Here is a 144,179-nt window from a genome sequence, read left to right as displayed (position 1 = left end):
GCCTCAGTTGCATCCTCATTAGTAAAAAATAAGTATAATCTCTACATCAAGGGTGGATGTAAGAAACTGGATAACGTATATGAAGCACCTAGCAGAAAGCCAGACTCATAATGGGGGCTCAGTGAATGCTAGTTTATTATCTCTTCACACATCCCTACCTTCATCCTCCCTAATCTCTCTGCCTCTGTTCCTAATCTGGATAACGTATATTACAAGAGAACTGTAAGGATTGATTTTAAGATGACACATAGAAAATGTATAGAGCATCTGACTGACTCATTGCAAAAATCCTTCCACAGGGCCTCCCTGGTGGCGCAGTGGTTGAGAGTCCGCCTGCCGATGCAGGGGATACGGGTTCGTGCCCCGGTCTGGGAGGATCCCATATGCCGCGGAGCGGCTGGGCCCGTGAGCCATGGCCGCTGAGCCTGCGCGTCCGGAGCCTGTGCTCCGCAACGGGAGAGGCCACAACAGTGAGAGGCCCGCGTACAGCAAAAAAAAAAAAAAAAAAAAAAAAAAATCCTTCCACAGACATAAGAATTGCTAAAAGAAAAATACAAAACAAAAAGATCTCCTTCCAAGACAATACACAAGGAGGAGGCACAGGTAATAGAATTAATTGGTGACTGCAAGATGAGAAGAACTAGTTGATGGGAGAGAGCCTTCTGGCTTCAGCAACTGAGTGAGCAAAGATGCCTTGAACGGAGGTGGGCAAGGACAAGTAGAGGCTATGAGGAAGGGTGACAATGGGTTTAACTTGGGATGGTAATGGATTGAGTTTTAGACATTGCTATAGTCTGAACGTTTGTGTGCCCCACCCCCAAATTCATATGCTAAAATCCCAGGTTGATGGCATTAGGAGATGGAGCCTTTGGGAGGTAATTAGGTCACGAGGGCAGAACCCTCCTGATTTAGATTAGTGCTCTTATAAAAGAGACCCCCACAGAGCTCCCTAGGACCTTCTGCCATGTGAGGACACAGCGAAAAGAAACTGAAGAGGAACCAGGAAGAGGGTTCTCACCAGAACCCAACAATGCTGGCACCCTAATCTTGGACTTCCAGCCTCCAGACTGCGAGCAATAAATTGCTGCTGTTTATAAGCCACCCAGTCTACAGTATTTTGTTACAGCCGCCCAAACAGACTAAAACAGACATGTTGGGTTTGGGCTTTATGATTCTCTAATCAGCCCCCCAAACAGACAGTGGTCTCTAAACAAATGTTTCAAGTATGTGCATGTCCTTAAACTAATTTGCAATAAAACACTTTTATAAAGCAAAGAATCATTTGATAAAGCAACTCCTTGACATATCTATTTTGTGAATTCCAATTACAGTATATCAGGTTTTCCAAGAAAAACACATCTGCACTAGGCTTATTATGGTCATTAAGAGTAGATTTTCTAGTTCATTGCTCCGTGAATGATGGCTGCCAATTCTGAAACCTGAGTTGTGCATCACAACTTCTATTTAATCCTGTTTATCATTTCAAAATTAAGTTGTTGTCTTTGTTCATAAGGAAACAATTTGGTATTTAAGAAGCACTTTTGAAGTCACATATGAGTTTCTCAGAAATTATCATATTTAACACCATGGCTTTTAACTTTGGCCATAGTTTTCAAGAAGTTTTCCCTCCATCCAAAACCTCATCCCCTCTCTTCACCCTATGCCACCCTCACTCCCACCCATCCTCCACAACCACCACCCCCCACGCACACACATCGAATTTTAAGACTCTTGAAAGATTTAGGAGTTCTTACTTCAGAGGTACTACCACCATAATTTATCAAACATATTAAAACAAGTCATGCAAATTACTTAAAACTCTACTGGTTGAGTTGCAGTAGACTACTTGATATAATGTTATGTTCTAAAGATAGTTAAATTAAGGAGTTAGTGTTTTTTGAGCACAAGCCACCCATTCTCCTTGCTTGGCCCTGAAATAAAACTTTCTCTGCTCAAAAAAAAAAAGATATTGAAATTAAGTATTAATTAATTTCAATTTTGTAGAATTGGGTTTTTTTTAATTTTGGAGAAAAGGAATTTAAAATTTCAAACGTTGTAGGCCCTTGAAAAGCTTGTAGTCCATTAAGTACTTTTTCAATAGCCAATGAATAAAATAGTCCCAACAACAAATCCCCACTCAAAGAAAAGATAAAACATTAGCACTTACAGAATATTTTTGCTGATCTTTTCCCCCTCACACATAAAGCATTTGTATTATTTTAATTGCTTCTTATCTTGGGCTCTTTTGTCCTCATGCAATAGTTGGCATGGAACACCACAATGATTGGGAATTGATTACCTCAACTGTCCTGGAGATGAGGGTGCCACCTCTTCCTGCCATGAGATTCTCTAATGCACTCAGATGTGGTGTAAAGTGAGAGCACACCCGGCTGGCCTTGGGCACCTCTGTCCTGTTATAAGACCTCTCAGCAAACCCCTGCAGGGCCTTCTAAATGATCCAACTGAGCTCTAAGGTAGAGCTTGGTCTTCCATGGGATTTCACTCCAATTACTATGAATTTTGAAAAATATTCACAGGAAAGGTGTTACCAAAAGCAAAACATGATTATTTAAAAGATTTATCTCTCCAAATTATCAAATATGCAAATATCCATAAGTATTTACCTTGGCAGAAATCAGTAGCAGAAACATGTTGAAAAATAAGTTTCTTTATGTTCATAACTGATTTCAGAAGCTACTTTGTTAGATTCCTCCCAAAGCTGAAAATCTAAGAATGAGAAGAACCATGAGTTGCTCCCTCTGTTTCTCTTTCCCTGCCAAGTGCAGTCAGTCTGCTAACCCAGGTCACACTTTTGAAAAAAGAGAACAGGAGTGAAGCAGGGAAGAGGGATAAATGGAAGTGGCTGAAAGCTGTGCAAAGACTGCATTTCTCTCCTACACCCCACCACTCAAACCTACATTCTTCTCTGTGAAGACAATATGAGTTAAGACAGAAGGAGACAATGGCCTATTTAGGCAATAATTTGACAATATTCTCTGGACACCCTTTTTCTCTAATTAGACAGCCACTTTCTTTTGACAACAAAAGAAAAGTAGTCCTTACCATATTAACTTCTCAAATAGCAAGGTTGTGTTGAATTTAATGTGCTCATTTAAACTGTGCATTTCACTCCACCAGAGACAGTGTTAGAGAATTGATTTTAAAAAAAAAAACAACTGCAGCACATGATAATTGCAATTTATTGATGGTATTAATTATTTCAGTTCCTGTTTTGTCATTTGGTATACAGTTTTAAAGACTTGAGAACTTAAATGTAAAAGGGGGAAATTGATTTTAAAATAAAGCTAGTTATTTATTTTGACAAAAGATGAAATCAAAGGGGTTTTTTTCCTTATCTATGAATAGAAATTCTGTGTAATGTTATAGCTAATAGAGTATTGATTTTCCCTCTTTCTACTTTTGCAATGTACTTTGGAGCTGTCTTTTATGTATTTTAAATATACAGGTTTTGTGTTACATTTGGGAAAACATGCATATACAGAAAATATATTTTCCTAAATGGATCTAGGTGTTTCAGTTGTCAGAAATCTACTTCACACACATTAGTCTAGCATTGGACCAACTGTGACACCTATAAGAAAAATAAGTTGAAATCGGATAATTCAGCAATAACTGCTCAATGAAGAAGATTGATTGCAAACCAGGAATAATTTCAACCTGATTTTTAATTAAAGGCAAAAAAAATGTGGATATGATTACAAATACTTATACTTCCTGTGATGCTTTTCCTTCTTCTCTTCACACTCCCCTGCCACAGTCATATTATTTGCACACTGAAAAATAATTAGCTTTGGTAGCAGGGCTGGCAGGCCTGAAACTGGCATCTTCAGTCCTCTTACCAATTCTATCTCTGAGGACAAAAATGTGAGATGAAAAAAAAAAAAAACCCCAAATTGAAGAAAAGGAGAAACTGTTACATATTTGAATGAGACTTTGTAACATACAAAAGCCAGGTGTGGCAACAAAAAGAATAAAATACCTAGGAATAAACCTACCTAAGGAGGCAAAAGACCTGTACTCAGAAAATTATGAGATAGCGATGAAAGAAATAAAAGATGACACAAATAGATGGAGAGATATACCATGTTCTTGGATTGGAAGAATCAATATTCCCAAAATGACTATACTACACAAAGCAATCTACAGATTCAATGCAATCTCTATCAAATTACCAATGGCATTTTTCACAAAATTAGAACAAAAATTTTTACAATTTGTATGGAACACAAAAGACCCTGACTAGCCAAAGCAATCTTGAGAAAGAAAAACAGAGCTAGAGGAATCAGGCTCCCTGACTTAAGACTATACTACAAAGCTACAGTCATCAAAACAGTATGGTACTGGCACAAAAACAGAAATATGGATCAATGGACCAAAGATAAACTCACACACCTATGGTCACCTAATCTGTGACAAAGGAGGCAAGAATATACAATGGAGAAAAGACAGTCTCTTCAATAAGTGGTGCTGGGAAAACAGGACAGCTACATGTAAAAGAATGAAATTAGAACATCCCCTAACACCATACACAAAAATAAATTCAAAATGGATTAAAGACCTAAATGTAAGACCAGACACTATAAAATTCTTAGAGGAAAACATAGGCAGAACACTCTTTCACATAAATCACAGCAAGATCTTTTTCAATCCACCTCCTAGACTAATGAAAATAAAAACAAAAATAAACAAATGGGATCTAATTAAAAGTAAAAGCTTTTGCACAGCAAAGGAAACCATAAACAAAACAAAAAGACAACCCTCAGAATGGGAGAAAATATTTGCAAATGATGCAAGCAACAAGGGTTTAATCTCCAGAATAAAAAAACAGTTCATGCAGCTCAATATCAAAAAAACAAACAACCCAATCAAAAAATGGCCAGAATATCTAAATAGACATTTCTCCAAAGAAGAAATACAGATGGCCAAGAAGCACATGAAAAGATGCTCAACATCACTAATAATTAGAGAAATGCAAATCAAAATTACAATGACATATCACCTCACACCGGTCAGAACGGCCATCACTAAAAAAAAATCTACAAACAATAAACACTGGAGAGGGTATGGAGAAAAGGGAACCCTCCTACACTGTTGGTGGGAATGTAAATTGGTACAGCCACTATGGAGAACAGTATGGAGTTTCCTTTAAAAGCTAAAAATAGAACTACCATATGACCCAGCAATCCCATTCCTAGGCATATACCTGGAGAAAACCATAATTCGAAAAGATACACGCACCCCAATGTTCACTGCAGCAGTATTTACAATAGCCAGGACATGGAAGCAACCTAAATGTCCATCAACAGAGGAGTGGATAAAGAAGATGTGGTACATATATACAATGGAATATTAGCCATAAAAAAGAACAAAATAATGCCATTTGCAGCAACATGGATGGACCTAGAGATTGTCATACTGAGTGACGTAGGTCAGACAGAGAAAGACAAATACCATATGATATCGCTTATATGTGGAATCTAAAATATGACACAAATGAACTTATATACAAAACAGAAACAGACTCACAGACATAGGAAACAAACTTATGGTTACCAGGGGATGGTGGGGGGGGATAAATTGGGAGATTGGGATTGACATACACACACTACTAACATAAAATAGATAACTAATAAGAACCTACTGTAAGGCATAGAGAACTCTACTCAATACTCTGTAATGATCTATACGGGAAAAGAATCTTAAAAAAAAGAGTGGGTATATATAAATGTATAACTGATTCACTTTGCTGTACACCTGAAACTAACACAACATTGTAAATCAACTATGCTCCAATAAAATTTTAAATTAAAAAAAAAAGAGCCACGTGTGATCTCTTTGTGTTAATTCAATCCAGAGCCCCCAACTTCTAACTTTATTCTGGGCGTGGCAAAATCCTCAAGGGAAGTTAGTGAGTTAAGTCTGGTTATGGATCTGGAGTATGAATTTGGATGCAGTGAAATCAGGAAATGCAGCTTCTTTAGAAGACAGAAGTGCCTCAGATTCGGAATCAGACATCTTTGGCTTGGCCTCTAATTAGCTGCGTTGCCTTGGGCATGGGGCTAAGCCTTTCTGAGTATTTTCCTCCCCAGTGATAGGGATGAACTGGACAGGATGATATCCACAATCTCTTCTAGTTAACTCTCAGCCAAAAAGCATTGATTGAGCAACTGCCTTGAGTCCAACTCAGTGCAGAATAAAGTAGAGGGCTGTGTAAATATGATATGCCTGTATGTGTTTGTGTGTGTGTGTGTGTGTCTACCTCCAGTCTTTAAATCATTTGTAGACAAATCTGTGCCCAGTTCTTCTTTCTTTCCCCTAGCACTTATCACAGTGCCTAGCAAAATAAAAGCACCCAACAACTTCTTTGGTGAGTGAATGAATATGTGAAAGCTTCCATAGGAGTTTTATAGTCTCCCTGGGAAAATATCATAAAAGCACTTTTTTTGGGGGGGTGGTAAGGATTATAACTAATATAACCAAGAAATATGATAAACAGAGGCCCTCAGGAATCTCGTTTATCCCACACAGAAACAACAAATTAAAGTAGGATATTATAATATTCTCCCAAATCTAAGACCACAAACCCAGTTCATAATTGGGAGAACCCCAAAAGGAACAGGCAGTGTTGCTCATCTCTCCAGCTACACCTAAAATGACTGAAGCCTTGAAAGGAAATTTCTTGCTAATAATCATGAACTCAGTTGGTGCCTCAAAAGCTTTCCACCAAGACTGTTATCTTGGTTAATGAAGTTTCTTTACAAGATGAGAGATTTTAATCCCCAGTGAAGTAGTCATAGAATTGCAAACATCAGAATTCATTTCATGAGGCTTGAAAATCATTTTCTTCTAAAATAACAAGTCTAATTTTTAAGGAGAAAGGACATTTAAATAGAAGGAAGGCAATATTTTCCAAATACAATTTTTCAGTTTTCACAGTGAAATAACTGAAACTAACGCTCCACTTGATTTAAAAGCAAGATTCTAAACCTAAGCCACAGCCACTGCAACACACAATCAGTTTATTCCCCTGAGAGCACTTTGGCGAGGAGATGGGGAGGTCTCTAATTTGTCAGTCAGGGTGAAACACAGAAAATTAAGGTGTCAGTTAAAGAAACAGATCCATGCTTCTCTAATGCCTTCTAAAAGTCCCCTGTCAGAAAAACTCCACACGTTGTAGCCTTGCTCATTTTATCTCCTTAGACATCACATATCAATCATCTCAGTCTCTTAAGACAAAGAGCTGGAAGACATTTATATTCCAAAATCTCTCAGACATCAAATCGGTCTCAAATGCAAAGTGCACTCTGGTTATCAATTATGATTGGATTCTCAAGGTGACAAGTTCCATTCCAGGCTCTTAGCTTTCTCCTCTCACCATCAGGCTCAGAGAACTGCATGTGAGAGGCACAAAATATAACTACATTTAGGAGGATGATTAACTTCTCCCCAAGGAATGAACAGCCTCATTCCCATGACGTGGAAAGGCAAGCAGCACCCACTGTGACCATCACTTCCTCCCAGGGGGATTCCCAACATTCCCCTGAATGTACCATTGGCTTTAAGACGGTGTCCTGTGAGCGAAGGGAAAGCCCACATGCTTCCTCCCCACCAGCCAAAGCTGTCTCCTCCAGTGGCCTGCCACACAGGAGTCAATCTTTGAGTGATAGCTTTGCCCATAACCAAACATCCAAGACGCAGTACTGCTAATAAGGACAGAGTTGGGTGAACGGGCCAGAGAGAGGGTTTGGACAGTTATCACAGAACAGTGGGTATCTGTGAGAAAGAGAGGAAAAAAGGAAGGCTCTGGAAAGAAAGGACATGGGGTTGACTGAAGACAATCTTAACCTACTTTACAACTTTACCTGAACTTACAGCTCCGACACCTGAAACAGGAGCCTTAGGGTGTTGAGAAAGTATGAGGAGTCTTTGGGCGTGCAGGAAGTAAGCACAGAACCCTCTGCTTTCCTGCGTCTACTTCATGGCTCTTGTAACCACCGCCCCAGAGCACGGGTTTCGAGCTGTTTGACACTACACACGTTTTAGCACTCAACTCACAAATTGAAACCTGTAATCTTCTTATTTTATGAAATTGCAGCTTTTTCATTTCTAAATACATTTTGTTCCAAATATTCAAGTGTGTTTCCATCTTCTTACCTTTGTTGATTTTGCTCCCTCTGCAAGAAAAGCCCTCCCACTATAACAGCTTAGCTGAATGATACCAACTCCTATCTCATCTCATCTCTGAAGACCCTTATTAAAGGGTGACCTTTCCCCCTTCAAAACCTCCATAGTATGTTTATATAAATCACAGTGTGTGTGTGTGTGTGTGCGCATGTGTGTGTGTGTGTGTGTGTGTGTCACAGCACATCAACAGTGCACAGAGTTCTTATGTTATCTAATTTCTGGATGCCCAGGTTGGCTGGACAGGCAGAGTATAGGGTACACCCATCCCAGTTCCAGGTATAACCCAAGATAGGGTACTCAGTGCATTTTAGTATAGGTCTCTAGCTCTAACCAGTTCTGCCAAGGAATGGTTTTCCAGCATCCTTACATTGTAGAGTTCTAAAGAAAATTTCTTTAACCTGGAACTAATGATAGCAAATAATTTTTGCCAACATTGAAATGAGGCTGCTTGCTCATAATTGGGAAATGAATCTTCTCACTGTTGCACTTCTCCCTGTTCTACTGTTTTCGCTTAGCTTTTATACCAGTTTTACTATTTCTCCTTCATTACTGCACTACCAAATCTTTCAAATGAAAGAGCTAAAGTAGATTGTTTTCTACATTTTTTCTTGATTCATTTCAGACTTAGAAAATATATGTAGTTATCAAATGAAAGTAATTAATATCATTTCCATGTTACACTATTTTTTGAACAGTAAGATAGCTATTTTTTTAATGTTTCTGATTTAGTTTAGTTCTAGGAAATTAGATTTCTCTTATCTATAATCTATTATATGACTAATGTGTGTAGTGTTCACCTTCAAAAGCACCCAAAATAAGGAACTAGCTCATTGTCTATATTCACATTAGCTGGCCATTTAAATTAGCTTTTTCTTTCTTTTTTAAAAATTTTTTTCAAGTCTTTGATTACTACCGTTATGCTTCTTAATGGTTACAGATGTTGATTAACACCATTATTCTGAAAGAGTAAAAAATGCTAAATCTTTACAAAATAAACAATCACAATTTTTAAAATGTAATCTATAATAAGAACAAGCAACTCATGATATTCAACACTTTCTGTAGGAAAGAACAGCCCGTTCATGGGTTTATATGTACCCACAGAAAAGTTTATTAAAGGTTTAAATACTACCTTCATAAGGTAAACTCGGGTTTTTAAAATTTGTGTTATCCTCACATAAATCCTCCTCAGCATTATGATGGGCCAAGTAAATGCTAGTATTTTAATGTAGCAGATGAATTTCTTACATTTTAGATACTGAAAGATATTAGTTCTGATTAGGAGGAAGAGGATTTATATCAATTAAGCACTGACTTGAGTCTGTCAGTCACTTTTAACATATTGTCTCACTGCATAACCACATACAGTGAGTATTTTACTTTCCTTCTTTTTTTTTTTTTTTTTTTTTTTACAGATTAAGAAACTGAGGCTCAGAGTGACATTCCTCAGTGGCTGAACTGGAGCTCATAATTTGCCCGACTCTAAGGGCCATGCTCTTTTCGCTATACCACGTGGCCTCCCTAAATTAAGCCTCTCTTGTCAACAAGTCTGTGAGGGCAGAGATAATGTGACACTCAGGAGAGAGCAAGAAGATAGGAGGAGACGATTGATGCCTTTTCCAACACTTAGCCCACAAGATCCTAGGAGATTTCAACCTAGTCATGAAGCCATAGATAAAAACTTACAAAATATCTAATTTAGCATAGAATTACAGAATCACAAAGTGATTTATAGTACTTGTTCTTCTAAGTATATGATGAACTCTAGGGCATTTTCCAGAACAATTATCTACTGAAAACAACCAGCAAAAGCAATGTAAAAAAAATAGAATAAAATAAGTCTCTGCTGAGGGTGATATAATGCCACCTCCTCTGTGAAGGTAAACCAGATACTAAAATTTAGAGACATAGTAGAGGCATCAGTTCTATACCTACATACCTGTTCTATACCTAAAACCAGCAGAAAGGGGAAATATAGAGAATGAAGGGCTGTGGTCCTAGAATAAAAGGCACAATCAGACACTTGTTACAATGTGGCTTTTCCTAATTCAATCCCTGTCTCCAATCCCTGGAGCACTTGGCAAGTAGGAAACCCTGTACTATGCACTGGAGATTTGGAGTTGACTCAGAAATAGTTCTGGCCTTCCAAGAGCTCAAGGTCTAACTAGGGAGATAAGGTGGGAGATAAGGCAAATACACTAATCATTGTACCTGTAGGTAACATCATACATGTCATAAAGAAAGATTTAGAAGTGCTCCAAGGCAACAACAATGACCCTGTGGGTGTCATTTGGGATAGGCTGGTGGGTGGGATATCAACAGGTGGAGGTGGGGCACCAGCAAAGGCATAACAGGGTGGATGTCTTCCAGAACAGGCACTTGATTTCCTGGGCTGTTGATGGATACCACACTGTGGAGGGCCTGGCACATCACAATGAGGATTCTGTGTCTAACAGTTGACCTTTGAAAGAGCTGTTTCCATTGAGTGGAAAGGTCTAAAATTAAACCACAAAGTGTGATTTGCATTCAGGAATGCAATGGCCTATCCTCCCACTCTTTCCTTTCCTCTTGACAGGCTGCTGCCAACATCTGAAACTCGATTCAACACCTGACAAGTCATTTTCTCACTTCCTATCCTCCTTGGAAGATTTAATTAGTGATACATTCAAAGTAAAATAAACAAAGGAAGGAAGAAAGAAATTGAAGTGGTGGCAGGAAGTGTTAGTAGCAGGAGACTGGCCAAGGGAAGGGATCAATGGATCTTGAAAATGGGAGGAAGTCTGCACACACAGCCATGGCCCTCCCCCACCACTCACACTACCCTGCAAAAGGTGAAGGTCAACTGGTGAGGATAAAGGAGGCTCCAGGTTTCTCAGGGATTCAATAGATCCACAGGCAGTGAGGATGGTAGTTAAACACATAAATTTGGAATCAGATAGATGCCAGTTTGGGTAGACACTTACTGGCTGTGGGAACCTGAGCAAGTTTCAACCTCTCTGGCCCTCAGTTTTCTTGTCTGTAAAATGGAAATGCTAGTAGTATCTGCCTTACAGGGTTCTTGGAGAGAAGAAATGAGATGATGCAAGAAAAAGAACTTAGCCCAGTGAGTCCTGGAGAGGACTTCTATTATCACCTATAACTTTACAATAACATGACATGGAAGTAGAGGTCAGCTACACTACTTTCTGCTGCATTCAGAGAATGGAAGACACAAATCCTCCCTACCCCAGTGTGTGTGTGTGTGTGTGTGTGTGAGAGAGAGAGAGAGAGAGAGAGAATCAGAAAAATTGGGGTTTTTTAATAAGAAAGAACCTTCCCCAGAGCCCTATGATGAGTACCTTAATGCCATTCTGGGGAAGAGTTGGAAATCAAGCCCCACTTATGTGGGAAGGGGAGAGTAGAAAGATATAAGGATTGATTTTTGTGGAGATTTGGCATCCAGAACTAGAAAAAGCCAAGTTAACTGAAGTGAGATTCCAAGGATGTGAAAAGCAGATGTATGTGTACCAGAAAAGATGGGCTTTGATCACAGACACACACACATTGATTAGAGCGGTATTGGGAAGCACAACTCACACCTATCCTATCTTATTATTGGAACATCTAAAAGACATCACGGGTTTGAGACCTCCAGGACGCATAAAGGCTGGACAGCACTGGTGGGACAGAATGTGCCCCTCTCCCTGGGAAAGGTGGGGACGTCAGCAGTCACAGTGGTCAGGTTGGTTTGGGGCAGAAGCTGCCCAGGAGGATCAGGAATAGACAATTTCCCTGGAGAAGTGGAGCAAAAACGCTGTTTAAAACAAATAAGGACTATGGGACTTGTGTCTGCCCCTGTGGGCGGGGCCACATTTAACCCATATGCTCCCTGACTCTTCTGACAGTGACTTGAATTCAGTACCTAGTGTTAGAATCCCACTGTACCTTGGCTTTTCTGAAACTACCCAGAGCTAAAGACTCTAGAAAATGAAAAGAATGACCACCAAGGAAATTTTTTTAATGCTGCTTTAGGCTACTCTACAGAAATGGTTGCACTGAGTCAAAGAACCAAAATGCAAATGGTCACTAACAAGGATGTCACCAGAGCACAGTGTTTGACTAAATGCCATCTTTTGCAAGAAATGTGATCTGTGTACAAATAGAGTCTCAGTCTTGTTTACATGAAGCGTCCAAACATTTTGACAAATTAACTGTCATCTGCCAAGCCAAAGTCCACGAACTTCCTCGGGGAAGAAGCTGAGTACAATTAGCAGTTTAACAAAACACAGCTGCAACACAGAAAGCCACCTTCCTTCTAAACCCCCTCACCTTCCATCAGAGGAAAACAGAATGCAGCTAAAAATGTCCCAAAGGCTCCTACTCCTGAGGACACAACATTAACGGACATTTCCAATAGGTCCTGAAAACACCCACAGTATCAGAGGAAGACCCTCAGCCCACACCCCCATTCGATACCCAGCACTCTGGTGCTCTGGAACCCCAGTCTGTGGCTGCAAACTTAGGATTTATTTAGTTAACATCCCTAACGTGCCCTTTCCTGGATGAGGTAAATATATCAGTGTAGTCCATCCATGGAAAAGAACTATTCATTTTTATTATGGAAAAGTAGACTGGGTGAACTGTACACTTGGATTTAATTACTTTTGTCAGCAGTCCAATGACTTCAAGGATAAACCTGGAGGAAGTACTTCCAGCAGATAAATGGAACATCTCCAACAGCTCCGACTTTCTACAGTAGGCTATGACCTCAGTTCAGCTGGAGTTGGATTTTACCTTGGGTAGTGTTTTTATGAGTCTGTTTGAGGAATGAAGACTCAATTATTAAAACAAAAGAGCTTAAACTTAGAATGAAAACTCACAAGTTAACACAGTAATTTTGGCTTTTATACACTGTAGTCTGTTAGAGCTAGAAAAGTCCTTTGAAAAATCACCTCATCCTGTTCTTTCATTTTACAGATGAGGAAAATGGGATCCAAAGAGCATTGGTGACTTGCCCAAGGTCACCTCTCTCTTTAAAAATACTCTTTCCACTAAACGACAGTGACTTCAGATTGAAATTTGCTAAGTGAAATGCCATTCCCAGTGCAGCCTCTCACTATGGGTACTAAAGGACTCCAGGTACTGGGAGATTGGCAAAGGATATTATGCTCAATACCCTGGTTTAACTGATAAGGACCTCTACATTTACAACCAAGCTGTATTCAAAATCTTTGTAAATCAGTGGTTTAGAATTTGAACTCTACTTTTCCCATAGAAACAACATTAGAAACGGTGGGTTGGTGTCAAGACAACTCACAGAAACATATTTAAATTAGGATAAAACTTCAATGCCATAAGTATTACAGAAGATATAATCGACAGCAAATACTTTTGCAATTCTTGCAACTAACCATTAAGAAAAAAATATAAAAGCAATCTATTACAAAGTAAATTATCCGTGCTTAGTTATGTTGAATGTTGATGCTTAAAGAAAAGCAGTTTTAATAAGTATTCATTTAACAAGAATATTCTGGGTACCACCAGATTAAGTGCCTGCCTCTAAGAAGCTACAGAAGCCTGGAAGGGACAAGAAAACAAAGAAAATGAGAAGGTTAGAGACATGTCATAAGGTGCAAAAGGAATGCAACCGCCTGGGGAGATTAAGAGGGCCCTTGCAGAGGAGGCAACTTCTGATCCAGTCCTCAAAGGATGAGCAGGAGTTTGACAGGAAGATGAAGAAAGCAATGTCACTCCAGAAAGTAGACAGAAACATGTTGAGGCTATTCTGATGAAAATTTGAGCACTCTTGGGGACTAATTATTTCTCATTTCACTTAAGAATGTGGAGGTTCCCTTTTTGCTTAATACAGATATCTCACTAACACTGCTCATTGCTCCTCAGTCATAAAAAAGATGGGATTTAGCTATGAATGAAAGGAAAAAGGAGCAAAAGAAGAAAAGGTTACTGAGCAAGAACTGAAAATGGGACAGGAAGACCCAGCTCAAATGCCCTGCATTTGCCATCCCTATAGGATGCCAGGTTCTTGACTCATTTGCTTTCGAAATTTTTAGAGCACAGTGTGTGGCCTGTATTAGGCACTTAGCAAATGTTTATTTGAGTTAAAAGTCACAAATTTCTACAATGAGATACCACTTTACAACCACAAGCATGGCTGTAACATAAAAGGTAATTAACAAGTATGGATGTAAGACGATATGAAGAAATTGTAACACTTATACACTGTTGGTGGGAATGTAAAATGGTTCAAGAACTTTAGAAAACAGTTTGGCAGTTCCTCAAAAAGTTAAGCATAGAGTTACCATATATGATCTTGCAATTCCACTTCAAAGTATGTACCCAAGAAAAATGAAAACATATCCACACAAAAAGAAGTGTACATCAATGTTCACGGCAGCATTATTCATAATCAACAAAAAGTAGAAACAACCCAAATGTCCATCTACTAATGAATGGATAAATAAAATGTGACCTATCCATACAACGTAATATTATTCTGCCATAAAAAGAAATGAAGTCCTGGGCTTCCCTGGTGGCGCAGTGGTTGAGAGGCCACCTGCCGATGCAGGGAACACGGGTTCGTGCCCCGGTCCGGGAGGATCCCACATGCCGCGGAGCGGCTAGGCCCATGAGCCACGGCCGCTGAGCCTGCGCGTCCGGAGCCTGTGCTCCGCAACGGGAGAGGCCACAACAGTGAGAGGCCCGATACTTGCTACCACATGGATAAATTTTGGTTTTTTAATTAAGTTATACTTGGCATACAATATTGTATTCGTTTTAGATCTACAACATAGTAATTCTATATTTTTATACATTATGAAATAATCATCACTGTAAATACAGTTACCATCCATCACCATACAGAGGTGTTACAATATTATTGACTATATTCCCTGGGTGTACATTACAACCCTGTGACTTATTTATTTTATAGCTGGAGGTTTGTACCTCTTAACCTCCTTCACCTATTTTGTCTGTCCCCCAGCCCCACTGCCCTCTGGCAACCACTAGTTTGTTCTCTGTATCTATGAGTCTACTTCTATTTTCTTTTGTTGGTTCGTTTTGTTTTTTAGTTCCACATATGAGTGAAATCATATCATCCATCCACGTGGTCACAATCGGCAAGATTTCACTTTATATATATATATATAGTATACTCAACCATATATATTATATAATCCCAGATATATATATATATATATATATTCCCAGAGGTGGAATTGCTAGATTTTACAGGAGTTCTATTTTTAGTTTTTTGAGAAACCTCCATACTTTTTTCCATAGTGGCTGCACCAATTTACATTCTCACCAACAGTGCACAAGGGTTCCCTTTCCTCCACATCCTCATCAACACTTGCGGTTTCTCGTCTTTTTGATAATAGCCATTCTGACAGATATGAGTTGATAACTTATTGTGATTTTGATTTGCCTTTCTCTGATGATTTATGATGCTGAGAACCTTTTCATGTGCCTCTTGGCCATCTGTATATCTTCTCTGAAAAAATGTTTTTTCAGATCCTTTGCCATGTTTTAATAAAAGTCTTTGTTCTTTTATGTTGACTTGTACAAGTTTTTTTTGCATATTTTGGATATTTACCCTTTACTGGATATACCATTTGCAAATATCTTCTCCCATTTGGTAGGTTGCCTTTTCATTTTGTTAGTGGTTTCCTGTAAGCTTTTAGTGTGACATAGTCCCACTTGTTTATTTTTGCTTTTGTTTAGTCACTGAGTTCCTCTATTCTTCCCCTGAGTTCTGTGAGCCTCTTTATGACTGTTTCTTTGAACTCTTTATCAGGTAAATTATCTCCATTTCATTAGGGTTTTTTCCTGGGTTTTATTTTGTCCTTTTATTTGGAACATATTCCTCTTTCTCCTCATTTTGTGTGACTTTCAGACTTTGGTTCTATGAATTAAGCAAAACAGCTGCCTCTCCTGGTCTTGAAGGAGCAGCCTTGGGTAGGAGCATCCCTTGTGTAAACTGCTTGTGCCTGGCGGCTTGGTCAGGCTGACAGAAGCTGGAGCAGCCCCGGTTGTCCCTGGATAGCGCTGCCCCTGAGGCTGCCTTGGTGGGGCAGCTGGGGCTGGGGATGGAGTGCGCATGGGCTGGGGAGACAACCCAGGGGAACTCAAACAACAGCATTCACCAGTGCCTCCAACCCCAGGGGGGGCTGTCATCTGGCAGAAGCTCTAAGGTTAGTAAATGGCTTTTCTTCCCATATAGTCTAGGTACGCTTTAAATTGCTGCTTTTCCGCTGTCCCAGGGTGGGTGAGTCTATGTTCAGACCCCTCAACTATCCCTCCCTACTGCGGGTTGCCATGGCAGGGTGGGGTTCCTGTGGATACCATGTCTCCAGCTTTCCTACCAGTTTCTATGTGGTCCTTCTATGTGCAGTAGCTGTTCAATCACCGCTTGGGTCTTCTTCAGGAGGAATTGCTCTATATGCAGGTGTAGATTCAGTGTGCCCACAAGAGGAGGTGCGCTCACGGTCTTCCTATGCTGTCATATTGACCAACCCCACCAACGTGGATGAACTTTGAAAACATTAAGTGAAAGAAGCAAGCTAAAAAAGACCAAATATGGTCTTTTCCATTTGTATGAAATATCTAGAATAGGTAAACCTATAGAGACAGAAAGTAGATTCGTGTTTGCCTAGGACTGAGGGATTAGGGAAAATGGAGAGGGACTCCTAATAGATACAGGGTTTCTTTTTGGGTTATTGAAAATGTTCTAAACTTCATCATGGTGATGGTTTCACAATTCTGTGAATATACTAAAAACCATTGAACTGTACACTTTAAATGGGTGAATTATATGATATGTGAATTGTATCTCAACATGCTTTTTAAAATAAAGTCACGAGGTAACCACAACTGTGAAATTCCTTTATCCATTCATTCAACAAGTATTTTTTAAGCCCCCCCTCTATGCCAGGCACTGCTAGAGGCCTGATACAGAAAAGTAAGCAAGACAAAGTCCCTACCCTCAAGGTATTTATATGGGGGAGGGGTAGACAATAAACACAAGATTAAGGGACTGGATAAACACAGTTAATTGAAAACAGGCCCTTATATACTCCTCTCTCTCCTAAATTCCAGTAAAATGACTGCCAAGGACTAGAAAGGTATTAAAAAGCAGAGACAAAAATAACAGAATAGGAAATAACCCCAGACAAGACACGACAAAAACTTGTCTAATAGAGAAAGAAGATGGACAAATGATATCTCAACATGTCCACTGGGAAGTCACTAATAGTTTTTAAGGAAGAACAGTGACTCGAATTAACACTGAGACCATTTATTCTGGCTGCTCTGTGTAGAATAGATAACAGAGCAAGAAAGTGGAAGGCAGGAGAACAGTTAGATGTTATTACCATAGGCCAAGTAAGTGGTGATGCCACTTGGACAGTGAAGACAGAAAAAGTGGGACTGAAGTTGAGATATATCTTGAAGGTAGAGCCAATAGGACTTGCTGATAGGTTGACCATGGGGCAGGAAGAGAAAGAGGAATCAAAAACTACCACTAGATATTTTGGTTGAGCAGCTAGGTGATGATGCATCATTTACTCAAATGAAGACTGAGGGGATGGAGAAGGAAAGATTTGGGGATGAGGGCAAGTAATTAAGAATCAAGCATTTTGGACGTTTTAAGTCTTATATGCCTATAAGATATCCAAGTGCCCAAGATGGGTGCCAAGTAGATATTGTATGTATAAATTGGGGTAGAGATATAGATTTGGGAGTCATCAGCACATATACGGTATTTAAATTCATGGAACTAAGAGGGGAAGAGGGCCCAGATCTGAGTCCTGAAGCATTTAGAGGTGGGTCACAGGCTCCCGCATTTTGCTGGATACTTCTTTTGTTCTTTAAGTTTGTTTGTGAATTATTTCATTCTACAGAAATTTTCAATTACCTTCTAATATTTCTGCTTTCCAGGACATCCTAAGAAAGGACTTCTTCATTCAATATAACAAAATTTTCCTCCTACACATCCTTCTAGTATATTCAACATTTACATGTATATCTTGAGCTCAGCAATGGGCTAAAGGTCTGAACGGATGCAAAAGGCAATAAGCTGGTGCAATCATAGAACTCACTTCATTTGATTCCTGTCTCTCAGGGATCCCTGGCCTTTGTTGTCTGGTGTCCAGGATCTTGAAAACCATCCTACACCTGTTTTTTGCACATTTAGTGAGGATATACTAAATATATAGAGTAATTTCATTTTTATACAAATAAAATATGCATACATAAATACATACATACATACTGATAAATGTGCACACAATTTACAAGTTCATACAGAATGAACTGGAATGATTTATACCAAACTATTAACAGTGGTTACCCTCACAAGTGAAGGAATAAAGGTAAAATAGGGATCACTTTTTGTTCTACTTAAACTGCCTTTCAGTGTTTTAATTTTTATAGTGATTTAATATAATCTTTATAAATTATTTTAAAATAATTAAAATATTGATAAGAACATTTTGAATCGTTACCCCTCGCTACCCTCTTCAATTCAGTGAACTGCGTTGAAGAAGGGGTGTTTGTGATTGACTAGCTCACACATCAGTTCAAATGACATTGTTTCTTTCACGTTGAGATTTCCCTTTAAGGCCTCCTAGACTGTTCCTCCCATGTTTTGAAAAGCTAATCATTTAATCCAAATAATATGAGAAGGAGGACAATTTAAATCAATAAAGGCATACTTTAAATTCAGCTGGAGAAAAATAACTGCATCAACTATAATTTGAAATATAGCTATGGCTATTACCATCCCCATTGAAACTTTCTTGCTGGTAGAAAGGCTGTTTTGTCTTCAGAGAAAATAGGGAGGCTGTCAAGCAATTCCACCACGTGGTACAACCCACCCTTACCGTCTCTAAAAATCTGATTTCTTGTTTTGAATACTGTATATAAGTTAGCTGACAGCTTTTGCATTGCAAATTGATGGGGAAGATTCTTGTGCAATCAAATGTCAATCTTGTTTCCAGAGCTTAGGACTGAAAATGTAAATTCCACTATATATTTTGAATGCACTCTAAGAGTTCAGCAAGAGAGATGGGTCTGTATGTGAGGAAATGCTTCTTAACGGGCCTCTAAGTGCGGTATCAACCCCTCAAGCATTTTGAAGCTAGGGTGGTAAAGGAAAACTGTTTCTTTACTCACAACAGTTCTGGCACAAATGTGTAGGTGGGTGTTCCACACCAAGCAATTCTCCAGTTCTCTGCAGACACCAACTGCAATCCTTAAAATGTAATTAAATTCTGACACTAACTACCCTGAGCTACCACAGACCCCCCAGGTTAATGGCTCAGTCCCATACAGCTGCCTCCCTCTTCAGATGCCAATCTCAAGTAGTGGGCTCCAAAGTTACCCACACTTTTGTCTGACTTAGCTACAAATCAGGATACCCACAATCCCTTCTCAGGTTCAATAATTTGCTATAATTGCTCACAGAACTCAGAGAAACACGCTACGTATGTTTACTGATTTATTACAAATGAGATTACAAAGTATACAAATGAACAGCCAGATGAAGAGGAACTGTAGGACCAGGTCTGGAAGGTCCTGAGTGCAGGAGCTTCTGTCCCCATGGGGTTGGGGACACCCCACCCCCACTGGGTGCACCACTCTCCCAGCACATGGGTACTTTCACCATCCCAGAAGCTCTCTGAACCCTACAGTTTAGCCATTTTTAAGGAGGCTTTATCACATAGCCACAATCGATTATTAATTCAATCTCCAGCCCTTTTACTCTCCCCAGAGAATGAGAAGTGTGCTGAAAGTTTCAAGCTTCTAATCATGGCATGGTCTTAGGTGACCAGCCCCATCCTGAAGCCATCCAGGAGCCCACCAGGGGTCATTTCATTAGAACAAAAGACATTCCTATCACCCAAGAATTTCCAAGGGATTTAGGAGTTCTGTGTTAGATGCTCCTATCACTCCCATTGCAGGAAACTGTAAAGGTTTTAGGAGCTCTGTGTCAGGAACTGGAGACAGAGACCGAATATATATTTCTTATTATGTTACAGGTTGGTCAGCACATAATATAAAATATATCAAGCTTTCTCTTTCTATAGCAGAGAGATGACATGAGGCTCTCTGGAGGTCCCTTCGAGCCTTATGCTTCCTTTAAATCTGTCACGTATTTGGTACTCCTATAAACACACGCACACGCACACACATGTGCGCACACACACAGGCACACACACGCTCCATGCATGTGCATCCTTATTCCTGACTTTTGATCTTCAACTACTTTAGATTTCCAGTAGATGATAAACTTTCAAAGGTGCCAGAGTTTTAGCTATCAGGACTGCAGAGCAAATAGAATTTAATACTTTGAGATTCAATTGATTAACATGTAAAAACACTAGAACTGTGCCCAGAACCTGGTAGAAGCCAGGGACGATATTCAAAATATTTTACCACCAGTATGGCGTGGTTACCCGACAATCGCAACAAACACCAGCTATAAAATTTTAGTAGGAATACACCACAGTATACTGGCTAAATTATCAGTGCTGATAAAAGCTCACTAAATGTTTGGATTTTTTTCTTCTGTACACCCTTGTTCACATAGAATTTGTTGAACCAGAATTAATATTTATAGGACATTATTGTCATAGTATGTATGCTTTCTTAATTGAGTTATGTAATTATATTTACATTTTGTTCATTAATCTCTTATTGATACCAGAGGACTACAGAAAGCTATCTTCCAAGAACTTGGAAATGAGAGACATAAGATCTCCCTTGACAGACTAAAAATTGAACCTTACTGGGAGAAGTTATCCCCCATAATGGCTGAAGAGCTGAAGAACTTGCTCAAATTAAGTAATCTGAGGGCCACTCAAAACAAAATTTATTATCATGTTAGAGCTGTAGAATACCTAAAGTCCAGAGCAGAGAGAGAGAGAGAGAAGCAATGGAAAATATTCAGAACTGCCCCATGGAAAAAGCAAAGCAGACACTGGCCTAGACTAGGGTCCCCCAGCCAGCATACTCAGAATATACTGGGCCCAACTGAAGCCTTCCCCTAGAGGTGGGGTGGCTCTAGAGAGACTTTGTTAAAGGATTTTTCCTGAGGTTAACTAAATCCCTTTCATTTTGACCTACTCACTGATTTGGTAAGGAACAGGGGAAAATGACCTGCTCATATAGCCCTAATCAGACAGCTCATTCTGGTTCCTATGAAGTTCTTTCTCACTCTAAATTCCTAAATTAACATTTTGGTGTTAAATCAGCCCCATGTGCATTTTACTTAGTATAGGTCAGCCGCCAGTGCTTGATGATCTCCCAGCACTCATAAAAGAGGTAGGTGCCAAAGATTACGAGATTTTAAGTCACTTAGACCTGGGTTCAAATGCCAGTTCGGCTTTTCTAAGGCAGTGTGTGATTCTAAGCAAGTTTTAACTTCCCTAAGCCTTGCTTTACACATTGATAAAAATGTGTATAATAATTCCTCCCACATAGAGTGACTGGAGAATTAAATGTGGTAAAGTTTGTGAAGTGCTGTCATCATTAAGAGTGAGTGTCTGGGGACTTCCCTGGCAGTCCGGTGGCTAAGACTCTGCGCTTCCAATGCAGGGGATGCAGGTTCAATCCCTGGTCCAGGAACTAAGATCTCACATGCCGCGTAGCACGGCCAGAAAAAAAGAGTGAGTGTCTGGGCTTTCAGAGCAGAGGACACATCCCCATGACCAGCACCCCACACACTCACACACTTCCCTGGGAGGCTCGTCCACATCACACCTTTATCTGTCATCTCCAAATGTCTACAAACATACTGTCATGTCTGCCTGGGGTCGCCTGGATGGACTCTGAGCTCACATTCATCTTTGTATCCCCAGGGTCCCTCTCTCAATGGGTTTGCTTTGTTCCCTTGAATTGTTTTAAATTGTGGGAAAACAATCACACTACATCAACAAGGAAGCACATCTGTAGAGTTGTGACTACACATTTACTAATACAACAATTGTTACTCTTAGCATAGTGACCATTTAGAAATGGAGAGGTGTACAGGATGACAGATAGCTATGTTAATATTAGTATTTGTCTAATGTGATTCTCATAAAAGACTGTTCTGTCTCATTATTACTGCCCCTTTATTTCTAGATTTTAAAAATAAAATACTAATCCTCAGAGCTTCTCTGGTGGTGCAGTGGTTGAGAGTCCGCCTACCGATGCAGGGGACACGGGTTCGTGCCCCGGTCTGGGAAGATTCCACATGCCGCGGAGCGGCTGGGCCCGTGAGCCATGGCCGCTGAGCCTGCGCATCCAGAGCCTGTGCTCCGCAACGGGAGAGACCACAACAGCGAGAGGCCCGTGTACTGCAAAAAAACAAACAAACAAAAAAAAAAACACTAATCCTCAAAAAATTTAAGTAAACCACTTTTATGTACAGCAGAAACTAACACAACATTGTAAAGCAACTACACTCCAATAAAAACTAAAAATAAATAAATAAAAAGAATCAGAAAAAAAAAATTAAGTAATTTACAAGAAAAGCACCGAGTCAGAAGTGAAACAGAGATCCTAGGATGCTTCCCATGTATTTTTGACAATATCACGCCACCATCACCACACACACACACACGTGCGTGCACACACACATACACCCCAATTAGTTGCTATAAATCTAAAGCTACTGCTATGAATCTAAACAATATTTGACACAAAAGGTCAGTTGGCAAAAAAAAAAGGAAGAGAGGCAAATATTTAACAGAGTAAGAGAACAGAAACTGAGTCAGTATCTTGCCAAAGTTAAGAGCCTATGTTAAGCCAGGGTGGCTGCTGGGGAAACACTTCTCCCTCATTCCTAATTATTCCATCCACAGGAAGGGAGTTCAAAGGTATAAATCTTGGACTCTCTCTGTCCCCAAGGAGCTGGAGTGATGGCTCTGGTTGGTAACTTGGGGAGATTTAACAAGGCATGCCTGCGCAGCTCTGCCCTGTCTCCCTCAGGAATGGGGATACTTGACGGAGTCTGTGTTCTCTGCTGCTCTTCCCTCAGACATAGAGGCTGCCATGACTGTGAGGGCCGCTCTCTCCAGTTTGTGGATTCAGTCATCAGGCTTTTCGGCCCTCACACCAAGCCATATATTCTAACCCTGACTTTACTGGTAATTAAGGTGATCAGTTGGCCTCCATTTGATTCCTTTGTTTTATTCTTAATTTAACCGAAACTCAAGCAGGTTAAGAGGAATGTTATTTATTGGAATACTCAAACACCCCTAAATATAGATTCGGATATTAGCTATGTCACCTTGGACAAGTTGGTTATCTACCTGGTAATCTGGGACAAATTACTTAATCTCTCAGAACCTCAGTTTCAACATCTATAAGGTACCCTAAATACCAATCAGATTAGATTAGACAGGAACATGAAACAAGATTATATATATATATCAGGGGTTCTCAAACTTTGAAACTGAATCAAGCATCAGAATAACCTGGAGGGTTTGCTAAAACTCAGAGTGCTGGGTCCCACTCTTAATGCTCCAGACTTAGTTTCTGACTCAACAGATGAGGCCTACAATTTGCTGATGTTTCTGAACAGGGAACCATACTTTGAGAACCACTGAGATTTCACATACATGCACACACAAACATATATATACATATATCTAGAGAGAGAGAGAGAGGGAGCTTATTAATATAGCACCTGTTACATGAGATGTACTCAATAAAGTAGTACTGCTGCCATTTTTGTTTTGTTACCAAAAAAAAAAAAAAAATACTTTAAGGCAGTGGTTCTCCACTGGGGGTGATTTTGTGTACATACACACACATCTGCCAGGACATTTGGCAGGCGTTTTTGATTGTCACAACTGGAAGGTGGGGAAACAGCTCCTAGCATCTACTAATCCATTGAGTAGAGGCCAGAGATTCTGCTAAACATCCTACAGTGCACAAGACAGCCCCCCTGACAACAAAAAAATTATCTGGCTCAAAATGTCAATAGCTCCAAAATTGAGAAATCCTGTTCCAAGGCCTCCCCCAAAACCCTGTCTATAACTCAAGCATCGATGCCTATATATTTTTCATACACACAAGACCTTCTCACCATTTGAGAGGTACTTGACCCATTTAGAGACCCATTAGCCAAGGGGAATAGTCCAAAGGAAGCTTAAGGTTGTTTTATCAGATTATATTAGATATGTCAACAGAAGAAGGATTTTGATAAAGGAGAAGGAAGAGTAAAGTTTGGAAACCATAGGTGTATAGTAGAAGAGATTTCTTTAAGATAAAACTAAATTTTTTTGTTGAAATTTGTGAATGAAGACATATATATGCAACACAGATACAAAATCATGGTTTAAATGCAGAAATATAAAACAGATTATATACAAGTTGCCTGCTTATTAACTTTTCATGCTTGGAATGTTTAGAAATGTTAAAAGCTAAGGAAAAATCTTTTTCTCCCTGAAATTTTCCTGAGTTTTTCCCTATCAGCAAACAAACAAGATGCAATTTTAGTAGTCAGCAGTTTTAGGAATATGGAGTAGTTTGTATTTTTTCTCATCTATTTGGGAAAATTAGATGGGCCTTCCAACATAATCCTTTTGAGTGATCTTTTCTTGCTCACAGAAAAATGTGATTGGAAAAACATCCAGTTATTTTAGGATCTGGGTTCTGGCACATGGGTTTTTCTTCTTGCTCTGTCCCGACCTCTCTGGGCCTCAGTTTTCTTATTGTGTAGAGCCCTTGTTTCAGACATTACAACGTGGCAGTGCATTGCGCAAAACTAGTCTTCATAACAGCCATTGTTTGACCCTACTAGCTTTCTGCAAACTTTGCCTCTTTGGGCATATGAGTTTGACCCCTGGCCTAGTTTCCGTATCTACCGAAAATCCAGGGAAGTCCTTGAGTCAGGCCAAGTCAGGTATTTATTAGTATGAGGCCTCTTTAGCCTGGGAAAGACAGTGACCCATCAGACTAGACTGATACTGGCCCAGGTATCTGACCCACAAGCCATGAAGAAATAATCTCCTGGTTGCTATACATAGGGCAGAAAGAACTCACTGGAGGGGAGAGAAAGTTCAGTGAACAGTCTCAGTCTGGAGCTACTGTTTGCCAGGGACTGAAGAACTTTGACAGGAGAAAGGCACACTCAATTTCAAACTGCCTTCTCATGTTCCCCCAGGAAAATCTTCAGACTGCCCCCAGATAAAGGAGCTGTAATAAATTAAAAGTGGGCCTAAGTTTTTTTAAATACCACCAGCTGAGACTTAGTAAAAAGGGAGAACCAAATGTCCTAATTTTGCAGCCCAAAACCAGACTCCAACCAGACTGGGGCAGGGTTAACATGGGTGAAGACAGGAGAACTATTTCACATCCACCAAAAAACCCAAATTTACATTTATGTGCTCTCTAAATTAAGCATAAGGTATAATCAGTGTATTAGTTATATTGAAAGTGTTAATTTATCCATAGTAAATTTTTGAAATGGAGCCCAATTTTCTGAGTCATATTTTGCTATTTTTTCACCTCTTAACATAGAAGGAGCTTTAAAAAATTGGCTTGAGACCTTTCCCAACCTCTGGGTGAGCCCCTTTGTAGGTGGTTAGATATTCAGGCAAAGCAAAGGAACAGCTAATGAACCAAACGCCTAAACCAGCACGTTTGCTGGCTCCAGCCTCCAAGAGCAGCATATCCTGAGAGAAAGTGGAGAAAACCCTGAGAGCTGTGGGGTGAGGATGAGGTGAAGTTCTACTTTGATAAGTGTTCGTGTGGGATGGTGGCTTTGGCAGGGGAAGGTAACCTGCACAGCGAGGGAAGGATGAAATAGGAACAGAACTATGGGAGTCTGGGCCCTGCTTATCCCACGCTCCTTGCCATTACCCTCGGACGAACAATGCCTGACCCACACCTGGTCCAGCTGTCCTCCAGAGTGAGATCAGGGCAGGATGGAAATCCTGTGCTTGTGTGAAGAGCTGAAGAACATAAATGAGGACTAACTAACCCTGGACCGTTGCTTCTCCACCCTTGCCCACATCCAAGCCCCAGGGCTGGTGAATAACCATGCAAATGAGAGCATCCCAAGATTGCTTCCTCTTGGGGAGGAAGGGCAAAGGGTGAAACTCTGACCTGGCAAGTTGTTGGGTGAGGAGAAAAGATAAAGCCAAGAAGAAATGTGAAGTATAAAATATACATAGAATGTAAATGGAAGAAATAAATGGCAGAATGGAAATATCCAGGGGACAAATCAGAGAATGGAAAGAATAGATTATGGAAACCTCCCAAACTGAAGAAAGAAAGGATGAAGAAATAGATAATATAAAATAGTAGCTAACAAAGATGGAGGCTAGCAGTAGAGGTGCTAATATCCAGATAATAGGAATCCTAGACAAAGAAAAGAATAAAAATATAGATGTATTTTTTAATTTATTTTTTGATTATCTATTTTTGTATATGTTTGAAATTTCAAGAATAAAAAATTTAAGGCAATTAAAAATGTTTGAAAAAAATAGAGAAATGCCATGTGACCATGGTATTAAAAAGTGCAGAAAATGTATTTCCTAAAATTCAACATTGAGCCATAATTTTATAAAATTCAACATCAATCCACATTCTTAACCTGTTAAGGAGATCAAAAACTAGAGGTAGTATTACCCTAAATGGGATCTGTTACTGGACTGGCAAGACGGTCCCTAGGTCTCTGTCACTAACGGGCACGGCTGCTCCAGAAAGGAGGGAGCATGGGCATCTTTGAGGAAAGTGGGGAACTTTATACGGGCGGGAGACAGCATGAGAGGATGGGACAAAGGGGACTCATAAGTGGCAAAGAAACAGAAACACAAAGAGGGATATGGGAAGGGGTCTACCCTAAAATACTCCCTAGGGTAAATGCTGTCACTTCTCCCCAACTCACCTTTCCAAAGCCAATTCCAATGTCATTAAATCTTTTTTTAATTGAAGTATAGTTGATGTACAATATTATAGATGTTATAGGTATAGAATATAGTGATTCACAATTTTTAAAGTTTATACTCCATTTATAGTTATTGTAAGATATTCCCTGTGTTGTACAATATATCCTTGTAGCTTATCTTATACATAATAGTTTGTACCTCTTAATCCCCTACCCCTATATTGCCATTAGATCTCAATGGATCCTGCGTACCCTCGTATTCATTACCTGCAGTGATGGGTATGAGGCTCTAGGAAAGGATCAAGAGAGTCCTAACTGAGTAGCCCAGGACCTTTGAGTCCTGGGAATTGGGGAATTGGGGGCTTTAATTGAGCATGTGCATCATTTAGCAGAAACTTTTATGCTCAAATTTAAGTCTCTGAAGACACTGGAAAGACCTTCAACTGTCAGGCTTGCTTTTGTCTTTTAAGTTTTCATTACCTTTTTTCTTATAACTTAAGAAATCCAAGGGCATAACTTAAGAAATCCAAGGGCATAAAGTGGGAAAGAAGGTGGACTCATTGTATTTGGGATGGTACTTTGGGCTCTAACCTTGTAAAGAGATGACTCCTCTCCCCCATATGGAAGCTGAAGTAGCATTTGTTCGGAAGCTATAGAGCATGCAGTGTAAAATAAAGTCTAAAAGGGAAATATGCTGTCCCAAGGAGTTTATAATCTGTGTTTAATTGTGAATTCATGCAGCAAAAAAATACCATGGGGGAAGGTGCTTAAATCTTAGAAGTCTAGGGTCTGCTAAACTATTTCCTTTGCTCATTTTCTTTTCATAATTATGAGGCTTTTAAGACTGGCTAAGATAAAGAAAGCCCAGCATTTACCATCTATGTTATTAAATACTATATTTATTTTATAAAAAGAAAATTTCCATTATTGGGCCAGTGTATACTGAGAGTAAGAGAGAGAGAGAAAAGGTACTGAGGGCCTCTCTGAAGAGACAACTAGAATTTGACACTACTTACCTATTGGAGTATTCCAAGTTTTTAATTTCCATTTAAGTTGCATTATATTTTATGGGACATTATTTGGGGATGAAAAATTCTAACTCTGCAAAGAAAATTGGCTGAGTAGGGAATTTAACAGCACTGCAACTGGATGAGTTGTTATTTCATATGTTTGAAAATTTAAAGAAAAAAACTGCAGAACAAAGAAAATAACCATAGACATTATTCAGGCCCACCTATGGTAGCATTTAAACATCGTAATAAAGAATGAGTGGGTTTTCACCAGATAGGCCAGGTGGGGAAAAATGTTCCAAGAAGAGGGGATTCCATACACAGAGGAGCACAGCACGCTGTGCAGTGCAACAGAGACACAGGATGCTCTTATAAACAGTCAGGAGTGAGGCTGGAGAAGTAAAAGGACGGTCATGTCATCAGGAGCCTAATATGCCCCTTTTATCATTCAAGAACTTTCCTGCCACAAGTGAAAAAGAACCCAATTGCAACTGGCTTAAGCAAAAACAAAAAACAAAAAAGAAGAAGAACAACAACAGAAAGATCCAGATGTAGGCTTCAGGCATAACTAGATTCAGAATTCAAATGATGTCCATACGGCTCAGGTTCCCCCCAGCCTTCTGCTGAGTTGGCTTCATCTTCAGACTTCACATGAAAATTTCCAGAATCAGCTCCAGAATCCACCCAGGGCCCATACTAGAGTAGGATGAGGGAGGCACTCACCACCTCAGGCACAAATTTAAAGGGTCACCCAAAAACTCAGTAATCAAGATAAATAATATTTTACTGCAATATTTTAAAACTTCAAAAAGCAATCTGTGATGAACAAAATATCAAATTTTTAAATAAAGACAAGATCAGTATTACTGATTTTTCCTTTTGCCTCAGGCTCCACCGTGGCTCCAGTTTTCAATAAAGACAGAATCACAACAATGCTACTGATACTAGAAGAATGAATAGATGCTGGGGGTGGGGAGGGCACAATGTGATGCCCACCACATCATGGTTAGAGGTTTCGACTTTATCTGTGGGCAGTGGATGATCATGGAAGACTCCAGGCAAGAGACAGAAAGACAATGGATGGAAAGACATGTTGGGAGGGTTAGAGGAGGAAATTCAGGGACGGGAGTTAGGAGACAATTAGCCCAAGCAATACATGGTGAAACACAGACATAAAGCAGTGCCAGTTGGAGACGTGGGGGTAGGGAGTACGGAGGACATGGGGGACAGAACTGAAAGGTAGTTAGGAATATCAGGAGAACTTGGAGAGATGCGAAACAGGAAATGTTAAATAGTCAGGGATGCTTCTCCAGTTTCTGGCTCTAGCCGCTCTCTGAATAGTAGCACAATAACCAAGATTAAGATTTCAGGATATGGGCAGGTGGGTGATCGGCCAAAGGGAGCAAGGGTGAGGAAGAGATGCAGTTCTAGACATGGTGACACTGAGGTGGCAATAGCCAGCAGACAACAGGGTCTGAATCTCACAAGAGGGGTCCAGACTGAAGAAGTGGCTTTGGAAGCTATTAGCACATATAAGGGATAGTTGAAGTCCTGGGCATTAAAAAATTTTCCCAGAGAGGGAGAGAAGAAGACTGAGGATGGAACTGATATTATTAGAAGTTCTCTCCAGTGCAGTTTGTTTTTTGGGGGGGGGCCACGCTATGCGGCTTGCAGGGTCTTAGTTCCCCAACCAGGGATCGAACCCAGGTCCACGGCAGTGAGAGTACCGAGTCCTAACCACTGGGAATCCCTACCCCCAGGGAATTCCCTCTCCAGTGCAATTTGAAAAATAGATCCTGGCCCTAAAATATTCTCCTTATTGATCTTACAACAACTCCTAAAAAAGTTTTTTAACTCCTAGAATTTTCACATTACTTCTGCTTTGGATTAAATCACCAAAAGCATTTTGATGTACTACATATGTTATCTATATAACTTTAGACTGTAAGTATACAAGTTAACAGAGCTGGGATAACCACCTAGAAAACAGCCATAGAGAACATAATTTCCAAAAAGGAGAGGGGAAAGGAAAGGAGAAAACAGGTGCTACCTATTGGGTTTAAAAAACCTTGGTCTATAACTGATTTCTCAGGTTGGGCCTGAAAAAATTACAGAATATTAAAAGGTCCCCTGATATACCTTTTGAACCCTCCATATCTGATTAAATTGGAGAGTTTAAGAGAAACAGAAATGGGAAATGCAAAGAAAGAGGAGGGCCTCAAGGTGAGGTCTGGGGTCTGGGCCCAATGTAGGTTTCTATACTCTTTCCCCTCTCCCTTCAAGTTAGAAAGGAAAAAAATCAGTCGTCTCTGGAGGTCCCTTGCTTGTACCAACTGTAGGAAAATATAAGAAGGCATCATCTGACTCCTACCCAAGGGGGCAGACAGACAAGAGACGCACTCTTCTCCTGTTTTTGAACAAAGGGGCTGCAAAGTAAAGTATCTGAAATATTTGAGTATTCCATCAGGAAATACCCAAATCAGTAACAGTCTGCAGTGGAACTTTTTAAAAAGCCCAATAAAATCTAAAATGAGGAGAAAGATTACTTTCATTTGCAGCTAAGGCTGGAATCATTATTTTTTATAGTGTGAGGTTTGGCGGAATTTAAAAAATCTTTTGTTATTCTACAGCTTTAGCCTGTTTTTAATTAAGACACCCATGTCAGTTGAAAAATGTGGTGTATTTGTATAGAAATAACTATAGCAAACCAAAATCTTAATTTTAAACCATTTTACTCACTTTCCCAGACACAATGGTAATTATTTCTGGTTGACATCACTGAAGTGCTTTCCAGCAGCACTGAATATATTCATATCAATTGAAGTTTTCCCTCGTGCAGAAAGATGAGGTGCCGGAATAAATCTGGGAGTGGGCAAATCACATTTTTCATCAGTGCCTAATAATTAGCAGAAATTCATTACTCTGTGTTTGTTTGAGCCTGAACAATATCAGCTTGTAATTACTGGTAGCTTAGGGCAAAGTAAATATTTGATGTGATGCTGGTAAATCAGTTTTTAGTGGTACAAAGAGTTAGCTGATCCTGTATTTCTTTAGCCTTTAATAAGATTATAAGCATTAACCACAAAGGTGGGGCTAAACCTTCCCCATCTGTTGTTGTACCTTCACGCTTCAGACAAATAGCAGGAAAGAGACTGCCCGTGGAACACCAAGCTAATGAACCCCTGGGGGACTGGGGCTGTCTACTTGGGTTAAAAACCGGAAATTGCTTTTAGCAAATTCAGTGCAGGAAAAGTAGCTACAGTAGCCTTATCATTAAAGTCCTAAAGCCTGTTACTGGGCTAAGCTTTGGCCTAGTTTTGATTTAAATCTCTAATTTTTTTGTTGTTGTTGTTGTTGAGTCTGAGCAGCTGTCACTGGAGGCAAAATTAAGCTTTTCTGGTTGGTTTACTAGATATTTTTTTAAGTCTTAAAATTAAGCAATATTGTTTATGTAATAAACACAGCAGGTAAGTTCCAGAAGAATCTTCTCCAGTGTTTAATATAAAAGAGCCAATAAAAGTGCACAGGACTTTATAACAATCTAAACATGAATACCTACACGTAGCTCATTTATTCCACTACAGCCCAGCAAGGTAGGGAGAGCCAGTGGTATTATCTCCATTTTAAGAATGAGCAACATCTTCTTTATCCATTCATCGGTCGATGGACACTTAGGTTGCTTCCATGTCCTGGCTATTGTAAATAGAACTGCAATAACATTGTGGTACATGACTCTTTTTGAATTATGGTTTTCTCAGGGTATATGCCCAGTGGTGGGATTGCTGGGTCTTATGGTAGTTGTATTTTTAGTTTTTTAAGGAACCTCCATACTGTTCTCCATAGCGGCTGTATCAATTTACATTCCCACCAACAGTGCAAGAGGGTTCCCTTTTCTCCACACCCTATGTGGCACATATATACAATGGAATATTACTCAGCCATAAAAAGAAATGAAATTGAGTTATTTGTAGTGAGGTGGATGGACCTAGAGTGTCGTACAGAATGAAGTAAGTCAGAAAGAGAAAAACAAATACTGTATGCTAACACACATATATGGAATCTAAAAAAAAATGGTTCTGAAGAACCTAGGGGCAGGACAGGAATAAAGACACAGACATAGAGAATGGACTTGAGGACACGGGGAGGAGGAAGGGTAACCTGAACAAGGTGAGAGAGTGGCATGGACATATATACACTACCAAATGTAAAATAGATAGCTAGTGGGAAGCAGCCACATGGCACAGGGAGATCACTCAAAGCTCGGTGCTTTGTGACCACCTAGAGGAGCGGGATGGGGAGGGTGGGAGGGAGACGCAAAAGGGAGGAGATATGGGGATATATGTGTATGTATAGCTGATTCCCTTTGTTATAAAGCAGAAACTAACACACCATTGTAAAGCAATTATACTCCAATAAAGATGTGGAAAAAAAAAATGAGCAAATTGAGTCTCAGCGAGGTTAAAGCCCGAACAGGAGGTCACAGTTTTAGTCAGTGATGGCGTCAGGCTGAGCACAGACCGTCTCTCCCCTGGTTTAGAATTCTCTCCACACCACATTTACCTGTGGGTCTGTGTCGAGCCCAAGCCAGCAGTGATGGGCTCAGAACCAGAGATGACTGCTTTTGTCAAGGCTTGGGAGCACTGCCAGCATGTTACATAACACGAGGGAGACACCAGGTAAATAGCTGCCCAAAGCACAGCTCTGTAAAATACCATGTAAATACCCACCTAACTGGATCGAGGGCAAACCAGAGAAAAGCACTGGTTTGGAAAGCAGACTTGACAGACATCCATTTAAGCCTCTTGAGCACAGATAATTAGATTTCACTTTCTTTATATCCCAGAACCTGCACAGTATCCATGGGGCAAAGGCTCAGTAGCTATGTGCCATATTCATGTGCCCAGCTGGAAGAAACAGGGAAGGCATGGGCAGAGGAATCAGACAGGGTGTACCAATCCAGTCTAAAACTGACATCAGATTCTTCCTACAATGAAGTTCCAATCAAACCTCTCCTGTGCTCAGAAGTCATCAAGGGCTCCATATTGCCTGCCACTGGCCTGGCATTCAAAACTCTCATCAATAACTCCTCGCTCCCCTGTGGATACAGCCAGAATAGATTACTGTTCTTTCCCAAACATGCCCTGGTGGTTCTCACTTCTGTAGAACTGGCCCCCTTTGATGCTATCACTCCCTTTGATAACCTACTCACCTGTTCAGACTCATCTCAAAGACTGTCTCCTGTTTAAGACCTTTCTGCTTCCTCCAACTGAATAAGATTTCATTCTCCCCTGAACTCCCATGGACGAACTTTACCATATATCCTCTTACTCTGCCTTAAATAGGTTAAACAGATGAAATTGCCAATATTCATATGTTTCGATCTAAAATTATCATTTTTCCCACGTTAGAGAACTTCTAGAGGACTGAAACTATGTGCATTCCTCTTGGTCAGTGTCCTCCAAATGCCTGGACTGAAGAAATGAACAATAATTTTCAGTCAACAAAAGAATTTATGGGTTGTTCCTTAAATTCTTCAGGTCTTTCTTTTTACATTATATTCATTCTGTAAGTATATCAGGACTCAACACCACCACCACCATTCCATTCTCATTCATTCTCTTCCATTCATATCTTTCATTCTCTCTCTCTCTCTCTCTCTCTCTCTCTCTCTCTCAACATTGAATCCATTCTAGGCATTCCACCTCCACAAAAGTTCCTGAACTAAACTGAAGACAATTGACTATTATAACTAACTACATCCTGTAGGAACAATTTGACCTTCGTATTTCATTTGTTCTTCTATTCAGTTAACATGCATTGAGGATCGTCACTTTGCCAAACACTTGTAACCACCAGACAGACACAGGTGAAATATTGTCTGTTCCAATCACAGCCCAATGGGGAAGACAAGTAAGAAATCCAGAGATTTCCAATGTGGCAGGTGCCATAAAAAGGGTACACAGGGTCCTATGGGGACACATAGGATGGGCTCCTGATTCATTCTACAGAGGGGAGGGGAAAGAGGAATTCAAAGAAAGCTTCCCCAAAAACCTAACTGAATCTTGAGAGAAAAGTTTACTGGGTGGGAAAAAAAGGAGAAAATTTTTCAGGGAGAGAGAATAATGTTCAAAGGCAGAGAACTGTGTCAAAACATCCATTTTGGGCTTCCCTGGTGGCGCACAGGTTGAGAGTCCGCCTGCCGATGCAGGGGACACAGGTTCGTGCCCCGGTCTGGGAGGATCCCACATGCCGTGGAGCGGCTGGGCCGTGAGCCATGGCCGCTGAGCCTGCGCGTCCAGAGCCTGTGCTCCGCAACAGGAGAGGCCACAACAGTGAGAGGCCCGCGTACCGCAAAAAAAAAAAAAAAAATCCATTTTGATGGAACAATGTGTTTGTAGGGCATAGGAGGAGGGGGCATGGCAAGAGAAGAGACTGGAGAGGTGGGCAAAGGGTAGATGATTGTGGACCTTGTGTGCCAAGTCAAGGAGCTTCAACTTTATCCTGAAAATGACTGGAAGCCATTAAAAAGTGAGGTGTGTGTGTGTGTGTGTTTATAAATTATAAATATATGTGGAGGGGGATAGATAGAAATTCTAAATACACATAGGTCTGTGCATTATGGTTGACAGTAGGGAACACTGATTTGCAAATCAATATTTGTACATAGAATTATAAACTAGTATAGCATCAGTTCTAGAAAGGACAGTTTAGAGATCGTCTATCCAATAACCAAATTTTACACATGGAGAGATGGAAGGTCTTGCGTCTGGTCATAGGACTCGTGAGCATCCAGGTCAATAATTATTGCCAATAATAATCTTTTCTTTTTATCATTATCATATGAGTCAAAATTGTGTTTGAATTAACAAGAATTTTATTTGGCTTGTATTTTACATCAACAACTAAAGTGGTTGATACCTCAAATAGTTTATATAATAAATTGAATTCAAATATAAGCCACATCCCGATAGGAATAAAATGGATTTTTTCAATGACAGGAAAACAGCAAAATCAGTGTGGTCTTTTTGGGGGGGCCACATACTTAAGTCTTTGACATCAATAACGCATATAGTGTCATTGACATTGATGTTGGCAATGCCGACATCAGCTTTGGAACTCATCTTTTGGAAATGCGCTGAACATGGAGAGGTAGTAGAGCATAGTGGCTGAGTGTTGGCCTCCTGAGCCCCAGAGTGTCTGGGGTCTATTTTGGCTCTGCCCCTCATGAGGTGAGTGACCTGGGAAGTTGATTAACTGCTTTGTGTCCCAATTTCCCCATGTATGGAAAAAGAAAAAATAATGCTACCTACCTCTAGGGTTGTTATGAGGATTGAATGAGTTACTACTTATAATGGGCTAAGAATAGCCTGGGACATGATCAATGTTACACAGGCATATGTTAAATACAAATAAAGCCAGATGTAAACCCCCTGAAACAGTTGGCAAGATGAATTTCTAACTATGCTCTGGTTAAAGCTAGCAAACAGAATTCTAAAACCAAACTGTAGAAAAATATTTCTAAAGCACTTTTATGCTGTAGATGTTAATGGCATTAGTCCATCATTAGCTACTATTTGTAAAATATGAATATTTATTCCTCTATTTGTTTAAGGTTCATTATTTAATTTTAGCTAATCTTTTGCACATCTGTTTACATGTTAAAAACCCCCAAAGGAAGACAAAAACCATGCTCTTCATACTTGCCTTCTAAGGTGTCAAATCCAAGTGCCAAGTGGGCACTTTCTGGTGACGGGGATTAAGCTGAACAAATAAGTTCCTTTGCCTTCTTTATGCGTCAGCTTTACTTGGCTTTGTGGTGGCTATGCATGTATTTCCTTTTCATTTCATTACTTTGATTTTCTTTTGATGGGGAGAGGGATAGTTGGAAAGAGAGTTTTCCACTATCCTCTGGTGGATATGAGTGATTTGTAATATTTTATTCCCACTAGGTGCAATTGGCTTCATGACTATCTTTTTGCTAGCAGAGTCTTCAGTAGGTCACTAAAGACCTGGGGCAGGTTTAATTTAGAGACGAGACTGGGAGAGACCTACAAATGAGGAAAGGCAATGATTTCACAGCAGCACACTGTTTCCCGTCTGATTAAAAAGACCTACTCACTGAATCAGCCCAGATAGCCTTGAATTCATGCTCTAATCAATGTGATGAAGTGAATAATACAAAATAAAATGCTGGAATGAATCTGAGTGATTCCATACTTCGTGAGAAACAGCAACTTAACAAAACACACAAAGAAAGGGGAACATGTCAGGAAAAATGATACAGGTAGAATTCAAACAACTTTAAAAGGTCCCCTTCCCCCCAAAATGACAAATTGAGCTATTTCAATTCCATTTCTTGCTATCTACTCCCTAATCAAATGTTTTGTTGGGTAAAATTGACATGTGGGACTTTTCAAATAGCAGAAGATTGTTTGAAGAGAAATTTGGCAAAGAAAAAAGTTAAATCTCCCTCACAATATTCTTTGGAAATAAGAATGAGGCAAGATCAACATGTTGAGGATCAACCAAAATATAGCATTTGTTGAACTGAAAGCAAAGCACAGGTTCTGGATAGGATAAAACCTGAGACTGAAAGGTCCTCCTTAGTATGTCCACATTCACAATAAAGGATCACAAATGTGAAATAACATCTTGGACTTCCCTGGTGGCGCAGTGGTTAAGAATCCACCTGCCAATGCAGGGTACGGGTTCAAGCCCTGGTCCGGGAAGATCCCACATGCCATGGAGCAACTAAGCCTGTGTGCCACAACTACTGAAGCCCGCGCGCCTAAAACCTATGCTCCACAACAAGAGAAGCCACCGCAATGAGAAGCCCGCACACTGAAACAAAGAGTAGCCCCCGCTCGCCACAACTAGAGAAAGCCCACACACAGCAATGAAGACCCAAAACAACCAAAAAATAAAAATAAATAAAAATTTTTAATAAATAAATAAATAATATCCTTGTGAGGGACAGTGAAACTGGTGAGAAGCTGGATCTATTCCAGAATTATAGATGTATTGTCATGGGCCTCACCAAAATAGCCCAGCCGGGAGGTTCGTGATCCAGTGAAGATTTGTGGGCCAGGTGATTGAGTTAATCAGTAAAGATAGTATAAAAGAAACACTCTCTTGAAGTGGAAATGCTTCTGTATAATCTATTTGAACTATTACCAAAAATGTATTTTTTATGAGATCCCAAGTGTTGAAAACAAGGTCAGAGAACAAGAATTACATAAGAGATGAATTAGGCCAAGGAGATGGGACTTTCTCTGCTGTCAATACCTAGATAGAAGACAGGACACGGTGATGACAAAGTCTGTGTTGTCAGTGGGTAGCCTGGGTTTGGTGCTCCAGAAGCATCTCTACTGTTATTTGTAAGAAAGCCTCAGATGTGTACCAAAGCTGCAGATATGAATGCATAAGATATGCATTTTCAGTGTGCCAGAGAAGTGTATTAATATCAAATTGCCTAAATTCAAAGAAACAAAGTATTTTCCTGATGATGACATTTCATCATCTCCTTTTCTCACCAGCTGTTGCGTACCTTCAAAGGTCACATCATTTAGGAATTAAGAAACTCACCTGTATCACTTCCAGAAATGAGCCAAATGAAATCCTTACAGAAAAGATCAGCAAATCCATTTTTCAAAAGATGTCCTTGCTATCAATTTGTCAAGGATGTCTGAAAAGAGTGATTTGTGATCAAAATCTCTTTCCATAGAAAATATATACATTTCCACTCTGTTTCATGACTGACAGAAATAGCCAATATTAATACACTTATTTATAGTTTGACCTTTACTTTTCACGGAAATTCAAAGAGCAGCTGTCCTTATAAATTCAAGATAAAGACCACACTAACTTATTGAATATAAATCAACTTGTTAAAATTAAAGGTTTACTGACTACCATTTTGATTTCTTGTTGAATAATGAGATGAGAGAAGAAGATCAAAAATGGAATTTCAATATACCAGATAATCTCTTTAATTTCATTTCTTCCACAGGTATGTACTCAGTTCCTCCTATGAGCAGGGCAGTGTACACATATAACATGAGAGAGGAGAGTTAGAAAATATATATACAAAATAGTGACTTCCACTTAAGAAGGCAAAAATTTTATTAAGGAGGCTGAAGAATTTGCCTAAACAGGCAAAATTATTAATAAGATGAGGTTAAGATGCAAAGTAGTATATGTACAAAAGCAAAATCATTTGATACAAAGAATGTCTCTAACATGGAAGAATGATAAATAAATGAATGATAGTTGTCGAATTAGGGAGCAGGCAGGCTGTAATCTGGGAAAGATTTCTGAACAAGTTAAATTTTGAATAGAGTCTAGAGGGAGGTAGCTTCTCAGAACCTTGCTTTCCTAGAATGACCTTCTGCTCACCACCCTATTTAAGCCTCAATTGTTCATTCACTACTTAGTATGTGCCAGCCACTGCACTGGGCACTGTAAATATAAAAAATAAAATACCTGAATCCTGTCTTCAGAGAGAATAGTAGAGACATACGCTCTCCAGTAGAGACTCCTGGGCATATATCTGGAAAAAATGAAAACACTAATTAGGAAAGATACATGCACCTCAAGTTTCATAGCAGCATAACTTAAAATAGCCAAGATATGGAAACAACCCAAGTGTCCATCAACAGATGAATGGATAAAGAAGATGTGGTATATATACAATGAAAATTTTTTAACATCTTTATTGGAGTATAATTGCTTTACAATGTTGTGTTAGTTTCTGCTGTATAACAAAGTGAATCAGCTATATGCATACATATATCCCCATATCCCCTCCCTCTTGCATCTCCCTCCCACCTTCCTTATCCCACCCCTCTAGGTGGTCACAAAGCACTGAGCTGATCTCCCTGTGCTATGCAGCTGCTTCCCACTAACTATCTATTTTACATTTGGTAGTGTATATATCTCAATGTTACTCTCTCACTTCGTCCCAGCTTACCCTTCCCCCTCCCCGGGTCCTCAAGTCCATTCTCTATGTCTTATACAATGAAATATTACTCAACCATAAAAAAGAATGAAATTCTGCCTTTAGAAGCAAAATGGATGGAGGTAGAGAATACTATGCTTAGTGAAATAAGTCAGACAAAGACAAATACTGTATGATATCACTCATATATGGAATCTAAAAAATAATACCAATGAGTGTATGTAGCAAAACACAAGCAGACTCACAGATACAGAGAACAAACTAGTGGTTACCACTGGGAAGAGGGATGGCAGAGGGACACATTAGGGGTATGGGATCAAAAAATATAAATTATTATTTATAAAATAGGTAATCAACAAGGTTATATTGTATACCATAGGGAATTATAGCCAATATTTTGTAATAACTTTTAATGGAGTATGAACTGTAAATATACTGAATCACTATACTGTAGACCTGAAACTAGTATAATATTATAAATCAACTATGCTTCAATTTAAAAAAATAATGTAATGAGTGTGGTAACAGTGTAATCAAGTTACAACAGAAAAACAGTTCTACCTGGCAAGTGAAAGATGTTTTCAAAAGGCAGAAAATGAATTGAGTGTTGAGAGAGAAACAAAGTCTCCATGAGATGAGTGGGAGAGAAGGCCACACCAGGCATAATAACCAGGCAAAGTTTGCAGGGCTCCATGGTAGAAAAGAGCAGGGGCTTTCCAGAGTCTGAGATCAGAGTGTCAGGGACTACAGAAGATCTGATTGAAAGTAGATCTGGGCCAGAATGTAAAGAAAGTCTTTTGTGTACAAGACTTCCATTTCCTCCTCAGCACTAAATGCACTTCAAGAACAATAGCTATTTTATTTATTTATTTATTTTACATTTTTTTACCCTCAGCATTGTTATCCAGTTGGTCTATGGGGAGCTAAGGAGAGAAGTACTGTCAGGTACTCACAATTTATGGTTTTATATTGTTCTAAAGTTAATCTTTGTGAGGGCAAAAGAAGCAGAAAAGAAACAGGGGCTTCCCTGGTGGCACAGAGGTTGAGGGTCCGCCTGCCGATGCAGGGGACACGGGTTCATGCCCCGGTCTGGGAGGATCCCACATGTCACGGAGCGGCTGGGCCCGTGAGCCATGGCCGCTGGGCCTGCGCGTCTGGAGCCTGTGCTCCGCAACAGGAGAGGCCACGGCAGTGAGAGGCCCACATACCGCAAAGAAAAAAAAAAAAAAAATGTGTTTTTATGTTAGATATTGACTTCTAGCTCTGATTTCAGTTCTTAAATAGGACAATCTTGGAGAAGGACTGGTTCAAGATGGCAGAGTAGAAGGACATGCGCTCACTCCCTCTTGTGAGAACACTGGAATGACAACTAACCCCTGAACAATCATTAACAGGAAGACACTGGAACTCACCAAAAAAGATATCCCACATGGAGAAAGACAAAGGAGAAGCCACAATGAGATGGTAGGAGGGGCGCAATCACAACAAAATCAAATCCCATAACCACTGAGTGGGAGACTCACAAACTGGAGAACAATTAAACTACAGAAGTCCACCCACTGGAGTGAAGGTTCTGAGCTCCACATCAGGCTTCCCAACCTGGGGGTCCGGCAATGGTAGGAGGAATTCCCAGAGAATCAGATTTTGAAGGCTAGCAGGAGTTGATTGCAGGACTTCGACAGGACTGGAGAAAACAGAGACTCCACTCTTGGAGGGCACACACAAAGTAATGTGTGCATCAGGACCCAGGGGGAAGGAGCAGTGACCCCATAGGAGACTGAACCAGACTTACCTGCTAGTGTTGGAGGGTCTCCTGAAGAGGTGGGGGTGACTGTGGCTCACCTTGGGGACAAGGACACTGGCAGCAGAAGTTCTGGGAAGTATTCCTTGGCATGAGCCCTCCTGGAGTCCACCATTAGCCCCACCAAAGAGCCTGTAGCCTCCAGTTCTGGGTCGCCTCAGGCCAAACAACCAACAGGGAGGGAACTGAGCCTACCCATCAGCAGACAAGCAGATTAAAGTTTTACTGAGCTCTGCCCACCAGAGCAACAGCCAGCTCTACCCATCACCAGTCTCTCCCATCAGGAAACTTGCATAGGCCTCTTAGATAGCCTCATCCACCAGAGGGAAGACAACAGAAGCAAGAAGAACTACAATCCGGCAGCCTGTAGAACGAAAACCACATTCACAGAAAGATACACAAAATGAAAAGGGAGAGGACTATGTGCCAGATGAAGGAAAAGATAAAACCCCAGAAAAACAACTAAGTGAAGTGGAGATAGGCAACCTTCCAGGAAAATAATTCAAAATAATGATAGTGAAGATGATCCAGGACCTCAGAAGAAGAATGGAGGCAAAGATTGAGAAGATGCAAGAAATGTTTAACAAAGACCTAGAAGAATTAAACAAAAACCACCTGGAAGAATTAAAGAACAAACAAATAGAGATGAACAATACAATAACTGAAATGAAAAATACACTAGAAGGGGTCAATAGCAGAATAACTGAGGCAGATGAACGGACAAGCGACCTGGAGACAGAATGGTGGAATTCACTGCCACAGAACAGAACAAAGAAAAAAAAATGAAAAGAAATGAAGACAGCCTAAGAGAACTCTGGGACAACACTAATCACACCAGCATTCACATTATACAGGTCCCAGAGGAGAAGAGAGAGAGGAAGGACCCGAAAAATATTTGAAGAGGTTATAGTCAAAAACTTTCCTAATATGGGAAAGGAAACAGCCACCCAAGTCCAGGAAGTGCAGAGAGTCCCAGGCAGGATAAACCCAAGGAGAAACATGCTGAGACACATAGTAATGAAACTGACAAAAATCAAAAAACAAAGAAAAATTATTAAAAGCAACAAGGGAAAAACAGCACATAACATAAAAGGGAACTCCCATAAGGTTAACAGCTGATTTCTCAGCAGAAACTCTACAAGCCAGAAGGCAGTGGCACTATATTTAAGGTGATGAACGAGAAGAACCTACAACCAAGATTACTCTACCCAGCAAGGATCTCATTCAGATTCAACAGAGAAATCAAAAGCTTTATGGACAAGCAAAAGCTAAGAGAATTCAGCACCACCAAACCAGCTCTACAATAAATGCTAAAGAAACTTCTCTAAGTGGGAAACAAAAGAGTAGAAAAGGACCTACAAAAACAAACCCAAAACAATTAAGAAAATGTAATAGGAACATACATATTGATAATTACCTTAAATGTGAATGGATTAAATGCTCCAACCAAAGACACAGGCTTTCTGAATGAATACAAAAACAAGACCCATATATATGCCTTCTACAAGAGACCCACTTCAGACCTAGGGACACATACAGACTGAAAGTGAGGGGATGGGAAAAGATATTCCATGCAAATGGAAATCAAAAGAAAGCTGGAGTAGCAATACTCATATCAGATAACACAGACTTTAAAATAAATAATGTTACAAGAGACAAGGAAGGACACTACATAATGATCAATGAATCAATCCAAGAAGAAGATATAACAATTATAAATATATATGCACCCAACATAGGAGCACCTCAATACATAAGGCAAATGCTAACAGCTATAAAAGAGGAAATCGACAGTAACACAATAATAGTGGATAAACACTAGATAAACACAATCACTTACACCAATGGACAGATCATCCAGACAGAAACTTAATAAGGAAACACAAACTTTAAATGAACAACAGACCAGATACATTTAATTGATATTTACAGGACATTCCATCCAAAAACAGCGGATTACACTTTCTTCGCAAATGCACACTGAATATTCGCCAGGATAGATCACATCTTGGGTCACAAATCAAGCCTTGGTAAATTTAAGAAAATTGAAACCTTATCAAGCATATTTTCCGACCACAACACTATGAGATTAGAAATCAGTTATGGGGAAAAAAAGTAAAAAACACAAACACATGGAGGCTAAACAGTATGTTACTAAACAACCAAGAGGTCACTGAAGAAATCAAAGAGGAAATTTAAAAATACCTAGAGACAAATAACAACGAAAACACGACGATCCAAAACCTGTGGGATGCAGCAAAAGCAGTTCTAAGAGGGAATTTTATAGCAATACAATCCTACCTCAAGAAACAAGAAAAATCTCAAAAAAGAATCTAGCCTTACCCCTAAAGGAACTAGAGAAAGATGAATAAACAAAACCCAAAGTTAGTAGAAGGAAAGACATCATAAAGCTCAGAGCAGAAATAAATGAAATAGAAACAAAGAAAACATTAGCAAAGATCAATAAAACTAAAAGCTGTTTCTTTGAGAAGATAAACAAATTGGATAAACCATTAGTCAGATTCATCAAGAAAAAGAGGGAGAGGACTCAAATCAATAAAATTACAAATGAAAAAGAAGTTACCATGGACACCACAGAAATACAAAGCATCCTAAGAGACTACTACAAGCAACTTTATGCCAATAAAATGGACAATCTGGAAGAAAGGGACAAATTCTTAGAAAGGTATAACCTTCCAAGACTGAACCAGGAAGAATGAGAAAATATGAACAGGCCAATCACAAGACATGAAATTGAAACTGTGATTAAAAATCTTACAACAAACAAAAGTGCAGGACCAGATGGCTTCACAGGCAAATTCTATCAAACATTTAGAGAAGAGCTAACATCTAACCTTCTAGAAGAGCTAACATCTAACCTTCTCAAATTCTTCCAAAAAATTGCAGAGGAAGGAACACTCCTAAACTCATTCTACAAGGCCACCACCACCCTGATACCAAAACCAGACAAAGATACTACAAAAAAAGAAAATTACAGACCAATATCACTCATGAATATAGATGCAAAAATCCTAACAAAATACTAGCAAACAAAATCCAACAGCACATAAAAAGGATCATACACCATGATCAAGTGGGATTGATCCCAGAGATGCAAGGATTCTTCAATATACACAAATCAATCAATGTGATACATCATTTTAACAAATTGAAAAATAAAAATCATATGATCATCTCAATAGATGCAGAAAAAGTTTTTCACAAAATTCAACATCCATTTATGATAAAAACTCTCCAGAAAGTGGGCATAGAGGGAACCTACCTCAACATAATAAAGGCCATATATGACAAACCCACAGCAAACATCATTCTCAATGGTGAAAAACTGAAAGCATTTCCTCTAAGATCAGGAACAAGACAAGGATGTCCACTCTCACCACTATTATTCAACATAGTTTTGGAAGTCCTAGCCACAGCAATCAGAGAAGAAAAAGAAATACAAGGAATACAAATTGGAAAAGAAGAAATAAAACTGTCACTGTTTGCAGATGACATGATACTATACATAGAGAATCCTAAAGATGCCACCAGAAAACTACTAGAGCTAATCAATGAATCTGGTAAAGTTGCAGGATACAAAATTAATGCACATAAATCTCTTGCATTCCTATACACTAACAATGAAAGATCAGAAAGAGCAAGTAAGGAAACAATCCCATTCACCACTGCAACAAAAAGAATAAAATACCTAGGAATAAACCTACCTAAGGAGGTAAAAGACCTGTACTCAGAAAACTATAAGACACAGATGAAAGAAATCGAAGATGACACAAACAGATGGAGAGATATACCATGTTCTTGGATTGGAAGTCTCAATATTGTGAAAATGACTATATTTCCAAAAGCAATCTACAGACTCAATGCAATCCCTAGCAAATTACCAATGGCATTTTTTACAGAACTAGAACAAAATATCTTAAAATTTGTATGGAGACACAAAAGACACCGAATAACCAAAGTAATCTTGAGGGGAAAAATGGAGCTGGAAGAATCAGACTCCCTGACTTCAGACTATACTACAAAGCTACAGTAATCAAGACAATATGGTACTGGCACAAAAACAGAAATATAGATCAATGGAACAGGATTGAAAGCCCAGAGATATACCCACGCACCTATGGTCAACTAATCTATATCAAAGGAGGCAAGGATATACAATGGAGGATAGACAGTCTCTTCAATAAGTGGTGCTGGGAAAACTGGACAGCTACATGTAAAAGAATGAAATTAGAACACTCCATAACACCATACACAAAAATAAACTCAAAATGGATTAAAGACCTAAATGTAAGACTGGACACTATAAAACTCTTAGAGGAAAACATTGGACGAACACTCTTTGACATAAATCACAGCAAGATCTTTTTTGACCCACCTCCTATAATAATGGAAATAAAAACAAAAATAAACAAATGGGACCTAATGAAACTTCAAAGCTTTTGCACAGCAAAGGAAACTATAAACAAGATGAAAATACAACACTCAGAATGGGAGAAAATATTTGCAAACAAATCAACAGACAAAGGATTAATCTCCAAAATATATAAACAGCTCATGCAGCTCAATATTAAAAAAACAGACAGCCCAATCCAAAAATGGGCAGAAGACCTAAATAGACATTTCTCCAAAGAAGACATACAGATGGCCAAGAAGCACATGAAGAACTGCTCAACATCACTAATTATTAGAGAAATGCAAATCAAAACTACAATGAGGTATCACCTCACACCAGTTAGAATGGGCATCATCAGAAAATCTACAAACAACAAATGCTGGAGAGGGTGTAGAGAAAAGGGAACCCTCTTGCACTGTTGGTGGGAATGTAAATTGATACAGCCACTATGGAGAGAATGGTATGGAGGTTCCTTAAAAAACTAAAAATAGAATTACCATATGACCCAGCAATCCCACTACTGGGCATATACCCAGAGAAAACCATAATTCAAAGAGACATATGCACCCCAATGTTCGTTGCAGCACTATTTACAATAGCCAGGGCATGGAAGCCACCTAGATCCCCATCAACAGACAAATGGATAAAGAAGATGTGGTGCATATATACAATGGAATATTACTCAGCCATAAAAAGGAACGAAATTGGGTCATTTGTAGAGACGTGGATGGACCTAGAGACTGTCATACAGAGTGAAGTCAGAAAGAGAAAAACAAATATTGTATATTAGCGCATATATGTGGAATCTAGAAAATGGTACAGATGAACCTGTCTGAAAGGCAGAAATAGAGACACAGATGTAGAGGACAAACATATGGACACCAAGGGGGGGAGAGCAAGGGGGTGTGGTGGTGGTGGGATGAACTGGGAGATTGGGATTGACATATACACACTAATATGTATAAAATAGATAACTAATAAGAACTGTATAAAATAAAATAAAATATAAATTCAAACAATAAAAAAAATTAAATTAACAATTTGAAAAATCAAAAAAATAGGACAATCTTTATTATTCAGAAAAGACTAAATGTATAATATGGGATAAAGATTGTATTTACTAGCAAGTATTTCGCTTTATCAGCCAGATAGGTACCACTAGCCAGACAAGTGCTCATGAATTATGGCATTGTTTTTGGCAAAACGATTTATCTGTGTGACACGATATGTCACTTTTGAACTTCAACTTGATGTCCATAAAATTACATTTTCATCAAACGGAAAGATCAAGCTTTCCATGCTGACTCACTTGGGTCAACATTTTGCAAATGCCTGAATTTACCACTTGAACCATAAACCCTTTGTGAATAATTTTGTGCATGATGTTTGATAGCCTAGGGCACAGATCATCGTTTCTGAACAGAAGGGGCGTTAAAGCAAAATATATTTCCTTTCTGCACATCCTATGACTTACTCCAAAGAGTATTCTCATCAGGTCATTTTGAAATCACTGGATAAAAACTAACTCTGCTGAGCCCCAAAAGAAAGTAAACAGCATCCGTGGTTCATCGTTTACTAGTTAGGATTAGGAAAGAGCATCACCTCCACTGCCAGAGGATTTTCACTAGCATAACAGGCACTTGCGACAACTTGGGGTAATTTCCTTGTTTCTGTTAGACCTAATTTTAGGTTCCTTAAAAACATGCAATGAGGAGAAAATCTCAAAACTGACCAAAGACCTAGAGAGAGTCATCAGTTATTCTGTCCTTAATTCTCTACTGAAAAAGAAACAAAAAAACAAAAAATGCAGCATTCAGGTGTTACTGCTCTTTTCTGGGCCATTTATGAGGCGGATTCTTTTTTCATATGAACAATGCAGATTTGGACCTCTCACCCTGGTAAGTAAACGTAGAAGGTTTGGTCCTCAGACAGGTGACTGCTTTAAAGAGGAAATGACCCAGTGCCCCTATAATCTTTTTGGACAGAAATGATTGGCTATGATGAAATTCAGTCATCACTCAAATACCCCATTCAAGAATTATTAAATGAGCAGGTTCCTCACTGACCTTTACTAACCACATTAAAGAACAATCTGGCTCCATTTTTGAAACAATAATTTTCACAGCAATTTTGCATGAATAAATATCCCATTTGGTGCAATAATGTAAACTTTGTCTTCTGAGAAAGGTGCATACCAGTTTTGGTGCTATTTATGCAAGAACAAATTGTTATCTCCAAATCTTGCCCAAGGCAAAGGAAGAGAAACATTAAATATGGTGGTTGTTATGATGACTTCACTAAAGGCTGCAAGAAATGATGACAAAAGCTCCTGTTGCAAGTAGAAAGTTTGAAGGCAAGTCTTTGGGAAGTGTTCTGCCCCAGGTACCACGTAAAATTGGAATATTATTAACACAGTTGACTGGACTAACCATAAAGGTAGAAGAGAGGTGCCTGGGTTTTTAGCGATGTTGGAAGAGCCACTCAGATCTTAACTAAGATGGTACTGAATTCTTGGAAGAAGGTTGAACTTCTTTATTTATTTATTTATTTATTTATTTATTTATTTATTTATTTATTTTTGCTGAGTTGGGTCTTTGTTGTTGCACACGGGCTTTCTCTAGTTGCGGCGAACAGGGGCTACTCTTTGTTGCAGTGCGCAGGCTTCTCATTGCAGTGGCTTCTCTTGTTGCAGAGCACAGGCTCTAGGCGCATGGGCTTCAGTCGTTGTGGCACACAGGCTCAGTAGTTGTGGCTCGATGGCTCTAGAACACAGGCTCAGTAGTTGTGACACACAGGGTTAGTTGCTCCGCAGCATGTGGGATCTTCCCGGACCAGGGCTCGAACCCGTGTCCGCTGCATTAGCACGCAGATCCTTAACCACTGCACCACCAGGGAAGTCCCAGAAGAAGGTTGAACTTAGTGTTAGGTATTCAGCACTTACAAGAATCTCTCATTGGCAAGACCTGTCATAAACTAGTTTCAGTAATACTGGTATTGACCCTGCAGATTCTCAAATGTTAAAAGGCCAAACTGCTAAGTTAGATGACTGAGAAAAAGGTATCACTTTTACTTTCTGCTGCAAGTAGAAGAAAATTCCGTTTAGCCTGGATTAATAGCAAAGTAGACTTATTAGCTCCATTAACTAAAAAGTCCAGAGATAAAGAGACTTTAGGCTAGACCTGATGTGCCACTCGACCATATCAGAGAAAAAAAATGTCTTTCCATCTCTCTTCTCTGACTCCCAGAGGGTCAGGTTTATCCTAGGCCTGGCTCTCTCATAGTCACAGGGAGGTCCCAGGGTTACATGCTTCCTTATTCAAGCTCAGGGGCAAAGGGCAGTTTTCTAGTACCACCCGAGGAACCTCAGGAAAGCTCCCTTTCCAGAAGATTCTAGAAACATCTCCTTAACTCTCAATTGTGGGAATCCTGTGCTTATCCCTGAACCAATCAACGTGACTAGTAACCAAGACATACATCTTGTCATATTGTAGACTTTAAGTCTAAGACTAAGAACTTTTTTCTTCTGATGATCTGCCCTTGATTTAGTGGCCTTTACCTTGGGGCAATTCCAAGCAGACTGTGCAAGGAAGCCACCATTAATAGACTCCTCTCCAAGGGTCCAATCCCAGCTGTGCCCTCCTGAGAGCGGTAACTGTTTCTGCTCTCCAGCAGGGAGTACATAGCAGGAGGTGCCTGGGGGAATCATGCTTCTCTCAGCTCTGACCTTATCTGCAGCTGAGTCTTTTACTTCCTTGCTTTTGCTTGTACTAACTTTAGCTTGGGAAAGATATTTTTGAAACCTGCTACACCTTAAACCACTTTGGATTATAGACCACTACATCAAAGGCCTCTCTGCAAAGTTGCCAGGTTTTTCCCTCTCTTTTCAATTACAGGCTAAGCAAACTCCTTTCAGTAAGACCTTACTAAAGTTTGCAAGAAGGAGTCAAAATACGCCAACATCCTTAATTTTTTCTACTGTTTCCTAATGCTGCTGCCCCTGTAGGCAAAAGAGCGAAGAACTAAATTATAGGTCAGGCTTTAGGTCAACCAGATGTTCCACTACTAGTAGTAAGAACAGATGATTTTCCAGACTTGGATAGTGAGACCTCGTTCTCTCCACTCAGCTCCCTGGGATCAGCCAATTCCACCTTTTTAGGTGTTATCTATCTAAAATATTCCTATTAACAGTTGCAAAAAAAAACAGAAATAGATTCTGACAATTCTAAACAAAAGGGAATTTGTTGGAAAGTACTGAGGGCTTATGGAACAACAGGAGGTTGGTGGACTAGGCTTAGAAAATGGGCAGTCTCTCTCCTAATTAGGATTCGGATCCTCCTTCTTTAGTACAGGCCAGACAACAGTGACCTAATCAACATAGAAAATTTGTTTCTTTCCTGTGTAGGGAGAAGGAAACAGGAGTGTAGGCTGCTCTACCCAGGCTTCTTCCACTTGGCTTTCCATTCTCTAAGACACTGTCTTAATCTGCAAGGTGGCATTACCAGCACCACATCCAGGCTCCAGCCAAGGAGAAAGAGGCAATAAAGAGTAAACAGCTTCCTTTAAAGATGTGACCTGAAAGTTGTGCACATGACTCCCACCTACTGGCAACTGGCCAAAATCAGCCACCTAGTCACCCCTAGCTGCAAGAGAAGCTGGAAAAATCTAGTCTCCAGCTAGGTAGCTCAATACCAAGCTAAAATTTAGGATGTAGGGGGTCTTTTTCTTAAAATAAAAAAAGAGAGAAAGGATACTGAGGAATCTGGTAGTCTCTGCCACAGTAACCCAGTATTATGATTTGAATGGTTGTGGCCTCCCTGAAACTCACATCTTGAAGTCCTAATGCCCAATGTGATGGTAATAGGAGGCAGGGGCTTTGGGAGGTAATTAGGTCATGAGGGTGGAGCCCTCCAGAATTTTGGATTAATGCTCCTATAAAAGAGACCCACAGGGGTCCCTAGGCCCTTCCACCATGTGAGGATACAGGAAGTCTGGAACGCAGAAGCAGGCCTTCACTCAACTATGCTGGCACCTTGATCTCAGACTTCCAGCTTCCAGAACTGTGAGAAATGTTTCTATGGTTTATAAGCCACCCAGTCTATGGTATTTTGTTATAGCAGCCCAAACAGACAAAGACCCCAGGAAGCTCTAGAGGAACAAGAAGCAGAAGAGACATCATCTCCAAACGAGAACAGTCAGCTAGGCTACCACCACCCCTGCTGCAGAGCACCGCCACCACCAACACCAGGCATCGCTTCCTACTGACAGGAATAAATTCTAGCTGACCTTTCGTCTTTGAGTCACTCACTTGAGAGCCAAGGTCCGGGCCGCAGTACCTGATCGTCCACGCTAAATCCCGTGCTCATGTCCTGGCAGCTACGAAGTGGTGAGATGGAAATCCTGCCTTCCACCAAGACTACACCTGATCAAGGACTCCCCAAGAATAAGAAAGAAGTTTAAATACTGAGGCACCAAACAAAAATGACAAATATCCACTACAGATGAGGATATTGTTTCTCTCAAATACCATTTATCAAAGCATATTGTTAGTCTGCTTAAAATCAGTGGATCTTGAAGGGGCTGTGGCCTTGGCTCACAGCCTGGTGACTAGAAAACAAGTAACCTTAGTAACAGCAGTGAACTCTACCATCTTCTTTCAGAGGTACATAAAAATATTTGAGGGGAATGTTTCATGAGTCAAGGAAGGAGTTTCTACATTCCTATAGTCTCAAGTTTTCACATATGGGTGAAGAGAAATTTCCTATTGGCTTTAGAAAGCATAATTTTCTTTCGTCTAAATCAGTCCTAGAGAGTCTATTTAAGCTTCGCACATGGTCAGGTACTATACTCCTTCTTCTGGGACTTCCCTGGTGGTGCAGTGGTTAAGGATCTGCGTGCTAATGCAGCGGACACAGGATGTGAGAGAATGCTTGGGCAGCACGAGTCTGGGGTTTTAAAAGGTGTTTATGGAAGGGAAGTATGGCCCAAGGGGTCACAGGCATTGCCCTTGTGTCTCCCCTATATTTTGTGATCCAAAACTAATAAATTATTTTTAAAGCAAAAATAAAAAAATAAATCAGTCCTAGAAATCATCACATTCCGTGTCTCCATGAATGCATCTCTCTGAATGTCTCACTTAAACTTCTTGGTTAATCAAGAGAACACTGTCATTACAGAACACCAATGCTTTCAATGAGTAGTATACCAGGCTTGATAAAGATACAGAGAACTTATTAAAAGAAAGACATATGCCCTTAGATCCACTTGCAGCAGTGCTTCTGGAGGAGGGCACTACTGTCATTTTGGGTGGGACAATGCTCTACTGTGCAGCACTATTCCATACATTGTGCAATATTTAATATCCCAGGCCTCCAGGCACTAATACCAATGGCACCTCATTATAACATACATCACAGTCATTATAATAACAAAGATGGCATTCCCTTCTCAAATGTTCCCTAAAGGTTCCCACTGCTAGTTGGTTACAATCTAGCTGGGGAGAAATATACAAAATATACAAACACGACCTAACAATCAGGGACCAGTCAACAAAAACTGGGAAATGATCCACAGTGGCACCTAGCACAATGCCTGGCATACTGAGGTGTGCAATAAAGGTTAAAGGAATGAATGGATGGATGGATAAATGAAGATAGGACTTAACTGGCTCTCATGGAATGGAACATTAGTACATAGAACCCTGACAGAGAGTTTAGAGGGCAGTAAATAGACCTATAGTTACTATTTCTATTAAGAAACACTTAATAGAAGTATGGTCCAGATGAAAGAAGACCTTAAATGTCAGGTGGCAATTTGATTTTGCCAGTCTGCCACTTAACGTGCAACTTTGGACAAGATAATCAATTCCTTGCATTTCATCTTTTTTTAATCTGTGAAATGAGGGTACATGCCTCATATAGTAGTTGTGAGGATGGAATGTTAGAAAACCCAACATGGTGCTTAGTATATAGTTGGCTAACAATAAACGGTAACTGTTATTATTACTATTCCTATTATGTCATGATAGCAAGTTAGATTTAAACTTAAAATGTTTAATTGGGAGACAGTAAGGAAAGCAACATGAACAAAGTGCTGTGAAGAAAAGGGTACTGGAGGACAGAAAAGGCTAGAACTGGAGACCAGTTAATCCTGAGTGCTCCGTTTCAGCACTTTTCATTTAAAATAATATAGTTTCATTCCAGGTTTCCTTAGTTTCTTAGTTCCCAGACTATATGTTTTTTAAAGTCCTTATAATAAGATATACACCATGATATTAATAGGATTTACAAATCAATTTGTGATGCTGGGTCTTATTTACCTTTTTATGTTTATAATATTTTCTATTTTTTTATTCTATTTTTTCAATTTACTTTATTTTTTATTGAAGTATAGTTGATGTATAATATTAAATGTACAGGTGTACAATATAGTGATTGTACTATAGTAATATTTTCTAATTTTTTCACTATAAACCATTTTAATCCGTTTTATTTTGAATAGTTTTTATGTAAATATTTTTTAATAAAAAGATCTATTTTTTAAATAAAAAGAGTTACAGTGAAGTCAATTTTGAGAGCTGGGATCTCTTTAATAAAGTCTTCTGATCATTAATTGATATTTATTGAACAGCCTAGATGGACTGAACAAACTCTTGGCACTAACGTCTCTCTCAAACCACCAGCAAACCACGGAGTCATTTAGAGTGAACAGGTGGTTTCTCCAAGAAGCTGATGTATCTTCCAGGACAGGAACTGATGGTACCCAGGGAAGCAAAGGGAGGGGCGAGGGCCACAGCTTTGTTCCCAGGCTTCTGGAACTCAGTTACTTTCCCCATCACTTTTCACATCATGTCCCATCAGAGAAAATTTCTTTCACTCTTGGGTAAGTATTAGAACTGGGTTGAAATAAAAAGCCATTTATTTAAGACAAGTTTTCAAGGCTTTGCTTTAAGTTTCTTTCTGAGTTTATCATGCTCCTTTGCTTATAAAATACAATAAATGTTTGTTGATGTGATATGTTATCCAAAATATGACAACTATAATAGCAAACAGTGATTGTTACAGCTACAAGCCAGCTGTATTCAACACCATTCATATAATTATGCTCCACCTCACAATAGTTACAACTGTATTGTACAATATTGGAGGCAAATTATCAACAGTAGTGATTTTTGCATTTAAATGTGTATATAGCTTAATTTTTTCCTTCTCTTATAACATGACAGAAAAACAACTGTTTGAAAAGTTTAAAAATTCCATCAAAATGGTGACTGAGAAGAATGTAGGTTTTTTAATTTTACGTACACAGACACAGCCCTACAGTGAAATTTCGATATGTGCTATGAATTGGAAAGTTCAGCTGTAATTTGGTCCAGTTTATCAAAAGGTTTCCCACCTATCCTGAATAACTGAATTTAACTAGTCAACATGCAGCTAACATTAGTAGCTTTTGGAGACTTTTTTTTTTTTTTTTTTTTGCGGTACGCGGGCCTCTCACTGCTGTGGCCTCTCCCGCTGCAGAGCACAGGCTCCGGACGCGCAGGCCCAGCGGCCATGGCCCACGGGTCCAGCCGCTCCACGGCTTGTGGGATCCTCCCGGACCGGGGCACAAACCCGCGTCCCCCGCATCAGCAGGCGGACCCCCAACCACTGCACCACCAGGGAAGCCCTGGAGACATTTTTTGAGCAAAGGATTTGTTTTAACTTTACACCGAGGGAAAATAAAGACATAAAGGCAGAAAATGCTGTTCGGCCCTTCTTAATCTAAGCTTTTGGATTGTCTCCCTCTGGGACTTAGTCACAATGATTAAAAAAACAAAAACAAAAAAGCTAGCTTTTATTGAGCACTTAAATCAACATCGCTAATCATCAGGGAAATGCAAATCAAAACCAAAGTGAGAGGGGGATTCCCTGGTGGTGCAGTGGTTAACAATCCGCCTGCCAGTGCAGGGGACACAGGTTCAAGCCCTGGTCCGGGAAGATCCTACATGCCGCGGAGCAACTAAGCCCGTGCGCCACAACTACTGAGCCTGCACTCTAGAGCCCGTGAGCCACAACTACTGAAGCCCACGCACCTAGAGCCCGTTCTCCACAACAAGAGAAGCCACCGCAATGAGAAGCCCGTTTGCCACAACTACTGAGCCTGCACTCTAGAGCTTGCAAGCCACAACTACTGAGCCCGCGTGGTACAACTACTGAAGCAATAATAAGTAAATAAATAAAACCACAATGAGAGAGACTTCCCTGGTGGTCCAGTGGTAAAGAATACACCTTCCAATGCAGGGGACACGGGTTCGATCCCTGGTCAGGGAAAATCCCACATGCCGCGGGGCAACTAAGCCCACATGCCACAACTACTGAGCTTGCACGCGTCAACTAGAGCCCGTGTGTTGCAAACTACAGAGCCCACAAGCTCTGGAACCCGCGCACCGCAACTACAGAGCCCACACACCCTGGAGCCTATGCACTACAACTAGAGAAGAAAAAACCCGCACACCACAACTAGAGAGAAGCCCGCATGCTGCAACATAGAGCCCACACACCACAACGAAAGATCCCGCATGCCTCAATGAAGATCCCACATGCTGTAACAAGGACCCGACGCAGCCAAAAATGAATTAAATAAATAAATAATAAAATTTATCTTTTAAAAAAAACCGACAATGAGGTATCACCTCAAACCTATCGGAATGGCTATCATCAAAAAGTCTACAAATAACAAATGTTGGCAAGGATGCAGAGAAAAGGGAACCTTTGTACACTGTTGGTGGGACTGTAAATTGGTACAGTCACTGTTGAAAACATTATGGAGGTTTCTCAAAAAACGAAAAATAAAACTACCATGTGACCCAGCAATTCCACTCCTGGGTATATACTCAAAAAAACCAAAAACACTAATTCGAAAAGATAAATACATCCCAATGTTCACAGCAGCATTATTTACAATTGCCAAGACATGGAAACAACCTAAGTGTCCATCAATAGATGAATCGATAAAGAAGATGTGGTAAATATATACAATGGAATACTACTCAGCCAGAAAAAAAGAATGAAATTTTGCCATTTGAAGAAACATGGATGGACTTGGAGGGCATTATGCTATGTGAAATATGTCACATAGAGAAAGATAAATACTGTGTGATATTGCTTATATGTGGAATCTCAAAAATACAACAAACTAGTGAATATAACATAAAAGAAGCAGACTCACAGATACAGAAAAAAAACTAGTGGTTACTAGTGATGGGGGGAGTAATATAGGGATGGGGGAGTGAGAGGTACAAACTACTGGGTGTAAGATAGGCTCAAGGATGTATTGTACAAGATAGGGAATACAGCCAATATTTTGTAATAACTATAAATGGAAAATAACCTTTAAAACTGTGTAAAAATAAAGAATGTAAAAGTAAAATTTTAAAAATAAAATATTAAAGGTTAAAAAAAACTAGCCTTTACTGAGCACTTACCATGGACCAACAAGGTACTGTGCAAAGTGCTTTCCATACTTCGCCTCTTTTAATCCCTCCTCAGTGATCCTTCACAGGTGAAGAAACCATGACTCAGAAGAAATAAGGGACCTGCCTAAGGTCACCCAGCTGACAAGTGGCAGAGCCAAGATTTAATCCCTACCTGTTCAACTCCAAAAGCCTTTGCTCATGACAACTCCACTCTGGCCTCAACTCACGTGAGCCTGAGCCACCCTGAGAGATAAATGGCCAAATCAGAAGCTGCATCAGGCCATTTGCAGTGGTGTTGTGTGTCTTTCAGGCCATCTTGGAGAATGCTATATGTCTCCTATTAATGTTCATGTCAAGTAAAAACCATGCCTTAGAGAAAAAGACCAAATGTTTATAGTATACACTTAATGTAGCATTTACTATATGTGTCAGGCACTGTATAAATATAATACATGTTTATTTTTAATCCTCAAAAGCCTACACGTTAGGTATTATTACTGTCAGCCCAAATTTACAGATAGTAATTTAAAACAGAGAAATTAAGTAAATTGCCTAAGGTGACATGGCTGGCAAATAGAAAATCTGAGATTCAAAGGCAGACAGGCTAGTGACAAGGGCTGGGTCCCAACCACCACCTACAACCAACCCCCTCTCAGAGACCAGGCTCTTGTTTTCACATCTCCCACTGTCTCTGAGTAGAGCAATGACCAAGGCTTCTGGAAGCAGCTTTACTAACTGAGGTTTGGAAATAACACACTTCTTAGCAAAGTGTTTGGGGATGTAGAGATAAATTATCCAATTCAATAAATTAACGTTCTATTTGTATGCTCGTGTACTTTTTTGTACAAAACACTCTAGAGTTTTATTTTCTTTGGTAAGACCTAAAGGGGAAATAAAGAGGAGAGAAAAATCTTAGTGAGAAAATGTTATGACCATAATAAAGTGACTTTTTAAATATATATAGACCCCAAGGCCTTTCTTTTAGTCAGATAATATATAACTGGCTATAGGAAGATTAACAAGTGTAAGACAATGCATTTGAACTGCAGACAATTAATATTTAATTTGCTGTCCATGGTACATTCTCAGGCACAGGACAAGATAATTTTTAAAAGCAAAATAAGGAGATTAAAAAAATAAAATAAAATAAAAATAAGGAGATAGCACAGTTCACATAACACTCAATCACTGTGAGCTACCTCTAGGGCCGGATTTACATTAGTTAATCAGTCTATTAATTAAATAATTCAACCACCTATATGAACGCTTTTCCTCATATGATCTCATAACCTTTGGCCCCAGAGAAATGGAACTTATACAAATCAATTAAGCCACTTCACATTGGCTACCTCAGGCAGAAAAAAAAAAGAAAATCTCTCATCCAACAATGTTCCAGGGCAGAAGAGAGATGCTAAAGGCTGGGAACAAAGCCATTTAACCGAATGCCCCCTCTCCTGATTTAAGTGGACTGCACTGAATTGACTAACAAGACCAAAATGAGAAGACCCATCCAGTTATTAAGAATTGGGTGTATCCATTGCCCTTCATACACCATTGGCTTGATTCACTTTGGAAAGCAATACAGATCCAAGCAATTCAAATATTTAAGTAGACTCTTTTCCCTGGGAGAAAAATGGTCTTGTCACAGGGCTGAAATCATCCTGCAGTACAAGACAGGGTACACAGTGCAGAAAACTGGGACCCTGGGAACTAAAAGGCAGCCTAAAATAATCCAAAGAAATAGCAGAGCTCTATTTTATACTATGTATGGTTGCAGAAATAGAAATAACTGTCATTTACTGAGAACTTACTATGTGTGAAGCACTTGCTAAACATTGGTGGGACGTAACATATTGAGACAGACACAGCATTAGTAATCAGACAACCTGGGGTCTAGTGCTGATACCTCCACCTGTGTGGCCTTTTGATGTTTACTTCCCTTTGTAAAAAGTGGTCAAATGACACCCATCTGAGTCACTGCAAGGATCAAGTAAGATAATGTATATGTGGCAGAGATTGCTATAAGGACTCCCAATTTTTAGGTAGATGCTTGGCTACCTGGAATAAATACTATTTCCCAGACTCCCTTGCAGTTAAGTGTGGGCATGGACTACATTATGGCCAATGGGAAGCAGACAGCTGTAGCATGTGGTAGTTTTCATTCACCACCTTTAACTCAGTCATCCTCACGAGTGCAGGTTTTGCCTCTTTTTATCCCTTTCTCCTGCAAGCTAGATGGCCAGGTTGCCATGTTGGACCATGCAGTTGTGGTCACACGCAATCAAGCAGAAAGACAGAAGGAGGGGTCTCTGACACTACAGAGTGACACATTCCTGATCCAGCCGCCCAGACTTTACCAGAAAGGCAAACAAGCTTCTATCTTGTGTAATTCGCGGGTATACTTTGGTTTTCTATATAATTCTGTCGTCGCAGCTCAGCATACAGATAGCAAACCAGGTTCTTCTCAAATGTACCCTGAGCGACCCATCTTGTAAACCTATAGCTTCTTCCTTTCCTGTGTATCTACATTCATGTGGTCCGGCCTCCAGCTCTAAAATGCTATCGTCCTATTGTTGCCCCCACATAATGTGAGCTCAGAATAAGAGTCCACCCACCAGGGAGGCTTAAGGTCACCACCCCAGGAAATGCAGCAAAAACTCCCTAAGACCAGCTGCAAGAGGAAGGCTGCAGCAGTGTGGAACCAGGCAGGGTTAGGGCTCCAGATATGGCTTTACTATTTGGAGATAAAGGGCATTAGCCAGACAAAAGGTGTGGTTGAGATCCCAAAGAGGTAACTCTCGTCACCCTCTGGCTCAGAGCAGGGATCCGGCTTTACAGCCCACCTGCCCACATTGAGCACAGCCCTGTGTGTTGCTGATGTCCGTGTGAGTCCCTGCCAGATTCACCCTTCTCAACCCTATCCTAAGTAGTGATGATCAAATCTGGCCCCTCTCCCGCCTTCTCTCACCCTCTGGAGGTGCCATAGACCTAATGGCTAGTCATCTGCCTTTATTACTGCTGCTTTCAGTTCAGACTGTTAGCCACGAAGACATGCACACCACTGCCACCTCAGTAGTGTGACACTGAACAAGTCAGTTTCTTCAACTATAAAACTGGAGGCATATATCAATTACATCTAAACAGAACTAAGAAAATTAATTAATTAATTAAACTAATGAATTAAAGTGACAAAAGAAATTGGAGAACTAGAAAATCCCTTGCTGACATCCTTTCCAACATCATGGTCAATGATCAATACAGTGAACCTCAGAACTCAAGTGGAGTTCTGAGCCCTAAGTGAAGAGCAATGGCCGCCGAAATTCTCACCAGAGTTGGCACGATATAGATTCTGCATCAGCTTGATTTTTACTTTGAACAAAATCTCCTGCCACTTCTGCCCACGACAGGTAACTGACTTCACTCTCACCTGGAGTAATATCAGTCACAAGTATTTAATGAGAAAAACTGTGTCTCTCCCATTTTCCCACCTTTAATGGTACCTCTTCCATCGTAGGCCTCAGTGCCTCTGACGTCAGGAGAATAGGGATAAAGGGTTTTTGCACTAAGGCCCACCTGGTGAACTCCTACCCGTCCTCAAGGTCAACTCAGTATCACCATCTCTGGGAGACTTTGCTTAAACCTTCCAGGTAGTTTTGTGCTGCTTCTCAGGTACCCTGTACATCAGCAGTCCCCAACATTTTTGGCACCAGGGACCGGTTTTGTGGAAGACAATTTTTCCACGGACAGGGCAGGGGAGATGGGTCAGCTGGTAATGTGAGCGATGGGGAGGATGAGTCAGGAGGTGATGCGAGAGATGGGGAGCGACGGGGAGCGGTAGATGAAGCTTCACTCGCTTGCCCGCCGCTCACCTCCTGCCCTGCGGCCCGGTTCCTAACAGACCATGGACCAGTACCACTCTGCAGCCCAGGGGTTGGGGACCCCTGCTGTACATGACTCTGTAATAAGACTCAACATGTTGTGAGGTATTACCTGTGTGTGCATGTGTGTCTCCAGCTAGACTGGGAGCAGGAATCAAATCTTACTGATTTCTGTTTCCTTTTTAGAAAAGCCCTTGACATACAACAGGAGCTTAAAAAATATCTGATGAATGAATGAGTAAATAAATGCTCTGCAATTATCATTGAAATGTATGTTTAAGCTCCAGGATTCCCTTGAGAAGGTAATTTTATCCTGCTCTTGGGTAGATGATTACATGGCCCTATATGTGGTTGACTTAACACTTTCTACAATTTGAGCCACTTCCCTTTGTTGGGTCCTCAGTGAAGACAGAGAACAAGTCAGCACCATCTATGCCTCACTGACCTTGTGGAAGATTCCCAGGTTTGCTTCAGGCTGTAGAATGGTCACCCCAGGAAAGGCAATAAGAAGGATGTCCACTTCAGAGGTCACCCTTTAACACCCTTTCTTTCTCAAACTGGCAGCTAATGCACTGGGGACAGGGCAGAAGCAGAGAGGAAGGTGTCACCAAAAGAACCCAATAGGAGTTGGGTAGCAGTTTTGCTAATGAGCTGTGGGTTTTGTCTTTATAATCCCCAGTGAATTGCTGCAGAGACTCGACTTCTCGAGTGGCCTGGCAAACCTGGGAAATGAACACACCTCCTGGGGGCTGAGAGTGGGAGGTTGGCCAGATTTAATGACTGAGCACAAGAAAATGGAAAAAGAAAATAACCTGGAAAGAGACTTTGTCCTTCCTTAGTTGGCAAGGGGGAAAGGGAGCTATTATTGTTCTGGAGAAGGTAGGGAAGAAAGGAAAATTGTGGTAGTGTCAGTAGGGGTTGGAGACAAGGATCCCCCTTATTCACACTCCGTGCTAATACCAAGGATGTGAGTAGGAGAGGATAACTGAGGAAAAGGCTCCTTGGAGGAGGAGACATAGGCAGGATTGTCCTCATGGAGACCAGTGATCCCAAAAGAGGGGACCTTTTTCCTGAGCCCCCAATGTGGCCATAGAACATAAGGTTTCTTGACACCTTGGGTAATCCAAAGTGACATGGTGGAAATTCAAAAGTCTGGGTTTGTAAAGGGTTCTCTTTACCAGTGCAGCCAACAGTAATTTGTGATACTGTTTTCCTTTGAAAAAATCACTATTTCTATAATCATGAGTCCAAAGAGTTTGCAAAACCTCTCAGAATCTGACCTTTGCCCACCTTCGGAAGTCCATATAAGTCATTCGAATGTGCAGTTCCCCTCGTGTGTCAAGCTGTATGTTCCACCCCTTGCAATGGCTCACATCCCTGCCACCTATTGGACCTCCAGACATCCTTCAAAACTCAGCTCAAATGTCTCCTCCTTTGTAAACCCTCTCATGATCTCCACAGATAGAGATAAATGCTCCTCCGACACACTAGCCATTGCAGCATTTTCGTGAGACTGCAATTGTTTGTTCACATGATTGTCTTCCCCACCTGACCGTGAGCTCTTGCAGGGTAGGGATCACACATCTTTGTATTCCTAGCATTCAGGACTTAGATATCTTAGACTCTAAACAAGTTACTGATAAATTTATTAACTATCATTTAATCAAAAAGTAAACAGCTGTCTAGGTAAAGGGATGTCTTCATGATCTGAGCAGACTCGAAGTTAACCTCCCCCCAAAATAAATCAGCTCTTGAGTATCAGGAACATCATACCCCAGAGAGATACATATTACATTAGCAAATCTCTTAGACTATTTTTCATTGGTAGGACCAGGATTCAAAAGTTTGAGGACTGTTAAATACTTACATACCCTATGACCCAGCAATTTCACTCCGAGGTTTATACCCAAGAGAAATGAACATGCATGACACACAGTTACACGTGAATATTTCTAGCACCTTTATTCATAATACTCAAAAACTGGAAACAACCCAAACATCTACCAACAGGCAAGTAAATAAACTGTGGTATGTTCATACAATGGGATATGAATATTACCCAGCAATAAAAAGGGAAAAGCTATGAATACATGGAACAACATGGATGAATCTCAAAACAATATGTTGACTAATTATTCCATTTATATGAAGTCAAACAATAGGCCGGAAAAAATGTATCTACGGTGGTTGTCTTGGGTGGGAGGATTTGACTAAAAAGGGGCACATGGGAACTTTCAAAGATTAAAAAAATGTTTCGTATCTCTATTTGAATGATAACCCAGGTGTACGTATTTATCAGAAATCATTGAACTTAAGATCTGTGCATTTTACTACATGTAAATTATTCTTCAATAAAGAAAAAAGTTTGAGGATTACTGCTATATAAAAACCATGCACTTCAAGAAGTAATGTTATACACATTTTCCCTTGGGAGATGGGAAAACTGGAGTATTGCTCTGTTCGAGACGTCACCTCATAAGAGAGAATATATGGCGCTATACCCAGCATAACGACAGTGCAAAATACAAACCCTTTTAAAAATGACAAACTGTCAGTCTATTAAAGAATCAAAGAGGAAAAAGTGTTGTTCAAGAGTCTTCATTAAAATTTCACTTTTGCTTGCCTGTCATAATAGATCTTAAATCAATTCTCTGATGATGAATTGACTATTATAATATTGCCTATTATTTTTAGCCTCTTTTTTATGAAAAGTGGAGAAAAATATTTTAACTTGAGGAGGCAATCAGGGAAATGTAATTGCAAATGACAGCGAACAAAGGCATTTTATGAAGCCAGAATGACTGGTAAGTGCTTTGAGATCAATGAACTAAGAGCTATGAGGCACGTGTCCGGTAGCTCAATAAGAAAATGCTTTCATTTTCAACAATCTGCACAAAGACTTCAACTGACATCAGTGGGCAACACATTTACCCAAAACCTATTATCTTACATTTGCTCCTAGGACTCAATTCAATGTTTCTCAGCCTTTAATACTAAACACCTCCTTGGTGCCCCAGTAAATACAGCAGATTCAGGAACTCCTTTACTGGTACACACACACACACACAAACACACAAACACACACACACACGCATACATTTATCTTCCACTCACTGGGTGTGCTTTGGAGTTATGTTCCAAACTCTCCCACTTATTAGCTCTGGAAACTTGAGCAATTTATTTAACCTCTGTTTTCCAGATTCCTCATCTGTAAAATGGGATAATAACAGAGCGTACCTCAGAATCGTTTACAGGTTAAATATGTGTTTAGCACAGGATCTAACCCATAGTAAGTCTCAGCAAATGCTAGAAGAAAAGCAACCACACAGTGGAACTTTAGAGATGGAAGAGACATTAGACATTATCAATTCATAAATAAGGTTACTGATGCTTAAAGAAGGAAATTGACTTCCTAAAATCATGCAGATATTTGATGACAGAAATGGTATTAGAACAGAAATTTCCTAACTCCCAGACCAATGCTTTTTCCAAAATCCCTGGTCTTTTGTCTTCTGTCCCCCAACTCTTACTATGCCAGGTACCCATGAATAAGAAGACCCTGTGATGAGCAGAGTCAAGAGACGCATATTCTACTCGCAGACTGACATCTCCCTGAACTTCTGATTTCTCTTCTGTAAAATGAAAGGATTGGACACATATGATTGCAAAGATTCTGACCAGTAATAGCATTCTGTGAGCCCCTTAGCAAGTCTAAACCCTGCACCATTTTTATGGGTGAACAGTGGGACAGGAATCACTTACACCACAATCTACAGTCTTCTGCTCTGACTGATCACTTTGTAAAGTTGTCCAGCCTTGTGCTCACTGCCTTGATATCTCCCTCCAATGTTTTCACCCTCTGCCTGGAGCAATGTGGACAGGAATGTAATGAGCACAGGTGAGGTAGGAAAAGGAGATCTAGGGAGGTTCTCTAGAAGGAGACTTGAGGGTGTGTTCCTCATGCCTGATGGTTTACACAATAGGCATCTAAATTAAAGAGCAACCAGCAGTTCTATAAGGGCACATAACGTGTTTGGCGGAAATAAGCAGTAGACAAAGTCTGAGAACTGAGTTCAATTCTGACTCCAGGATAATGTGTTCCTCTTCTTCCTCTACCATGAAAAAAAAGTGCTCATTTAAGGTAACAAGTTATGTACACACGAATTTTATAAGAACTGCCAGGTGTAGTAAGCATGTGAATGTCATAGGTTAAAGGAAGAATAGACCACTGTGATGAGACAGAAGAGGCCAACTCGTCATCCTCTCCACTGGCTTTTAGATAACTTAGGACAGACCCAGATTCAAAGCCGAGCTTCTAAAGAAGCAAGTGGCATAGAAGAGGCTGGCAGAGAAGACAACACAGGACAGGTAAAATGAATGGAGGTGGGGGGAAGGAAGCAGAGAAACACAGTCTGTCCTCTGGGCAGAACTGGGAGCATGAAATGGCTGCCTATCTTGTCCGGGAATTCTTTTTTCCTATATACCGCACATAGCCCATCATGTCCAAGGGCAGTGCCAGAGGAGTTGACCCACATAGGTGGGAACAGGTGGTTGATCAGCTCATCAAACATGAAGTAAAAGTAAGGACACTGAATAGTCCTACCCTTCACCCAGAGAGAGGACATACAGGCATTTCCTTCATAGGCTGAACAGAGAAAGGAACTGAGGATGCTTAGCTTAGAGAAGAGGTCAATTGAAGCAAAGAAGGAAGCTTCGAACATGAGAAGGGCTAAGCCATGGTGAAGGAAAGCAGTTACTTCTCCTTAACTAGAACGAACATAACTCTCATTGTCCCTAGAATGGTACTGGCTTTGTCTGTTGACCCAGGGCCAGTTTAGCCTTCGTCCTATTGGAAACATTTTTATTAAAGCTGCATTAAGATAACTCAGAATGGATTTGGTAGACTTCCACTTTGTACTTCCGCCTTCTGCCTTAATTCTCATTTAACTTTGTGTAAGACCTATATGCAATGAACAGAGATCTAACTTTTACACACGGTTTCCAACTGAAAGATGATTAACAACCCATCTCTCTTTTCCAGACTCTTTCCAGAGACAATGTAACCAGTACCTCCCTTTCAAGAATTGCATGCAGGGTGCTCACTCACCCATATGATAAAGGACATTCGTATACAAACACAGGAGAAACTACCCATCTCAGGTGTGGAAGACAGATTCAGTATTGCTCCCTCTACTGGCAGCTTGGGGGACTGGCCCCTGAGATGTCTGGATGCACAAAGACGGCACACCCCCCAGTTCACCAAAGCAGGGGTTCCCAAGCCCCAGGCCTTGGACCCTGGGGCTGTTAGGAACGGTCCGCACAGCAGGAGGTGAGCGGCGGGCAGGCGAGCGAGCGAAGCTTCATCTGTCCCTCCCCATCGCTCCCCATCGCTCACATCACCACCCGAACCATTCCCCACCCCCACCCGCACCCACGCCAGTGGAAAAAATGTCTTCCACGAAACCGGTCCCTGGTGCCAAAAAGGCTGGGAACCACCGCACCAAAGAGTGGGAAATGTGGGAAATTTAAAGTGGACTCTGGCCTGTCCCGCCATAGACTACAACACAGAAAGTAGTCTAAACACCCTACTCCAGTGTTTTTGCCATTTAGTGTAGGGAGTTTTATTATTTGGTAATTCTTTTTTATTTTGTAATAAACCTTTCGCAGCAATGATTTTTTAAGTGCTTATTAATAAAATAATAAGTACTAAATTTCTATTTTTCAAGAATGTTAAGAGTTACCATCCACCATGGGAGCTATAGTGATGTCACTGACCACATGAAAACCTGAAGACACGAATCTCTGAAAAGAGTCAGCGTCCACTTCAAAAGTTATTTTCAGAAGACTGTGCCCAAAGATAAAGGTTTAACACTGTCAACTGCACAAGATTTATTTATATATCACACTGAGACACAACTTTTGATCTAGATCAAATGACTGTTCTTCTAAATTAATATCACTTATTTTATATTCCAAATGTTTCTGTGCATATACCAAAAATAAAGAGAAGGCTGTGTGGATTGACTCTGTAAGCAGAAAAACTTCACAGTTAAAAACTGTCAGTTTTCTATTAGGATCAGCACTGAAGTTTCAAAGAGAAAATCAGTTAATTCCAAAAATAGCTCTAATATTTTCAATATTTCTACTCATCTCACGAAGAAGTTCAACAGTGGATATTAAAGTTTCTATGGTGGAAATATAATTTTCAGAGCACAGTGTCATGGTCAAAGCAATATTCCTACTAAATTAAGGAACCCATGGAGAGAACAGCCGAAAAGAAAACCTTGATTAAAATCCATGTGTTCTAATCATGCTGTGTCAATGGCTGTTCTGATAAGTCTGATATATTTCCTAGTACAAACAAAAAATATATATATAGGTACAACCTATGGAGCAGAAATGACTTGGCATTGGTTACAGTACAACATAATTTATAATTATGTCCAAATAAGTTGCAACATTCCACCAATAAAAATGTAACTACAATGGTAAAATTTACTAATTTTTTAATTTATATACATGGTTACAGTAATTGAACTTGAAAAATTTTTAATAAAGTTGGTGTATAATCCAAAAAAAAATTTGCTAATGAATTAGAAAACACATCAAAACACATTCATTTTAATTATTTGTAGCTCCTTTCACTTTCAAAACTCTTAATTTTTCTCAAAAGTGTCCTGATGGGCACCCCATCTAAAGCTTAGGAGAACAAAATGAATACAGGTGGAGTAAGGTGGTAAGAGGCAGATTTCAACTCAAAGCAAGAAAGAGCTTTCTTATAATCAGAGGTATTTGACAAGAGGGAGCACAGTGTGGTAGGAAGATGACCTAGCATAATGTCCAGCGTGGTAGCTGATTTCATTATTGACGATGGAATGGGCCACCTGAAGAGGCCATGTGCTCACCATCACTGGAAATGTTTAAACAGTGTCAGTGAAGAGACCTGCTTGAGTTGGAGGAGGATCCAGAATACCTCTGAGGCTCCTTGAAACTCTATAGTTCATTCATTCAACAAATAATCATTGCTGTCTCTTGCACTGCTCACCTTGGAGGTAGCTAGCCACTGTCGTGAGGCCTCTCACAAAGGTGTGTGAGATGATAATATTTGTTGTTTTAAGTCATTAAGAAAAAAAAAAACTGAGTGCCCACTACATGTTAAGCATGGTTCCAGTGGTGGAGAACAGCAGTGGTGAGTCCATGCTGTAACAACTGTATGTGAAAAATGTGAAAATAAGTATCTGAAAATGCTCTGAAAACTGTCAAGTACAACTCAGATGTGAGCTGTAATTATGGTTAAATTGAACTATATATTTATGTCTTTATCCTATATTTGATCATTAGTCATACATAGAGCTGTTTTATATACATGATTCTAGTCTTCCAGGTTCATGTTTTCAGATTTCTGTTTTCATTTGGGCACCTCTTAATTGGTGTTAACTTGTATGTAGTTTTGTGAAGCCATACTTCCATGTAAGAATGTTCTACCTCCAAGAATAGGTTATATGAATCTCAAGGTCAGGTCCCATCTTCCACCTTTCCACTTAGCCCTCACGGTGTTCAGATCAAGGTTCGGTACTCAGAGGTCTCTCAGGACACATGATTGGCTGCACAAAGATACTTTCTTCCCCATTTGGTGAGAGTCAAGTCTCAAATCTTTCACACTTTCTTTTATAAAGACTAAGCCCCCTTCTGTGCTCCTTCATTGTTCCTGCCTCCTATTATTCCCCCACAAAATGAAATGTTATTATGACCAGGATTCAGCAAACAAAACTAACACGACTCAAGTCCTTAAAACCCTAAGAGTACTTCTCAATAGAAGTTCAAATCCACTGGTGTGCCCAGCAGCTTTTGATTCCCAAAAAGATAAAAACCTGTGCCTTAATATCTAATTCTTTTCCACTCCCCTCAATCATACTGGATCCTTTTATCATTATTTTAATGTTTCTTTGCATAAATGGCTGAGAGCCTTCATTCTGTGCTCTTGAGAGCTGATCTGAATCACACCCACACAGATCATATTGTGTGAACTTGCCCTTATTTCCTGTGAATGTGCTGAAACCAAGCATGAACATTTCCAGTCAAACTGCAATTTTTTTTCAGGACCTTTACAGCATCCAAGTTCTGAAACCAGGGAGTTTTAAGAGCAGTTTCTAACACAAAACTGTGGATGCTCAATTTGCAGAGGCAAAAGGTTTCCAGTTCCCACATGTATGATTTTAATGTTTAGTAAAACCATACATAGTATTTGATCAACCACCACTCCTCTTCCATTCCCAACAACTGTTACAACAGAAAACTTCCACAACAACTGTAAGGATGCCAGGGGCTCCCCACTGTCTCCTAATATGCACATAACTGGGAAAATATTTGTGAAACTATTACTGATGTATGGTTCCTGTTCCCTGGCAGCCACTCCGTTATGATGGTGCAACAGGAGGTGAAAGTCAATGCCACATCAGGAAGGAGGAGAATGTGATGTGGAGAAAGGCCCTTCCAGACAGGAAGAGAAACTGGAAAGCTTTCCACTTCCAAATCCCAGTGCAATACGGAGAGGAGAGATCAAATGCCCGTGATTTCACTGTCCACTCTGAAGTGGGGCTCTGGGAGCAGGAGGCATGTTAGAAACATCCACACAGACAGACACAGAGAAGCACTGGAGCTTTTGGTAGGATTTGTGATTTGGTGTGTTTTCCTGGGCAGAGCTTGGGAAGCCTGGGAGGCTACAGGGAGGGCTTCATCCTAAGCAGCATGGGAAAAAAGTGTAGCCCTGGTAGAGGGAGGAGCCCAGACAGAGGAGCCCTGGCAGTGCTCCTGGCTGCCCTAGGCTTGAGCAAGGCATGCAACCAACAAGGACCTACTGTATAGCACGGGGAACTATACTCAGTGTCTTGGAATAACCTAGAATGGAAAGGAATTTGAAAAAAAAAAAAATATATATATATATATATATATATATATATATATATATAACTGAATCACTTTGCTGTGCACCTGAAACTAATTCAATGTAAATGAACTATACTTCAATTTAAAAAAATTTTTTTAAGAAGGCATCCAAGGGCTTCCCTGGTGGTGGAGTGGTTAAGAATCCGCCTGCCAGTGCTGGGGACACGGGTTCGAGCCCTGGTCCGGAAAGATCCCACATGCCGCGGAACAACTAAGCCCGTGCACCACAACTACTGAGCCTGCGCTCTAGAGCCTGTGAGCCACAACTACTGAAGCCCGCGTGCCTAGAGCCCGTGCTCCACAAGAGAAGCCACCACAGTGAGAAGCCTGCGCACCACAACTAAGAGTAGCCCCCACTCGCCACAACTAGAGAAAGCCCGCACACAGCAACAAAGACCCAACGCAGCCAAAAATTAATTAATTAATTTTCTTTTAAGTTTAAAAAAAAAAAAAAGAAGGTATCCAAGAGATCTGGGACCTCTCACCTGCTCCGGAACAGGGGTTCAGAGACCAGAGGGGACCTGTGAGGGGCTGCAATTAGGACAAAATGGTTGCTGCAGTCAAGGGCCTCATGATCAGAGCCTAAAGCAAGAACTCAATATTGGGGATCTGACCTCCAAATGAGCAGGTAGGCCCTCTCCAACAGTAGCACAGGGAACAGGCAGATCAGCCATGGCCCGGTGAAGATCAATGAGGAACCAAAGGACACTGCATGGGTCTGAAACTCCCATCTCTCCCCTGCTCACACGAGGTCACACACACCCTACCCTTCCACCTATCTAGGTACCATTTTAGAGTGGGAGAGGCAGGGGGGATGGGCATCTAAAAGACTGAATATTTACCCAAAGGGGACTTAGTCAACCAAGAGAGACTATTTAAACCCAACGGTACAGAGATAGCGTAAATTGACAAGTTTAAAGTTAATTTCCACACCTCCCACTACCTACCCCCACCCAGCTTGAGTGTGGTCTGGTAAAGGAAGATCACATCAGTTTTAGGAAACAAAGAAACTCCATTTGCTTTGCCCATCTGTGTGAGGCATGTGAATTTTAACATACCACTATCCACAGTCCTAAGTTCTCCGTTGCTACAGCCAATTTTATTTCAAAATGTTATTTCAAATGTTGTATTTTTTGTTCAATCCCAATAAGATTTCTCTTTTTCTTCTAGGTGTCATCTCATCAAGATGTATCTGAGAAAATTTTGAGAGCTGGTAAAAGATGCCACCAAAAAATCCCAATACTGCCCTGACAAAACCAACGGGGGGACGTCCCTGGACTGCCAGCCATGGGGTCCGAGGGCTACGCTGACTTAACACAATCAGAGGAAGGAAGAAGTGTGTGTGTGCAAGGTTCCAGCAGCCAGTGCCGAAGAGCTCTGCCATTCACCCACTGAAACATTCATAACCAGACTGGGGGCTCCAGGGGTGGCTAAATGTTAAGGGAGACCTTTAAATTTCCCCAAATGAAACACCCGTCCCCTCCAAATCTGTGAAGCCTCAACAGTGGCTGCAGGCTGACCCAGTAGTAGGAGGTTAAAATGACCACCCTACACATACACAAACACACATACGCATGTGCACACACACACATACACACACACACGCAGCAATCTTCTGTTAAACAGCTCCCCACAGGCACCATAGCATGCCATCGTCATTGCTACGAGGCAAACCCATCCCCTCCCTCATCCCACAGGCACAATCTCCCGCTTGAGACTCCACATTATCTATTTGTAAGTTATTTTCCTCCATTTGAGTTCACCCTTAATGTTCCATTAACTTCTTCAAATCCTTTTTGGAAAGAGAAAGTGAATGAGCAACTTCATTTTATTTGTATAAAAGTAAATACCATTGGAGAGTAACCTGGGACAGGAGGAAGAAGGTAGAGCATGTGCGTTTCTCAAGGCAGCCAAAGCCCTACAGGACAGGGCTCCAGGGTTTGACTGCTCTGTTCCTTCTACTGCTAAAGACAAGGTCCATTCCTGCTCACAATCTCCTCTGCTTTCATCTGTCCAGAGCCTGCCATTGTTTTAGTTGTTCAAGCCTGAGACTCCATTCTGCATAGTGATGTCAGAGGCCTTTGCCTTCCTCTAATTAGCCTTGCTTCTATTGCTGAAGCCAATTTACACTTAACAACTTCCCTCTGAACTCTTTTCGGGGCAGCACGCCCTCGGTTATAGAAGACACACAGTTATACTATGGTTTGATAACAGTAGTAAAGTGCTAGTTCTTTCTTATATTCTGCCTTGTAAAATGTCTCCTTTTGCTCACATCTCAGGCAATAATTAGAACCTGGGAGGTCTGCTGTTAAAAAACAAATAGGAAGGCATCCTCCTTCCACATAATTTTCTTCCTCCTTGAGGTCCAGGTCTCATTGGATGAAAAGTCCAGGGCACATGGGTTGTATTTCCCAGAGTTGTTCCCTTCATTTTTACTTCTAGAAACTTAAAAAAAAAAAAAGGTCTCTATCAATATTTAATGATAGCAATTATCTTTAAACTGGCAAAAGTGCCTTCCATTACAAAAGGTAGAAGGACAACACTTGTGTAGCCCTGGTATAAAGATTCTTGTTCCATTACATCCACTAGGGGGAAAGGATGTCATAAATAATTAACTACCTAAAATGGTTGCCATGAATAATAACGTGGTCAGCCAGGACTTCCATCAATATACAGAATCAATCCTGTGAGGATGCCATCACCTGCAACCATACACACAGCCCTCTACTGCTCACTCCTGAGGCGACCCCAAGTACCTGTTTCCACCCTGACTACACCGCCTCTTCCTGAACTCGCAGCAGTGAGACCTGAAATCCTGAGAGAGGCAAGATGTTTTCTAAAGAGAAATGTTAGGTGTAAGCAGAGACCTCAGCCTAGCATGTCACTACTGATGCAGAGAAGCAGCCTGGACCCCAGTGCCATCCTCACAGACTCTGTGATCTCTGGCCATTGGCCTGAACTCTCCCAGACTCTTCCAAGGACTGACTGTGTGACTTCCACCAACACAGTTTACAAAAAGAAACAGAAAAGAAACTGAGTTTTCATACGAAAAATGATTGAGCATTTACATCTTCCCAAATACTTCTAGAACTCTAATCCAACAAAGCTGTTCATAAAAAATTACTGATAAAAACAAATTAGAAGCCACCTTCTTAGCAGTACAGCTGACTAGTTCTGCCATCTGGACCACAGTGCACTGAGGCTACTCACTGCTGGGACACTCACTATTTTGACCTACCTGGCACTTCCTGCCACTGCTGCTGCAGCTCCTTCTCTGAAGAATGCAGCTCTCCCTGGAAAAGGAGTAAAGAAGACCAAGGGGCTATCACATCTGATCCTTTATCACCTCTTCCTGAACATGGAAGAAAAGTTCTTCATGAGGACACCCTGAGAATTTTTCCCAGCTTCATCCTAAACCTGGAATCCAGACCTTGCATGCTTTACACTGGGTTCATCGTGTATTTTCTACTCAAAAATATCCCCGTCGTTACCGCAACCACCTTCTCCACCAACACAACATTCTGTTGCTTATCCCTGTAACTAAAAGAATATGGATCATCTCTAGGAGAATCAGCTGCTAAATCCAGTGGGCAACTATTCACCTAGCTAGATGAGTGAAGCTTGCTTCGATAAGCACATCCAGGATTTCACTGATTGGGAAAAGGTAACAGGCCTCGGTTCAGATGCCCCACTATCTGTTTGATGTCCATAAGAAAAATATTACTCACGGTCTTGAAGGATTCTTGCCCAAAATGGCACCATGATAAAGAATACAAGGAAGGGGCTTCCCTGGTGGCACAGTGGTTGCGAGTCCGCCTGCCGATGCAGGGGACACGGGGTCGTGCCCCGGTCCGGGAAGATCCCACATGCCGCGGAGCGGCTGGGCCCGTGAGCCATGGCCGCCGAGCCTGCGCGTCCGGAGCCTGAGCTCCACAACGGGAGAGGCCACAGCAGTGAGAGGCCCGCGTACCGCCAAAAAAAAAAAAAAAAAAAGAATACAAGGAAGCAAAGAATCACATGGGCTACCAGAACTTGATGTAGAATATAACATGTTGAGAGAAACAGAGTCACGTAGCCAGTGGTGTGGAGCAGAAACTGTGCAGAGCACCTCTGCCTGGCAGGAAAGGAGACAAATGCCAAGAGCAACTCAGATTTGAAGCTGCAAAGAAGTTTCCATAAATGCATCTCATTTTATGTGAGAGAGCAGGAAGCAGTTTGTAGTCTGAATGGAAACTAGTCTATATGACAGTGAAACCTTTCTCTGTATAATGTTGGCCCTAAAACTAAACCTTACCTTCACTGAAAATAAAAGTTTGGTATTTGGCAATACTTACTCAACCATCTCTCCCAACTCTACATTCTTTTCATTTTTCTGTGACTATTAATAATTAATTAAATGTGGTATGTTACTAAAGATTATCAAGTTATGACTTAACTATATAACTCAATCTGCCATCTTGAAAAGAAGTAACAGCTTAATTGAGGTTTACAAAATTCAAGGAAGGCAGGGAGGGAGGGAACAAGATAGAGAGGGAAGAGACTGGAAAAAATCCACTCGTCTAAAAGTAGGGGATGGGGGGCTTCCCTGGTGGTGCAGTGGTTGAGAATCTGCCTGACAATGCAGGGGACACGGGTTCGAGCCCTGGTCTGGGAAGATCCCACATGCCGCAGAGCAACTAGGCCCCTGAGCCACAACTACTGAGCCTGCGCGTCTGGAGCTTGTGCTCTGCAACAAGAGAGGCCGCGACAGTGAGAGGCCCACGCACTGCGATGAAGAGTGGCCCCCGCTCGCCGCAACTAGAGAAAGCCCTCGCACAGAAACGAAGACCCAACACAGCCAAAATAAATTAATAAATTAATAAATTTTAAAAAGTAAATAAATAAGTAAAAAAAAGTAGGGAAGGGACTTCCCTGGTGGCACAATGGTTAAGAATCCACCTGCCAATGTAGGGGACACGGGTTCGATCCTTGGTCCGGGAAGATCCCACATGCTGCAGAGCAACTAAGCCCGTGTGCCACAACTACTGAGCCTGCGCTCTAGACCCTGTGAGCCACAGCTACTGAACCTGCAATCCACAGCTACTGAACCCGTGAGCCACAGCTACTGAGCCATGTGCCACAACTACTGAAGCCCATGCGCCTAGAGCCCTTGCTCTGCAACAAGAGAAGCCACCACAATGAAAAGCCCGCACATCACAACAAAGAGTAGCCCCCGCTCACCACAACTAGAGAAAGCCCGCGCACAGCAACAAAGGCCCAAGGCAGCCAAATAAATAAATAAATAAATTTATTTATTAAATGAATAAATAAAAGTAGGGGAATGGTAATCTATACAATGGAATATTTATGGGGCTATTAATATTATTTTCACCAAAAAACAGTTTATGTCATGGGGAAATGTTCATGATATGTTAAGTAAAAAGAAAAAGCAGGAAATAACACATTATAAGACAAATTTTCTAAAAAAATAAAACAACTTAGCCCAGGTAAAAATACCCCAAAATATTAACCTTTTTTTTCCCTTTGATGATATGATACAGGGATTTCTATCTCCTTTATATTTTTCTGTACTTCCTATAATATATACATGTAACTTTTATGTTCAGAAAAATAATGGTGTTTTTAAAAGAATATCTCAGTCATAAGAGGGTTGATCAAGGACTTAAGCATATAAAAAATGAGCTAAAAGATCAGAGAGGCAGACGTTGGCAGTGACCTTCCAAGTTCCATCTGGGGTATGACCCTGGAGATGACCCCAGCCGATACTAGGGGCAAGTGCAGCAGGCTGTCACTGACTGATGCTATTCAGGATTCAGATCAGAACCACCTTTTCATTTTGGGGGTTCATTCTCTCACATTGCTAGAAAGTTTATTTTAGGTTCAGTTATATCTGAGTTGATTAAGTGGGTAAAATTTCTAACCTGTGATTATTCCCTAAACCGGCCATGTTTTATGATTTTCTGCAATGATTAAAATAAGCTTTACAAGTATAGAAGTGTAGTCTTGTAGCAAGACAATTTGACAGCAAGACAGTCCCTATCTCTTTATATTGCATGGAAGAAAAATCCAGCCAAGAAATCTGTCCCTTATTGTAGAGAACAGAGGGTTTTAATCTTTTGAGAAAGATTTTAATCTTTCTCAAACATTTTCATCTTAGTTTATTGTTCAGCTATCCAAAGCCCTTTGTTTATCTTATTAGATCATAAATCCAATTTAATAGCATGCAGAAACTAAGCAATTTTAGGTCCAAGCAGACTGTTTACTAGCTTTCCTTTAATTAAAGATGATTTTCCTCTTAAAGGAGACTCATGCTTCTGATTTTATATTTTCTTTCTCAAAGAGGGAGCTTACATTGTTTCTATATACAGCGCACCTGCTGGCAACAGCAGTACCAGGTGTACCTGACAGTAACCTTCAAGCTGTGATGTTTGAGGTGCTTCCCTACGTTTTCATAGGGAAGGGGATTTGGGTTAATATAGGTCAGTGAGTCTGAGGAGGGCTAAGAATGTTTCTAGTGGACTTTTCAGAACTATTTGGCCTTAGTATCTCTGCACAGAACTCCCCCACACCCTACCCTTCTCTAGAGCACCAATGTTTCTCCAAAGTCTGACACTTGCAGCCCTCAAGACTTAGATTCCTACTCAACATTTATCTGTGTTTTCCCAATGCCTAATAGAACTCATGCCCTAAGCAGAAGTGTATTGAGCACCTCCACCTTAACAGACACTGTGATAGGTCTGAAGGCACTGAACAAGGTAGACCCAGTTGCCATTCTCATAAGAGTTCATTCAATAGGGAGAAATAGATGAGAAAATACGTAAACCCAATTTCGGCGAGTGTGAGATAAATGAAGAAAATAAAACAGGGTAATGGAATAGAAAGTGATGAGCACAAGTGTTTAGGTTGGATGAACAGGGAAGGCTCCACTGAGGAGGAGGAATTTAAGCTTAAATCTCGTGCAGAGGAGGAGCTGTCATTAATAGAGCAAGGGAGGTGCACACGAAGAAGAGAACTCAAGTTCAAAAGGCCTGAGGCAGAGCAAGTTTGGTTCGTGAAAGGAACAAGCAGGGAGCCAGCCTGGCTAGAATCGAGGGAGAGGAAAGCCAGATGACGTTAGAGACGTAGACTGAGGCCAAGTCCTGCAAGATCTTGTAAGAAGGAAGCTCAGATTTTTAAACATGGATGGGAAGATACCAAAGCATGTGGTATCACAGTCTGAAGAAGCTACCATCTCATCTATAAAACTTACGAAGGATGATCTTGGTCTATACCATTTTACTTCAAGCCACCCCCAGCACTGGGATTTCCTATCAGACAAAGCTCCGGGGTATCTGCCCAGGATCATAAATAAGAGGCAGGCAAGTTAGTCCTTCTGTATTCATTTTTCATCCAAAATACTTTTGCTTTCCCTTTACCTTTGAAAGATATCACAAATTTTAATTGTGGTTAGGGAGAGTGTAACCAAGGTCCACATTCCCAGCTGCCTAACCAATACCTCCACGAGTGCCCCAAACTCAATCACGACCCACTCCCACCTGTCCTCTCTGAAACCCAGCTCTCTCCTAGTGTCCTCCACCCAAGGACCAACACCCTCACTTCTCAAGTTTCACAAGCCAGGTATTTAGGAATTATCCAACACCTTGCACACTGTCGCTCCTTATTTAACCCTCATCAAGTCCTCCTAAAACCCTCAATTCCATCTGCTTCTCTCCAGCTCAACCACCACTGAGATCTCTGATTCAAAGCACGATCAAACAGCAAGTATCTCTGAACTGGCCTTCTCACAGTCACTTTTGTTCTCCTGTGATACACTGCAGCCTGAACAGTCTTAAAGGTGCTTAAAGCTCTGCAGTGGCTTCTCGATATGCTTAGGACAACCACTAATCCAGCCTACGGGGTTCTGAGTGGCCAGGCCATGTTACTCACTCCAGACTCATCTGTATATCTGTGCTCCAGCCATCCCGGCCCCAATCAGTTCCTCAAATCATCATGCTTCCTTTCATCTTAAGGTCTCTGCCCTTATTTTTACACCCCATATCTTGCCTTCACCTGATTAATGCCTACTCATTTTTCAGATCTCACCACAAACACCATTTCCTTAGGAAAGTTTTCTTGGGTTTCCCTATTTTATTTTCTCATAGCTTGTATATTCATTTAGCTCTTATGAAAACAGTGGAAACACTGCACAAAACTAATTCAATTGTTTTTATTTCACTTCTTGATACATGCATATTCTAGCAACCAACCCTCTACCTTAGGCTAACTGATGACTAAGGAAAGTAGCTGGCTAACGCAGGGAAGTAACACAGGTGAAAAAGGACAAGATAGAGTTCTCTGGTATTTTACATTTCTTAGAATGCTATTGCTAGCTTTCATCACTCAAAGCAAGTTCTGGTTCAAATGGAAAGTGTGGCTTCTTGGGTAGGGTTGCCAGAGTTTTCAAATAAAAAGTGCATGACAATTAAAATCTGAATCTCAGATAAATAACAAACCATTTTTTAGTATAAGTACATCCCAAATATTGCAAGGGACATACCATATCTTAGGGCTGTGGGTGGCCCCTGCTTCCTCAGTCATAGGTATAACTTTCTTTTTTTTAACTGTGATAAAATACATGTAACATAAAATTTACCATACTAACCATTCTTACAGTTCTGTGGCATTAACTACATTCATATCGCTGTGCAACCATCACCACCAAACATCCATAGAACTATTTTTATCTTGCAAAACTGAAACTCTATACCCATTAAACACAAACTCTTCATTTTCCCCTCCCCAAAGTCCCTAGCAACCACCATTCTACTTTCTGTCTCCATGAATTTAGCTACTCTAAGTACTTCATATGATCTAATCATAGAGGTTTTTTACAGTATCTTATAGTCCTTTTGCGACTGGCTATTTCACTTAGCACAATGTCTTCAAGGTTCATCCATGTTGTAGTACATGTCAGGATTTCCTTCCCTTTTTGTAAAAAATTTTTAATCTTTTTTCAGCTTTATTGAGGTATAATTGACAAAAAATGTATATATTGAAGGTGTACAATGTGATAGTTTCATATAAGTATACACTGAAATGATCACCACAATCAAGCATTCATTACCTCACATAATTACTTTTTTTTTTCTTTTCATCCCCTACCCTCCTCCCCTCCGGCAACCACCTGTTTGTTCTCTGTATCTATGACTCCGTTTCTGTTTTGTTATGTTTGTTCATTTGTTTTATTTTTTAGACTCCTCATATGAGTGAAATCATACCATATTTGTCCTCCTCTGTCTGACTTATTATCTGTCTCACTGAGCATACTACTGTCTAGGTCCATCCATGTTGCTGCAAATGGCAAGATTTCATTCCTTTTTATGGCTAATATTCCATTATATATATGTACCATGTCTTCTTTATCCACTTGTCTATCAATGGACACTTAGGTTGCTTCCATATCGTGACTATTGTACATAATGCTGCAATGAACATAGGGGTGCACATATCGTTTCAAATTAGTGTTTTTCTTTTCTTCAGAAAAATACCCAGTGGATCGTGTGGTAGTTCCATTTTTAATCTTTTGAGGAAACTACATACTGTTTTCCGTAGTGGTTGCACCAATTTACTTTCCCACCGACAGTGCACAAGGATTACCTTTTCTCCACATCCTCACCAAGACTTGCTTTTTGTTGTCTGTTTTGGTGATAGAGATTCTGACAGGTGTGAGGTGATATCTCATTGTGGTTTTGATTTGCATTTCCCTGATGATTAGAGATGTTGAGCGTATTTTCACATGTCTGTTGGCGATCTGTAAGGATGTTGGGAAAAACATCTATTCAGCTCTTCAGCCCATTTTTTAATCAAGTTTTTTGTTCTTTGTTTTTTTTGATGTTGAGTTATATGAGTTCTTTGTATATTTTGGATATTAACCCTTATCAGATATATCGTTTGCAAATATTTTCTCCTATTCAGTAGGCTACCTTTTCATTTTGTTGATAGTTTCCTTCACTGTGCAAAAGCTATTCACTGTGATATAGTCCCATTTGTTTACTTGCTTTTGTTTCCCTTGCCTGAGGAGATGGATACAAAAAATGTTGCTAAGACCAATGTCAAACAGCATACTGCCTATGTTTTCCTCTTGGAGTTTTATGGTTTCAGGTCTTACATTTAAGTCTTTAATCCATTTTGAGTTTATTTTTGTATCTTGTGTGAGAAAGTAGTCCAGTATGATTCTTTTGCACATAGCTGTCAAGTTTAGGGGGTTTCCCTGTTTTATAGCTTTGCTGCATTGTACCTTTCCTTTATATCATTCATCAAAGTTTGTGAATATATTTTAAATTGAATGCTTATATTATTGGATCAAGCTTTCCTACCAGTCTACGAGCTCCATGAGGGTAAGGGTCGTGTCTTCTTAGTTAACCATCACTGTCATCATCTAATATTGAGCTGGGCACCTAATACATGTCCAACAAATATTTGTTGACTGAATGAATGTGTTGCAACACACATGATTATTCTATTGCATTCACATTCTATGCATAGCACAAGCTAGGTGCTATGGTAATGTAAAGTAACTAAATGTGACCCTACCATCAAGAAGATTTGGAGATGAAAACAGACATGTAGTAACAGACAAGGTGTGAGAAGCACATGAATAACAGAAGTACGCAGAGAAGGGAGAGATTAATTCAGAGGCAAAGTTAGGAAATGAGGTCTAAATCCTCATTCATGCTTTCTTCAATCTCCGAACAGATTTTATATCCTACTCAACACTTCAGCTTTCCAAAATGAAGATCTAATTCTTTAATCTATTGATTTGTATACTGGACCAAAGTATAAAACGGTGAAATGGAAAAAAATTATCACTTTCCTTTTCAAACCTAAGCCAATATATTCTTTCTTCTCTACCCAAAGCTGCTTGGAATGCCATCAGATCTCAACACCAGCCTTCACTCTGCTCTAAACTTGCTGTGTGTGCTAGTCAGCTCAGGCTGCCATAACAAAATACTCAGACCTAGTGGTTTAGACAACAGAAATTTATTTTCCCACAGTCCTGGAGTCTGGAAGTCCAAGATCAGGTTGCCAGCATGGTCAGGCTCTGGTGGGAGCTCTCTTCCTGGCCTGTAGATGGCCACTGTCAGGGAAATTCACTGTTTTTTCCTTTACTCTCATGTTCTCAACATTTCAGATACCAGATACATGGGGATTTTCCCTGACCAATTTTCCAACCCCAGCTGAGTGTCCTACAGTTCAATACAATTCAATTCTGACACTAATTGGAGTTAGCACTAACCCCACAGGATAAAGACTCAGGCCTACAAGACTGCCTTCCACCTCAGATGTCAATCACAAGTAGTAGGTCCCCAGGTTACCCACGACCTGTCTGACTTGGCTATAAATCGGAAGTTCCCATGACCCCTGTCTCAGGTTTGAGAATTTGCTAGAGTAACTCACAGAACTCCAAAAACCGTTTACTTACTACTGCCAATTTACTACAAATGATATTTTAAAGGATACAAATGAATGGTCAGATGAAGAGATACATGGGTGAGATCTGCAAGGGTCTTTCCCTGTGAAGTCGGGCTATGCCACCCTCCTAGCATGTGGATGTGTTCACCAGCCTGGAAGCTCTATGAACCCAGTACTTTGGGGATTTTTATGGAGGCTTCATCACATAGGCATGATTGCTTATTAATTCAATTTCCAGTCCCTGTTCCTTCTCCGGAGAATGAGGGATGGGTCTGAAAGTTCCAAGCTTCTAATCATGGCTTGCTCTTTCTGGTGACAAGTTCCCATCCAGGAGCCCACCAAGAGCAGCCTCATTAGAACAAAAGATGCTCCTATCACCAGGAAAAATTCCAAGGCATATCAGGAGCTCTGTGACAGGAACCAGGGGCAGACACAACTATATTTTCTCTTACTCCACAGCTACTTTTTCACCGTGTCCTCACATGGTGGAGACAAAAAGAGAGAGAAAGAGATCAAGCTCTCTGGTGTCTCTTCTTACAAGGACACTAAACGTGTCAGGGACCCACCCTATGACCTAATTTAACCTTAATTACTTCCCTGTAGTCCCTATCTCCAAATATAGTCACATTGGCGGTTAGGGCTTCGACATATGAACTGGAGGGTGGGGGACACAATTCAGTCCATATGATCTTGATCAAACGCCTAACTACTCTGGTCTTCATCTTCAACTAGAGCCCACAGGCTTCTTGTTTTTGTGTATAAAGTTTTATCAGAATGCAGCCATGCACAATCATTTGCATACTGTCTATGGCTGAGTTTGCACATCAACAGTATGGCTGAATAGTTGCAGCAGTGATCTAACAGCCTGCAAAGTCTAAAACATTTGCTGTCTGGTCCTACACAGAAAAAGTTTGCTGACCCCTTACCTTGGTGCTCCCTCAGGACTCTTCTAGCTCTAACACTCTAGGATCCTATTCATGCCTTCAGCCTAGAACGTCTTTTAGTTCAAGTCTTCAGGTTCCACAAAAAGCATTGGTGACCTAATGATTGTTTTAATAAGTATTAAATTATCAACAGAGGTGTCTTCATTAATCTCACATTGTAGCTAATCTCTGCACTGTTATTAATTGAGCCTAAGTAGACATGGAACAAAGGCTTTCCATGTAGTAAATGCATTTTATATCTCCATAAACGAATACATTCTCATTAAATCATTGTTTTAGGGGCTCTGTTGAGTGCCTAACGTAGCAAGAAAAAAACAGAGAGAGTTAGAAGTGTTCTGGCCTCACTGGTTTCCCCTGTCTGCACTTGTATAGCCCCTCTAATCTGCACCACACTATTTGGCATAGAGATATGTGCCATTTTGAATTGCTTGCTAGTTATGTCATTTGCATTAGCCTTGTATCCCAAGCTAGATAGTTAGTAACTTGGGGTCAGGGATCGTGCTTTCTGAATCAAAAAAGCACAGAATTAAAGAGCTGGCAGAGACATTAATAATCATAATCCAACCTTCTTGCTTTACATGTGAATAAACTGAGGCCCAGACCAAACAAATAACTTGTCTTACTTCTCTTTAACTGTCATGGTATTTATCAAGTGCTTGAATCAGAATTTCTGTTTGGCAAGGACTTGAAGAATGATTAGAGATGAAAATTAGAAAAGGAAATAAAGAGGAAAAGAAAATTTCCTGGATCTTGGCTTGAAAGGCTTTTGGTGGAGTGTTCTAGAAAGCAACCTAAACTCTGCGTTTGTATGTATCTCTACCACAGCATTTCCTAACATGTAGTCTGTGGAACACCAACCCCAAGAGATGCTCCAAGAAAATATGGTCCAACAGTTAAACAAGTTTGGAAAAGACCTCCTTTTAAATAAGCCAAAACTAATCTCTATTTATACAGTGCACTAAGAGAGAGAATATATGATCACCTAACAAATTTCTAATAAGCTTCTTTCATGTGGGGCAGGACAATTAACTGAATTAGAACAGGAACTTGTTGAGCTCACTTAATCTATTTCTCTCTGGTAGAGAACTAGAGTGGTGCCCATATATTTTAACATCCTATAGCACCTTTCTCTCCCACAAGACTCCTTTAACATCTCATAGTTTCTCTGGGCAAGAGAATGTCAATTTACCAACCAGGAAACTACCTCACACCACAGACCACAAAGACCATCTTTGGGATAAGACCAGGGATAACTTCACCATCTGTCTGAGCCAGAGTCACCAGTCCTGGCAACCCATGCCTGTTATATGCACAAGAGGCAAATGGTCATATGCCAGGGAAAGTAGGAAGTCTGTAAATTATCAGCTTTGAGACTCAAGAGATGAATGATGACAAAGCTGCTGACATTTCACCTAAAACTATCATCTTGAGTGAAAAAGAAATGAATAACTAACAGCACATATATCTTTCTTCAGTTCAATGTTTTCCCTCCTTTCTCCCAAAGCATCTAAGATGAAAGTTTCTTCATTTACACATTTCACTAGGGTTTTACTACTTAGCACTTTTCAAGAAAATAATTTGTGAAAACAATTAGAGTCATTTTTCTAGGTTCAAATCTCTACAAAACTAACTGCTTTCTTAATTAAGAAAGCAATTGCTGGCAATTTTCAATTTACCAATGAGTTTCCAAATTCCAGTAGTTTTACTTGGTCAGTCCTAGTGTGGAATTAAGAGCTTATTGCCCATGAAAACAATGCTCTTATTTATTGATTCATTCAGCAAAGTTTTAGAATTCAATATTATATGCCTATAATATTGAATCTTTGAGGATTCAGAGAGTGCAGGACATTGTTACCATACACAAAGAGTTTTCATTTTAGTAGAGGAGATACAGATATGCAAAAAATAAAATAATATAATAACTATATATAAAATATATATCGAGGGGCTTCCCTGGTGGCGCAGTGGTTGAGAGTTCGCCTGCCAATGCAGGGGACATGGGTTCATGCCCCGGTCTGGGAAGATCCCATATGCCACGGAGCAGCTAGGCCCGTGAGCCATGGCCACTGAGCCTGCGTGTCCGGAGCCTGTGCTCCACAATGGGAGAGGCCACAACAGTGAGAGGCCCGCGTACCACAAAAAAATATAGATAGATAGATAGATAGATAGATAGATAGATGTTAAGTACTAAGAATGCCATTTAGGTCAGTGTTCCTTAAAATTTGGTCCATGAGCTAGTGAGCACCCCAATTCCCTAGGACTTGTTTAAAATGTAGATGCTCTAGTCTTTCTCTAACTCTCCTGAACCCAGATCTCTGTAAGTTCTTTGTATGAACTCCAAAGTTTCAGGAGAATGGTATAAGTGATATATGCAATGTACTACAGAAATTTTAAAAAGAAAAAGTCTCTTTCAGCTGCTATGGTCAGGGAGAGGTTTAGAAATTCAGAATGAATTAATAGAATTTCATTACATGGAAACTGAAACTCAAAGCATTTTATGCAAGGATTCTGACTTCTGAATGACACAGTAAAGAACTCTAAAAATCCAGTCCTCCCATAAAAGCAATGAGAATACTAGCAAAAATTGTCAAAATCATCTTTTTTGGAACTCTAGAAATTAGCCAAAGGCTTTTAACAATCCAAGGCGTGATTATTCAAAAAAGTAGCTGAATCTCCATAAGCAACAGGGAGTTTTGTTTAATTTGCCCTATTCCCATCCCTCTCTCCCAAGCTCTGCAGTAATCTTAAAAACAGCCTTGCAATCACAATAGTCATGAACACCAGCAGCCTAGCAACGACTAGAAGGGGTAGAATGAATTTAGGGTTCCCCAAAAGTCCTATCCCAGTATTTAACCTATCTGGCACTTCCCTGAAAACCCCCACTTCCAAGGTTCATCTTTATTTCTCCTGACTCATAGCTCATTCAGCAAAAAAAGGCTTTTCCCCTTGAGTCATTGTTCAAAAACAATAAGCAGCAATTGTTTAATATTAGCTACCTGAGGCAGCAATAACAGCTGGGACAAATGAGAAGCGAACCAAAAAACGTAAAAGGAAAAGCTGGAGAAGAGGATGTCCACAGGGGACTTTGAAGGGTTGTGGACTATTTCTTTATATTTAGAAGGCCTTTTGCAGGGCTGAGTATAATTCTCTCCTCTGGTGACCATGAAGCTCTGGACAAGCAGGAAGTGAAGGCTAATGTAGTGTTGTAAACTGTCTGCCACAGCGTTGAAGACATTCCCTGACACACGCAAACATACACTCCATCAGCAGAGGCTGAAAGACTTATCAGTGCAAGGCATTTAAGGAAATCTCTGTCCAATCATTAACTGACCACTAAGCTAACTGAGCAGAGACTTCAGTGGCCACACACAACAAAGAATACAGACTTTACAAAATTAGTTCGGGAAAGTCACTAAACAAACAAACCAAACAAACAAAAAAAAAGCGGCAGCAACAACAAAAACAAAGGGCAATAACAAACCCAGGAGAGGGTGAGTACAGGGTGGAATCTGACTTCCAGAATTCCCATATTATATTATTTTAAATGTCCCAATTTTAACAAAAAATTATGAGACATGCAAAGAAACAAGTGAATAAGGCTTATACAGGATGTGGGTGGTAAGGGGCAATAAATATCAACTGTTCCTAAGGTAGCTGGGTATTGACCTTACTAGACAAAAACTTTAAATTAACTTAAATAAAGATGTTAAAAGAACTAAAGGAACATATATCTACAGAACTAAAGAAGAATAGAAGAACAATGTCCTCACCAAAGAGAGAATATCAATAGACAGAAATTATAAAAAAGAACCAAGATGAAATTATTGAGTTGAAAAGTACAATAACTGAAATGAAAAATTCAGTAAAGCATTTAGCATATTTGAGTATACAAAAGAATCCATGACCTTGACAATAAGCCTTGAAACTATCCAGTCTGACAATACTACAAAGCTGCAGTAATCAAAACAGCATGCTATTGACACAAAAACAGACATATGGACGAATGTAACAGAAAAGAGAGCCCAGAAGTAAACCCATACAACTATGGTCAATTAATCTTCAACAAACAGGAAAGAATATACAATGGGAAAAAGACAGTCTTTTCAGCAAGTGGTGTTGGGAAAGTTGGACAGCTGCATGTAAATCAATGAAGTTAGAATACTCCCTCCCACCATACACAAAAATAAACTCTAAATGACTTCAAGACTGACATAAGACATGACACCATAAAACTCCTAGAGGACAACATAGGCAAAACATTCTCTGACATAAATTGCACCAATGTTTTCTTAGGTCAGCTTCCCAAGGCAATAGAAATAAAAACAAAAATAAACAAATGGGACCTAATCAAACTTACCAAGCTTTTGCACAGCAAAGGAAACCATAAACAAGACGAAAAGACAACACTCAGAATGGGAGAAAATATTTGCAAACGATGCAACGGACAAGGGCTTAATTTCCAAAATATACAAAAAGCTCATAAAACTCAACAAAAAAACCCAAAAAACCCAACTGAGAAATGGGCAGAAGACCTAAATAGACATTTCTCCAAAGAAGAAATACAGATAGCCAATTGACATGTAAAAAGATGCTCAACATTGCTAATTATTAGAGAAATGCAAATCAAAACTACAGGGACTTCCCTGGTGGTGCAGTGGTTAAGAACCAACCTGCCAATGCAGGGGACACGGGTATAATCCCTGGTCCAGGAAGATCCGACATGCCATGGAGCAACTAAGCCCGTGTGCCACAACTACTGAGCCTGCTCTCTAGAGCCCATGCTCCTCAACAAGAGAAGCCACTGCAATGAGAAGCCCATGCACCGCAATTAAGTGTAGCCCCTGCTCGCTGCAACTAGAGAAAGCCCACATGCAGCAATGAAGACCCAATGCAGCCAAATAAATAAATAAATAAAACTACAATGAGGTACCACCTCACACCAGTCAGAATGGCCATCATTTAAAAATCTACAAATAATAAATGCTGGAGAGGGGGTGGAGAAAAGGGACCCTTCCTACATGGTTGGTGGGAATGTAAGCTGGTGCAGCCACTGTGGAAAACAGTATGGAGGTTCCTCAAAAAACTAACAATAGAATTACCATATGATCCAGCAATCTCACTCCTGGGCTTATATCTAGACAAAACTATAATTCAAAAAGATACATGCACCCCTATGTTCACAGCAGCACTACTCACAATAGCCAAGACACGGAAACAAACAAAATTTCTATCGACAGATGAATGGATAAAGAAGATGTGGTACATATATACAATGGAATACTACTCAACCATAAAAAAGAACAAAATAATGCCATTTGCAGCAACATGGATGCAACTAGAGATTATCATCTAAGTGAAGTAAGTCAGAAAGAGAAAGGCAAATACCATATGATATCACTTATTTGTGGAATCTAAAATATGACACAGAGAGGGCAAACAACAGAAGCAAGAAGAACTACAGTCTTGCAGCTTGTGGAACAAAAACCACATTCACAGAAAGAGAGACAAGATGAAAACGTAGAGGGATATGTACCAGATGAAGGAACAAGATAAAACTCCAGAAAAACAACTGAATGAAGTGGAGATAGGCAACCTTCCAGAAAAAGAATTCAGAATAATGATAGTGAAGATGATCCAGGACCTCAGAAAAAGAATGGAGGCAAAGATCGACAAGATGCAAGAAATGTTTAACAATGACCTAGAAGAATTAAAGAACAAAAAACAGAGATGAACACTGCAATAACTGAAATGAAAACTACACTAAAAGGAATCAATAGCAGAATAACTGAGGCAGAAGAACGGGTAAGTGACCTAGAAGACAGAATGGTGGAATTCACTGTTGCAGAATGGAATAAAGAAAAAAGAATGAAAAGAAATGAAGACAGCCTAAGAGACTTCTGGGACAACATTAAACGCAACAACATTCGCATTACAGGGGTCCCAGAAGAAGAGAGAGAGAAAGGACCCGAGAAAATATTTGAAGAGATTAGAGTCGAAAACTTCCCTAACATGGGAAAGGGAATAGCCACTCAAGTCCAGGAAGCGCAAGGAGTCCCATACAGGATAAACCCAAGGAGAAACATGCCAAGACACATAGTAATCAAATTGGCAAAAATTAAAGACAAAGAAAAATTATTGAAAGCAGCAATGGAAAATGACAACTAACATACAAGGGAACTCCCATAAGGTTAACAGCTGATTTCTCAGCAGAAACTCTACAAGCCAGAAAGGAGTGGCATGATATACTTAAAGTGATGAAAGAGAAAACTTACAACCAAGATTACTCCACCCAGCAAGGATCTCACTCAGATTCAACAGAGAAATCAAAAGCTTTACAGATAAGCAAAAGCTAAGAGAATTCAGCACCAGCAAACCAGCTCTACAACAAATGCTAAAGGAACTTCTCTAAGTGGGAAACAAAAGAGAAGAAACGGACCTACAAAAACAAACCCAAAACAATAAGAAAATGGTAATAGGAACATACATGCTGAATGTGAATGGATTAAATGCTCCAACCAAAAGACACAGGCTTGCTGAATGGATACTTATCTCTGAGGGAGAAAGTAAAAAGATTAGGGAAAAGCTCACAGCACAGAACATTGGGCAGTGCCCACTGATAGGTAAGAAGAGAAGGAATAAAAACAGTTATGGAAACAGGAAAACACAATCAGAGAAGTAGGAATGTATATTCAGAGACGTGAAGGAGGGAGCATGACTGTGGAAAGATGGTCAGCTTTGATATGATCTTCAGAGGCCCCAGGAGAGAGATTCCATCAAGTGGTGGATTATTAAAGGTTCAATTTTTTTTATTTTGTCATTCAAGAAAGCAACAAGTTAGAGGATAGCTTGTTTTCTAATGCTAAGTCTATTTGCTGACTGAGGGGAAGGAACTAGCAGAGATGAATTGAGAGAAGATAGAAGTAAAAGCCAAGCTAATGAAAAGAGCGAGGTCTCATAGGAGGTGAGGACAGGAGGGAAGGAAATGGGAGAGACAGGAATTAAAACATCACATATATAAATGGAGCTTTTCTTTTTTTTTTTTTTTTTGCAGTACGCGGGCCTCTCACTGTTGCGGCCTCTCCCGTTGCGGAGCACAGGCTCCGGACGCACAGGCTCAGCGGCCATGGCTCACGGGCCTAGCCGCTCCACGGCATGTGGGATCTTCCCGGACCGGGGCACGAATCCGTGTCGGCTGCATCGGCAGGCAGACTCTCAACCACTGCGCCACCAGGGAAGCCCTAAATGGAGCTTTTCTTAAGAATGGATGAAGGCAGAAAATGTTTGAAGCAATGAGAGGTTATGGTGAGAGAAGAAAGGAAGAGAAAATGAAGGCACTGTCACTCCCTGCAGTCAGGAGTGGCCCTTATTTATCGAGTGTGGTTGTGCCTGACCACTTGGATTCAAATCCCAGCTCTGCCACCAGTTCCGTTATTTCGAGCAAGTTATCTGACCTCTCTGTGTTTCCATTTCCTCATCTATAATGAGGATAATCATCATTGTTGTGAGGTTGAGTGTATACAAGCAAAAGTGCTTAGAATAGTAATGATTACTGAGTGCTTACATAATAAGCACTCAATTGTTATTATTTGCATAGTATTGTTTGTAGCCACCCTGCCTCACATGATCATTGGAGCCCCCTAAATGTCCCATGAAAGAATGAAATCAGAATCAAGATAATCTGCTGGAAGCTAGGATGTGTGAAGGCTGCTGAAGAATAAAGATCAAGTAGATGAGAATTCTAGAATTCTACAGAGGCAAATTAAAATGACTAATAATCAAGGTCCTGGTTAAGGGGGAGACCCCTAAAGCCAAAGAAAGTTGACAGTGACTGGCAAGTGATAAGGATGAAGGGAAGTCTCAGTAGGTGTAAGGGGATGTGAGTGGAAGAACAGAGCAAGCTAAATGATTAACTCTTCAATATTCCCACATAATGAAATGCCTTAGTTATCCCCATAGTGTCTGGGAGATCACATTAAGACAACACATTACAGAAAAGCATTTGCTGAGTATGCACACACACGGAAACCAGAGGAAGATGCAAAACATCTTTGCTTTCCCATAATGTCATCCTTCAGTGAATTCAGTCCACCTCCAATAAGCATCTAAAGTTCCACTCTCTCTCTCTGGATTTCCTCCCTCTTCCCTCTCTCTCTGCCCCACTGCACCTCATTGGTCCTTTTCTACCCCCTTCCCCTCCTTCCAAGTCCCAGCTCCACACAAGTGGGCCAATATTCCTGTGTAAAGAGACTTCAGGACCTTCAAATCTTCCTCGGTTTACACTGACAATATCTTAGAGCAAACTTATTACCACATTAATAAAATCTCTACCTCTTTATTCCAATCTACAAAAGATCCCCTTCATACCTAAGATGAGAAAAGAAATAGAAGGTGACAGCTGCAAAGAAAATCCTGTCCTGTCAGGTAACCATTTTAAATACAAAGTTTGTTCTAGCCTCTACAACAGTGTCTAAACATGATAGTCCCCTAATCAATGTTGGATGGATGAATAAATGAATAAACACAAACTCCAAAGTAAAACATGACTGACTTGAACATTAATGACTGTTGGCATCCACAATAGTCTCTCCTGAGCCTTTGGTTTGCTAACTCACTTCGTTAGACTGATTGCATTGAGTCCCAATTTTTCACACCTCCCTGTATCCACACCATTTGGTAGTTGCCTTCTCACATTGACTCTGGACTTGGCCATGTGATGTGCTTTGGAGAACGAGAAAGCAGCAAATATGACTGAGCAGAAGCTAAAAAACCACTTATACATGAACTGCCACTAACGTGAGAACAAGCCTGAGCTAACCTGCTGGAGGAATGTGACAAACACAGGAAGGACAGATGAACTGTCCCTGTCAAGGTCATCCTAGGCCCCCCAGCCACCAGCCTACCCACCAGCTGATCACATAATCAAGATCAGCAGCACCAAATTCATGAAATATAATAAATGGTTTTTGTTTGAAACCACAAAGTTTGGAGTTATTAAGCAGCAATAGCTAACGGATACACTTCCAAACCCCAAATCCCCCTCCGGCTACATTAGACGGGCAGCCCCACTGCACCACTTTGAGGGGTGGGAGCACCATCACATCATAATCTATGTCGTGCAGTGCAGAGCCTTTATGGCTGCATGCAGCAGTACCGCTGGGAGAGCACCAGAATAAGTTAAAACCCTGTCTCTCCTGCTTGCCCTTCACCTTTAATTACACAGGGAGAAAGAGAAAGGGAAGTTAAAGGCAGTTTGAGCTACTAAAACTAACTGCATATTGCAGAAGGAACCATTTCGTTTGACTGAACATTTCCAAACAAGTTTCAGCTCCTGAGCATTTTAAACACAGATAGAAAACAATATAAATAATGTATGCATGTGTGTATACGTGTATATATACATACATACATATATATCTACATGGCTGTTAGTGAATCATTTGCAAGGGACATTTTGAATGTTAAAATGGTGTGAATTTCTACACTCCTTCTTTCTGGCTTTCCAGGCACCAGTCCCATCAATCTCTAAACCCTGACACCAGGCAGTTCATTGTTTTTCAAATTTATGACATTTTTCAGTCCATTGTTTTTAAACTGTCACCCTCAGTGGGTAGCTGGCACAACTCATTGCTACTCTCAGCTCCCACCAAGCTCGTCACCCTAGGAGTGATGTGCTAGCAAATTTTTCAGTTGACTGAGCTCCAGGATGGTAAATACTCTCTGTGTGCTTCCTCTGATGACATCATTAGTTTTGTCCTCCACCCTTTCCCAAAACAGAAATAATTAAGATTGTGATTGTCCATCCCAAACACATAATGAAAATGAGGGAAACTGAGAATAGAACCAGTCATTCTATTCAACCTCTTGGTGGGATGGAAGACTAACTCTCTCCCAGACATCCCAATAGTTTTATGTCATCGTTGCAAAAATGTCTCTAATATTGCAGGTTCTATTTGGTCTACTGAGAGACCATTCTCTATGTGGTTCTCAGTTTAAACCGGCGTATTTTGATCTGCTGTATTTTCTCATTTATTTTCTGAAATGTATAACTTATGGACTTAATTCTCATCTCGGGAAATGGCCTGATTTCTCCGAGGGTTCTCAAGCTAATTATATGGAGTTCAGTGAATGTGAAAGTCAGTTCTTCCTCTCTGTCCTCGCCTGGACATTAGGCGTGATCTTAGGCTGGAGTATGTGCCTGAATGGAGGAATCAGAAAACCAGGTCCAGCTGACTCTGCCCCTTACCAGGGTGAGGCCCTGCACAAGTCACAATCATGTCTGATCCTCAGGGTCCTTATCTACAAAATGAGGATTTGGATGATTTCCAAGGCTCCTTTTAGCACTGAAAGCTTACTATATTATCCACAGATTTTTGTGATATTTCCTTTTACTTTAGTAGAGAGCATACACTTATTTCAACGTTTACAGCATTTCCAATCGGTATATCTCTTTATCTAATTGTGTGCCTGGATAAAATTTTCATGAGTATATTTTTAGTTCCCCCTTCCATCTTGGGGTTGGAAGGGTTTAAAAAGTACTTGGGCAATTCAATCATTCAACAAACATTTATTGAGCACTTATTATGTGCCAGACCCTAGGCTAGGGGCTTGGGAAAATAAAATGAAAGTGATTATAATACTGATGTTCCTAATTATTTCTCTGCAAAAACACTGAATGAGAGACTTGGTCTCAGCCTCAACCCAAAGTATACATCTAGTCTAAGAAAATGTTTAATTCAAAAGATCACTATGTTATACCAGACCCAAGAAGAGGCTAAAAACTTTTGCTAAAATGGTATTGGCAATATACACCCTCTGGTCCATTTTAAAGAGATAGTGTGAAAGTGATCTGAGTTCTGAGAACTACTTAAACTAATTAAGTTGTCTAGCCAGTGTCTGGTACAGTAGAGAAGTACTATTGTAATTTTTATCTTCCTACACCTCCTTCCTTTCTTTCCATCTCTTTTTCCCTAAAATTAATCTGACTTCTCTCTCATTCTTCCTACCCTAGCTGTACTCAAAGGGTACACCACTGAAGCAGCAAAATCACCAGGCATCTTCTTCATTCCCACTTTCAACACTAGTGAAAGACAACTGCCTTCTTTGCTTCTAACCTAACCACATTCCCAACCTTTTGTTCAGTACATGCTTACACCAACATGACCTGGAAACCAAGTAGGTGAAAGGAAATCTGGTAGTATCCATAGTTTGGTGTGTATTAAGAAACCTGCAGAAGTCTGATATTACCCAGGAAGCCAAATAATTCACATTGGCAGGAAAATTCTACATCTGCTGTTCTCCACTCCCTGACAAGGCTCGGTAAGATTGAATCTGTTGTGTGACCACATATTTACATAACAGATTTTTTTCTCTGCTTTTGTGTCGCTCTAACTGATTTAGAATGCAACTCTAATCTCCGGTGCCCCTCCCCCCAGGAACTAATTCTATTAGAATTCAAGTATAATGAAGACTCATTAGTAGTGGCGTATAAGTCATTAGGAAAGATAATTTACCACCAGAGAAAATAAATAATTAAATGGCTTTAAAACACAGTATTTGGCCATACTTATTTAATGAAATATATTCTAAAGACAAAAAGAAAAAAATCCCTTAACCTCTATTTAGTAATCTAATTGCTGGTAGTAATATTGGTGTAGTTATTTTTAACTATTCATATATGTAGTATGATAATGCTATAGAAAAGTATATTGCTGTTATTAAGAATCAAGGTTTTCAGAAAAGAGCCAAATGTGTAATTTTTTAAGTAAAAACTCTACAAAGTTAAATTTGAATTGGAAATTTCAGAATGAACTCATGGGCTTTTTCAATGCACATTACTCAGCTCTTACTTCAGTGTCCACTGAAAAGGCTTGAAAGCCACAACAGCCCAGTAATGAGCACCCCTACTGACCGTATTTGGGACTCAAATATTACAAACCACTAAAAAGAACCAGGACTCCTTGGAGAAAAGCGGATTCCAGGCCTAGGGCAGGAAATAATACAAGATAAGTTTGGAACACTTTGTTGCTCTAGAAAGCGAGGAAACCATCAAAGTTTAAAGGGACTTGTCAACAAGTCACAGAAACCAACTTAAGGGAACTCTGGCCAGAAATGGGACAATTTTAACATCAAAGAGAATAATGATTGCAATTGGTTGAAATACAATGAATATATAAAAATCCATGATCAAACTTTTTAAGAAGACCTTTGAAGAGAATAAATTTAGAATTTATCTTGCCTGTCTTATAAAAAAAGACTTTATTTTGGAATATCAAATAGCTCTAATTGATGAGAGAAAGCTCCTCTTTTCAGAAGAATTCCAACTAATAAATATAGCAGGAATTATAGCATTAGAATTATAGCACCATTTGTAACCCTTAATAGAATCATTGTTCAGGCAACCATCAATAGTTGGCAAAACAATTAGGTAAAAGGATAATGATAACCAGATATCCATGGGGTACCAAAGTAACACCTCACCGATTATAAGGGGGAACATGCAACTTTACAACAGAAGCATCAGATGATCACTCTTAGCATCCCTAAAACCAGAGGACAATATGTACATCCTGATATAATATGAAGTACCCAACTCCACCTGTGACATATTCTTGTCAAAATGTTGAATCTGAACGTAAGACTTTAACTTCCAGTTTATGGAAAATACAAGGGAAAGAAGAACAGGTTAAAAGCCACCATTCAGAAACAATCAAACAAATCAGAATGAGGGCTATTCTCCATGACAACTAACCTGGACTTTTCAACAAGTCAATGACATGAGTAAAAAGGGTGGGTAAGGATACTGTTAAAGATTTTAAAGGACTCAAAAAAGAGACATAACAATCAGATGTGTGTGCCTTATTTGCATTCTACCTCAAACAAACCACTTGTTAAAATAAAAAAGGACATTTTTGAGAAATTCAAACATGGACTGGATATTAAATGACACTAAGGAAATAATGCTAATTTGGGGGGGGAGCTATAATGCCATTATATATGCCATTATTATGTGATACAGTGGTTAAGAAAATATGCTTGGGACTTCCCTGGTGGCACAGTGGTTAAGAATCCACCTGTCAATGTAGGGGACACGGGTTCGAGCCCTGGTCCGGGAAGATCCCACATGCCACAGAGCAACTAAGGCCATGCACCACAACTACTGAGCCTGCACTCTAGAGCCCATGAGCCACAACTACTGAAGCCCACGTGCCACTACTATTGAAGCCCGTGCCTAGAGCCCGGGCTCCACAACACGAGAAGCCACTGCAATGAGAAGCCCATGCACCACAACAAAGAGTAGTCCCTGCTTGCTGCAACTAGAGAAAGCCTGTGCACAGCAACGAAGACCCAATGCAGCCAAAAATTAATTAATTAATTTTTTTTAAAAGAAGAAGATGTTATTTTTAAAGATGTATAAATACATTTAGGGTTTCCCTGGTGGCACAGTGGTTAAGAATCCACCTGCCAATGCAGAGGACACGGGTTTAAGCCCTTGTCCGGGAAGATCCCACATGCCGCAGAGCAACTAAGCCCCTGTGCTACAACTACTGAGCCTGCGCTCTAGAGCCCGGGCTCCACAACAAGAGAAGCCACCGCAGTGAGAAGTCAGTGCTCTACAATGAAGAGTAGCCTCCCGCTGGCCGCAACTAGAGAAAGCCCGGGCACAGTAACGAAGACCCAGTGCAGCCAAAAATAAATAAATAAATAAAAAATAAAAATATTTATAAATACATTTAAATATTCAGGGGCAAAAAATATCAGATTGTCCAGGATTTGCTTTAAAATTCTTCAGCCAAAAAAAAAAGAAGCAGCAGCAAATGTGGCAATGTTATTAATTGTTTAAGGTGAGTATACAGAGCTTCATTATACTATTTTTCAACTTCTGTATCTCCTAATTTTTCATACATAAAAATTTAAGAGTAAAGTTTCTTAAAATATGATGAAAAACAAAGCCCCTTGCCTCCTGGAGACTACTTTATGATGACCACAATTATTTTGGGTATAGAAAGTGACTGCTGGCTTTCAGAATCTCTCTACAAACATCTGAAGTCTTAATTCCCTGGTGAGTATTTTGGTATTCCCTGTACTTGTTTTTCCCACATTGGACATTATACTTCTTATGAAATCTTCCTTCCCCTAAGACTCAAACCAACTTCCACCTCCTTCACTAAATCTATTCATTCATTCAATGAACAACTATTGGGTGACTTCAATGTGCTGGATCCTGCATTAGACACAGGAAATATATTATAGAAGCAATAAAGACAAGCTCTTGACAAGTTCTCTGTGACAGAGACAAGTAAACAGGAAATTACAGTGCACAGAGAAGCAAGCTATGATAGGGAAGCTGGAGAGTACCACAGGAGAGGGACCTACCTCAGTCTGGAAGGAGTGACTTGTGCACTGAGACCTGAAGATCCAGTAGGCATGAGCTAGGGGTCGGGAGACCAAGCGTAGTCCAGGCATAGGGAACAGCAAGTGCAAAAGAACAGCAGTAAATGAGAACAAGCCATGTTCTTAAAACTTGTGATAGTTAATTTTATGTGTCCACTTGATTGGGCCATGAGGTGCCCAGATATTTGGCCAAAATTACTATGTTTGTGAGGGTGTTTCTAGATGAGATTGACATTTGAGTTGATAGACTGAGTAAAGCAGACTGCCCTCCCTAATGTGCGAGAGCCTCATCCAATCAACTGAAGACCTAAATAGAACAAAAAAGGCTGAGTAAAAGAGAATTTCACTTGCCTGACCTTTTGAGCTGAGACATTACTCTTTTCCTGCCCTCAGACTGGAAATTTCACCATCAGCTATCCTAGTTCCCCAGCCTTTGATTCAGACTGAAACTGTAGCACTGGTTCTCCTGGATCTCCAGCTTGATGACTGCAGATCTGAGGACTTCTCAGCCTCTATAATTATGTGAGCCAATCCATCATCATCATCATTTATTATATATATACATATTTATATATATACACACATACATACACAATTGACCCTTGAACAACGTGAGTTTGAACAGCATGGGTCCACTTATATTGGGATTTTTTTCAATGAATACTATAGCACTAAACAGTCCGAGGTTGCTTGAATTGGGGATTTGGCACTGAGGATACAGGGAACTGACTGTGAAGTTGTACTTGGATTTTTGACTGTGCAAGGGTCGGCGCCCCTAACTTCCGCATTGTTCAAGGTCAACTGCATGTTGCATGTATGTGTGTGTATATAAAAATAAATGTGTGTGAGTATGTGTATATACATATTTGGTTCTGTTTCTCTGGAGAACGCTAATACAGAACTAAAAAAAAACTTAGTAGAGCTAGCAGATGAAATGTATGTTTGGGAATGAGAAAGGTAGAGGGAAAGAGACTAAGTTGGAGAATTAAGCAGAGTTCATATACTGAACACTTTATCTCAAAGGGAATATGAAACCATGGGAGGATTTGCATTTAAGAAAGGACACATTGGCTGTTTTATGAAGAGTAAATTGGAGGGGGCAAGATAAGAGTCAGGGAGACCAGTTAAGAGGTTGTTGCCATATCCCAGCCAATAGGATCTCTCCATAGCACCCACATCAAGACATTCTGAGGCTCCTTCATGGCCTTCACCCCTTCTGCCTTGAAGCATAGATATTTATGTGCATGCTTTCTCTCTTCTTCCAGAACAATCTCCTTAAGGGTGGGAACAAAGTCACATAGCCTGATAATAACAGCTAGCACTTAACACTTAGGATATACTAAGCACACTGTATATATAACATCTAATTCCACAATAACCATGCAAGACAGCTATTATCCCCCGTTTACCAATGAAGAAACTCAAATTCAGAAATATTTGCCAAATAAGTATATGCACCAGCCCACACAGCTGGTAAATGGTGGCACTTGGATTCCCACCCAAGTCAGCCCCGCTCCAGATCTCTCCAAGCTCCTGTAGTGACCAATAAACACACATACAGTTGAGTTGCAAGATGTCTGAGTCCAATCTTATCAAACTACAGATTTTTCTTTTGATGCATGTTTGCCTACAGAGGCAAATAAGTTACCCATATTTCAGGGGTTTTTTTTCTAGAGTACTCTATACCAGGGGGCATTTTATTCTCACAGTGAATGTGAAAGTGCAATTTGAGGATTTTCGACACAATAGTATAAGTACTGAATGGACTTGACCGGCAATGTCAGAAGAAGAGAAAGAGCATGCTGGAACCAAAGAGGAAAGTCAAGGCCAGCCAAGAGCATCAGTGGCAGGCTCTATGCAGTTCCAGGAAACATTAAAGGCTGGCATCACTCCCCGCTTAATCCATAATGTGACTGAGCCACAACCCCAGTGATTTTGAGAAAAAAGAATCAGCAGAATTTTGCAGCTTTAATAGAATATATAAGCAACTAAAAGTTTCAGGGAAGCCTTCACTTCATTACCTCAGCAGTCATACCCTGACCTTGTGGCCGCTCTTTGTGAAAAACCCTTTTATGTTTTTTCACATAAGTGGAATTAACACTTATATGGGGATTTTTTCTCTCCATGGCATGAACTCATGGTAGACGAATGCTTCAGTAGATTACAAGTAGTTTTTCAATGTCACATTTCTATAACAGTGTTACGGAACAAAACTAATTGTCATCAGGATTGGAGGCAATTCTATTCCCAGCAAGATAAATTGGATTTCTAAACTGTGATTTCCATTGTGTTACCTCTATGTATCATGAAAGTTATCCTGATGTGCCCAGCAGTCAGGCTACGTACTTATACAGTAAGGTCCAGCTTTATGCTGAATTCATCATCTTTCGCTTCCCGAGGGAGGACAGAAGCACAACGGAAGCATAATTTTAGACCACCATCTAATGGAAGGGGTTAATGAGGATATACTACTCTAAATATCAGTATGAACATTCAAAGACTAGAAGAAAACAGTCCATTCCCTAAGAAGATTAGACATCACTGTGAATTATCCAATTTATCACTGTGGAGTTTTGTGTGTATATGAAGCCCTCTCTCTCTCTTTCTCCTTTTTTAATAATACTTTTTAGATATATGCAAACAGTATAACTATTTCAGAATGCAAATCACGATCAAGAAAAACATCCCATCTTGCAATTTGTAAATTTGGACTCCACTTATCTTTTAATATATTGGGCAATGTCTTGGGTGGCATTTTCACAATCTATTAAAAAAATAAGATTTTCTAAGTGAACTAAAAGATTAAAAATATTATGGAAAACAAGATGGATAGTGCAAATGTTCATACTGTTGTAATCAAAAGGCAAACAGGAGGTAGTAAAGCTTAGGACCACAGACTTTATAGAGTCAGTCCTTCTGGGTTCGAATCTTGTCTCACCATTGTTGTGACCTGGACAAATTACTTAACCTTACTGTGCCTCCATTTTCTTATCTATAAAATGCAGATCATAATAATACACACTTCATAGTAGATTGCCATGAAGATTAGAGTCAACAATGTACTTAGAGAAGTTCCTGGCACACACTAAACACTCAGTGGTACAACTTATTATTACTATTGGTATTATAACCTGAAAGCATCCTTTTTTAAAAACAAATAAGTTATGAACTGCTCATAGTTCTATCTCGATCACTCCAGCAGATTTCCTTATAATCTCAAGCAGGCAGTATCATGTTGCCTCATTCACATTACTAAGTATCTTTGAAAATAAGAACACTGCAGTCCTAAAAAAAAAAAAAAAATTCTAGATTTCAGTTTTCCCCACTTATTTTCTATTGGTGGTATTTTTCTATATTTAAAGTAAAGCTAAGCTATCCAGCAAATACCTGGGCCTTGTTCCTTTATGTCCTGTCAAATCCTTACAGGATCTTGGAAAATATGACTACCTGCAACATTCCCCAATATGAGGACACAAGATAAAATTCCTTCATTTTTGGCATGGATCACTTATGTATATGGGAAATCATACTTATGTTTTATTTGCTAAATGCTAAAGGGAAAGGAGACATTAGACCCTAAAGTGTTTCAGAAAGAGGTAAAATTTTTTTAAAAATGCAAAAAAGTAACATTTTCCTAGTTCACTTGGATTAAATAGAATCTATAAATACACAAGATGAGGTTTTCACAAGCAGCAAGTAAAAGAAGCTATCTCCATATTTTATCGATGCAAAATTGCCAAATGATTTTTCCTAAAATTTAAATGTTTCTATCTAACAAAACTGATTTTCTTGGGTCCAGGGAGGGTGCATTATTCATCCAGGTAGTATCTACCAAATATAGAGTGTACAACAATTATTGACCTCAATAAATTTGAAGGAGTACATAGCACAGCACTGGGCTCAAGGAAGGCACCCCAGTATTTTTCGAATGAATGAACCAGAGGAAGATGGATGGAAACTGCTCCCAGGTAATCTGTCTTGCAGCTTGTAATCAAGATTAAGAAAGAAATATAGGAGGGCAGAATGGATACCATCCCAAAATAATACACACACGTACGTATCTAACATATGCATTCACATACACAAACTGAAGCAATCTCAATAATTAACATTCAAAAGTAACAGGAACTTCAACTACAGCAGAAAGACCAGCAATGCATACAGATAATGAGAATATTAAGCAAATTGCCTTGGATCTAACCCACCATTTAAAATAGCCTTGATCAGTTCTCGAGGCAGAAAATTTCACCCATTTATATAGTTTTGGCTTTTAAATCTGAAACAAGGAAAGAAAGTTTCTGAAATGTCTGAGATCTAAACTCCTGTATCCCCTCTCAACAAATTCAAGTCTAGGGTAAGCATGTGTCAGCATCATTCCCCATCACTGGACCTGAGAGCTGAGTTCGGTCCTCCCATTTGACTTTTTTTTTTTTTTAACATCTTTACTGGAGTATAATTGCTTTACAATGGTGTGTTACTTTCTGCTTTATAACAAAGTGAATCAGCTACACATATACATATATCCCCATAACTCTTCCCTCTTGCGTCTCCCTCCCTCCCACCCTCCCTATCCCACCCCTCTAGGTGGTCAAAAAGCACCGAGCTGATCACCCTATGCTATGCGGCTGATTCCCACTAGCTATCAGTTTTACATTTGGTAGTGTATATATGTCCATGCCACTCTCTCACTTTGTCCCTGCTTACCCTTCCCGCTCCCGGTGTCCTCAAGTCCATTCTCTAGTAGGTCTGAGTCTTTATTCCCATCCTGCTATTCAGGGTCTTTTGTATTTCCATACAATCTGTGAGATTGTTTGTTCTAGCTCTGTGAAAAATGCCATTGGTAGTTTGATAGGGATTGCATTGAATCTGAAGATTGCTTTGGGTAGTAGAGTCATTTTCACAATGTTGATTCTTCCAATCCAAGAAAATGGTATACCTCTCCATCTATTTGTATCATCTTTAATTTCTTTCATCAGTGTCTTATAGTTTTCTGCATACAGGTCTTTTATCTCCTTAGGTAGGTTTATTCCTAGGTATTTTATTCTTGTTGCAGTGGTAAATGGGAGTGTTTCCTTAATTCCACTTTCAGATTTTTCATCATTGGTGTATAGGAATGCAAGAGATTTCTGTACATTAATATTGTATCCTGCTACTTTACCAAATTCATTGATTAGCTCTAGTAGTTTTCTGGTAGCATCTTTAGGGTTCTCTACGTATAGTATCATGTCATCTGCAAACAATGACAGCTTTACTTCTTCTTTTCCGATTTGGATTCCTTTTATTTCCTATTCTTCGCTGACTGCTGTGGCTAAAACTTCTAAAGCTATGTTGAATAATAGTAGTGAGAGTGGGCAACCTTGTCTTGTTCCTGATCTTAGAGGAAATGGTTTCAGTTTTGCACCATTGAGGACAATGTTGGCTGTGGGTTTGTCATATATGGCCTTTATCCTGTTGAGGTAAGTTCCCTCTATGCCTACTTTCTGCAGGGTTTTTATCATAAATGGGTGTTGAATTTGGTCAAAAGCTTTTTCTGCATCTATTGAGGTGATCATATGGTTTTTATTCTTCAATTTGTTAATATGATGTATCACATTGATTGATTTGCGTATACTGAAGAATCCTTGCATTCCTGGGATAAACCTCACTTGATCATGGTGTATGATCCTTTTAATGTGCTGTTGGATTCTCTTTGCTAGTATTTTGTTGAGGATTTTTGCATCTCTGTTCATCAGTGATATTGGCCTGTAGTTTTCTTTCTTTGTGACATCTTTGTCTGGTTTTGGTATCAGGGTGATAGTGGCCTTGTAGAATGAGTTTGGGAGTGTTCCTCCCTCTGCTATATTTTGGAAGAGTTTGAGAAGGATAGGTGTTAGTTCTTCTCTAAGTGTTTGATAGAATTTGCCTGTGAAGCCATCTGGCCCTGGGCTTTTGTTTTGTGGAAGATTTTTAATCACAGTTTCAATTTCAGTGCTTGTGATTGGTCTGTTCATATTTTCTATTTCTTCCTGGTTCAGTCTCGGAAGGTTGTGCATTTCTAAGAATTTGTCCATTTCTTCCAGGTTGTCCATTTTATTGGCATAGAGTTGCTTGTAGTAATCTCTCATGATCCTTTGTATTTCTGCAGTGTCAGTTGTTACTTCTCCTTTTTCATTTCTAATTCTATTGATTTGTCTTCTCCCCTTTTTTCTTGATGAGTCTGGGTAATGGTTTATCAATTTTGTTTATCTTCTCAAAGAACCAGCTTTTAGTTTTATTGATCTTTGCTATTTTTCCTTCATTTCTTTTTCACTTATTTCTGATCTGATCTTTATGATTTCTTTCCTTCTGCTAACTTTGGGGGGGTTTTGTTCTTCTTTCTCTAATTGCTTTAGGTGTAAGGTTAGGTTTTTTATTTGAGATGTTCTTTGTTTCTTAAGGTAGGATTGTATTGCTATAAACTTCCCTCTTAGAATTGCTTTTGTTGCATCCCATAGGTTTTGGATCATCGTGTTTTCATTGTCATTTGTTTCTAGGTATTTTTTGATTTCCTCTTTGATTTCTTCAGTGATCTCTTGGTTATTAAGTAGTGTATTGTTTAGCCTCCGTAAAAATTTTTTACAGATTTTTTCCTGTAACTGATATCTAGTTTCATAGCATTGTGGTTGGAAAATATGCTTGATATGATTTCAATTTTCTTAAAGTTACCAAGGCTTGATTTGTGACCCAAGATATGATCTATCCTGGAAAATGTTCCAAGAGCACTTGAGAAGTGCATTCTGTTGTTTTTGGATGGAATGTCCTATAAATATCAATTAAGTCCATCTTGTTTAATGTATCATTTAAAGCTTGTGTTTCCTTATTTATTTTCATTTTGGATGATCTGTCCATTGGTGAAAGTGGGGTGTATAATTGTGTTACTGTCGATTTCCCCTTTTATGGCTGTTAGTATTTGCCTTATGTATTGAGGTGCTCCTATGTTGGGTGCAAAAATATTTACAATTGTTATATCTTCTTCTTGGATTGATCCATTGATCATTATGTAGTGTCCCTCTTTGTCTCTTGTAATAGTCTTTGTTTTAAAGTCTATTTTGTCTGATATGAGAATTGCTACTCCAGCTTTCTGTTGATTTGCATTTGCATGGAATATCTTTTTCCATCCCCTCACTTTCAGTCTGTATGTGTCCCTAGGTCTGAAGTGGGTCTCCTGTAGACAGCATATATACAGGTCTTGTTTTTGTATCCATTCAGCCAGTGTATGTCTTTTGGTGGGAGCATTTAATCCATTTACATTTAAGGTAATTATCGATATGTATGTTCCTGTTACAGTTTTCTTAATTGTTTGGGGTTTGTTTTTGTAGGTCTTTTCCTTCTCTTGTGTTTCCTACCTAGAGAAATTCCTTTAGCATTTGTTGTAAAGCTGGTTTGGTGCTGCTGAATTCTCTTAACTTTTGCTTGTCTGTAAAGGTTTTCATTTCTCCATCAAATCTGAATGAGATCCTTGTGGGGTAGAGTAATCTTGGTTGTAGGTTTTTCCCTTTCATCACTTTAAATATGTCCTGCCACTCCCTTCTGGCTTGCAGAGTTTCTGCTGAAAGATCAGCTGTTAACCTTATGGGGATTCCCTTGTATGCTATATGTTGTTTTTCTCTTGCTGCTTTTAATATTTTTTCTTTGAATCTAATTTTTGATAATTTGATTAATATGTGTCTTGGAGTGTTTCTCCTTGGATTTACCCTGTATGAGACTCTCTGTGCTTCCTGGACTTGATTAACTATTTCCTTTCCCATATTAGGGAAGTTTTGAACTATAGTGTCTTCAAATATTTTCTCAGTCCCTTTCTTTTTCTCTTCCTCTTCTGGGACCCCTATAATTCGAATGTTGGTGCATTTAATATTGTCCCAGAGGTCTCTGAGACTGTCCTCAATTCTTTTCATTCTTTTTTCTTTATTCTGCTCTGCAGTAGTTATTTCCACTATTTTATCTTCCAGGTCACTTATCCGTTCTTCTGCCTCAGTTATTCTGCTATTCATTCCTTCTAGAGAACATTTAATTTCATTTATTGTGTTGTTCATCGTTGTTTGTTTGCTCTTTAGTTCTTCTAGGTCTTTGTTAAACGTTTCTTGTATTTTCTCCATTATATTTCCGAGATTTTGGATCATCTTTACTATCATTATTCTGAATTCTCTTTCAGGTAGACTGCCTATTTCCTCTTCATTTGTTTGGTCTGGTTGATTTTTACCTTGCTCCTTCATCTGCTGTGTTCTTCTCTGTCTTCTCATTTTGCTTAACTTACTGTGTTTGGAGTCTCCTTTTCACAGGCTGCAGGTTCGTAGTTCCCATTGTTTTTGGTGTCTGCCCCCACTGGCTAAGGCTGGTTCAGTGGGTTGTGTAGGCTTCCTGGTGGAGGGGACTAGTGCCTGTGTTCTGGTGGATGAGGCTGGATCTTATCTTTCTGGTGGGCAGGTCCACATCTGGTGGTGTATTCTGGGGTGTCTGTGACCTTATTATGATTTTAGGCAGCCTCTCTGCTAATGGGTGGGGTTGTGTTCCTGTCTTGCTAGTTGCTTGGCATAGGGTGTCCAGCACTGGAGCTTGCTGGTCATTGAGTGGAGGTGGGTCTTGGCGTTGAGATGGAGACTCTCTGGGAGATTTTCGGAGTTTGATATTACGTGGAGCTGGGAGGTCACTTGCAGACCAATGTCCTGTACTCGGCTCTCCCACCTCAGAGGCACAGGCCTGATGCCAGGCCAGAGCACCAAGACCCTGTCATCCATACGGAAAAAGAGAAATATATATATATATATCATTGCTCCCAAAGTCCACCGCCTCAATTTGGGATGATTCGTTGTCTATTCAGGTATTCCACAGATGCAGGGTACATCAAGTTGATTGTGGAGATTTAATCCACTGCTCCTGAGGCTGCTGGGAAAGATTTCCCTTTCTCTTCTTTGTTCGCACAGCTCCCGGGGTTCAGCTTTGGATTTGGCCCCGCCTCTGCGTGTAGGTCGACGGAGGGTGTCTGTTCCCGCTCAGACAGGACGGGGTTAAAGGAGCAGCTGCTCTGGGGGCTCTGGCTCACTCAGGCCGGGGGGAGGGAGGGGTACGGAGTGCAGGGCGAGCCTGCGGCGGCAGAAGCCGGCATGACGTTGCACCAGCCTGAGGCGCGCCGTGCGCTCTCCCGGGGAAGTTGTCCCTGGATCACGGGACCCTGGCAGTGGCGGGCGGCACAGGCTCCCGGGAGGGGCGGTGTGGAGAGTGACCTGTGCTCGCACACGGGCTTCTTGGTGGCGGCAGCAGCGGCCTTAGCGTCTCATGCCCGTCCCTGGGATCCGCGCTGATAGCCGCGGCTCGCGCCCGTCTCTGGAGCTTGTTTAGGCGGTGCTCTGAATTCCCTCTCCTCACGCACCAGGAAGCAAAGAGGCAAGAAAAAGTCTCTTGCCTCTTCGGCAGCTCCAGACCTTTTCCCAGACTCCCTCCCGGCTAGCCGTGGCGCACTAACCCCTTCAGGCTGTGTTCACACAGCCAACCCCAGTCCTCTCCCTACGCTCCGACCGAAGCCCGAGCCTCAGCTCCTAGCCCCGCCCGCCCAGCGGGTGAGCAGACAAGCCTCTCGGGCTGGTGAGTGCCGGTCGGCACCGATCCTCTGTGCGGAATCTCTCCGCTTTGCCCTCCGCACCCCTGTTGCTGCACTCTCCTCCGTGGCTCCAAAGCTTCCCCGCCCTCCACCACCCCCACCGCCGTCTCCACCGCGAAAGGCCTTCCTAGTGTGTGGAAACCTTTCCTCCTTCGCAGCTCCCTCCCACTGGTGCAGGTCCCGCCCTATTCTTTTGTCTCAGTTTTCTTTTTTCTTTTGCCCTACCCAGATACGTGGGGAGTTTCTTGCCTTTTGGGAGGTCTGAGGTCTTCTGCCAGCGTTCAGTAGGTGTTCTGCAGGGGTTGTTCCACATGTAGATGTATTTCTGATGTATTTGTGGGGAGGAAGGCGATCTCCACGTCTTACTCTTCCGCCATCTTGACGCTCTTCTCCCACGTGACTTTATTATTCCGAAGATTTTCAAAACATTTGAGGCCTTCCCTGGTGGCGCAGTGGTTGAGAGTCTGCCTTCCGAAGCAGGAAACACAGGTTTGTGCCCCCGTCCGGGAAAATCCCACATGCTGCAGAGTGGCTAAGCCCGTGAGCCATGGCCGCTGAGCCTGCGCTCCGCCACGGGAGAGGCCACAGCAGTAAAAGGCCCGCGTACCGCAAAAAAAAAAAAAAAAAAAAAGACATTTGAAAGCTGCTTAAACTCTCTTATTCTTCTCAGCTCCTGCCTGGCCCAGCCAAGATGGCAGCCAGTTTCCAAAACGGTTATGTCAAGGATTGAAATGAGGGGGGATTATCTCTTTCTACTGACACTAATGTATCCATCCTATGGAAGACGATAAATAGAAAGGGATAACCTATATTTTAATCAAGGGTGCTGTTCTCCATAGTAGAAATATGCATGAAATTTCCCCCAAATTTTATTTCATATGCCATCATTTCTCAACACTGATTTCTGTTCATAAATCAGCTTCACGGGGAAATGTCCATTTGCCTAGTAGCCCAAAAAGAAGCCATTTACACATTCTGCTGTAGCCCCAAGTAAGGTCAGTTCCACTGAGGCATATTGTAAAATTAAAAAAACATTTAAAAGGCGTTGAAAAAAAGTTCATAATCAGAGGAGATCATATGTACATTCACAGAGGAGATGTAGATGTTACACTGAGATTTGTCAATTTGTCAAGGAAAATAACTCAGGGCCAGAAGGAAGAAATTCTTATCTGCTAAGGCTGACCAAAGTAAGGGGAAGCAGCCCAGCCCACCTCTGCCAACAATGCTTTGCCCACAGCAATTAAAAACTCTGGGTGGAATACTGAAAACATCTTTTTTTAAGACGTTTATGGGCTCACCAAGAAAATTAAGAATCCTCAAAACCCAAAAATCAAGAGAAAGTGGAAACACAGAGAAGTAGAGCCCCAAAGTTGACATTTACTCTGAGGGCATTTGCCCAACTCCAGAGTCCTTGAACTTCATTTTCTGACCTTAAAGGTCATAAGGGTCAATATAAATTCAAATGTCCTATAGGAGATCCCCTCCCTCCATAAAGTGGAACCACAAAAAGCCACACTCATAATGTCAGGGTGAACAAGAAATCAGCCAGCCACAGCCAAAGGAGGCAGCAAATAGAATTGCCTGCCCGGCCCTAAATGTTGTCACTAGATAGAGGGGGAAAAAAATCTCCCTCGAGAACTCTTAACACAAGCTGATTCTTTCGAAAGTTTATAGCCCAAACACATAATACCTTGGACTGAGAAACCTTAAATAAATACTTCAGGATAAAACTGTCCCACATTGATAATGCCCCAGACATTTGGCAGAAGCAAATGAAAATCCTAAAAGAACCCACCTTCAACGTAGGCCTCAAAAATTCCCATGGGTAAAGGGGCTTCCCTGGTGGCGCAGTGGTTGAGAGTCCGCCTGCCGATGCAGGGGAAACGGGTTCGTGCCCCAGTCTGGGAGGATCCCACATGCCGCGGAGCGGCTGGGCCTGTGAGCCATGGCCGCTGGGCCTGTGTGTCCGGAGCCTGTGCTCTGCAACGGGAGAGGCCACAACAGTGAGAGGCCCACATACCGCAAAAAAAAAAAAAATTCCCATGGGTAAAAATTACAAAGTCAGAGTCAAAAATCCCAAACCACGGGAAGGATTTAACTCACCGTGAAAGAGTCAGCAGAAACAGCAGGTGACATGAACTAACCTATAAACTTCAGATACTGGAAGAAACCTACAAGTATGTTTACTATGTTTAAGAAATAAAAGGGAGGGTTTCCCTGGTGGTGCAGTGGTTGAGAGTCCGCCTGTCGATGCAGGGGACACGGGTTCGTGCCCCGGTCCGGGAAGATCCCACATGCCGCAGAGCGGTTAGGCCCATGAGCCGTGGCCACTGAGCCTGCGCGTCCGAAGCCTGTGCTCCGCAACGGGAGAGGCCACAACAGTGAGAGGCCCGCGTACCGCAAAAAAAAAAAAGAAATAAAAGGGGAGACTGAAACTGTGACTAAGAAGAAAAAGACTTTAGTGGTCACAGGAAGAGCCGGGGTCTCCTGAGAGACGGAGGGAAAACAGGCACCGGAAAGGGCAGAGCCACCTTGCCCGCCACCGTCACCGTTGGGTCCCCGCATCCCCCAGGCTCTGAGTTGCTGCCATCCCCACCCCCAGGGAGCTGCAGTACCGGGGTCAGATTTAGCACGTCCTCCACTGCGGCTTCCGAAGGATGACCACACCCGCACTGGCTCCCTGACGATGCTCTTCTCACAGGCGCACTACAGCCTGAGAGATGAATTTCTTCTGCTGACAGAAAAGTGTTTTCTGGAAGGATTTTTGGGATGAGCTGTGGTTGATCAAGGGCTCCACAAATGCTAAGGAGCTGTCTTCCAAGGGAGTGAAAATCTGGGATGCCTACGGGTCCCGAGACTTCTTGGACAGCCTGGTACTCTCCACCAGAGAAGAAGGGGATTTAGGCCTAGTTTATAGCTTTCAGTGGAGGCTTTTGGTGGCCGAATACAAAAATGTGGATTTAAATTTATTCAGGCCAAGGAGTAGACCAACTGCAAAAGGTGATTGACACAATCAAAACCAACCCTGAAGACAGAAGAATCATTCTATGTGCTTGGAATCAAAAGATCTTCCTCTCATACCCCACCACCCTGCCCCTGTGCCATGCCCTTTCACACTTCTACATGGTGAACCATGACTGTCCTGCAGCTGTACCAGAGGTCAGGAGACAGGGGCCTGGGTGTGCCCTTCAACATCACCAGCTATGCCCTGCTCACCTACATGATCGCACACATCACAGGCCTGAAGCCAGGTGACTCTGTACACACTTTGGGAGATGCACATATTTACCTGGATCACATTGAGCTGCTGAAAATGCAGCTTCAGGGAGAATCAAGGCCTTTCCCAAAGCTCAAAATCCTTGGAAAAGTTGAGAAAATTTATGACTTCAAGGCTGAAGACTTTCAGATTGAAGGCTACAGTCCCCATCCCACTATTAAAATGGAAATGGCTGTTTAGAGTGCTATTTTTTTTTATTGAGGTATGGTTGATTTGCAGTGTTTGAGGTGTACAGCAGGGTGATTTGGTTGTGTATACTTTTTCAGATTCTTTTCCATTGGAGGTTGTTGCAGGATGTTGAATATGGTTCCCTATGCTGTGCAGTGAGCCCTTGTTGTTTATCTATGTTGCATATAGTAGTTTGTATCTGTTGGTCCCAAATTCCTAATTTATCCTTCCCCCACTTTTCTCCTTTGGTAACCATAAATTTGTTTTCTATGTCTGTGAGTCTATTTCTGGTTTGGTTTTTTGTTTTGTTTTGTTTTTTGTTTTTGTTTTTGTTTTTTGGCTGTGTTGGGTCTTCGTTGCTGCACGCGGGCTTTCTCTAGTTGCAGCGAGCAGGAACTACTCTTCATTGCAGTGCGTGGGCTTCTCACTGCGGTGGCTTCTCTTGTTGTGGAGCACAGGCTCTAGACATACAGGCTCAGTAGTTGTGGCTCTCGAGCTCTAGAGAGTTGTTGTGGCGCACAGGGTTAGTTGCTCCGCGGCATGTGGAATCTTCATGGACCAGGGCTCGAACCCATGTCCCCTGCATTGGCAGGCAGATTCTTAACCACTGTGCCACCAGGGAAGTCCCCTCTGTTTGTAAATAAGTTCAGTTGTATCATTTTTTTAGATTCCACATATAAGTGATATCATATGGTACTTGTCTTTCTCTTTCTGACTTACTTCACTTTGTATGATAATCTCTAGTTGCATCCATGTTGCTGCAAATGGCATTATTTCATTCTTTTTTGTAGCTGAGTAATATTCCATTATATATATACCACACCTTCTTTACCCATTCATCTGTCAATGGACATCTAGGTTGCTTCCATGTCTTGGCCATTGTAAATAGTGCTGATATGAAAATGGGGTGCATGTATCTTTTTGAATTAGAGTTTTCATCTTTTCCAGATATACACCCAGGAGTGGGATTGCTGGATCATATGGTAACTCTATTCTTAGATTTTTTAAGGAACTTCCATACTGTTCTCCCTACTGGCTGCACCAATTTGCATTCCCACCAACAATGTAGGAGGATTGCCTTTTCTCCACACCCTCTCCAGCATTTATCCTTTGTAGACTTTTTGATGATGGCCGTTCTGACTAGTGTGAGGTAGTACCTCACTGTAGTTTTAATTTGCGTTTCTCTAGTAATTAGCGAAGTTAAGCATCTTTTCATGTGCCTGTTGGCCATCTGTATGTCTTCTTTGGAGAAGTGTCTATTTGGGCCTTCTGGCCATTTTTTGATTGGGTTTTTTATTTTTTAGAGTGCTTTTTTTTTAACATCTTTATTGGAGTATAACTGCTTTACAACATTGTGTTAGTTTCTTCTGTATAACAAAGTGAATCAGCTATATGTATACATATATCCCCATATCCCCTCCCTCTTGTGTCTCCCTCCCACCTTTCCTATCCCACCCCTCTAGGTGGTCACAAAGCACCGAGCTGATCTTCCTGTGCCATTCAGCTGCTTCCGACTAGCTATCTATTTTACATTTGGTAGTGTGTATATGTCAATGCTATTTTAGAGTGCTTTTAAAGGAGTTGTTTGAAGGATATTTACACCGAGGTAAAAGTTTACTTTGCTCTAAAGGAAGGAGGAACTAGGTCAAAACCTGTTGGTGACCTATCAGTTGTTATTGATTAACCTTTAAGGATGTTGCCACTGGCACATAGAACTGTGCTGGTTCTCTTAGTAATAAAAGGCCTCGAGTTTGGTTAATTCACTGAGGATGTATGAAAATGTCGAGATTGTGAATAAAGTCAGGAAAGAGAAAATTTATATATCTTAACAAAAACATGTACATGCATTTCAATACCATACTGAGACTTCCCAATTCATAATGTTTTTATGATGATGGCCAGTGACTTTCAAGAGTTATCTATAACTATTCCCCCAGATTTGAGCAAGCCAAATAACACCATCGGTCATGATAATGCCTAGTGTGGTTATGAACATTTAAAGTTATATTTGTTGGGCTTCCCTGGTGGCGCAGTGGTTGAGAGTCTGCCTGACGATGCAGGGGACATGGGTTCGTGCCCCGGTCTGGGAAGATCCCACATGCCATGGAGTGGCTGGGCCCGTGAGCCATGGCCGCTGAGCCTGCACGTCCAGAGCCTGTGCTCTGCAATGGGAGAGGCCACAAGAGCGAGAGGCCTGCGTACCGCAAAAAAAAAAAAAAAAAAAAAAAATGAGGTTAAAGTTATATTTGTTTTATATCTTGCTATAATAAAAGTGTTCTGCATTCAAAAAAAAAGGGAAGAAAAAGACTTTAGAAAAAATTTTAATAGAATCCTTAGAAATTTAAAATATCATAATTTAAAACTCAGTGAACAAGTTTACTATATGACTAGACCCACTGAAAAGAGAATTCATGAAATGGACTATAATGCTGAAGAAATTAGTGAGAATGTAGAACAGAGAGACAAAGAAATTGAAAATATGAAACAGCTGTTAAAAAAACAAAGAGGATAAAGTGAGATACAGTGGGAGATCTAAGCCAGTGAAGTAAGGCAAGAAAAAGAAATAAATTTAAGTACTAGAAAGGAAGAAACATAACTTTATTTGCGTATGATATATTATCTATATAGAAACCTCTCAAAAAATATCAATAGATTTTTTGAATAAATAGTAGAGCTTAACATGGGATCTGAATGTAAAATCAGTTGTCCTTCTAAACCAACAACAGCAAAGAATTTAAAAGTGTACTTTTTGAAAAAGGTATCACTTACGGCATTTAAAAACGTGAATAGGACTTCCCTGGTTGTGCAGTGGCTAAGAATCCGCCTGCCAACACAGGGGACATGGGTTCGAGCCCTGACCTGGGAAGATCCCACATGCCACGGAGCAACTAAGCCCGTGAGCCACAACTACTGAAGCCCGCACACCTAGAGCCCATGCTCCGCAACAAGAGAAGCCACCGCAATGAGAAGCCCAAGCACCGCATCGAAGAGTAGCCCCTGCTCACTGTAACTAGAGAAAGCCTGCACATTGCAAGGAAGACCCAACACAGCCAAAAATAAATAAATAAATAAAAAATTTTTTAAATGTGACTAACCTAGGAATAAGTATACCAAAAGACCTTTATGAGAAAAAATTATAAACTTTATTAATAGACATTGAAAATACTTAAATAAATTGAGACCATGTTAATGTATAAAGAGAATCATTATTATAAAGGTGTCAGTTCTCCTCAAATTAATTTATAGATTCAAGTCAGTCAAAACTCTGGAGAGTCTTATGAGTCTTGACAAGCTGATTCTAAAATACATATGGAAGAGAAAACAGCCCATAAAGCCTCAGGTATGCCTGAAGAAGAACTGGGTGGGAGAAGTTGTTTTTTAAGTTACATATAAAGCTATATTAATTGATATATTGTGGCATTTGTGTTGGAATAGACAAATATACCACTAGAACAGGATAGAAACCCAGAAAAAAACCCATGTGTTTGGAATGTGATTTATAGCAGAGATGCGGAAGCACAGGGCAGTGTGAGAAAGCTGGTCTTCTGTTGGATTATGCCGCCACAATTAGTTATCCATGTTTAAAAAGGGGGTGAGGAATCTTACCACACCCACAAAACTCAATTCTACATGGATTAAAAAGTTAAATGTAAAAGGCAAAACCATAAAATATTTAGGTGAAAGTCTCAAAGATTATCTTTATGACTTTAGGGTAGGGAAGGATTTCTTAAGTAAAGTACACATAAACCTCTATGCACACACATACACACACACCCACATCTAACCATAAAGATGGATACGTTTGAGTACATTAAAAAGAACTTCTGTTCACCAAAAGATACCGTTAAGAGAGTGAAAAGGCAAGGCACAGAGTAAGAAACTGACAAAATGACGAGGTGCTCAGATCTAGACTATACATAGAACTATTACAAATAAATAAGAAAAAGACAATCTCATAGAAAAATAGGCAAAGATATGAACAGAGGTTTCATGGAAGAGGAAGATAAGAACCTTCAACAAGCACAGGAAAAGATACCAGTCTCTTTAGTAATTAGAAAAATGCAAATTAGAGCCATAATATATGACTTTACTCCTGCTAGATTTGCAAAAATTTAAAGATTATGTTATCAAGTGTTGGCAAAGATGTGGGATAACAGAAACAGCTGGTAGGAGTGTATATTGGTAAAAAATCACTGTGGCATTACCTAGTTTGTCTGAAGGTATACACAACATAGGACCTGTCAACTTCATTCCTAGATAAACTTGAGAAACTCTTGCACATGGGCACCAAGTAACACATACGAGAATGTTCAGAGCACCACTGTTTGCTGAGGTATAAGCCAGAACTAACTCAAATGGGCATCAGCAGAGGAATGGATATATTATGCTATTTCATGTAATGGAATTCTGTGCTGCCATGAACTACAGCTACATGCAAAAAAATGGATGAACTTTAGAAACATGTTGGATATAAGAAGTCATCAGAGTATGCTTACCCTTATGATTCCATTTATATAAAAGTCAGAAACATGTAAACTAAATAGTATATTATCTGTGGACAGAGATTTATGTAGTAAAACCATAAAAAATGGACCTAGAGATTGTGATACTGAGTGAAATAAGTCTGTCACAGAAAGACAAATATCATATGATATCACTTACATGTGGAATCAAAAAAAGGGGGGGTACAAATGAACTTATTTACAAAACAGAAGTAGAATCACAGATGTAGAAAACAAACTTATGGTTACCAGGAGATAAGGGTGGGGAGGGATAAATTGGGAGATTGGGACTGACATATACACACTACTATATATAAAATAGATAACAAATAAGAACCTGCTGTATAGCACAGGGAGCTCTACTCAATACTCTGTAACGGCCTATATGGGAAAAGAATCTTAAAAAAAAAAAAAAGACTGGATATATGTATATGTATAACTGATTCACTTTGCTGTACACCTGAAACTAACACAACATTGTAAATCAACTACACTCCAATGAAACATTTTTTTAAAAAAGAATTTTATAGAATTTTTAAAAATAAAGAAAAACAAGGGAACGATAAACTCAAAGTTCAGGGTTGTGATCACTCTGAATGTGGAGAGAAGGGGGTGGAACGAAAGGGACACACAGGAGACCTCATGAGTAATGAGAAAGTACAAGTTTTTTAACTGGGTCATGAATTCCTGGGAATTTATTCTATTGTCATTCTTTGGCATTTAAACATATTTCATATATACTGTTTTATATCTCTGAAATATTTAATTTTAAAAATTTTAAAGAAGAAAAGGCAAATAAATGACAGAAAATATCTATCACGTGTAAAACAGAAAAAATTTAAAAACAAAATAAAATGATCCTCTACTAATTACTAAGAGAAAATGAAAACACAATAGAAAAACGAGCAAAGGATAAGAACATGCAGATCACACAATAAGAAATACAAATGGCCAATAATATACGAAAAGACATTTAACTTCACTAATCAGTGCAAATGAAACAGAACTATATTTCACCCATCAAACTGGAAGCATTTTTTAAAATGTGATAATAGCAGGATTAGTAAGGTATGAAGAATGAACTGACAAAGTCTTTTGGAGGGCAATCTGATATTATCTATCAAAATTTTAAATGTAAATACTCTTCTGCTCAGCAATTCTGTATCTAAGAACCTATCTGATAGAAATACACATACAACAGTGAGAGGCCCACGTACCACAAAAAAAAAAAAAAAAAAAAAAAAAAAAAAACTCATGCCATTGTTTGCTCAGCTGCTCCATGTTGTCACCAAGGATGCAGCATCTTTTCATCACTCTGCTCCTCCATCTTTGAGTGCCGATTGGATTATTGTTCTCAGCTCTTCACTCTCTTCCTCTGTAGTATAACCTTGCAGTGTGCTAGAAAGGGCTGATGTAGGACTTGGCCTTGCAACCTGGATCAGCCAATTGAATGTGGGTGGAAGTAACTCTGTGTGTGCTAGTTCTGAGCTAAGGTCTTAAGAGTTATCTCATGTTTCTACTCAGTCTCTTGCACTCCTGTGATCCATAATAAGAAGAACTACCTCAGAGAGCCAGTGATGCAAGAAAAATGAGGAAATGCATAGAACAGACCTGAATGTAACACACAGCTTGGAGCCACACCCAGCCGATCTCAGGTGAGCCCAGCAGAGCCAGAGATACCTCGCATACCTATGAGCAAGAAAACAAATGTTTATCCTTGTAATCCACTGAGATTTCAAGGTTGTTTGTTAGACAGAAAAATTAACTAATAAACTTGGCATGTTGACTTTCCATCCTTATGCCCGTGGCCTTGTGGTCTCAAGTTAGTTTCAAGCTGCAGAAATTGCAGTCGTCTTCAAAGCAGGAAGTTGGGGATGTGAGAAGAGTGGCCAGAGCAGAGAGTAACCTCCTTGTGATGCTTTTGTTTTTTGTTTTTGCGGTACGCGGGCCTGTCACTGTTGTGGCCTCTCCCGTTGCGGAGCACAGGCTCCGGACGCACAGGCTCAGCGGCCATGGCTCATGGGCCCAGCTGCTCCGAGGCATGAGGGATCTTCCCGGACCGGGGCACGAACCCGTGTCCCCTGCATCGGCAGGTGGACCCTCAACCACTGCGCCACCAAGGAAGCCCGATGCTTTTGTTTTTTATCAAGGAATAAAGAGATTTCCCAGAAGCCTCTCTGTCAACTTCCCCTTTCGTCTTATAGTCCAGACAGTGTCACATGGTCACTCTAGCTATTACAAAGGGTAGGAAGTAAATACCTGCCAAGGGGACCAAGACTGGCTGGAGAAAATGCCTACTTTCCCTGAGATCAAGAGATACCTGCCCTCTACATGGACAAATCAAGAGGTTACTGGCAAAGCATGTATAACTGTGTTGTCTACCACACATGTTCTGTAATACTGGGCAAAGATCAAGTAGAATAAGGTAGATTTATATGTAGTAACATGAAAAAAATTTTAAGATGATCATTCAAAACGAATAGCAAATGGCAAAACAATACATATAATATTCTCACTTGTTGAAAAAATAAGAAATTCAAGTTTGGGTACGTACGTATATACATAAATACACAGAAAAGGGTCTGTAAAATATACATCAAACTCTTTCATAGCAGTCACTGCTGAGGAAGAGGTGGTTTAGAAAGAGGCTGTGTTTAAAAGGACCTTCTCTAGTTGCTCTATGAACTTATTTCTGAATCGTTTGAATTCTTAAGAACACACAATAATTTATGGATTACTTCTTTAAAAATTTACTTTTCATAAAAAAATAAAAGCTGTATAAGTGAGAGAACTGAACACTGAAAGAGAATATGAGCTAGAAGAAGGTCTGTATTTTTTTTTTTTATTCAAAGGGAGAAAAAAAGATTTTTCTCTATAATCCAATCAATTTCTGGCTCCTAGGAAGAAAACAAAACCACTCAGACAAGATACTTTGCTTGGCCATTGCCATGCCTTTAAAACTGAAATCCCTTGTAAAGTCCTATTTCTCTTGTTAACAAGTTTCATTAAGAATGTTAGACTACACAGCATTGATCTCCACACACCTCAGCCTTCCTAACTGGGCAACTCAGAGGCCAGCTTATTTATTGTTTGAATTGTTTGTTGTAAATGCATTCTCTTATACTCACCCTTGCCGACACCCATGAGAGACCTAGGCACTTTTGTATAAATTCAATCTGCCTCAAATGCAATCATTCTTTATTTTAAAAACCATGTGTATAAAATCAAAGATGTTACCAAATCTAAAGATCACTGGAAAAATAGACAGTATAGTTCAGAAAATAGCTTTTATAGAATGTATTTCTATATTCTGAGCATTCTTTACAATGTAAGAAAATTTTCTATATGAAATAAATGAGAAAGAGTAGGGAACTTGTTTCTTTTATAAAAGTCCTTAAAATAATTCTTACAGAAACTTCTTTATTTTGTAAAAATAATTATAAACGTGAAACTATAAAATACTTTTCATTTCAATTCCATTTATTAAGAGATGAACTAGGAACGAAACTGGAAGCTGGGTTCCAAAAAGATGAGTAAGTTGCACTTCCTCCCCACAAAAAGCTTGTAATTTGCTAAGAAATACAGAAGTAAAAATAGATGAATTTAATCAAATGGATAACCAGCTTTAAAAGGGTGGAAATGTAATGAGACAGAAAACTGTATTTTCCAGAACTCCTCTCAAGGTTAATATGTAAGGTTGGAAGACAGACTTGGGAGAGTAAGGGGGTTAGGGAAAGAAGGAGATGAGAACTGGAGCAAGCAACTTGACTGCGGGCAGGCAGTGAGTTGCTAACCACCCCCTAACCCGCGCTGCGGTCTCCTTCAGTGGTGTGTGTGATTGAAGATGTTGTCCCCTGGTGGTCCTGCCTTTTTGCTCTCCTCTCTGTGCAGCTCAGCCTCTCCTCCAAACTATGGGAACAAAGCATCAGGAGAGAGAGTTGTCGTAGAAGCACTTTGGTTTATTTATTTTTTTCTGAAGTATAATTGATTGACAATGTTGTGTTAGTTTCTGCTGTACAGCAAAGTGATTCAGTTATACATACATATACATTCTTTTTTTATATTCTGTTCCATTATGGTTTATCACAGGATATTGAATATGGTTCCCTGTGCTATACAGTAGGACCTTGTTGTTTATCCATCTTATATATAATAGTTTGCATCTGCTAACCCCAAACTCCCAATCCATCCCTCCCCCAACCCCCTCCCCCTTGGCAACCACAAGTCTGTTCTTCATGTCTGTGAGTCTGTTTCAGTTTCATAAATAAGTTCATTTGTGTCATATTTTAGATTCTACATATAAGTGATATCATATGATATTTGTCTTTCTCTTTCTGACTTACCTCCCTTGGTATGATAATCTCTAGTGCCATCCATGTTGCTGCAAATAGCACGATTTTGTTCTTTTTTATGGCTGTATTCTATTGTGTGTGTGTGTGTGTGTGTGTGCATGTGTGTGTGTGTGTGTATATATATATATATATATATATATATATATATATATATATATATATCTCACATTTTCTTTACCCATTCATCTGTTGATGGACATTTAGGTTGTTTCCATGTCTTAGCTATTGTGAATAGTGCTGCTATGAACATAGGGGTGCAGGTATCTTTTTTAATTATAGTTTTGTCCAGATATATGCCCAGGAGTAGGATTATTGGATCATATGGCAACTCTATTTTTAGTTTTTCTGGGAACCTCCCTACTGTTTTCCATAGTGGCTTCATCAATTTGCATTCCACCCAAAGAGAAAAGGGTTCCCTTTTCTCCACACCCTCTCCAGCATTTGTTATTTGTAGACTTTTTAATTATGGCCATTCTGACCGGTGTGAGGTAATATCTCATTGTAGTTTTGATTTGCATTTCTCTAACAATTAGTGATATTGAGCATCTTTTTGTGTGCTTGTTGTCCATCTGCATGTCTTCTTTGGAGAAATGTTTATTTAGTTCTTCTGCCCATTTTTCGATTGGGTTGTTTTTTTGAGCTGTTTGTATATTTTGGAAATTAAACCCTTGTTGGTCACATAGTTTACAAATATTTTCTCCCATTCTGTATGTAGGTTGTCTTTTCATTTTGTTTATGGTGTCTTTTGCTGAGAAGCACTTTTATTTTAATCATTACGGCAAAGGAACTGCAAACTAAGTGAGTTTCTTGTTAAGGCTAGAAACACACTGAAGTCCATAATATGTAGACAAAATACTTTTTAAAAGCATTAAGTTAAATTTGTGAATTTCCACTATACTATCTCTTCCCTGTGGGGCTGGCACTTCTCTACTGAGCTCCAGACCTACATCCATCATCACCAGAGTTAATCTCCTCATCTTCGCCCAGCAAATCTGCCTTCCTTATCTTAGCAAATAAAACACCATCAGCCACTTTACCCTCACCAGAAACAGGGGAGTCAGCCTTCACTTCTGTACAGTGAGTCCCCGTTTGACCAATTCTACCTACTAAGCATCTTTCAAATGCAACTCTGCAAACTCCACGGTCCCTGTTGCTGCCTTTGTTCAGATCCTTAGCAATAGCACTCTGTGGTGTCTCTGCTCCAGTCTCATCAGCCTCTAGCTGTTCATCTTTCTACTACTTCTGAATGCCCTTTCTAAAATGGCCATTTGATTATGTTATATTAAAATTCTTCTGTGCTATTATCTGCCAACACAAAGTTCAAACCCTTTAACACGGTGAACAAAGTGTGTGCTGATCTGTTTCTGCCAGGATTTTTGGTCTCATGTCCTGTCACTCTCTACACACAAATCCTATCCTAGACACGTATTCTAACTCTGAGAACCACGTGCACCTTTGCTGGGTCAAATGCTGTAGTGAGGCGCAGAGATACAAGAGTGAACCAGAGGGCATGGCCCAGTCCTCACAGAACTTAAAGTGCCCTTGCAGGAGCCTGAAAAAAGCACGCTCTCCTTGGCCTCTGTACCTCCACACCTGCTTCCTCATCTGTCCTGGGTCATTGGCTGACCCAGGCAATGGCTATGAGTGAGCTTGAGGGAATCACTTCACCCCTCCAGGCCTCAGTCCTTCATCTGTAACATGACTAGGTAGCCCACGTGATCTCTAAAATTTCTCCCAACTCTTGCAAGTTATAAATCTGAAGAATACTTTTAAATTGCCAAAGTAGAGAAGAAAGAGTCCTCAGAAATGTCCCAACAATTAGTGATGCTTAAACTATTGTAAGCAGCACTGTGAACATGTCAAAATTGCCAAGTTTTCTTTTGCCATCACGAAAGGATCCAGATTCCAAGCAAGATATGCCCTCCGCTGACTATTAAACTCCAACACCTAATTAAGGTGTAGCTTTATTTAACTAAAGTCCTTTGTAAATTAGAAAGCACTAAAAAACATTTCTGTCATTCCTGTTAATTGTGTGCTGTTTTTCCATGAAGTCATTATATAAGTGCATTCCCTGAATTTCAAGGGAAAGGAAGGTGATCTCACCTCTGAAAAGCTGTTTCTTTTGCCTCTAATGGAAAGAAAGTGAGCCTTTGGCATTTTTTTCCTGGACACCAAAATCCAAATTTATACTGTTGAATTACAAATAAATCTCCTGGAACAGGATCAGACAGTGCCAATGCTATCTTCAGCCCAAAATAAAGCTAGCTTTGATGTATTTTTAACCTAGGTTCATAAATTAACTTTCAGAGAAAAACCTGTATTTTGAGCTGAAACAAAACTGTGAAACTCATATATAATTAACCAAATCATGAACAGTTTTGATTTTCATTCTTTCACTAGACTTTTAAAGGAAAAATATTCTTATCAGAGCACATTTAAAAGTGTATTATTGGGCTTCCCTGGTGGCGCAGTGGTTGAGAGTCCGCCTGCGGATGCAGGGGATGCAGGTTCGTGCCCCGGTCCGGGAAGATCCCTTGTGCCGAGGAGCGGCTGGGCCCGTGAGCCATGGCCGCTGAGCCTGCGCGTCCGGAGCCTGTGCTCCGCAATGGGAGAGGCCACAACAGTGAGAGGCCCACGTACTGAAAAAAAAAAAAAAGTGTATTATTATTGTGGTGGTGTCAATATCCCAGTTTTGATATTGAACTAGGTTTATATATTACTTAAATAGCTAAGGGAAGTTGGATAAAGGATACATGTGACTCTCTATACTATTTTTGCAACTTTCTGTTTATAATTATTTCAAAATAAAACTCAGGTCCACCTAATGAATTAATGAATCTAGTCAGGGATCCCCAATGGCTGCTAACATCACAAAAAGACAGATGATTGGATATCATACTCGTCCTGGTGGAAGCATAAGTCCATCCATGAATGAGTTTTGCCAAAAGGCAGCTGTGAATGTGATCAAACCTCCATCCAACAACCAATTTATAGGAAAATAAAGAGCAGAGGAATAGGCTGAGATATATCACAGGGGTGCAATCAGCAAGATCCAGACAATGGAAGATCTTCAGAACAAATGATTCCATTTCTTCAACAAATAGATTGCAAAGAGAGACACAGACAGAGGGATGGGGGGAATCTGTGGATAAAAAGAGCCTTAAAGACACATCAACCAATCGCAATGCATGGACCTTATCTAGATCCTGATTTGAACAAACTGTAAGACTAAAAATCCTATGGGATTTAAGAGATAATTGGGCTTTAACACTCATGGGATATCTTATGATTTTTTTTAATGTTAACTCTAAAATAAATAAAAGTCCAAATTTTATATGTATAATACTTTTATTGAAGTATATTAATGGCATCTTCCTAAGTGTTTAAATTAAGTGTTTTTGTACAGAAGGCACAGTCCCTGAATTGTGGTAATTAGACACAATAATGAACAAAAGCCCTGGCCTGCAGGGAGCACCTGGTCACCATAAGGAAAAGAAAACAGGAAGGCTGAGAATTAGACACCGGCTTAAAATTGTCCTCCTCTTCCAGTGAGATTCCACAGCTCCCCAGTTGAAATATGAAACACTTGGCAAAGCTAAATACTAGATCGGTTTCTTTCATCAGCCTGGGTGGTTCCAGGTATGCAGGAGTGAAGAATGTCCAAATAGAAAACACTCTGCTCCATTAGCCTGAGATATGGTTGAAGAGAAACTTCGATTACCACTCCTGTTCTTAAGTGTTTATTATCTGGACAAATTACAACTTCCCCCTAAGTCTCCTGTGGTTTTTCTCAGCAAAAAAGGTGAGTGTTTTTAGGCAAGTGCTGACTAAATTTTAATTTTAGAAGTCTCAGTGTTTTAAGTATGTTTTCACCTTTCTTCAGGAATTTTTCAGCAAAACTTCGTTGACATCTACCTCTTTCAGAAACATTTTTCTGTGTGATATTCACTGTTCTTTGGGAATTTGAGAGTAGAAATCAAAGTTTACTAAGCGTAGTTCTCAGGAAATAGCTGAGATTTTATAAACACATCAAGCCTTCCCAAGGACAGACTGAACCGGGGTGATTTCCCTAATCCTTCCTTTTAAGGGGGCTGCTCAGCCGTGAAAAAAAGTGGAAGATCCCTTGGGATGGCAGCAAAAGAGAGAACAGGAGGTGGCTCTTACTGTTGGTTTTTTAAATCTCAGAGGAAGAGCTATGTACTTAGATATGTGCGGAATTCATGAGTTTGCATATAAACCCAGATATCAGTCTCTGCCACCCGCCCACCCACTCGAAAGTGACCTCCCTCCAGTATAATTTTCCTTTCATCGGCTCCTGCATGGAATTCAAGCTGCAGCTGCTCTGTACACCAGGAGCAACTGTCATTCACTGCCAGACACAGCCTGCAGCCCTGGACCTGCTGCTCAACACAGCAGCAGTGGGCTGGGGAGGGGGACAGCCACATCTCCCTTTGATGCCCACCCCTTTGTTCCCTCGCATCACCCCTAAACCTGGTTCTACAAGTCTATCACATTCTGCTGAAAGGATTGTTTGCAATAACCCAAACAGTCGGCTATTAAATATTAAATATCCTGTTCTTAAAAGACTATTAGCCACTCCACTCAAATTCATTCATAAAGAAATACGTACTGATCATCTACAATACGCCAGATACTCTGATAAGCTTGGGGGTTGTACTGGTCAGGGTATAAAACTGCAGATAACAGAAATTATACCAGCTAGTTTAAGCAGAGAATAATTTTTATAAGAATTTAGATGCTCCCCTAAAACATCATCGGAAAGACAAGAGAGCAAAGCTGGAGCAAAGCTCCAGGCTGAGCAAGGCAGCCAAGGGAGTGTGTGCTCATCAGATGTCTCTTTGAGAAAAACTGACTTGGAGGAGCGTAGTTAGCTGACAGCTGCCACTTGCAGGGTCCACCGCAGTGCGCACAGGAGGCCACACATTCTCCAGGCTGCTCCCAGCCCCTGACTGAGCCCAGTGGGGTTCTAGACTAGGCTCCTCCTGCCCAGTCCTGGTTCCTCTAAGGAGCGGTCTATGCTCAGGGACGCCCCATCGGCCTGGCCGAGACTTTCTCAGAGCTATGCTGCAGTCTAAAGCTACCCCTTCCTTCCCTCTAGATGTCAGAACTTCATCATGGTCTGAGGCTCTCCCTGCCCACTCCGGCTGCCTCACCCTTCGTTCTTCACAAGCACTTCCCCCAGTAACTCTCTAACACATTTAACTCCATCTTGCCATCTGCTTCCCAGCCTACCTGAACTGACTCTCTGGGCCTCCTGGAACAGCTCCCAGAACGATGCAACAAAAGCGGTCCACCCAAAGGAATGCAGCTGCCACGATCAGGAAGTCAGGGAATTGGGTAGACCCCACCTCAACAGCTGTGTTCAAGGAACCACCTATGTAAGCCACCACATCCTGCTTCTCAACACCCACCAAGTTTGGGAAGAGTCTCCACTACAGCTACCATGAGGGGAAAAATTCCACCCACAGGACCATGCTGCCAGGAAAAAAATAACAGAAACGGCAAAAGTGTGGCCTCTTCCTTATAGTGTTCATGCTGGGCACCTCAGGTCATGTTCAATGTTCAGTCTCTATTACAGTTGACTAGCAGGCCAGAAGGTATTTCTCACAAGGAATAGTGATCTGGAGAGGATGGCAGAGTTTTGCTCAGAAACCCAAAGTCTGCTCTAGTATTTATGTATATGGGGCCTGCCAAGGACACTTCCAGAACCATTGAATGAGCTGGGCCCTATGTTTGTCTTTTTCATATTGATTTTAGGAATTCTATATATGTTCAGGAAATTAAGCCTTTATCAGTTATACAGATTGAAAATATCTTCTCCCAGGCTGTGGTTTATCTTTTCATGTTATTTATGTGCTTTTTGATAAACTGAAGTCTTTGTTTGTTTGTTTGTTTGCAGTACGCGGGCCTCTTACTGTTGTGGCCTCTCCCGTTGCAGAGCACAGGCTCCGGACGCGCAGGCTCAGCGGCCATGGCTCACGGGCCCAGCCGCTCCGCAGCATGTGGGATCTTCCTGGACCAGGGCACGAACCTGTGTCCCCTGCATCGGCAGGCGGACTCTCATCCGCTGCGCCATCAGGGAAGCCCAACAGAAGTTATTTTTAAGGGAGTTGAATTTATCAGTCTTTTCCTTTGTAGTATATGCTCTTTGTGTTTTCTTTTCCTTTGTAGTATATGCTCTTTGTGTTTTGTTTTAAAATCCTTTCCAAATCTGAGGACATAAAGATATTCTCCAATATTTTCTTCTAAAGTTTGAAACTTTTACCTTCAACGTTTAAGTCCTTAATTCTTCTAGAATTGATTTTTTGTGTATGATATAAGTAGTGATCCATTTTTTTCCAATAAAGACAGCCACTTTCCAAACACTTTCTATTGAATACTCCATTTCTCACTATGGATCTGAAATATATCATTTCTGTTATATCCTTCCATGTATGGATGGGTCTGTTTCTGGACTCTTCTGTTTCATTAACCTATTTATCTGCACATGCACCAGTGCCACGTTGTCTAAATACTATACATTGCACAATAAGTTTTTTAGTAGAATCTGTTCCCAGCTCATTGTTCTTCAGGAATATTTTGGCCATTCCTGACTCTCTGCTTCTCAATTTAAATTTTAGAGTAAGTTTTCAAGGTTCACATAAACTCCTTTTAGGTTTTTTACTGGAATTTTATTGAATCTATTGATCAATTTGGGGATAAATTACATTTTAATGATATTCCTTCTATCCTTGACAATAATATGACTCTTCATTTTTAAATGTCTTTCAATAAAGTTTTATGATTTTCTCCATAAAAGTCCCACATATCTTTGGTGATGTTCATATCTAGGTACCTTTTATTTTGTTAGCTAATATAAATGTTAGATGTTAAAACTTTGTTTTTTAACTGTTTGCTGTTGATGTCTAGAAACACATATGATTTTTATATAATAGTTTTATATCCAGCAACCTTATAAAACTCTCTTATTAACTCTAATAATTTTCCATAGATTCTTGGAGGCTAAAAATTCATATCATTTAAAAATAATTACAATTTTCCTACATCCTTTCAAATTTTGTATTTTCCATTTCTTTTTCTTGGCCTGTTATACTGGATACTATATCTAGTACAAAGGTGAGTAGAAGTGTAATAGCATAATTCTTGTCTTTTAAACAGAAAGTTTTTAACCATTCATCATTAAATATTGTGTCAGTTCTTCACTAGATCCATCCCTTCATACTCTGCTTTGTGATGCCAAGACTGGGAACCTACATATTACATTTCCCAGATACCAGCTTCTTGTTAGATTCTGCCAATGAAAGGTACTGATGGGAGATTGGAAGGCAAGAGAAGGGGAGATGGGACTTCCTGTTTTCTAGCTCCTATTGACATTCCTCATACAGAGACAAACAGCTTCATCTACCTAAGACTTTTGACAGCTCAAGCACCAAACCCCAGGGTGCCCCCTCGGTGAGCAAAGCACTCGTTCTCCAGCACCACCTCACAATCACTGGCTGTATGGACCCCCTATGAGCCAGAAGGTGTCTTCACTCAGAGGTATTAAGATATACAAGCTTTATAAAATGAGTTGAGAATATTCCCTCTTTTTCTATTCCTTGAATAGTCTGAATATGATTAGTAATCTTTTACTTGAATGTTCAGTAGAACTTGCCAGTGAAGCCACCTGGCATGGTGTTTTCTTTAAGGGACAATGTTAAACTACTGATTTAATTTCTTAAATCATTATAAGATCATTTAGGTTTTCTATCTTCTCATGAGACTCTTTTGGGAATTTGTATTTTTCAAGAAATGTGTTTATTTCTGCTAAAAAATTTATAGGTAAAATGTTGTTCATTATATTCTTAAATTTTCTTTTTAATCTCTACGTCATCTGTGGTGATGGTCTATTTTTTCCTTTCAAATAATTGCTATTTGTGCCTTCTCTCCTGTTTTAACATTCTTCTAAAAGGCTTCTCAATTTTGTTAATCTTTCAAAAGTACAATTTTTGTCTCTTTTGATACTTTCTATGATATCTTTGTTTTCTGTTTCATTAATACATGCTATATGCTCTATTTTTATAGCATGTGTGCATTCATGACTATATATTTTCCTCAAAGTATTATTTTGGCTTCATCTTACAAATTATTTGCTTTATATTATTGTTTAGTATTTTTATTTTATTATAATTTCTCCTCTAATCCATAAGTTTTTTAGATGTATTTATTTTTTTAGATTTATTTAGATTTAGATTTATGTTTTAAATTTTTCTAATATTGTGGGTACAGTATTCTACCTATGTCCATTAGACCAAGATTGTCAATTATGTTACTAAAATCTGCCATATCCTTTTGATTTTTTTTATCTGCTTAATTTATTGATTACTGGGAGAGATAGGTTAAAATCTCCCACTCAGCTACCAGATATGCCTGGAAGCTCCACTTCTTGTCTCTTTGCATCTCTGTCAATTATTGCTTTATATATTTTAAAGTGTGTTATTAGTGTATACCAGCTTAGAATTTTCATATATCCATTGAACCTATATGAATTGAACCTTTGTCATTATGTGGCAACACTCTTTTTTTTTTAACTAATACAATTTTTTTAATATTTATTTTATTTATTTTGTTTTTATTTTATTCTTGGCTGCATTGGATCTTAGTTGAGGCATACAGGATCTTTGTTGTGGCATGTGGGATCTTTCGTTGCAGCACGCAGGCTCTTTGTTGCGGCGCGCAGGCTTCTCTCTAGTTGTGGTGTGCGGGCTTCTCTCTAGTTATGGTGAGCGGGCTCAGTAGTTGTCGCGCAGGCTTAGTTGCACCACGGCCTGTGGGATCTTAGTTCCCCGACCAGGGATCGAACTCACATCCCCTGCATTGGAAGGCAGATTCTTTACCACTGGACCACCGAAGTCCCTATGTGGCAACACTCTTCATCTCTAATAATACTCTTTCTCTTAAAGTCTCTTTTGTCTTACTTGTTATAACTATATCATCTTTTCCTGATTCTGTGAACTTTATTATAGTTATCAGTCTATGTAAGGAATTGAAAGTGGTAGCCATGTCCCAGTCTCTTTTTTCAGGAGGCCCAAATGACTCCAGCACCTTTTTTCCCCCTTGCTACAGCATGATAGCTTCCAAATGAATTAGGGGTGGATTTTCCTTGCAGGCACTTTCAAATAATCACCTTCGCCACAAGAGCAGATTTTCCTCCTCCAAGCTTCCATTCAGTGGCCCTATAGCAATATATTATGCCTACATCCACTATATTATGAATGTAAGCATTGCTCCTTTATCTCTGGTGGCCAAATTATCATTGTCTGAAAGCTGCATTGATGAGGTTCCATCTGCTCTGAGTAGCAAGGCCCCAAAAAAGGTCCTATACTAACAGTAGTTTTTTATCCATTAAAGCATGCAAATAACCTCTTCAAAATGTCTTAAGTTGAAATAGTATGCTTTTATCAACTCATTTATCAAGATTATTATCAACATGAATCTACTAATCTTACTTAAATAAGATAGCTACCATAAGTGATTAAATGAATGTCTTAGAAGATAGCTGACTGATATCTAAATCTTTTTTAGTTATCAAAAAGCTTCCTTTTAATCATGTGTCTTTCATGATGACATGCAGTGAGTGTGGGGGAGATGACACAACAGCAGTAGCAGAGATGACACAATAAAGTGGGGGAGGGGGAGGGGGCACTCAATAAGTGAATGTTCACTTCATATATCATCCCTGTCTAGGGGAAATATCCATCTTGAACGCAGTGATGCAATTGAGCTGATACTGGTGAAATGAAAATCCAGAACTTTTTAATGGACCAGCTGCACCCCTTGCCTGTCTTTACCGAATTAAGTCCAGACTATGCCAAAGCAGAATAGAACTGAGTTTAAAATCCAACAAAGTCTTACCATGTGCATAGGACTGAACTACAAACTGAAACTTGTATCATCAAGTTTTAAGTTTAAAAAAAAAACTCTGCTGGTATTCCTCAGCGTTAAGTATACTCCAAACACACCTTTTTGAATTGATAAAGCTAAAAAACTAATAGCTATTACATAGCCTGAAACCTTGGAGACTTTTAAGCTGGGATTCAGAAGATGTTAGAGAGCGGCACCTGCTGGCAAACTGTGATACTGCAGCCCACTGGGTCGTTCAGTGAAATGGACGGTGAGGCCAGTGAAAATCCAGTGTCCCAAAAGCAGTCCTACATTCATATGGAAGGGCAATCCTCCCTCCCACCTCTCGGTCACCCCGCAATAACCAAGACCTGCCGATTTGCTTCCTAAACAGCTCTCAGAGTCTTCCATCTTCCACACTTCATCCCCATACTCACTGCCTCAGTACAAGCCACCACCTTTATCACCTGGATTCCAAGAACAGCCTCTTAAGTGATTTCCCAGATTCCAGTCTATTTTCCACTGGAAGTAATCCTTTGTGTGTGGTCTTTTTTATACAGCACCGTTATGATCATGTCACTCCCTGCGCAACAGTTTCTTGTTAAAGAGGTTAACTTTTTACCATAGAATTACCAGATTCTTCTCTTCACCGTTGTCGTCCTCCTCCCCCCTCCAGCATCATCTCTCTGCACAGTTTCCCTCCACTCTTTGCTTCAGCCACAATGAATGTCGCTCAGTTTTTGACGCATCACACACACCCACTGTATCCTGCTATTACTCCATATCCTGCTATTCCCTTTACCTTAAATCTCTTCATTCCCATCCCACTCACCTAACCCTTACTCACCCTTCAGGTTCACCTTAGCTTTCATTCTGCTGGGAAGATTTTTCTGACCTTTCTAGAATGGATTAGGTTCCCTTGCTCTAAATTTGAAACTGTTGTTCCCTTATCAAAGCTGTGGTAATTGTCTGCCACCCCCTCTAGACTGTAAGCTTTGTGAGGACAAAATACATGACTATTTTGTTCATCCTTGTAACTTCAACACATAGCATAGTGCCTCAGTAGAAACTTAGTAAATATTTGTTAAGGTATTGAATTGAATTGAATTGAAATCTAGTATGTATTCAATTGAACCATATAAAATTGCTTTTTTGGGCTTTCCTTGTGGCATACTGGTTAAGAATCCACCTGCCAATGCAGGGGAGACAGGTTCGAGCCCTGGTCCGGAAAGATACCACATGCCACGGAGCAAATAAGCCCGTGCGCCACAACTACTGAGCCTGCACTCTAGAGCCCGTGCTCCACAACAAGAGAGGCCACCGCAACGAGAAGCCCAGGCACTGCAACAAGAGTAGCCCCTGCTCGCCACAACTAGAGAAAGCCCACACGCAACAACGAAAACCCAACACAGCCAAAAATAAAATAAAGTAAAAATAATTTTTTTTTAAAAATTGCCTTTTTAAGGTCAAAATGGTCAAATATTGGCAATTACATATGTTTAACCTAATAGATGCTGCCAATTTGGGAGAAGAAAAGAGTCTTAACAATTGATATAGTTATTGAAAAAAATCAATAAATGTCTTTTTTAAAATGTAAACTTCTTGATTTTCACTAAAATCCATTATCCTGGGCCATATACACAATCAGAAATCCATGAATTCAGAAAGTGACCTTCAAAAGGAAAAACCAAACACCTGTGCTAGCCCTTAAAAACACAATGACTACCAAAATTTCACTTTCTGACCTTTATAAGTATTTTGGCTAAAAATGACCTTCTGACCTCATCATGCTGAAGTGCCAATCATAATCTGGCCTTGCATGCAAGAGAGTTAAATCTAGAATATTTCCCATTCTGCCAAATACTCATTGCAGCTGTTGCTTTATCCATCATTCAACATGTCCCCCAAGTGGACATTACCACACATCATGTCCAGTCCTAGATGGTTGCCTTCATCTAAACAGGCAAGTCCAAAGAAGCAAGGCTCTGGTTAAATAAATGCATCTGTGTTTCCTCTGGAATTCACTCATACTTTCAGATAAACATGCTCAGTGGGAGAGAACAGGATAGTGGGCTCCAGGATAAAAGGAAATCTGTCAGGCAGATGTTGCTTTTGTGGAGTTGACTATTCCTTAAAAGCTTCATGTAAGACTAACAGAAGGCAGGGGGCCAGGATAATTTTTTTAGCCTGTTTAGTGCTTACTCTACTTTTAAATGCAGAGAACCTAGTTCAATTTCCAAGTGCAATGGATTCCTCACAAACCTTCAGTGATTTGGATACTTTTATGCATTATAGTCCATATTTTAAATTCCATAGAAAATAATTTATTCTTGCTAAAACACACTGACTTTCTACTTCTGTATATTACTGTTATGGCTGAAAATGGCCTTTCTTATTTAACCTCTGTTCCCTGTGTCTTATTGGCCCCAAAATAATTATAGTTTATGCTAAAACTTCTCCCACTTTCTTCCTAAGGGAGGGATATAGCGAGAAAAGAAAGAAGAGCAAGACCAAGGATCAGGAGTCTCCAGTAATTAGAGGCTAGTTAGAGATGGAAAAGCTAGGAAAGGAGGTGGAAAAGCTAGGAAAGGGGATGGAAAAGTAACAGCCAATGTAAATCATTAAATTGTCCTAATTAATAACATAAAAATGAAACCATCTAAATGTCTCAAAAGCACATTTGTTAAATAAAGTATGGAACACCTATGTAACTGAATACCATAAAGACCTTAAAATGATTATGAAGAGCTGTGTTTATTGATTTTGGAGGATGGTTATAAGCTATTAAGTGAAAAAGTGAGTCTCAAAACAGCATATATAGTATGATTCCATTTTTTTAATTAAAAAGTCCGGAATGATACATGCCAAAATATTAGTGTTAGTGAGATTTTTGCAAATGTTTCTATTTTTGGTTTTCCTATAAAGAACATGTATTGTTATATAATAACAAATTTCTTTTATTTATTTGATTGGCATAGGGATAGAAAAGGTGGTCCATGCCTGCAAAGCTGGGGGCTTATCCATAGCAACGCCCTTAAGTTTCAGCCCATGGAAGTTCAGCCTTGATTGGTCTTAACCTGCCTCACTGAGTCTTATGTTTTGTAGGTTGCAATAGAGGTAACTGAAGTCAGGAAAACTGGTAAAAATTTAAAATGCAACTATGTCATCTAAGAGGATAATATTTTATGCCAGCATTTTTCAAATATTTTTAGCCACAGAAATTTTATTTAAATTAAATATTTTAGGAAATCCAAAACAGACTAAAATAGAACTACTGCAATTGAGGGGAGTAAGGAGAAAGTGGACCCCAACCAGTTCAAGTTACCAAGAAGTTCCCAAGGGAAGAATAATAATATCACAATAATAAGAGAGAGGAGGTATCACGTAAGGGACAGAGCATATATCCTGGAGCATATTGCCTGAGTTCAAATTCTGGCTCTACCACTAACCAGCTATGCAATTTATTAAGCACTTACTATCTGCCAACAATGTGCTAAGTGCCTTACATGTATTGTCTCAGTTAATTATCAGAGGACACAGAGAGGTTGAATATCTCATTCTAGATCCCACAGAAGAGCAGGGATCTGAACACCAGCATCTGATTTCAGAGCCCATGTTCTTTTTTCTCTCTTTTTCTTTTTTTATTGAAGTATAGTTGATTTACAAATGTTTTGTTAGTTCCTGGTGTACAGCAAAGTGATTCAGTTATACATATATATACAGTAAGTCCCCTACATATGAATGAGTTGCATTCCGAGAGCGCATTCGTAAGTCCAATTTGTTTGTAAGTCCAACAAAATTAGTCAAGGTACCCAACTAACACAATCAGCTATATAGTACTGTACTGTAATAGGTTTATAATACTTTTCACACAAATAATACATAAAAAACAAACACAAAAAATAAAGAAAACTTTTTTTTTTTTTTTTTTTTGCAGTATACAGGCCTCTCACTGTTGTGGCCTCTCCTGTTGCGGAGCACAGGCTCCAGACACGCAGGCTCAGCGGCCATGGCTCACAGGCCTAGCCGCTCCACGGCATGTGGGATCTTCCCGGACCGGGGTACGAACCTGTGTCCCCTGCATCGGCAGGAGGACTCTCAACCACTGCGCCACCAGGGAAGCCCAAGAAAACATTTTAAATCTTACAGTACCTTGAAAAGTACAGTAGTACCAGCTACATCATTGCTGCTTTTACGCTTGCTTCTGGACATCCTGGGGTTGAAATGAAGATACTGTACTACTGTAATCTATACAGTACTGTACAGTAAAGTACACAAAAACACAACTACTTTTAGAGGATGCACACATGTGACAATGTATGCCAGGCACGTAAACTATCGTGATTGGACATGCAAATGCACATTCGCATCTTTGAAAGTTCACAACTTGAAGGTTTGTATGTAAGGAACTTACTGTATATTCTTTTCCACATTCTCTTCCATTATGGTTTATTACAAGATATTGAATATAGTTCCCTGTGCTATATAGCAGGACCTTGTTTTCTATCCATTTTATATGTAGTAGTTTGTATCTGCTAATCCCAAACCCATAATTTATCCTTCCCCTTTCCCCTTTGGTAACCATAAATTTGTTTTCTATGTCTGTGAGTCTGTTTCTGTTTTGTAAATAAATTCATTTGCATCATACTTTAGATTATATATATAAGTGATATCATATGGTATTGGTCTTTCTCGGTCTGACTTACTTCACTTAGTCTGATAATCTCTAGGTCCATCCATGTTGCTGAAAATGGCATTATTTCATTCTTTTTTATGCAGAGCCCATGTTCTTAACCCCTACAATGAACTGTAATTGTTTTAAAGCCATTAAGTTATCATCATTTGTATTAGTCAGGGTTCTCCAGAGAAAAAGAACCAATAACATAGAAGGAGATTTTAAAGAACTAGTTCAGGGCCTCCCTGGTGGCGCAGTGGTTGAGAGTCCGCTTGCCGATGCAGGGGAAACGGGTTCGTGCCCCGGTCTGGGAGGATCCCATATGCCGCGGAGCGGCTGGGCCCGTGAGCCATGGCCGCTGAGCCTGCGCGTCCGGAGCCTGTGCTCCGCAACGGGAGAGGCCACAACAGTGAGAGGCCCGCATACCGCAAAAAAAAAAAAAAAAAGAACTAGTTCACATCATTATGGAGGCTGCCAGGTCCAAAATCTGCAGGGTGGACAGGTAGCCTGGAGACCCAGGAAGAGTCAGTATTGCAGTTAAAGGCCATCAGGCTAGAGATCCAGGAATGTTGCAGTTCACATCCAAAGGTCACCTGCTGACAGAGGGAGGTCAGTCTTTTGCCAAGCCTTCAACTGATTGGATGAGGCCCACCCACACTATGAAGAGCAATCTGCTTTACTCAAAGTCTACTGATCTAAATATTAACCTCATCCAAAAGCACTCTGACAGAAACATCCAGAGTAATGTTTGACCACAGATCTGTGCAGCATGGTCCAACCAAGCTGACATATAAAATTAACCATCACAGCATCCATCCATCAAAACACTGGCCAAAAAGGCCCAGGGAAGGTGGTATTAATGGAAGGACTAGAAAGCATTTGGATACAGGGTAGTCCAGTGAAAGAGCCTAGGAGAGGTACCATGGAGAGGGCCAAGGACCCACTAAACACATTCAGTACCTAGTGAAAGAAAGTCAAAAAAGGGAACAAGCAGATTCATTTGGCCCACATATTCTCCCAGGCTTATCCTACTAAATCTAATTTCTGAGTGCCTTCCTATCTGTAGATCAAGAGTCTTACAGCCACCAGCTGAAGGACCATTTGGTCAGGAACTCCTCAGGTTGGGAAGAGGCACCCTTGGCTCAATGGACCACGCTGAGCTTGGGGCTGCAGAACTACTATGAAGTGTTATTTGATTTCCCCTCAGCTGTAGGAGGGTGTGACCTTGGGCACTGGAATAAACACCTCCCCTTTGGGACCATCAATCCAAGAGTATAGGGAGAGTTGTATGGAAACAGCACCTTATCTGGAGTTGTTTACCTTAAGTCCTCAACACTCTGAGAACAACAACCTCCTTCTGTCCCTTTTTCCCACATGGAGCCAGGGGATCACACAAGAGACTTGCCTGTCATTGTGTGGCCACAACCTGAGGAAGTTCTACTCACTGTCTGAGAAAACTGCCCTGAATTCAGACTCCAATCAAAGCAGTTAATGACTTAGGTACCAATGAAATTGGCTTCAAAGTAAAATGTGTCCTTGTGGGTAGAAATATGGAGCCAAGTTGTCAGTGTCCTATCTTTTTTTCTAACCAAAGAGAGGTGGGAAAAGCTGTTCCTGGCTGGGTACAGTAATCTGGAGACTTATGTGAGCTAGTAGACAGTAGAGGGTAGGGTTAAGCACAGAGTCCATGGACCCTGATGTGAGTTCAAACCCTGGCTAGGTAACTAGCTGTATGAACTTGGTTAAGTTACCTAGCTTCCTTGTGCTCCACCTGTAAAATGGGGATGGCACCAGCAAGAACAGTGCAGACCTATGGGCCCCTCCAGCCAGCTGAAGTACACGGTATGGCTTCCCACCAAGTCAAGGTCATAGGGGAAAACAGAGGAATCCCAGGTACCAAAAAGCATCAGGAAGAAAGGGTCCAGGTAAGGAGACACCACAGGGATAATCAAGGGGAAGGTCACATCTCAGGAACTTCAGATTGTGCCTAAGAGCTTGGATCATGGTAACAGGACAGCCACAACCATGTACAACTCTGCTAGCTTTTCTGTAGTTATACTGAGCTGTCATTCTAAGTAACTAGAACGGACCTGGAGGGTGAGCAGGACAAAAACTAGTTGCCTCCTCACAGCAATTTCATCTGTCGTAGGACTGCAAGTTGACTTACATCACCCTCATAAATCCCAAGAAAATGAAGCTTCATTATTGTCTTATTAATTAATCCCTCTTACAAGTTCCCATCTCCCCTTGCAATCAGGAAGAGGGAACTAGACATTTCAGTTCAAGTTTATAATCTCAGTCCAATCCCCAAAACTGAACAAAATCCTTAGATAATTTGATGTTTTTTGGATAAATGTTCAGTCTATCAGATGTCCTTGCTTCTTCTCTTCCCCAAGATGACATTCAAGAAAAGGAAGGAGTCCTTGATTCCAGATGGTGTCCCCTGCTGCAAAATGCCTAGCCTGGGCTTCTTTCTGGACTGATAACATTTAGGGAGCAGCCAGCTTCTGGAGGGGTGCAAGTTTCTCCTGCAAAAGCCCCTACCAGGGGGCTTCCCTGGTGGCGCAGTGGTTGAGAGTCTGCCTGCCAATGCAGAGGACACGGGTTCGAGCCCTGGTCTGGGAAGGTCCTACATGCCGCGGAGCAACTAGGCCCGTGAGCCATACTACTGAGCCCGCACGTCTGGAGCTTGTGCCCCACAACAAGAGAGGCCGCGACAGTGAGAGGCCCGTGCACCGTGATGAAGAGTGGCCTCCGCTCACCGCAGCTAGAGAAAGCCCTCGCACAGAAACGAAGACCCAACACAGCCAAACATAAATTAATTAATTAATTAAATTAAAAGTCCAGTTTCTTCCTAACTCTACTAATTAATAACTTGTCCTTTCTAAACTTGTTTCGTCATCTATGTAAAGGAGCTAAGTTCTGCTTACTTTATAAAAAAAAAAAAAAAGAAAGAAAAAGCCCCGACCAGTACTGAGCTGGGCTGGCCTTCTGCAGCTCCGTGACGGCCTGGTGATTCCTCCTGGCTGACTCACTTGAGCTCTGCCTCATCCTTCCTCTGGCTGCCGGTCTTTGTGGCCCAAGGGGGTCACCTTCATCTTGCCATGCCAGATGCCAAGGCAGGCCCTGTGGCTCTCATTCAGTCCCCTTTCCCATCCTCCCTGGGGTGTGGGGAAACACGTGGACACTTCTGGGTCTCCTCCACACCACATAACTTGGTGCAGGGATTGCCTGGGGGAAGAAGATAATCCAGTCGCCTTCCAGAGTTCCAAAACAAAATTGAAACAAACCACCGCTCCTCATCCTGAAGGTCTTACCCAACACACCCATCTCCTGCCTGCCTCCTTTCTTTCCCCCGCAATCCTCCAAGCCAGAAGAGGTGAATTTTCATTTATTTCCCTTTCGTTGCTTGCTGGGACTTGCCATCATTACTTTCTTCTTCTCCTTCCAGATTCCAGGCTCATGGCTAAGGCTTACTGGAGAGTAGAATTCAGGAGAGAAAAAGATCATTCTTACCAATAACAAGAGCTAAATTTGAACCTTTATCATAAAGATGAACCTCATTACTCTGAGAAGAAAAGATCTCTACCAAATTCTCAGAGAGCTCCCTTAAAACCAAGCAAGGAGTGATTTGAGGGTGTCCTTGTGTAAAGTTAACACAGATGGCATTTGAATTTGTACATAATTAGGATGCATAAATATATCTATAGCAACAAGGTGTGCAAAACTTGTGATTCCCCAGACTCAGACCACAAGAGAACAGGATGTGACTATTATGCTAATGAGCTCATTAATATCACGAATACAATTAACAAATGAAGTTGATTATCACTGGCAAGCATTCAATACAAAGAGATAAGTTGCTGTGCTTTAACCACACAAGTTAACTATTTTGCTGTGTTTGTCCAGAAGCACTCTTTTCATCTTTGCTCATTTATTACCACTAAATGGATAAATGCCTGGGAATGTGGGCTCAGCTCATTACTTATACATATTACTTTGATTATAATTTGACCTCATGCACATTTCAGTTAGAAGAACCCTACAAAATGTCACTTCTATTTATAATACAGCCTGATCTGCCAAATCTACAGAGAAATAACAGCCTAATTGGAAAGAATAAAAGGTTACCTTTGCATGTAAACTGTACGTTCATTTAGTCATCGATTTTATTTATTTCTAATTATCGGTGGTTGTGCATCTCCTAGTAACTGGGATAGAGTTGTTTTTCCTCCTAATAACTCCTGAGAAATGGAAACCCTAATGATCAGATCAGTAGATTGGAAGCTGTAATTTTAATGTGAGGTTTATTGGGGCTGTCAAAAATTAAGAAATATTTAGGATTCAAACTTTAACTTCCATAAATTCTGAGGCCAAAGACCTATTTTTATGTGACTCCTTCATTATCTGTGTCATAAGATTACATCTTCTCTGCAGTTTAGAGTAAAATAATCCTGTTGCCAATACACCCAAAATTAAATATACATCTTGTCTCCAGCAGTTTTTCTTGCTACCCGTCCATAAGAAGTGAAGTCATGGTTCCCAGCTGTGGATTTTAAACTCTTTGAAGAAAAGGATAAAGCTCATCTTCACTGGGAACTGTCCTGGTCACCAAACCTCAGCACCGTCGGCTCACACAGTCACTAGCTCTCTCCCCCGCCCATCTCATCTTGCCTCCCATTCACTGAATCATCCCTTGTATTAGTGTGCTTGGACTGCCACAGACTGGGTGGCTTAAATGACAGACATTTATTTTCTCACAGTTCTGGAGGCTGAAAGTCCAAGACAAAGGTGCCATCATGTCTGGGTTCTGGCAAGAGCTCTCTCCTCAGGTGGCAGATGGCCGCTTTCTTGCCACGTCCTCACATGGTGAAGAGAGAGACCTCTGATGTCTCTTCCCCTTCTTATAAGGGCACCAGTTCTATCAGATCAGGGCCCCACCCTTATGACCTCATTTAACCTTAATCACCTCCTTAACAGCCCTGTGTCCAATACAGTCACACGGGGGTTGGGACTTCAACATATGAATGAGAGGGGGACACAATTCAGTCCATACCACCCCTGGCCTGGCACACTGATGTTCTTAATCACCAATACACTGTGTGGGGAGATTGGCTGGTGGGTAGCATGCCTCACCCAATTCACCAGCTGTATCATTTTTGCCATTTGGCTCCTGAAATATCTTCTCCATGTGGCCCCTTGCAGAGGCTGAGACAGAAGTTCCTCAGGGAGGTTGTAAGGGTTGATGGAGTATGCAAGGGATTGTTTAGCCAAAAGAGTTAGCTGTGATTATCTGAGCACAGAATGGCTCTGACTGTGGAAGGATGGACACAGGGTTAACCTTAAGAGTGGACTGTCACCTGCATCATAAGAGCTGAGAGGCACTGGAAACGTCCATTAAAAATACCTCTCTCGGGTTTCCCTGGTGGCACAGTGGTTGAGAGTCTGTCTGCCAATGCGGGGGACGCAGATTCAGGCCCTGGTCTGGGAGGATCCCACATGCCGCGGAGCAACTAGGCCCGTGAGTCACAACTACTGAGCCTGCATGTCTGGAGCTTGTGCTCCGCAACAAGAGAGACCACGACAGTGAGAGGCCCGCGCACCGCGATGGAGAGTGGCCCCCGCTCTCCGCAACTAGAGAAAGCCCACGCACAGAAATGAAGACCCAACACAGCCAAAAATCAATCAGTAAATAAAATTTTAAAAAAGAAAAAAAAAATACCTCTCTCGGGGCTTCCCTGGTAGTGCAGTGGTTAAGAATCTGCCTGCAAAGGCAGGGGACACAGGTTCGAGCCCTGGTCCGGAAAGATCCCACATGACGTGGAGCAACAAATCCCGTGAGCCACAACTACTGAGCCCTCGTGCCACAACTACTGAAGCCTGCGTGCCTAGAGCCCATGCTCTGCAACAAGAGAAGCCACCACAATGAGAAGCCCACGCACCGCAATGAAGAGTAGTCCCAGCTCATTGCAACTAGAGAAAGCCTGCATGCAGCAACGAAGACCCAACGCAGCAAAAAATAAATAAATAAATAAATAAAATAAAAATTTTTTAAAATACCTCTCTCATTGGCCTGATGCTGGGACTAAAACTTCACCATTAGAGTTGTATTCCATTGGCTTAAGTAAAAAAAAAGGCCAATGTAGCAGTCAGCTAATAGAACACAGAGGAAGAAGAAGAGACCATTTCTTAATTGTAGGGCTTTTTTGTTTGTTTGTTTTTTGGATTGTAGGAGCATCAAAGGAAGGAACAGCATTTTGCTCACCTTTGAACCCTCACTTCACCTACCATGGTGGCTTGCACAAAAATGGGTGCTCAGTAAGTATGTCTTGTGTGACTGCATATTACCCAAAGGATTTGGATTTCTTTTACTTCCACACGCCAAGTGCTGAGCAGAATCTATTCTCTTTATTGTTATCTACGTCACCGAATATATTTGCCCATTTCATTTTCACTTCCTGAGCCAGACTGAGTGTGGATGCCATACAAGGCCAAAGCAATAAAACAACCTAAACAGTCACATATTAATATTCACTTCTGGGCTTCCCTGGTGGCACAGTGGTTGAGAATCTGCCTGCCAATGCAGGGGACACGGGTTCGAGCCCTGGTCTGGGAAGATCCCACATGCCGTGGAGCAGCTGGGCCCGTGGGCCACAACTGCTGAGCCTGCACGTCTGGAGCCTGTGCTCCGCAACAAGAGAGGCCGCGACAGTGAGAGGCCTGTGCACCGCGATGAAGAGTGGTCCCCACTTGCCACAACTAGAGAAAGCCCTCGCACAGAAACGAAGACCCAACACAGCTAAAAATAAAAATTAAAAAAAAAAAAAAAAAATTCACTTCTTCCTAGACTTCTCCCCACTTTATGAATATGTTAAATAGAACACGTTAGTGTCTATTTAGTGTGGATATATAACTGGAAATTATTGTGGGCCACACACAAATCACAACTGATGTGCCATTCACATTGCAAACAAATATACTCTTTAGTGTTCCAACCGTTGATTCATTTATTGTATTTTCTGGTTGTTTTTATATCAGAGAGCTAAATCTTCTTCCTTCTTCAGTTTGCGGTATTGGAAATATTTCTCTTTTGAAATTCATCTCTTAACTAGAGAAGGTGGCAGTAAAAGAATGAACAAGCTAACAGGGTCAGAACAAGGTCTTGCCACAAACGCACAGACCTGTTGTCCCTGATGGAGTGACGAGGCAGCAGGGGAAATGTGCGGAACCATAGCCAAGGAGAGGCAATGCCCGGTGACTGGACCCCATACAGGCCTGACCAGTGGGCTCTTCTCTAACTGCTGGCGTATCAGCTTTTTGACGTAGCCAAGACACATCTGGTTGGAAGGAAGGAACAGAATCCCCCTCAAATTATCTCAAGAAAAGGGGCTCTGTTCAAAAGATACATCCCTTGGGGAATCCATGGAAAAGCAGGGCAAAGATAATAACAGACCTCAGAGGAACCAGAGCTTATCTGGGACCCTCTGCAGCACGAATTCCCTGTATTTACACCAGCAACACAGTAAAGATGTCTGGGCTCTTAATTCCCTCTGTCTCTATGACTTAGCCCCTTGCTATGCTAAGTGTGGCCCTGGGACCTACATCATTGCATCACCTGAACTTGTCAGAACGCAGACTCTCAGGCCCCACTCCAGCCCTACTGAAGCAGGATCCGCATCTTAGCAAGAGCCTCAGATGAGGGGAGAGAGAGAGAGAGGAGAAATAGAGCTAGAAAGGGTGAGAATATAATAGGCTGGCTGCCTGGCAGTGGAATGGCCATCCCTGAGACAAGAGGCCACACGTGATAGAATTCTCTTTGGAGTGGATGAACCAAAGGCCATGGGCAAGAAGCAAAGTGAGGTATGTCAGGAAAACTGGTTCCACTACATATTTGAAATGTGTTTCTGAGCTCAGTTGAGCCTGAGTACATTTTGAGTGTTTTGCTCCTGTGGGCTGATTGTTACAACCTTTATGGCCATCTCCTGAAATTAGGTATCCTTGTTTCTCAGGTGACTAGAAACGTCAAGTGTCATTAGCAGAGTGAATGTTTGGCCCACTGTGAGCACTGTTGTCACACCTGAAAAATACATTCGGGCTTCCCTGGTGGCGCAGTGGTTGAGAGTCCGCCTGCCGATGCAGGGGACACGGGTTTGTGCCCCGGTCCGGCAGGATCCCGCATGCCGCGGAGCAGCTGGGCCCGTGAGCCATGGCCGCTGAGCCTGCGCGTCTGGAGCCTGTGCTCCACAATGGGAGAGGCCACAACAGTGAGAGGTCCGCGTTCCACAAAAAAAAAAAAAAAAAAAAAAAAACATTCAATTCACATATAACTAAAGAGAAAAGGGAGCTCTTTATAATTCTTACCAGTTTAGTGATCCAGTAATGAGCTCTCATATCCTCTCTTCTTCTCTAAAATCTGAATCCCTCCAAAGCAATATCTTCACTGATGCTTTCATGTTGGGTGGTGGTTTCCATACCTGCAGGTATAGAAGAGAGCAGCTGTATGTCATTTTCTCCTTAGGGTTTAAACCTAACTTGAGAAGGCAAGCCTGTGGGTAGCTAATTAATAGATTTTTTTTTTTACAATTGCATGTATCGAATTTTTCTGGTTAAATTTCCAAGCCAATTAAAAAAAGAGACCAAAAAATTAATAAGCATTTTTTTTTCCTGCCTTGTGGAGTTGAAAACTGTCTGGGGAAGCCTCCAGGCAAGCTCCTGAGTTGGGAGACATGCCAGAAAAGAGAGGAAGGCTGTGAGCACATCAGAAAGAGGATAAGCATGGTTTCCCTCTCTCTCTCTCTTTCCCTTTCTCCCCTCATAAAACACCAGTCTTTCTGTGCTCTAGTTTTCAGCACACACAAATTTGTTTCTTATCTACTAACAGCCAGAAATACAGAAACCCCTCCAGGATCACAGACTCAGGATTTCTACTTTAGCCCATTTACTGTGTCCTGCCAATCAGGACACATTCAATGGGTCCTGCTCTCTGGGGACAGCCAGCCTGAGCCTTGCCCTGTGCTCCTGGGGCTCACTTTTGTTAAGAATGTTCAGATGCAACCATGAGATAAGGAGAGATTAGGACCTAACAGACGCTCTCTCTCTGCGATGTCATTTTTTTTTTATAAATTTTTTTTTTTTTTTTTTGGCTGCTTTGGGTCTTCGTTGCTGCACGTAGGCTTTCTCTAGTTGCGGTGAGCAGGGGCTACTCTTCATTGCGGTACACGGGCTTCTCATTACGGTGGCTTCTGTTGTTGCAGAGCACGGGCTCTAGGCACATGGGCTTCGGTAGTTGTGGCACACAGGCTCAGTAGTTGTGGCGCACAAGCTTAGTTGCTCCACAGCATGTGGGATCTTCCCAGACCAGGGTTCAAACCCGTGTCCCCTGCATTGGCAGGCAGATTCTTAACCACTGCGCCCAGGGAAGTCCCTGTGATGTCATTTTTTTTTTTTTAATTTTTGAATTTTATTTTATTTATTTTTTTATACAGCAGGTTCTTATTAGCCATCCATTTTATACACATCAGTGTATACATGTCAATGCCAATCTCCCAATTCACCTGTGATGTCATTTTATAAATACATAAATATAAGGAAACAGAGGGAAGGAGAGCTTTGAAGAAAATTTTATTAAAATGATGCCCAGAACAGCATCTGCAGGTTGATGCTCTTTCAAACCATGTGGTTCTAGTGGGTGTTTCTAACATGTGCCAAGAGGAGGGCACCTGATCCAAGATGGGCCAATCAGAAAGTCTCAATCCTATCACTGGGATTGGTCCAGGAATAGACATTTCACCTAAGTCAAGCCAATCAGATTTCTATGCTGGGATTTTTCAAGCTTGAGCTGACGGAAGAGTCTTTCCTCTTGGGTCTTGGAACTGTAAACGTGCAAGGCTGGAGCTATAGCAACAACAGCCCCAGCCGCATGAAAGCCAGTCTGAGCAAACAAGCTGATGCTCAAAGAAGCCAAGACAAGCAACGAAGAGCAGGAACCCTCACAGTGCTCAAGTCCTTGATGCCAATTTTCCCCAGTGCCAACTCTGGCGCTGCCCTTGTCTGCTTTCCCTAGCTCAAGTTCAGCTTCTTTCATTTGCCACCAGGAAAGTACTAGCTAGTACATCCAGCCCCTCCACTACTACTATAGATGCCCTCAGTGAACCCCCCTTTTTATTTCTTTTTTAACATCTTTATTGGAGTAAAATTGCTTTACAATGGTGTGTTCGTTTCTGCTTTATAATAAAGTGAATCAGCTATACATATACATATATCCCCATATCTCCTCTCTCTTGCATCTCCCACCCACCCTCCCTATCCCACCCCTCTAGGTGGTCAAAAAGCACTGAGCTGATCTCCCTGTGCTATGCGGCTGCTGCCCACTAGCTACCTATTTTACATTTGGTAGTGTACATATGTCCATGCCACTGTCTCACTTCATCCCAGCTTACCCTTCCCCCTCCCCGTGTCCTCAAGTCCATTCTCTACATCTGTGCCTTTATTCCTGTCCTGCCCCTAGGTTCTTCAAAAACATTTTTTTTTTAGATTCCATATATATGTGTTAGCATATGGTATTTGTTTTTCTCTTTCTGACTTACTTCACTCTGTATGACAGACTCTAGGTCCATCCACCTCACTATAAATAACTCAATTTCATTTCTTTTTATGGCTGAGTAATATTCCATTGTATATATGTGCCACATCTTCTTTATCCATTCATCTGTTGATGGACACTTAGGTTGCTTCCATGTCCTAGCTATTGTAAATAGAGCTTCAATGAACATTGTGGTACATGACTCTTTTTGAATTATGGTTTTCTCAGGGTATATGCCCAGTAGTAGGATTGCTGGGTTGTATGGTAGTTCTATTTTTAGTTTTTTAAGGAATTTCCATAGTGGCTGTATCAATTTACATTCCCACCAACAGTGCAAGAGGGTTCCCTTTCTCCACATCCTCTCCAGCATTTATTGTTTGTAGATGTTTTGTTGATGGCCATTCTGACTGGTGTGAGGTGATACCTCATTGTAGTTTTGATTTGCATTTCTCTAATGATTAGTGATGTTGAGCATCCTTTCATGTTTTTGTTGGCAATCTGTATATCTTCTTTGGAGAAATGTCTATTTAGGTCTTCTGCCCATTTTTGGATTAGAACCTCCCTTTTTAAAATAGAAATGCTACCTTATAAGCAAGCAGAATTGGTAGAGTGTAAAGAGCCATATCATAAAGCAATCAGAAGATTTGAAGGGATAAGAAAAGAAGAAGAAAAAGACAACTGTCCTAGCATTTTATGTCAAGATCCAATTGCCATTTTTACACAGATCTTCATTATTAATGGAATATAATACTGCTGGATTTTTCTATTTATATGTTATCACACACACCACACTCACACTCACATCTACAGAGAGCATTCAGTAGGTCCTTGCCAGTGCAGAGGGTGGAGGACCGAATTGGACATCAGAGATCATGTGACTTTGGTGGCCAGTCACTTTACTCTGGGACTTTGTTTTCTCATCTTAAAAAGGACTTTAGGGGGCTTCCCTGGTGGCACAGTGGTTGAGAGTCCGCCTGCTGATGCAGGGGACACAGGTTCGTGCCCTGGTCCAGGAAGATCCCACATGCCGCGGAGCAGCTGGGCCCATGAGCCATGGCCGCTGAGACTGTGTGTCCGGAGCCTGTGCTCCACAACGGGAGAGGCCACAATGGTGAGAGGCCCATGTACAGCCAAAAAAAACTAAAAAAGGACTTCAAAAAAGATGGAAAAAATTAAAAGAAAAAACACTGTTAGAACCAATAAACAAAATAAATTTAGCAAAGTAACAGAATATAAAGTCAACGCACAAAAATCAGTTGCATTTCTATACACTAACAATGACCAATCTGAAAAGGAAATTATAAAAATAATTTCTTTTACAATATTATCAAAAAATAAAATAATTAAGAATTAACCAAGTAGGTGAAAGATTTGTACAATGAAAACTACAAAACATTGCTGAAATAAATTAATGAGGACATAAATAAATGGAAACAAACACATCCTATGGATGTGAAAACTTCACGGATTGGAAAGCTTAATATTGTTAAAATGTCAATATTACCCAAAGGATTCCACAGACTCAGTGCAATCCCTATCAAAATCCTAAAGATATATTTTGCAGAAATAGAAAAATCCATCCTAAAATTTATATGGAATCTCAAGGGACCCTAAAGAGCCAAAGCAATCTTAAAAAACAAGAACAAAGGTGGAGGGCTCTCACTTCCTGATTTCAAAACTTAATACAAAGCTACAATAACCAAAACAGTGTGGTAGTGACATGAAGACAGACATATAGACCAATGGAATAGAATAGAGAGCCCAGAAATAAACC

At 40.5% G+C, this 144,179-nt stretch overlaps 1 pseudogene across 1 annotated transcript; it reads left to right on the top strand.

Moving 5' to 3' along the window:
• Nucleotides 1–59,504: 59,504 nt before the first annotated feature.
• Nucleotides 59,505–108,403, top strand: LOC309811961 (thymidylate synthase-like; annotated as a pseudogene). The gene is made up of 2 exons: nt 59,505–59,557; nt 107,418–108,403. The product of its transcript is annotated as a thymidylate synthase-like (transcript).
• The last annotated feature ends 35,776 nt before the right edge of the window (nt 108,404–144,179 follow it).

This window comes from Mesoplodon mirus, assembly GCF_964341445.2.
Source record: "Mesoplodon mirus genome assembly, chromosome: 11".
Lineage (NCBI taxonomy): Eukaryota > Metazoa > Chordata > Mammalia > Artiodactyla > Ziphiidae > Mesoplodon > Mesoplodon mirus.
Note: the sequence above shows the minus strand (reverse complement) of the source record. Positions and strands in the feature narration are given on the sequence as shown.